Below are 144,179 nucleotides of genomic sequence, written 5' to 3' on the forward strand. Positions count from 1 at the left end.
TTAGCTTAACGTTACTCGGTACCGATACAAAACACACACTGAGCCGCACTATGTGACTCCGTACCCGTGTTCGTCTGTGAAGATGACGTTGTGCCTATGGTCCAGAGTCCCTGCAGAGCAGTTGAATGGAGAGATGGCATTCACGCCGAAATCTGAAACCAACAAAGTCTAAACTGAAACAGATACTGTAAGTATGAACGTGATCTGGTTAAGGTTAATACAGATCCCCTTGGAAGGTATGAGCGTTCAATATTACACCGCACCCGACAATATTCCAGCTATATGGCACAAAACTGAACAATGCAGTGATCAGCAGCATGAGCATTGGTCTACGTAATTGGGATACGATGTGTCAACCAACTAAGCGAGCCTGATCACCCGATCCCGTTAGTCGCATATTACGACAAGTATGGTTTACTGAAGATCAATTTTAATACGGATCTTCACGAGTACCTTTCGTTGGAAAATAGTGAGCGAGGATTACTGACACGAAAGTGCTTCTTTCTTTAACGCTTCTGAGTTTCGTCATAACTGCATAACTCTGAGTGTCTGGTCATACCCTCCACGTTGTTCAGCTTCAGCTGGAGACGGACTTGCTGGCCCAACGTTGCTACGGTTACAGGCAGGTTGCTGGCGGGGTCGATGACGTCCAGGCTCACGGACAACGCGCTCTCCGTAAGAGCTGTAAATTTGTCGGCAGGCCTGGTAACAACAGGAATAATGTGTCAGTGAGGAAACATTTTAATGTATGTATGAATGCATGTATGTGTATGTGCGTGTGTATGTGTGTGTCTGTGTGTCTGTCTGTGCGTGCAAGTGTGCGTGCGTGCGCGCGGGCGGGCGGGCGTGGGTATGTATGCATGCATGCATGTATGTTTGCATGGATGTTTTGAGCCTAAATACTCCTGATATGTGAATGCGACAAATACTGAATTTTGAAGAATGCTTCACACCACTCACATAAACGTAATACCGACAACCATTTGTCGCTAGTTTCCGGTCACGTGACATCTAATCACATGTACTACAGACTGTACACATGACTACTGAGAAGTCCTAACGTTTTCGGTTCTCGTGGGTCACCAGCGAAGCACATTGAAGACCGACTGACAGCAGTACGTGTCATATATATCACATATGCACATATGCACACATAACGCTTTGTCGAGCAACCATTGTTCCTGTGTTTCGTCGTTGTGACGTCATTAAACAATAGGACGTGACGTCACACGTGCAAGTGTATCATGACTTTACGAAACTCAGGGACGAGGGCACCACAAACATTCACTTTGGTTTCGTGAAACGTCGTATCAGATGCATGCTCTAATAGTCTCTATTTCATGCACGTCATGCAGATATTGTTCAGCATGCACATATCAGAGGTGTTTTAGACTCAAAACGTTTTGATTGCCCATCCTACAAATTTCGCTCTTTTCATCTCATGCGTATACACGTACTTGTCAGTTTTCGAGGTGGTATCACTCTCCAAAGTTCTGGCTTTAGTAAAGTCGCACTTCACCTCAAACATGGTTTCATAGGCAGATGAAGTGCCTAGATACTCATTGAATCTGAACTTCCAGGAGTAAGCCTCACTTGACAGCTGCAACATAAATGTAACTTTTTAAAGTTCGTAGGAGGGACAGACTTTTAGCAGATTTCACTTTTTTCGAAACTGAATGGTTGATGCGGTCTGCAGTCATCTAAATACGGTTATCTAGAGAATATTCGAAGTTGACCACATGAATGAAGAATTTACTTATGATTACGATTACGTTCTTCGTCGCAGCACAAATTACGTCATTTGAAAATATAAAATAATCACATTCAATAATAGTCACCATGAGTTTATGAATACTGACATGCTGAGGAGCAAAATGGCATCAATGAATGATGACACGATTACACGATGCCAATTTACACTCATCAGAGGGGTACACAAAGTACGCAGTCTAGACTACCAGTTGTCCGACTGGACAGGCGGCTGACTTTGTGTGCTGGCGATTAGGTGCCTGACTCTGAAGGTGCCGGTTCGAAGCTCGGATGGGACTCAACCAAACGAGTACTAGAATTTGTACTTTGCTAAGAAAGTGTAATCCCAAATATTTTTCAACTATTAAAACATGAGTGAGCGAGTGAGTTAGGTTCAATGTCGCACTCAGCAATATTCCAGCTATGTGGCGTCTGTCAGTGAATAATCGACTCTGGACCAGACAATCTAGTGATCAACGGCATCGATCAGCACAGCGAGCCTGGCCACCGATCCTGTTTGTCGACTCTTGTGACAAGCATGGGTTACTGAAGACCCGCATCTTCACGCCGGGTTTCCATAGCTGTCGGTTGCCTCTTGAAAGAAAACACGATATGTAAAGTATAACGTACAAAATACACAACAATGAGTTTAGGTTACAGTACACAAGGTGAATGCCTCTTACCAAAAGCATGGGTTACTGAAGGTCAATATTGTAGCCGGACCTTCACGTGAATCATTCCTATGATCTCAGTCTTTTAATACATTTACTGCTGATTTGCATTAGTGAAAACAAATAAAACGTGTCTTTGATATTGTGGAAAAGTGTTTAGGAACATCTAAAATTATCCTTGTTGACATTTGGCATTTTCCATTTTCTGTTGGGATATTGCAGATGGGGGTCAACATACAATGCCACGCCCTCGAATGCCACCGTATCACGGTCATAAGACTTATTCAGCGCTACAGTGATACAGAGCTCACGGTAGACAGACCAAGGAGGGGACCTCCACGCATCAGAACGATTGCTGAAAATAGATACCTCCGTCATTAAGGAAGGCGGGTACCGTTTCTTTTGGCGTTTAGTGTATATTGTACCTCGGTTCCTCGACAGTCAGGAATGAAACTGCCATTGGCGCTTTGCGTCACCTTCAGCGTCCCCGTACCACCAGCTTCGAAATAGTCAAAATTGCTTCGGGTACAGTCATTGACAGTGTTTCCATGTTCATCTATAGCAGAAACATCCCGGAAGATAGTCCCCCTTTGATCTACACGAAACATCATCACATTACGTCCTTGGATCTTGAAGCAGTAGAACTTGGCTGAAATATATAAAATTATCATATGTGACGTCATTTTCGTTTAAATACCAATATGCGGTCCGATCAAACCATGTCCGTAATTTGACTATAGGCTTACTGGCATATGCCACAAATTTGATATCATGATCATTTTCTCTTGTACAATTTGTTTTCATAATTGTGCCTCAAATATTTATCAGCTCATTATACATTACATTATGTCACTACATTGAACTTATATAGCCAATGAACTTACCGTCAGCTTTCTCTTTTTCTGAAAAACACATCAGTACATACAGTTCCACGCAGGTACTAACTCTTGGATTATTCAATCATCCATCGAATTGTATGTGTGTATGACATGAAGTACACAAACACACACGGACGCACTCACGCACATTCATGTCTATACGAGTTTATTTTAACATTAACAGCACAATTTTTTTCTACCCACGCCAGTATCCACTTTCAACTAATAATCGAAACATTATTTAAGTTAGAGGTACCTTTATCGCAAGACTTCCCCTGCCAGCCTATCTGGCAGCCATATTTGCAGAGACCGGAAGTGGTGTTGCAGGCCTCCCCTCAGCAGTGACATTGGTAGGCGCAGTTCTCTCCAAAACGGCCAGGGATGCAGTCTGGAATTATTTTTGGTTGGAATCAGAAACGGGACTTCGGAACAACAGCAAATGATCAACGGTAATGATGAAAACTCACTCACCTGAAGGCTTCTGACAGAGGAACAGTTGTGGGTTCAAGCATCTTTCGATCGACCATTTCTTCGTTTGTGACTTCCACACTGGGCAAGTAACTCCAAGGCCAGGGTTGTACCTGACATTATCTTCGAAGTTCGTGTACGGGAGGTACTATAAATAAATTCATTGCTAAAAAACACAGTTTGCATTCCCTAGAAATGTAATTAAGGCTAAGGGACCGTTTATTTTGTATGGATAGTTGAGGTTATGATTATGTTTATGGACAAGCATGTACAATGTGAAAGAGTGCCCCCAAACTAAACAACATGCAAAAATGGCCCCGTCTGTATCCTCCCCAAAACCAAACAAAACAGAAAAGTGACAGCCGTACATAAAATGTGAAGTTGCTCGTGGTGGAATCACAAATATGGTTTTATCAATGCTGATTATTGGGAACACAATTTAAGGTCAAGGATGTTCATTGTGATTTAAGAAATAGAAAAATAGTGGAGAACAAATAGGCAGATGGGATTAATGTTCTTGGACTGTATGTCAACCATAAATTCAAAGGGATGTTAAAGGAACTAAGTGAAAGATATGTTTTATTGAATAGCGGTGTGAGTGAGTGGTCAAGTTTCTTGTCGTGAGTAATATACCCATGGAAACAAATACGGAGACACATGAAATTACAAGAGTTCCACTATTTATTTCACAACAGTGTAATGCATACCTTGTGAAGAAACCTGCAAACGAATAAGGGAAAAGCCTGTACTTTTATATGGTCCCTTATTTGTTTCATTAAGTAGATGTTGCAGTGATCATTGCTAAGTATGATACTGTCGGTCTGTTTCGTTTAGTGTATCCCTACGTGATGATGAATCTTTGACTTAGGGAATGTATCATGATTTCGATGATCACTTAATAAGTGAAAAGTATGTGCATTATCCAGTGGGTATGTGATACCGTGGGATAAAGTCTTCAAATTGTCTATCCGCCCACCCGTTTGTCTGTAATCACTTCGTTTATGGAGCAGAACCTGAAAACCGTTCATACGGTCTTTCTAAAACTTTGTATGCATCAAACAAGTACTGACGTGGTGCCTTTTTGACATTTTCAGAATTGTACTTTGTTATTCTTTTCTGTTTTTTATGGGTACAAGCTGGGGTTAGATCGAACCCAGGCTGGGGTTTGAACGATGAATGAGAGCGACGTCATATCTTTTTTCTCGGGGTGACTTGAAATGTGTCACGAATGTAAACGAAGGATTAGCTGGTCTATTGACCATCTCGCCACGAGACCTTCGAAAGATATGTTACTAGGCACCTGAATTATCTGCCCTTTAATCACGTATGTGACTGCCTGCCCTTTAATCACTTAGCTTAATCGCCAGATCCTTATATATATGTTTGAACCTTTACATATGTGTTAACCTGGCATTTAACGGGAACCTTTTGATATTTTCACATTTTCTAAAGTTAATATTTCAATGGCTAGACTTAGGAACTGGTGACCCATGTTGCCACATTGATAGAATAACTAATTTTAAAACAAAAATACACAATTTATATGCAAGTTTAAATATAAAGCCATATGAAATTAAATGGTAAGGAGCAATTACAGCCCAACCATGGGCTCTTAACAGAAACAAGCAGATTCTTTTATATTTTTGCTTTCTTTTTATTTTTTACAGAATCACTCGAAAAACTTCATCGTCTTTACAGATTCATTATCTTGCGTTCAAGCACTTCAGAATTTTACTTCAAGTCACCCTAACCTATCCAACCATCAGAAACATTGTAGAACTTTACAACGATCTTTCGATTAGCCAATGCGACATCGTCCTCTGCTGGCTACCAGGTCACGTCGACATCGCAGGTAACGCACATGCCAATGCTACAGCTAAAGCAGCTCTTGACAAGCCCTTATCTCCACTGCTGATCCCACCCAGTGGCGTCAAACCCAGTGGCACTATCAGCAGTTATACACAGGATTTTATACAAAAGAGGTGGGACACCCAGGTAGGAAGAAGTAAACTTCATGAACTGAAACCAACAATTGTTTGTACCTACTTGGGTTGTCAGTCAAGACGTGATGAAGTAGTTTTAAGACGATGTCGTCTAGACTACAGAGGGTTTACTCATGGCTATCTGCTGAAAACGGATGGGGATGGACCTCCCATGTGTGTCTTTTGCGATGAAGTATTCACCATCATGCATATTTTGCTTGACTGGGTGGACTATTCGACTACAAGGAACTCCCGTTTTGTTGCAAGAGTTCTGAAAGATCTGTGTGAGCGGGCATCTGATCGTAAATTACGTGACGGTAGTTGTTGTGTATCATAAATTGTAGTTTTGTAAAGAGAATAACGAATTGCTTGCTTTTGTATTTGGTGCTATGACATTTTCTGTTTTCAAATGGTAGTGAAATGAAAATGTATGTTTTTGAAACAAAACTTTTTGGACCATGGACTGAGAATAAATGCAAAGTCGTCACTGTATGTTTGGAATAATATCGATGTGACTGAAAGCCCAACTCAACTCAACTAAAGAAGAAGTGTGGGGAGGGGTGAGCTGGTTTGTGTGTGTGTGTGTGTGTGTGTGTGTGTGTGTGTGTGTGTGTGTGTGTGTGTGTGCGTGCGTGTGCGCGCGCTAGATTTCAAGGGAGATAACTCGATCACAAATATGATTAAAATGCAGACCACATGTGAAAGTCACTCATATTGACTTTGTCAAAAACATTTTCAGGTATGATTTATTAAGTATATACTTTTTTCTTTTCAAAATAGGGAGAGTTTCATTAGTGTAATGACAAACACCCCTCAGAAAAATTACTTCTTAAAAACATAATTCATCGAAACAAAATCATTAAGCCAAGTCGAGTTCTAAATATACTTATTACACAGCTACCAGTCTATATCACAGTCTGCAGAACATATACTATTTCCCTTTTTTGAAGAAGAGGTTTGCTTCAAATCAACATACCCTCATTACCAACCTTTCAGGATTCGCCGACTGAGGTCGGGATGAGTTATCCGCCCTTACCTTGAGCTCTGCTGTTGGTCCTGGCCGATACATCCACTTCCTATCAAAATTTCGTAGAATTCCGAGCCATTGTGCACCTCTCACGCTGACCATGTCTGACATATACGAGGTAATATGTTAGCAGGTCGCAAGCACAATGACAGACATTGGTCATGAATCTTTACTTGTTAAAAGAAAGTATATTTACTAAGTATGATTTTTGCTCTTTCAGCGTGTTGTGGGTACCCTGTGTTGTAGGTCATATGCCTTTAACCTTCTAGCGCCTTAGGTTTAGGTTATCAGAAGTAATAATGTCCATGATACTATATACACTAAGAACATGGCCATGGGTTCAACAGAAAATGGGTACCCGTTGGGATACCATTAACGTTCTAGCGCCTCAAAGACAACATAGGGTAAACTGTCCATCGTGTTGTATGCGCTTTGAGCGTGTGCCATATTATTATTTTTTAAGGAGGTTGGTGATACATACCTGTGAAGAGTCGGTTCTCATCTTTGTTGGTAATGACTCTGAGTCTGGAACCCAACTGATCACACTCACTTGTGGCCTTAGAGTACCTCAACTGGGTCGAGCCCAACTTGTAGCAAGACTGAAGTTTCAGCATCCATCCCTCAGGACACATGAACCTTTCTGAAAGTCCCCAACTTTGTCATTAATAGGTGTAATTAGATTATGTGTAATTTTTGGTATATGGCGAAATGAAGAATTGTACTAGGGGTTGGTTTAAAATGAGGTGATAAACAATACAGACAAACGTTTAGATGATTTCTTTTGTTTCGAAAGTGCGTGGTTTCGATACAAACTTTTAACACTGAAAGGTCGCACTGTCAAATAAAAAAGGATTATCCAAGTTTGTCAGTATTATACTTCCCAACCTCGAAAACTATCTCGACTGATATACCCCATAATAACGATGTCATCATATATTTGTCTGATATAATTACCACATGAAAGTAACATAGGCCAAGTTAAGGCTTCATTAAATGTAAATGAAAAGAGAAAGTGTAACTGTCATTAAAAGCAGTATAACTGTTGTGACTTATAAATTTATCTCTGTGTGCTACAGGTGCTTTGAAACGGCGAGTAGGCAATATATTTCTCTGTTGCGGTTGTTGGGATCTGTGTGTCTCTGTGTTATGTGATTTGTGCTTATCTACGTGTTGTACATGTGTGTGTATATGCGTGTGGTGTTTGTTTGTGTGGTGTGTTTATGTGTGTTTGGTGCGTGTATGTGTGTATGCGAAGTGAGCGTATGTGCATGATGTAGGTATGTGTGTATGAGGTGAGTGTATATGTGTGTAGCGTAGGTATGTGTGTATATGAGGAGTGACTGGTTTTCTATATGTTTGAAGTGGATGACCAAATACCAGCGGAAAGTAATACAAACTTTGATCACTTATGAAACTGTGCAGACTGCATTCAAAATATGTTGGCACATTACCGGAATTGAGCAAGCCAAATAATTGACAGAGATTATCAGTATTAGTAACCTTCATGTCAGGATTCAGCATGTACTATGGTGATTATGAAACATATATTGACATCCGTTTTCACTCTACTTAAAATAACTTCAGTGAGAGCAATGTTCGGAAGGAATAATGTATACCAATTCTTTAATTGGCATTGAAGAACTTGCTGAGATACAAACGTTGCATACAGCTTGTGGGTAACAACGCCCTTTCATAGCGCGACGTTTCGGTGTAGATTAGTGCACCTTTATCAAGCTAGAAAACCCAAGTGGAGTACGTTATTGTATGCCAGTGCATGAAAGTTACATTTACTGACATTCTCTACGTCTGATTACATTGTAATATCCCTACGTTAAGAAAATCATAATATTGTCACTCAAATCTGTTGAAGACACCGGGGCACCTGTGAATTGAATATTTGTAAAGGTTTCGATACAAAGTTTAGATGCATTCACTCACTCGCTTGCTCGCTCACGCGCACACACGCACACACACACGCACGCACGCACGCACGCACTGACTGACTGACTGACTGACTGACTGACTCACTTACTCACTCGCTCTATCAAACACAATGTCGCCAAAATCGATCTTAGCAGTACAGAATCTTACGTTCAATGACTGAGTCTTATTCTCGTAGATAGTTGCTGTACAAGCAACCCACTTATTCGTCGTTCTTTGTTCTGGAAGTGTCTATTTAGTACTGTGGGGCCCTCTGTTCCTCGTTAACAATACATGTATATGTATATAGATATCATGGCTATTCAGTTTCACTTATTATGGTGAAAGGGTAATACTACCAGCAGAGATAAACCTCAAAGTATTCATGTCAAGACATTACGCGCATGAAACCTTCACGATAATATGACACTTGCCTGCTGAACACAGACTGGCAGGGGTAATATCGTCATGGGCTTCATTCCGTGTGCCAATGTAGAGAATCAAACCCGGGCCTTCAGCGTGAGAAGTGGACACTTTAACGACTAGGCTACCCCACTTCCCACTTTAGGTTACGAAGCGACCGTACAATGTCAGCAATGGGACAAACAGAGACCATAATGCGAAGAGTCATTAATTGGCCGTATCTCTTCCTCTCCCTGTATTGAACGACACCTATGCTCAGTAACCGCCGACGTTTACGTATACATACAGGCTAGCTGCCTAGTGAAAATCGCAATACTAGTTCGTATACTATTTTCGTAACCGTCGCACTCAGCAATATTCCAACTATATGACCACGATTGTAGATAAACGACTCTGGACCAGAAAATCCAGTGATCAACAACATGAACATATTAACACAAATGGGACACGAAGACATGTGTCAGCGAGTCTGACAACCCAATCCCTTATGCGTTATGAGACATTATTGGAAACTAATCATTTACCATCTATATGAACACAGGCATATCTGTTAAGACCGCTCATTTGATATGCATGAGTGAGTATGGTTTCAAGCCTCTTTTAGCAATATTCCAGGAATATCACAGCAGGGGACATCAGAATTGGGCTCCACAAATTGTAGCCATGGTGGAAATCGAATGCGGGTCTTCAGGGGGCGAGTGAACCATTTGGCTACCGACATTTTAGGTTTCACTTTGGATACGGAGAAAACGGACCCCAGCAAAAACGGTTTCTCGACATTTTAGGCTTCACTTACCCGATCTATCCTCCTCATCAGCATCCACGGACACAAGGAATACCGCCAGCATCAACATTAACATCAGCCTCAACATGCTCACATTGCCTGTCGCCATGTTTCTTGACGGCACGATACACCACCCAGTGAGGGGAAAGAGAGAGAGAGATGGAGGCCACGTCACGTGATATGAGACGTAGACAGCACGAGGAAAGGAGTGTGGATGCTGGGGTTGCGATTGGTTGGTACTGAGAACTGATGAGACGGTAGGGTGGGGTGTGTGGGGTGCACGCTAGTTACAGCAATTAGGGTACGGTGTGATATTAGAGAACAGGTAGAGATGAGTAAGAGAGTCAGTATCATGTTTCTCGTGAGTCATAGACAAAAACGTCCACTTTCCGTAGGTCTGAACATGGTTGAAACACCGCTTGGGCAGGATTTGTATGATTGTCTTTCATCGTGGCACAAAGAGCGCCAGAATTTCCTGAAACATTTTTAATGTAGACACAAAATGTTTGGGGGTGTTTGGAATATTGCTCGACATGAAAATGAAAAAAAATGGTTATATGATGTGAGTTTTGTCATACACCTTTGCGGATGCTTACTGTTTTACCCTCAAACGGTGTCTAGATGTTGTTTCAGATACTGACTGTTGTTTCAGGAAGGTGTGGTGAAAAGGGTTTAACATCGCACTTTAGAATATGACGATGTGCCTGTGTGTTTGTGAGTGGCTGTTTACGTGTGGCTTGCTAGTGCAGAATTAGTCCAGCTGCTTATATAGTGCCAGCTCACTGAGATACCATACCGAAGTTAAGCATGAATACCCCACTCAGACACAGACTCCGACCAACCCTTGTTGTACGCAGTAATGCCGAGCGCAGCGACAAAGATGCACCGAATTTTAACGTCTTTCGGTATGACGCGCCCAGAGATAGAATAAGCGATTCTTCGGAAAGCACCGGGTAGCACTTACTTTCATTTTTGATATCTTTTCCCGATCCCCTGAAGATAGATGTGTGACTGCAATTATCCTCATCACGTCCATAAACAGATGACCCATGGACGAAGGAAGGATCAACTGCACGTGTCAGTGACACTTGACCTTGAACAGTTTCCTACTCTTGGTGATGTCTGAGTTCCACCTCGACTTCTACTTCTGATAATGAAAAGGGTTTATGTGAAAGTCTGATGGAGATTTAAATTCTGTAACGCAGAGGTGAAGTGGATTTAAAATTAACGAATGGTAGGTTTTAAATGTACCAAACTTCAGTAACCTTCAAAACCTCAAGCTTTGCCTACAATGTTTTGGGCGTTTCGTTTGCTGTTAACGCTGCACTCATCAATACTCCAGCTATAAACAGCGGCGGTCTGTGAATTATGGAGTGCTCAATAGCATGTATCAGTATGAGGTGGGTGAGTGAGTGAGTTTAGTTTTACGCCGCACTCAGCAATATTCCAGCTATATATGGCGGTGGTCTGTAAATAATCGAGTATGCACCAGACAATCCAGTGATGAACATTGATCTGTGCAACTGGGATACGATGCCATGTGTCAAGCCAGCGAGTCTGCCCACCCGATCCCATTAGTCGCCCCTTACTACAAGCAAGGGTTGCTGAAGACAAATTCTAACCGGGACTACTAAACATGAAGTGTTGCACATACGTTGAATATTGTGGTACGGCAACTCTGCAATATGTAACATATAACTGGACATTCATGATTTCACAATGCCTTCATTAAGAATATCAGGAAGAGTTACCTCTTCAAATATTACCTGCTTGTTTTAATTGGTGATAATGACGATACCCTATCTTGTTATTAAACAAATCCTTTCTTGAACCAATATTTTAAAGAAACATTCTGTTTTTCAGAAGTTAATCAATGTGTCAGATCCTACATACTGCCTTGAAAATTGATTTTCCTGCTTTATTTCATATCAGTATTGATATATTTTTATAAAAGCTACATATTGAATAATAATAGTAGTTCATTTTCTTTTAAGAACACTTTTATTGACGTATTACATATTGAGAAGGTTCCACAATGTGTGAAAGAAAGAGAGACGAGGGCATACTGGAGGTGGGTTTCATCACAGAGGATGCAGTATAATGGTGACATATTCCTGCTCAGTTAAGAAATAGAAAGAATTCTGTGTGTATTCTTGAAATCCATAATTATGTTTGAGATTGATATAAAACTGTCTGTAACAAGAGTTGTTCCATTTATCCAATAGCTTGTATGTTTGTTAAGCTATCAAAAATTGCACGAGAGAGAGGGAGAGAAAGAGAGAGAGAGTGAGGAGGAGAGAGAGAAAGGCAAGATTTTAAAAATCGGTGAAGATTCTTGAAAATAATTACGTTTCAGATTGTTATGGACATGAAAACTGTCTGACGTTGCAGACGTAACTTACAAACGTGCATGCTCCATGTACAATCCAAACACCAACAACGCCAATATAATACTCGATTAGGGCCGACGTCACAGTGGTGACAAATTGATGAATGAAACGTTAAACACCAGCTGCAGCTGCACAAACACGTCAGGATCATGTTGCCACACTCACAACCTGGCTCGCAATGTTATACCCGAGACACTGTTCACAGCGGCATACAGTATATTATTATTGGCATTGTCACTTCAACATGCAAGTCTTGCTAAATCGCCCTATATAAAGAAACGGTGTACTACCTTTGAAACAACTGTGTACTGGTTGATCATAACATCTGATGTCTCCCTGTCGGCTCGCTTCGGCTCGTTGCTCGTGCTTACTGATTGCTCGACCGTTTGACAACAAATACTTACAGGTTATCAAAATGGGCGCTTGAAGAATCAGTCGCATTAGAAACATAAAAAACACAATGGTTATGTGTATATTTTTGGTGTACGGAAAACATACATTGCAATATAAGTGAGTATGGTATATCCCAGCAATATAGCCACAGGGGACACAAAAATGGGCTTCAAACATTGTTCCCACTTGGGGAAAAGAACCCGGGTCTTCGGCGTGAACAGCGAACGTTTTAACCACTAGGCAAAAATTAGATGAAAACCAATTCATCAATATTACGCAATAACCGAAAATACAATGGTGATTGAGTTAATATTTAACGTCACATCGGCACTATTTCAGTCATAACGTGACGGGAACATAACATTGAAATGTATGAGTATTATAAAAACCTGTCGACAAAGGACAGTAAAACAACTAGAATATTACAATTTGATTTAAAACTAGCATGGAAAGTTAAAACTAATATCACAAAGTACAAAACCCGGCTCTCTGTTCACATATGTATAAACGTCATGTCATTTGTTTAGATAAAAACATCACTTATTCATGATATATAAAATGCATTGCTGATTAAGAAAAAGCAAATAAACAAAATTATAGGAGTTTAATCGCAAATCAAAAGTGCAATATGTTGTACATGGGTTTACTTCCCTCGAAACGAAGCAGACGCGATACCGAACCCAGTCAGAGCCGTTGGGTGTGCACTCAGATGTGACGCAGCCTTTTCATTGGTCACTTGTTCATTTGCCGACACGCCTAGCCGAACTTTTGTTGCACGTGGTCAGTGATTGAAGTTGTGCATTGCATATTGTCATTAGCAGACAGGCAGGCAGACATATAGGTGTCAATAAACCAGACACTTGAGTTTTCTCTGGGACAGAGTCTGCTTATCACAATCAACATTTTTATTTTAGTAGATTATTTACTTGCTTGCGTATACAATCACGTTTTGACTGTTTACTCCGTGTAGGCATACTGTTTCAAGCTCCGCGAACCTATTCGCTGGGCATGCGTTATGAGCGCAGCGCTGCATAGCTGTTGAAAACACTGGGGGAAACTTAGTGAATCGTTTGAACTCCGTTATCGCAGGTGTTTCTTCATCGCGTTTTTTGAATTGGCATTTTCAAATATTTGCTTCGGTAAGTGCATACCGAAAGGTATCAGAATCTGCAATGTTGTGTTTTAAGTTGTATATGACCTTTAATATAAAACCTGAATATAGAATAACACTTATACGTTGTTGCATATACTGATTTAGTTCAGTTTGTAGACATCTATGTATTTGATCAATACGATGATCAGTATGCAGGTTAACCATTGTCATTCTGGAGACTCAATGTCCAGAGTTGCTAGCATTTCCTGTATCTTGTCATCCTTGTGAGTGGCGCTCAAACTCCGCCGGTAGAGATGTCTTGAGTTTGCCTTGGAGACACGACACATCTGTGGAAAATACAAATACCACACCATCAGCAACTGTAAGTTCGAATATGACGATATGGAGGTGAATTTACTTTTACGAAACTGAAAAGTAGCTTGCGAGTGTGTAAATGAACTGTACGCTGTTTTTAGCTATGTTCCATCAATACCACGATCGGGGACTCAAGAAATGGGCTTTATACATTGTACCTATGTGGGAAATCGAACCCGGATCTTCTGCGTGATAAGCCCACGCTTTCACCGCAAAGCTACCCCACTGCCTTAGATAACTTGTGATATGACTCAAGGCAATTAATAGGTAGAATCTCACGGATAGACTTAAGACATGCAAAATATACGTAGGTTACGTATACAGCTAATTCTAATTGTTTCCGATTACTGTTGTCATGTATTTCAGTTTGAATATCAGCTGTACTTACATCCCTGCAGTAATACTGATCCTCTGTGAAGCACACGTGGTACTGACAGCGAAAGTACAGTTTCTTATAACCGGAAAAGGCGAATGTTTCGAAAATCTCGCTGCGCCATGTAGTGACGTCATTGTTCGAGAAGACGATTTGGGCATCTCTGGGAGAACATCTGGATTCCACATGTCAAAAGTTTAACTGAATCCTCTCATGAATCAGAAATTAAAGTCTACTTAGAGAGTACAAGAATGAGTGAGTGAGTTCAGTTTTACGCCGCACTCAGCAATATTCCAGCTATATGGCAGCGGTCTGTAAATAATAGAGCCTGGACCAGACAATCCAGTAATCAACACCATGAGCCTCGATGTGTGCAATTGGGAACCGATGACATGTGTCAACCAAGTCAGAGAGCCTGACCACTCGATCCCGTTAGTCGCCTCTTAAGACAAGCATGAGTTACTGAAGACCAATTCTAACCCGGATCTGCACACCGGTTTCCATAACAGTTTGTTGCCTCATGATGTGAAGTATGTAAAGTATAACGAACAAAATACACAACAATGAGTGCATGTAACACTACATAAGATGACATGTTATAGGACATACAAAATACAACATACGACCATAAACATTCTACATCGTTTGAATAAAGAGCCTAAATTCTACCACACTTAGAATATAGACAATATATCCCTGCTTACGTCTCGAAGGTATTTATCTGTAAGTTTCTGAATACATAATTTTGATTGAAACAATTTATTTTGAGTTGCAAATGATCCTCAGTGAGAAGGGAGATTCAGAACCTGAGTTTCTTTCCTTTTAGGGCTTCAGCACTGTAGATATTGCCAGACATGCAAAATAGTACGGTTCAAGGACTAAAAAATAACCTACAGTTGGTCCTAGTCTATGCTGACCTGTCCGTACAAACAAACACTGAGTTTCTTTAGCCGATAGTAACAAGGCAGAGCTGTGGAGAACGAATATAGTACCGCATGACAAAACATATCATAGATTGTCCGAAGCGTGCATGCTTTGGTCTGAATCTGAAGATCTCCAGCGTCAGTGCTTTATCCACTTCTTTGTGGAGGGGGAGTTAGATCTATTTCGAATGTATCATACACATCATTGCTTCTACTTGAATTTACCGTTAGTGCTCTCCAGTTGAGCGGGAATATACCTTACAAGTTAGCGGTGTAGTAACAGAAGATTTCCCACCCAATAGGAACCCGACATTCGTGTGTCAGGTAAGAAAAAGTTATAGATTAAATATACAGAAAGAATGGAAACTCACGAACAATTATATATTTCTATTGACGCATTGCACTTTGGGTTACGGGCGAGGTGGATTCTGTAAGTGAGGATTTGTTATAAAATTACGGCTCAGTTCTCTACTTTAGCTTAACGTTACTCGGTACGATACAAAACACACACTGAGCCGCACTATGTGACTACGTACCCGTGTTCGTCTGTGAAGATGACGTTGTGCCTATGGTCCAGTGTCCCTGCAGAGCAGTTGAATGGAGAGATGGCGTTCACGCCGAAATCTGAAACCAACAAAGTCTAAACTGAAGCAGATACTGTAAGTATGAACGTGATCTGGTTAAGGTTAATACAGATCCCCTTGGAAGGTATGAGCGTTCAATTTTACACAAAACTGAACAATCCAGTGATTAGCAGCATGTGCATTGGTCTACGTAATTGGGATACGATGTGTCAACAAACTCAGCGAGCCTGATCACCCGATCCCGTCAGTCGCATATTACGACAAGTATGGTTTACTGAAGATCAATTTCAATACGGATCTTCACGAGTACCTTTCGTTGGAAAATAGTGAGTGAGGATTACTGACACGAAAGTGCTTCTTTCTTTAACGCTTCTGAGTTTCGTCATAACTGCATAACTCTGAGTGTCTGGTCATACCCTCCACGTTGTTCAGCTTCAGCTGGAGACGGACTTGCTGGCCCAACGTTGCTACGGTTACAGGCAGGTTGCTGGCGGGGTCGATAACGTCCAGACTCACGGACAACGTGCTCTCCGTAAGAGCTGTAAATTTGTCGGCAGGCCTGGTAACAACAGGAACAATGTGTCAATGAGGAAACATTTTAATGTACATGTATGTATGAATGCATGCATGTATGTGTGTGTGGTGCGCGCGTGCGTGCTTGCGTGCGCGTATGTATGTATGTATGTATGTATGTATGTATGTATGTATGTATGTATGTATGTATGTATGTATGTATGTATGTATGTATGTATGTATGTATGTACGTATGTTTGTTTTGAGCCTAAATACTCCTGATATGTGAATGATACAAATGCTGAATATTGAAGAATGCTTCACATCACTCACATAAACGTAATACTGACAACCATTTGTCGCTAGTTTCCGGTCAAGTGACATCTATTCACACGTACTACAGACTGTACATATGAATACAGAGAAGTCCTAAAGGTTTTTGGTTCTCGAGGGTCACCAGCGAAGCACACCGAAAAGCGATTGACAGCAATACGAGTACCCCATGTGAATGATATAAATCATTGTAAACCAAAAGTCTTCGTGTTCTGTAAACTGTTCTGTAATCTGATTCACTGCGTATTGACACGTAAAAACCTCGCAAACAATTGTTCTGTTGAGTCATCAACAGTGGTGACGTCATTCAAATCATATTGTGACGTGTAGTTAGAATGACGTCACAATTGAGCAACTCCAGATGCTACTATGGGAACCAGCTGATAGGGCTTGCTGATGACACTTCGCTGCTGTACCCGTACTCGATGTAAACGAGTGCAGACAGTAAAACCCTTTGGTTTACTTTTGTGTTTACAATGATGACGGAGGTTACGCCGGAGGTTTCAAATGAAATATTCCCGTGCTTCAAATACTCAATAACACCAGGAAAATGGCCAAAACATGATGTTTGTCTCCTAATTATGTCTCGTATAGTAAAACATAGCCACTGCCATATATATAATATATGCACATGTGCACACAACTTTTTGCCGAGCAACCATTGTTCCTGTGCATCGTCGTTGTGACGTCATTAAACAATAGGACGTGACGTCACACTTGCTTACCGAGTTTTACTGCTTACTGCACAAACGTACATGATAATGGATAATAAAGAAATTATGACACTCGACCAAGTGTATCATGACTTAAACGAGACTCAGGGACGAGAGCTCTACAAACATTCACTCTGGTTTCGTATCAGTCGTATCAGACGCATGCTCTTGTAACAGTCTATTTCATGAATGTCATACAGATATTGTGTAGCATGCACATATCAGAAGTATTTTAGGCTCAAAACGTTTTCGCTCTTTTCACCTCATGCGTATACACGTACTTGTCAGTTTTCGAGGTGGTATCAATCTCCAAAGTTCTGGCTTTAGTAAAGTCGCACTTCACCTCAAACATGGTTTCATAGGCAGATGAAGTGCCTAGATACTCTTTGAATCTGAACTTCCAGGAGTAAGCCTCACTTGACAGCTGCAACAGAAATACAACATACAGACTTTTTTTTTTTTTTTTTTTTAAAGTTTTTAAGTGGGACACACTTTTAGGAGATTTCACTTTTACGAAACTGTGTATATGCTTACACCAGAATTCTGAATGCTTGACGCGCTCTGCAGTAATCTAAATACGGTTACCAAGAGAATATTCGAAGTTGACCACATGAATGAAGAATTTACTTATGATTACGATTATGTTCTTCGTCGCAGCACAAATTACGTCATTTGAAAATAAATAATATTCACACTCAACAATAGTCACCATAAGTTTATGAATACTGACATGCTGCGGAACAAAATGGCATCAATGAATGATTACACGATGCCAATTTACACTATCAGAAGGGTACACAAAGTACGCAGTCTAGACTACCAGTTGTCCGACTTCCATTTTTGTGGAAGTCGCGGCGGGTGCACGTGCTTGGCAGCTGACTTTGTGTGCGGGCGATAAGGTGCCTGACTGAGGGTGCGGGTTCGAATCCCGGATGGTACTCAACCAAAAGAGTACTAGATTTTGTACTTTACTAAGAAAGTGTAATACCAAATATGACATAAATTTTATGTGGCACCAATGAATCAACCGACTCAGAAGCTACAAAGGAATGTCGCCATATAAAGATGTGATTCATTACTAGAACAGATGTCTAAGCACGTGGCGTACCTAGTAATTTTTTAAAATATTGTTGGCGAAATGCAACAACACCCTTCACTCATCCTAAGAAATATCTGCTAAAAGCATGTTCATTGTACAGTTCTGACAAACTCATCAGTATGTATTCTTTTCAGCAGTATTACAGCTGCACGATGTTGTTTGTAAACAATCGAGCCTGGACCCGACAATCCGGTGATTGTCACCATGCGATACGATAACAGAGCATGCGTTTATGAACTGCTATGCAATAGTGATGATACCAGGTGTTCACACAAAGATTAACTTTTCCGACTCCACCTGTCATAAACATATACAAAGTTCCAGTCATTTGAACAACAGCTTTTATGCAAATCACGAAAAACCAAATTCTCAAATGCATTCATATTTAGGTGAAGGCATCCTTCTTAGAAGAATTAGAATGTCCTATTTTCGACCATTCCCGAATAAACCAATAACACTGATTTAAATGCTCAAAAGAATGGCTGAAACAAAGGTCACCATTTTTCAACCATTAAAACAAGAGTGAGCGAGTGAGTTAAGTTTTATGCGGAACTCAGCAATATTCCAGCTATGTGGCGGCGGTCGGTAAATAATCGACAATCCAGTGATCAATGGCATGAGCATCGATCTGCGCATTTTGGAATCGATGACGTCAGGGAGCCTGACCACCGATCCTGTTTGTCGACTCTTACGACAAGCATGGGTCACTGAAGACCCGTATCTTCTAACCCGGATCTTCACGCCTGGCTTCCATTACAGTCAGTTGCCTCTTGAAAGAAAACACGATATGTAAAGTATAACGTACAAAATACACAACAATGAGTTCAGGTTACAGTACACAAGGTGAATGCCTCTTACCAAAAGCATGGGTTACTGAAGGTCAATATTGTAGCCCGGACCTTCACGAGAATCATTCCTATGATCTCAGTCTTTTAATACATTTACTGCTGATTTGCATTAGTGAAAACAAATAAAACGTGTCTTTGATATTGTGGAAAAGTGTTTAGGAACATCTAAAATTATCTTTTTGAACATTTTCGCTTGCAAAGTAACATTTTCCATTTTCTGTTTACACATGCACCCGCCAAACCATAGCAATATCCAAACAGTATTTGCGTCCATTTCATGTGTAGAATGATTCTGCAGCGACTAGAATGAATGATTGAGTAACGTACTAGAAATATACCCCGATTAACAGTTGAAGACAAAGAGTGAGCCATTGGGATATTGCAGATGGGGTCAACATACAATGCCGTTGCCAACGCCCTCGAATGCCACCGCATCACAGTCATAAGACATATTCAGCGCTACTGTGACTGAGCTCACGGTAGACAGACCAAGGAGGGGACCTCCACGCATCAGAACGATTACTGAAAATAGATACCTCCGCGGGTAACGTGTCTTTTGGCGTTTAGTGTATATTGTACCTCGGTTCCTCGACAGTCAGGAATGAAACTGCCATTGGCGCTTTGCGTCACCTTCAGCGTCCCCGTACCTCCAGTTTCGAAATAGTCAAAATTGCTTCGGGTACAATCATTGACAGTGTTTCCATGTTCATCTATAGCAGAAACATCCCGGAAGATAGTCCCCCTTTGATCTACACGAAACATCATCATATTACGTCCTTGGATCTTGAAGCAGTAGAACTTGGCTGAAATATATTTAAATTTTCATATGTGACGTCATTTTCGTTTAAATACCAACATGCGGTCTAATCAAACAACGTCCATAATTTGACTATAGGCTTACTGGCAAATGCCACAAATTTGATGATCATTTTCTCTTGTACAATTTGTTTTCATAATTGTGCCTCAAATATAGCTCAAATATATTATGTCACTACATTGAACTTATATAGCCAATGAACTTACCTTCAGCTTTCTCTTTTTCTGAAAAATATATCAGTACATACAGTACGACGCAGCCACTAACTCTTGGATTATTCAATCACCCATCGAATTGTATGTGTGTATGACAGGAAGTGCACATACACACACACGAACGCACTCACGCACACTCATGTCAATGCGAGTTTCGAGGTATAGTATATATGTGCTTTTATATTAAGATTAACAGCACGATTTTTTTTTCGATCTACGCTAGTATCTACTTTCAACTCATAACACGAAATCGAAACATTATTTAAGTTAGAGGGTACCTTTATCGCAAGACTTCCCCTGCCAGCCTATCTGGCAGCCATATTTGCAGAGACCGGAAGTGGTGTTGCAGGCCTCCCCTCTGCAGTGACATTGGTAGGCGCAGTTCTCTCCAAAACGGCCAGGGATGCAGTCTGGAATTATTTTTGGTTGGAATCAGAAACGGGACTTTGGAACAACAGCAAATGATCAACGGTAATGATAAAAACTCACTCACCCGAAGGCTTCTGACAGAAGAACAGTTGTGGGTTCCTGCATCTTTCGATCGACCATTTCTTCGTTTGTGACTTCCACACTGGGCAAGTAACTCCAAGGCCAGGGTTGAACCTGGCATTATCTTCGAACTGCGTGTACGGGAGGGACTGGAAATAAATTCACTGCTGAAAAACACAGTTTGCACTCCCTAGAAATGTAATTAAGGGACCGTTTATATTGTATGGATAGTTGGGGTTATGATTGTTTCTAGAGAAGCATGTACAATGTGAATGAGTGCCCCCCATAAGCACGCCACCACTCTACCCTAAAATTTCTGTACAAACGTAAGTGACCCCACCTCCCCCAACACACACACACACCTGCGTGTCATGTACAAAATCAGTTATCTCCCCTTCCTCCTTCCTACACTGTTTATAAGCGTGATTCTTATATGTTTGCTTACTCCCCTTAGCCCATGTATACAAAGGTGACACTCTACAGACTGACACACATACACACACAGACAGACAAACACAGACAGACACAGACAGACGCAGACACGCACGCACGCACACACACACACCTCCCTATGACTAAATCCAAGAAACAGCATCCAACCCAACTCCCTTTGTAAATCATCTACACCCCTCTATCCCCAACCCCCGATTCGAAATATCCCATTCCCTTATGTTGTCTTTTAGGATTCTCGGGGCAACATCATTGACATTTCCAGCAGGGTATACGTTCCGATAAATCTGCACTATACCATAGAGGCATCTACGGCTCAGTCCGATAATTGTATTACATCCTTTGGCTGTTTTTTTTTCCACAGGTGTCTACGCTGGGAAGTTGAGCGTAGCAATCACAACTCCCTTCTTTCGCTTCTTATAAATTATCTAGCCGTTTAAACTTGGCAACACAAATGATGCAGGAGAGCTCTGAAAAGGGTAGAAGGAGTTCTTACATATATTGTTTCAGACCTGTCAATCTGTTTGATTTCCAGCAAAATTTGATTCGCACTGTGAACAAACCTTCGCGGCTATCGTTGTTGACACGGGCATGCTTGGTTGTAACAGCTGCTTAGGTTGGCTTCATGGCTTGACTTACGGAATGTATATTAATGATTTCGATGATCACCTAATCAGTGAAAATTATGTGTATTATCCAGTGGATATATGATACCGTGGGATAAAGTCGTCACTTGTCTGTCCGCCCACCCGTTTGTCTGTAATCATTTCGTTTCTGGAGCAGAACTTGAAAACCGTTCATAATGTCTTCCTAAAACTTTTGTATGCATCAAACAAGTACTGACGTGGTGCCTTTTGATATTTTAAGAATTTTACTTTATTTTTTTTTTTTCATTTTTTTAATGGGTACAAACTGGACTTAGATCGCACCAAGGCTGGGGTTGGTTTGCTGAGCAGAGCTTGAAATCATGCATTATATATTATTATGATTAAAGGACGAAAGAGCGAACGATGAATGAGAGCGACGTCATATCTTTATTCTCGGGGTGACTTGAGATGTGTGCTTGACTGTAACAATAAACACAACTTAAAATCACATATAGCAATAACGTTAACTGTTTACGATAGTACGTAACCCGGTTCATAACGTGTTACGGACTGCATAGGTTTCATGTATTACATTTTCATTCTTACAATAACTTATGTAATTACCTCATCGGTACAAACATATTCATTCACGATGTTATCTTACCGTTTTATACGCTCTCCTGAAAACGAACGATTAGCTTGTTTGTTGACCATCTCGCAACGAGACCTTCGAAAGACATGTGACGAGGCACCTGAATTATATGCCCTTTAATCACGTATGTGATTACCCGCCCTTTAATCACTTAAAATAATCACCAGATATCTTCACATTTCTGAAGTTTATATCTCAATGGTTACACTTAGAATTGAGTCTGGCTTAGGGTTTGTTTCTGGGGCAGAAGAAAGATCTTAAGATGTAAGTGGAACTGGTGACTCATGTTGTCACATTGATAAAAATAACTAATTTTAAAACAAAAATACACAATTTATATGTAAGTTTAAATATAAAGCCACATGAAATTAAATGATAAAGGGGAATTACTAAGACAGACCAGTCATGGGCTCTTAACAGAAACAAGCTGACTCTTTTATATTTTTGCTATCTTTTTATTTTTGCAGAATCACTCGAAAAACTTCATCGTCTTTACAGATTCATTATCTTGCGTTCAAGCACTTCAGAATTTTACTTCAAGTCATCCTATCCTGTCCAACCATCCAAAACATTTTACAACAGATTCATTACTTTACAACGATCTTTGTACTAGCCAATGCGATATCGTCCTTTGCTGGCTGCCAGGTCACGTCGGCTACGCAGGTAACGCAAAGGCCGATGCTGCAGCTAAAGTGGTTTTTGACAGACCGTATCTCCACTGCTGATCCCCTACGGTAACTTTAAACCCACCATCAACAGTTATACTCGGGACTTTATACAAAAGAGGTGGGGCACCCAGGTAGGAAGAAGTAAACTTCATGAAGTGAAACCAACAGTTGGTTGTACCTACTTGGGTCGTCAGTCAAGACGCGATGAAGTAGTTTTACGACGATGTCGTCTAGACTACAGAGGGTTTACTCATGACTGTTGAAAACGGATGGGGATGGACCTCCCATGTGTGTCTCTTGCGATGAAGTGTTCACCATCAAGCATATTTTGCTTGACTGGAAGTTGGCGTGTATCATAAATTGTAGTTTTGTAAAGAGAATAACGAATTGCTTGCTTTTGTATTTGGTGCTATAACATTTTCTGTTTTCAAATGGTAGTGAAATGAAAATATATGTTTTTGAAACAAAACATTTTGGACCATGGACTGAGAACGGTAATAAATGCAAACTCGTCAATTTATGGTTGGTATAATGCCGAGGTGACTTAAAACCCAACTCAGCTGAAGAAGAGGTGTGGGTTGCGGTGAGCTGGTTTGTGTGTGTGTGTGTGTGTGTGTGTGTGTGTGTGTGTGTGTGTGTGTGTGTGTATGTGTGTGTATGTGTGTGTATGTGTGTATGTGTGTGTGTGTGTGTGTGTGTGTGTGTGTGTGTTGCGGTGAGCTGGTTTGTGTGTGTGTGTGGGGGGGGGTTTGCGGTGAGCTGGTTTGTGTGTGTGTGGGTTGCGGTGAGCTGGTTTGTGTGTGTGTGTGTGTGTGTGTGTGTGTGTGTGTGTGTGTGTGTTGCGGTGAGCTGGTTTGTGTGTGTGTGTGTGTGTGTTGCGGTGAGCTGGTTTGTGTGTGTGTGTGGGGGGGTTGCGGTGAGCTGGTTTGTGTGTGTGTGGGGGGGGGGTGCGGTGAGCTGGTTTGTGTGTGTGTGTGGGGGGGGGGGGGGTGTTGCGGTGAGCTGGTTTGTTGTTGTTATACTTGTTTCTTTTAAGAATACGGAGAGTTTCATTAGTGTAATGACAAATATAATTCATCGAAACAAAGTCACTAAACCAAGTCGAGTTCTAAATATAGTTATTACACAGCTACCAGTCTATATCAGTCTGTAGTGTACATACTATTTCCCTTCTTTGAAGAAGGGGTTTGCTTCAAATCAACATAAACTGAAGGTACCCTCATTACCAAAGTTTCAGGATTCACCGACTGAGGTCGGGATGAGTTATCCGCCCTTACCTTGAGCTCTGCTGTTGGAACCGGCCGATACATCCACTTCCCATCATAAGTTCGTAGAATTCCGAGCCATTGTGCACCCCTCACATTGTCCATGTCTGACATATACGAGGTAGCATGTTAGCAGGTCGCAAGCACAATGACAGACATTGGTCATGAATCTTTACTTGTTAAAAGAAATTAAATTTACGATGATTTTTGCTCTTTCAGCGTGTTGTGGGTACCCTGTGTTGTAGGTCATATGCCTTTTAACCTTCTAGCGCCTTAGGTTTAGGTTATCAGAAGTAATAATGTCCATGATACTATATACACTAAGAACATGGCCATGGGTTCAACAGAAAATGGGTACCCGTTGGGATACCATTAACGTTCTAGCGCCTCAAAGACAACATGGGGTAAACTGTCGGTCGTGCAGTATGCGCTTTGAGTGTGTCCCTGGTGTTCAGCGCTGTATCGGTGGCCATCTTATTGTTTTTAAGGAGGTTGGTGATACATACCTCTGAAGAGTCGGTTCTCATCTTTGTTGGTAATGACTCTGAGTCTGGAACCCAACTGATCACACTCACTTCTGGCCTTAGAGTACCTCAACTGGGTCGAGCCCAACTTGTAGCAAGACTGAAGTTTCAGCATCCATCCCTCAGGACACATGAACCTTTCTGAAATCCCCAACTTTGTCATTAATAGGTGTAATTAGATTATGTGTAATTTTCGGTAAGGCTTCATTGAATGAAAATGAAAAGGGAAAGTGTCACTGTCATAAAAAGCAGTATAACTGTTGTGACTTTATCTCTGTGTGCTACAGGTGCATTGAAGCGGCGAGTAGGCAATGTCTATTTCTTTGTTGCGGTTGTTGGGATCTGTGTGTCTCTGTGTTATGTGATTTGTGCTTATGCACGTGTTGTGCGTGTCTGTGTATATGCGTGTGGTGTTTGTTTGTGTGGTGTGTTTATGTGTGTTTGGTGCGTGTATGTGTGTATGCGAAGTGAGCGTATGTGCATGATGTAGGTATGTGTGTATGAGGTGAGTGTATATGTGTGTAGCGTAGGTATGTGTGTATATGAGGAGTGACTGGTTTTCTATATGTTTGAAGTGGATGACCAAATACCAGCGGAAAGTAATACAGACTTTGATCACTTATGAAACTGTGCAGACTGCATTCAAAATATGTTGGCACATTACCGGAATTGAGCAAGCCAAATAATTGACAGAGATTATCAATATTAGTAACCTTCATGTCAGGATTCAGCATGTACTATGATGATTATGAAACATATATTGACATCCGTTTTCACTCTACTTAAAATCACTTCAGTGAGGGCAATGTTCGGAAGAAATAATGTATACCAATTCTTTAATTGGCATTCAAGAACTTGCTGAGGTACAGACGTTGCATACAGCTTGTGGATAACAACGTCCTTTCATAGCGCGACGTTTCGGCGTAGATTAGTGCACCTTTATCAAGCTAAAAAACTCCAGTTGACTACGTATTGTATGCCAGTGCATGAAAGTTACATTTACTGACATTCTCTACGTCGGATTATATTGTAATACCCCTACGCTAAGAAAATCATAATATTGTCACACAAAGTAGCAGTTGAAGACACCAGGGCAACTGTGAATTGAATATTTGTATTTCATATAAAGGTTTCGATACACGGTTTAGATGCACATTTCGCTATATAAATGATAATTGTTCTATAAAATACGTTCAATCATGTCAATGTAACGGGGATGGCTCGACAACAGAAAACCAAGCTCCGTAGAGGCTGTAGTTCGGATTTATTGCTGTAGTTGACTAATAACACAAGTCACAACTTGGCTAATTTGCATAGGAACTACTTTCAACCCATGACCAAGTGACTTTGAATGCAACATAGACTTGTGAAAATGTAAACCTTTTCACTGACAATTGCATTATTGTTTAAGGTTTCTAAATTGATCCCAAACAGATAAATAAGACAAGACATGTTAAAATAGTTTTTTTTCAGAACACTTTCACCATTTGTGTATTTTGTACTTGTTATGTATCTTAATCTTGTTATATATTTTGTACTTGTTATGTATTTTAATCTTGTTATATATTTTGTACTTGTTATGTATTTTAACCTTGTTATGTATTTTGTACTTGTTATGAATTTTAACCTTGCTATATATATATTGTACTTGTTATGTATTTTAACCTTGTTATATATTTTGTACTTGTTATGAATTTTAACCTTGTTATATATTTTGTACTTGTTATGTATTTTAATCTTGTTACATCAACAATAGTTCATGCTCATGTATAACCACTGTAGTTTTTGGTTACACAAATTGTGACGTCAACATGACCATGATCATAACGGATTTATCACTCACTCGCTAACTCATTCACTCACGCACGCACACACGGACGCAAGCACTGACTGACTGACTGACTGACTGACTGACTGACTGACTGACTCACTGACTCACTGACTCACTCACTCACTTCTGTACATCTTAGCAGTACAGAATCTTACGTTCAATGACTGAATCTTATTCTCGTAGATAGTTGCTGTACAAGCAACCCACTTTGGCGTCGTTCTTTGTTCTGGAAGTGTCTATTTAGTACTGTGGGGCCCTCTGTTCCTCGTTAACAATACATGTATATGTATATAGATATCATGGCTATTCAGTTTCACTTATTATGGTGAGAGGGTAATACTACCAGCAGAGATAAACCTCAAAGTATTCATGTCAAGACATTACGCGCATGTAACCTTCAAGATAATGTGACACTTAGGTCCTGAACACAGACTGGCAGGGGTAATATCGTCATGGGGTTCATTCCGTGTGCCCATGTGGGGAATCAAATCCAGGTCTTCAGCGTGAGAAGTGGACACTTTAACGACTAGGCTATCCCACCTCCCACTTTAGGTTACGAAGCGACCGTACAATGTCAGCAATGGGACAAACAGAGACCATAATGCGAAGAGTCATTAATTGGCCGTATCTCTTCCTCTCCCTGTATTGAACGACACCTATGCTCAGTAACCACCGACGTTTACGTATACGTACAGGCTAGCTGCCTAGTGAAAATCGCAATACTAGTTCGTATACTAGTTTCGTAACCGTCGCACTCAGCAATGTTCCCACTATATGACCACGATTTTAGATAAACAACTCTGGACCAGAAAATCCAGTGATCAACAACATGAACATATTTACACAAATGAGATACGAAGACATGTGTCAGCGAGCCTGAAAACCCAATCCCTTTAACCGCCTCTAACGACAATTATGGGTTACTGAAGATCAAATCTAAGAACTTCACGGCGCTTGTGACGAACACTGCGTCTGGGGTATACATGTCTAATCAAAGTTGACAAATGTAATACACTGACATTTAATTTTAAATATTTACCATCTATATGAACACAGGCATATCTGTTAAGACCGCTCATTTGATATGCATGAGTGAGTATGGTTTTAAGCCGTTTTTAACCAGCAATGTCACAGCCGGGGATATCAGAATTGGGTTTCACACACTGTAGCCATGTTGGGAATCGAACGCGGATTGAACGCTGGAACCATTTGGCTACCCCACCACCCGACATTTTAGGTATCACTTGGGATACGGTGAAAACGGACCCCAGCAAAAACAGACCCTAGATAAATCGAGAAAACGACCACCGCTCATGAGAAAACGGCCCCTGTGTCTAGAGAAAACGACCAACATCAAAGGGAAAAGAAAACTCATCAACACAGCCGGATACTCCTTCGTACTTAAGGTATAGTAACCCGAAAATACACATGTACAATGGTACATAATGATGTAATGTGGTAAATCGTGATGCAATATTTTCAATGTGGGTATATTGGTTGTTTGAATGCGTATCCTTTGCTGTTCTTCAGTGTACCAAGAAAACATCAACTTATTGGCGATGCAGTGTTAGGAACAAAACCAACACCTGTCCGGCATTTTGACACCTTTTGTATTTTTAGGCTGGCACAGGTGATTAAACCTGAAGTGCGAACAACAACCATCAACCTGTACAAACTAATACTCGTGCTTCATCATGAGGCAAAGATGCTGCCCCTCAACATTGTCCTGCTGGAGGAGAAGAAATTGAGAGCGCACCTACGTGAGAAAGCTTCACAGAAGCAAACCGAACAGTTTGCAGCCTGGTCATTGTTTAAGGATGACAAAATTACCACAGGAGAACTTTTGACTAAGTGCAGCAATATCCACGGACCAGTCATTGATTTATAAACTATGAAATCACAGAATGTGAGAAGGACAAACTGCAATCAGAGCGTCAGAGAGAAAGTGATAAAGTGATTATAGTATTGAATGAAGGAAGGGAATGTGTGGGTGTTATATCGTTATATCATTATAATATTGAAGGGGGGATGAAGAAAGAAAAAAATGTGCGGACAAATGTAAGACAGTGTTAATACAGTTATTATAATATTGAAGGAGAGATGAATAAAAGTAAAATTAAGTACATGTGGTTTTCTGTTATAATGGCCGTTTTCTCTGAGCTTAGGGGCCGGTGGCCGTTTTCTCGATTTCTGTTTTGGCCGTTTTTGCTGGGGTCCGTTTTCACTATAACCCTTTCACTTACCTGATCTATCCTCCTCATCAGCATCCACGGACACAAGGAACACCACCAGCATCAACATTAACATCAGCCTCAACATGCTCACATTGCCTGTCGCCATGTCGCCTGTCGCCATGCACGAGACACCACCCAGTGATGGGAAAGAGAGAGATGGAGGCCACGTCACGTGATAAGAGACGTAGACAGCACGAGGAAAGGAGTGGACGCCGGTGTTGCGATTGGTTGGTACTGAGAACTGGTGAGACGACAGAGTGGGGTTTGTGGGATGATTGATAGTTACAGCAAGCAGGATACGGTGTGATATTAGACAACAGGTAGAGATGAGTAAGTGAGTCAGTATCATGTTTTTCGTGAGTCATAGAAAAAACGCTTGGTCCTCCATCACTGCCCGTCGGTCTGTATATGGTTAAGACAACTTTTCGGCAAGATTTTCTATGATTCTGTTTAAAATTGTGGTACAAAGAGCGCCTGTATTACCTGAAACATTTTTAAATGTAAACACAACATGTTTGGGGGTGTTTGGAATATTGCTCGACATGAAAAAAATGGTTATATGATGTGAGTTTTGGCATACACTTTTGCGGATGCCTACTGATTATCTCAATGTTTTACCCTCAAACGGCGCCTAGATGTTGTTTCAGACACTGTTGTTTCAGGAAAGTATGGTGAAATGAGGTTTAACGTCGCTCATTAGAATATTACTCGTATACTCAAACACATTATACTGACTCCGAGCCTACCAGTCCTTGTACCCATTAATGCCGAGCAGGGACCAACAAGCACCGAATGTTAACGTCTTTTGGTTTGACGCGCCATGAGCGATTCTTCAGTGAACACTAGGTGACATTTCCTTTCATTTTTGATATCTTTTCCGGTCCCCTGAAGATAGATGTGTGACTGCAATTATCCTCATCACGTCCGTAAACAAATGCCCCAAGGATGAAGGAAGGATCAACTGCACGTGTCAGTGACACTTCACCTTGGACAGTTTCCTACTCTTGGTGATGTCTCAGTTCCACCTCGACTTCTACTTCTCATAATGAAAAGGGTTTATGTGGAAGTCTGGTTGAGGAGATATACGCAAAGGTGAGGTGGATGTACAATTAACGTGTTTCGAACGTACAGAACTTCAGTAACCTTGAAAACCTCGAGCTCTGCCTACAATGTTTTGGACGTTTGCCGTTAACGCTGCACTCATCAATACTCCAGGTATAAACAGCGGCGGTCTGTAAATGATGCAGTGCTCAATAGCATGTATCATTATGTAGAGCACTGCAGCCGTGTCATATGAGGTGGGTTAGTGAGTGAGTTTAGTTTTACGCCGCACTCAGCAATATTCCGGCTATATATGGCGGTGGTCTGTAAATAATCGAGTTTGGACCAGACAATCCAGTGATGAACTGCATTAACATCGACCTCCACAACTGGGATACGATGACATGTGTCAACCAAGCCAGCGAGTCTGACCATCCAATCCCATTAGTCGCCTCTTACTACAAGCAAGGGTTGCTGAAGACAAATTCTAACCGGGTCTACCAAACATGAAGTGTTGCACATACGTTGAATATTGTGGTTCGGCAACTCTGCAATATATCACATATAACTGGACATTCTTGATTTCACAATGCCTTCATTAAGAGTAAGAGGAAGAGTTACCTCGTCAAATATTACCTTGGGCGATGATGAAGCGATCAAACATCCTCACCTAGCTAGAGATGATTATGATACCGTGATTTAAAGTCTGATTTCCAAAGTCGTGACAGATTTAGAGACAAGACAAGATGCCATTCGGTATATCATTTATTGTAGTTTGGCAGACAACGTGGTATTACAGGATCACTTTGATTACACAATGTCCAAGGTTGTCAGCTTCCCTGCTGCCTCTCCATCCCTGGGAGTGAAGATCGGACTTCTCCGGTGAAGGTTTCTGGAGTTCTTCTCCTTGGAGAGACGACACATCTGTTGCAAACAATACGAATACCATTGTTATTTAAAGAGGTTGGATACATTTGTTTGTGCGCATATCGTATGCGATGGGATATGCCAGTAGGAGGGCATTTTTTCTTACGCAGTTATTTCCCTTTATCTTTTAATCATACTTTATGACATTTTCGCCATACTACCATTTATCATGAGGTAATGCCGGGCAAGAGTTATCTCCCTTTGTCAAGTTTGTCAATTTGGGCATGCTGATTTAATTGGTGATAATGTCGATGCCCTATCTTGTTATTAAAAGAAATTCATTCATGAACTAATATTTTACAGAAAAATCCTATTTTTCAGAAGTTGAAAATTGATTTTCCTGCTTTATTTCATATCAGTAGTGACCTATCTTTATTAAAACCATATACTGAATTATAACCGTAATTAATTTTCTTTTAATTTTTCAATTAACTTTTATTGACATATTACATTTTAGAGAAGGTTCCACAATGAGGCGCCACTTGTCAAACAAATGCCATGGTCACTTTATATTTTTATTTCGTAAATACATGTAGATTCGGGACACATAATGTCCCAAAATAATGATAAAGCAATTTAACAATTTCTTGACATTTTAATTTGATATTTTGTAACTTAAGATCTCAATACGACACCGCTAGGTTATATATGATTCGATGAGTATGAATGTACAACGGAAAATCACACTCCGCCGAATCGGTAGGAGACCTGTTTTGCAGCTGGAAGTGGCCATGTTTGCAGATAGAAATATCAACAAAACTCATGAAATATATACATGTACACAGTTACCTTGAAATTCTGATTCCATTTACCGATGACTAATATCACACACGTTCAACATTACCATCGGCTATACTTACATCTCTACAGTACTTCTGTTCCTCCTTGAAACACACGTGGTACTGGCACCGGAAGTACAGTTTATCAGAACCGGGAAAGGAGAATGTTTCGAAAATCTCGCTGCGCCATGTAGCGACGTCATTGTTCGAGAAGACGATTTGGGCATCTCTGGAAGAACACCTGGAGTCAAGGCATAAAACGTCTAAAGAAGTAATCATTCGCAAAATTATATTGAGTACAAAACGCAGAACATTATACGGTGATCAGTTCATCAGATTTCGGGCTTCGAGATATGAAGCACAAACAGCTACTCAAGAGGATGGATGCCAACGGAGTTCAAGTTCAACACGTCAAAACGTTTCAGCCAGACGTCGGAGGTGTTTAGAACATACAAACTTGGGGACTGGCCAGTGATCTCGTGTAGTGTTTTCAGTTATTCCTGACTCATTTTGAACGTTTTGGTAGATATGGACGAGTCTGACGGCATCCTGGCGAACGTCATGAGAACGTTGACGCAAGACAATGTTTTAGATGTGCACGGAATGGTCACTGAATAATACTACCGAGGCAACACATACTACTGGAATAAAGTAATTGTACATTGTTGATGTTATGACATTTTTAATGCACGATAAGTTCATTATATTCCTTATTGTTTTCCTTATTCACTGTTAAAGTGTTGACAGGATAATGTTGATATTTGTATGATTTGACACAGGTCATCGAGACACGCCCTTGAAGAGATGTGGTTCCAAAGTCAGTTCACAAATTCTGTATCGTGTGTGTTCACTATTGACGTTGATGCAGGCTTGACGACGATGACGCATAGACGACGATAAGCGATTCAAGAAAGTTTTGGGAATGTTGTTCCAACTCTGAACCAACGCTTGTGTCAGTTTATCCAAAGTCTAGGTTCGACGCAAACGTCGCTCCACCCAAAGCGTGTTCGATGAGGGACAGGTCTGGAGAAACAACTGGTCAGCGAGGTGCCGGAGTGTACTGTTGTCTCAGGCAACGTGTCACAAGATGTGGACTGGGATTTCCTTGCTGACGCGTGATGCTACGTCTCTCTTGAATGAACGACCGCACATGATGCCCAGTGATCCCAGACCTGTATCGCAGTCCTGCCAGACGGCCGTTGACAATGATTACAGGCTGGTTCCAATCATTAGATATGACCAGAACGCAGTCGCCCCCAAACTGCCGACGTTGAACAAGGCACAGGTTAACATAACCGTTCACCCCGTCGCCTCTGCGCCCTTGCTCTGCCATTTGAGAGCACTTTGACTATACGTTTGGCTTTTAGGCGAGAGATCATCCTATATGCCAGAATATGCATCATTATTATTATTCCATATATTACGTACATAATGATACAAACACATTGCAGACATTCATACCTTTCCTTCAGCTGTTACTTACGATGGTAGACAACCACAGTGAGCAGACTGACTGTGCCACCTGACTACGTACCCGTGTTCGTCGGTGAAGATGACGTTGTGTCGATGGTCCGGTGTCCCCACAGAGCAGTTGAATGGGGAGATGGCGTTCACGCCGAAATCTGAAACCAACACGAATGGATTAGAAACGGATGGTTAAAAATAGACGTTTCCACTTGTCAAATATGTAAAAGGGGATTTGCGATGCGTAAATATAGGGATATATGGGATTTGGGGCATAATGAAAATTGCGGGGTAAAAGTGATTTGTTGCATAATCTAAATATTGAGGTAAGAGGATGCTCTCTTCATGGTGTCTTTATGGTGTCTGATAAGCAAATTCTGTTTTCCATAATACTTTTAATGTCCAGTACGATAGCAAGACTCAGTCAATGTCTGGTAATACCGTCCACGTTATTCAGCTTCAGCTGGAGACGGACTTGCTGGCCCAATGTTGCTACGGTTACAGGCAGGTTGCTGGCGGGGTCGATGATGTCTAGACTCACGGACAACGTGCTCTTGTTTAGCAATATGGACTTGTTGGCAGGCCTGATCAAACAAACCACATGCGTATTGTAACATCATCTTGGAGTTGGAGTGTACACATATGCAAATCTGCCAACATTGCGTCCCCTTCAGCGGTAGTCCTGATATATCACGATAGGAACCTGAGGAATTACATAATGTGTTTGGCACAAGTAAGTGATGTGGGAAATTTAATACTGAAGAATCACATCGTGATCTCCGGTATGGCGAGTGAGGTCCTACTTGTAAGACACATATCCTTACATACTTACGTTCTTATGTCCTTACGTGCAATCACGTTAGATGCTGTCGGTATAAATTGAATGTGTACAGGGAACTGCACATTTTGGCCTGTGCTTTATTGTTTACATCATACTTTCTTTGTCCTGCAAACGACCCCACCATTTAGTTCTTTTGAACATTATAGGACATACTGAGCACCATGTAACTAATACACTTCATGGCGACAACGATTCCCCCTCATCAATATCCACTTAACCGTAACTTAACCTTAACGCCACCGCCGTCTATTTTTTCCGTGTTGTCATCACTCAAGATCGTGGGCATCGTATAATCATTGTAATCATGATGTATACACTCATCCTTGTGGTGACACAGTCACGTACTTGTCAGTGTTGGAGGTTGTAGAACTCTCCAGGCAGTCGGCTTCAGAAAAGTCACACTTCACCTCAAACATGATGTCGTAGGCAGAAGAGCTGTTTGGATATTCTCTGAACACGAAAATCCACGAGTGAATTTCTTTCGATACCTTCAACATAAGAACGTAACACATCATTGTGTGTGTGTGAGAGAGAGAGATAGATAGAGAGAGACAGAGAGAGACAGTGAGAGACAGAGAGAGACAGTGAGTGAGTGTTAGTGTTTGAGTGAGGGTATGTATGTATGTATGGATGGATGGATGCATGCATGGATGGATGGATGCATGGAATGTTGTATTCACTGTATTAAGACAAAGCATATCGGAGAGAGGGTCTGTGCATGTATGTGTATGTGAATGCGTATTTGAATTTAATAACCATCAAATACAATGCCTTGTTTGTAATCTGAGTGTGATCGTGCACAATTGTGTAATGCAAGAATATACAAATTATTATCATCATACAGTATATTTGAAAGATAGCCAAGGTTCAATAATGATTGTATTTCCATCCTAAAACGAAACTGGAACGTCAATTACAAAATCAAACTAAAATATTTATTTTAGTATTATCTGCTTACCATGCTGATCAGGGAACATGAACAATGTTTGCAAGTATCAATACTTGACCTCGTTTCCTCTACAGTTGGGCGTGAAACTGCCATTGTCACTTTGCGTCACCTTGAGCGTTCCCATCCCCCCAGGCTCGAAGTGGTCATACACGGTTGAGGTACAAGTGTCGACAGCATTCCCGTACTCATCTATGGCGGACACCTCCCGGTAGACCGTTCCCCTTTGATCTACATTTAGCATCATCACATTACGTCCATGGGTCTTGACGCAGTAAAACTTGGCTGGAATATACACGTCGAAGAGATGATTGCACGAACAAAACAGTGGAATAATCATTGGCAAATGTCATGTGGAATGTATTATGTTCTGATTTGATCAATGAGTGATACCCAAACAGTCACAATCCACGATAGTCTCTTCACGAGTCAATTACACATGTATCATATGGCCTTATTCGTAAGTATCGATGAGGTAGATTGGTAGCTAAAGGGTTTTCTCATCATGCCCAATCCCCAGAATTCGAGTCCCTTCATGAATACATATACTCTTTTAAAAGTAGGGGCCTGCAGCTGAACTTTCAGTTTGGATAGGAAATATAAGCGTTAAGAAACTTTTCAAAGACAGATATCTTATAAACGCGCCCCCATTTCTCTATATCACCAACCCTGAAGAAAACCAATGGGTTGCACATGAACAACGCTGTAACCCAACATGCATGCAGTGGGTGTCATTCTTGGTTTTGACCGCTTTCACGAAGGGCGATAAATCAATGAAGACCATTGATTTGTACAATCATCTTCAATATCTTAAGAGTATATATTGCCTTCGAGCTATGACGTCACAGCGCTTGCGGCCATTGTTATTGTTACTATAGAGTATATAGGCAACAGCTGTTAACAGCTGAGTCGGTCAGATAACTGATTTTGGGACTCAACCCAGCAAAAGTAGTTACTTTAAAATCTGGCTACCTATTCTTGAAACGTTCGTAGCCCTTCTTGAGACACTGGGTACGATCAAAGTTAAGAATTCTTAGGGCTACTAATGTTTCGAGAATAAGGGCCCTGTCCTGTACTGTTAAAGTGTAATCCCATATGTCGCGTGTGTTGCACTTGGCTGCTTTCTAACTGGCATCGTGTATTCTGTAGCTGTTAAGTAAAACACTTACCCACGGCTTTCTTCTTTTCTGAAAGTAAATAAGGTTAAACAGGGTTAATTTGAAATGTAGGATTGGGCCAGTAGATCATACACAGAGTTATTCTTGTGTAAACACCATATCACACATCATATATGCAAACATGCACTGCATAGATTTATGTTTTCAGGGTATCATCAAAATACCACATCACTGAAAAGCTTCTCACAAACACGTCCTGCCCTGAACATATACCAGGCATCATTAATAAAGTGCCAAATGGCATAGCACATGTAGAGAAAAGAAACAATAGAACTTTCGAGTTCACCATAAAGTTCAGTGAGTTAACAAATCGTGACACAAAGAGACAAAAGTTCAAACAGTTGTGTAGACCAACCCTCAAACTGAAAATGACAGACCTGAAGCACTAAGTCACTGCATATCATGTGTACCAACATCACGCGTCCAAGACACAGTGCATATTGTTTTCATCATCTCCTTATCAAGTTCATAAGGAAAGCTTGTGGAATCGAATTTCATATCTCTCCTATAACTCTGCAGAGTCCTGGAAGATCCACTGCTCCTGAATGACTCATGTATACCCGTCGACCTAGTTCATCAACGGCATTCTCAACTGGTTTGAATTCTGGCGACCATGCTGGCCTGTTCATCCAATACGCCAAGCATATTATTGTGTGTCTTTCTGACAAAGAAGTGCATGTATTTATCTCTGTATGTAGGCTCCCAACAAAAATAATGATAATAATAAGTCGTCTTTTAAAGCACACAGTGTCCAAAAACCAAGTGATTGCTCGCGGCATAGTCTAAGCCTAAATAAAAGCGAACATACCTGTATCGCAAGACTTCCCCTTCCAACCTATCTGGCATCCATGTTTGCAGAGACCGGAAGTGGTGTTGCAGGCGTCCCCTCTACAGTGGCACTGGTTGGTGCAGTTCTCTCCAAAACGGCCAGGGGTACAGTCTGGAATTATTTTTGGTTAGAATCAGAAACGGGAGTTCGGATTAACACTTAAGCGGTAATGATAGCAATCGAGTTCCCTCACCTGGAGTTTTCTGGCACATAAAGAGATGGTGGTTCGTGCAGGAAGCGGGTGACCATATTTCCGTTTGTGATTGCCACACTGCACAGTTCATTCCATAGTTGAATTGGTAGGGGTTGAAGCGGTCGAAGTTCTTGTACTCAAGGTACTGGAAATATATACATAGCGAAAGAAAACATGTCTGAATCCGAAGAAAGAGTAACGCGGCTACATCGAAATAAACCATTCACTTACTGTCTCCGTTCCGTTTGTCTGATATCCCCAAACCTCGTCGCTGTATTTCCTGATCCCGAGCCAGTACGTGTCTCCAGAATTGGACACTGTTATAGACGACATAGTATTTCCGTGAAACAAAACACACTAACTGACCCTCCATCTATAGAACAAGACATTACATCGTTACTTGTAATCTGTAACTATGTTGAACCTGGAACTATGCTTGCTACCTGTTGTGCTAATTTACATTCAGTTCAAAGGTTATGGTACATCAAGGTTATATCATGTATTATCATAAACCAAGTTTCGGGAATACAATTAATGAAAAATGTTTGATAAGTATGATTATTTGCACACATCATTAATTAATTATTATGAATGAAAACTGAAACTAAAACTGTCCAGAATAGTCCTCTTAATCGAGGTTACTCCTACTGAGGTTGATATAATGTTATACCAGAAAAGAGGCGGTTCTCTTCAACGTTCGTGATGATTCTGACTCTGGCTCCTAACTGACGGCAATGATCCTGAGCATCAGAGAACGACATCTTGGTAGGCCCCCGCTTGTAGCAAGACTGGACTTTTAGCATCCAGCCTTCTGAACACTTGAACCTATCTGAAGTGTTAGTAAGAAGAAAATAGTACGTCACATGGAATCGTCTCTGTCACGGTAATGTTACCCATGCATGTGGAGCCATCAACTCAGACAAATCTGCGGTAAGGTAGCCTAGTATTTACAGCGCCTGCTTGTCACGCCTTACACCCGGGTTCGATTCTCCATGCGGGCACAATATCTGGTGTACCAGGCCGAGGTTTTGCTGAAATATTGCGAAACATGGCATACATTCAAACTCACTCACTCACTCACTCACACGCTACCTTTCAGGTTCGGTGGTTAAAGTAAAGGTGCGTTGCAAACCGAAAATCGCTTAGAGTAAGCAAATGAATCGCGTATTTCGGGCTTGTAACAGCTCGCTCGAAGCGTTTATCGCTCTTCAAAAAATGGCGGAGCGATTACCGTTTGCTCGCCTGGCGCTAAAGAACGTATCCGAGAGTCTCAATGACGAGTGATGAATTCATGATTGTTGATAACTACATTGAACCCGTGGAACAAAGTGAGGGTGTTGGGATGTAAGCTGTTTGTTGCCATTTTGGCAGCCGAACAATTCCGTTCAGCCTCAGGAATTCAAATTTTCTTAAGCCTCCATTCTAGTTTGAGAACGAAGCGACCTCATCCAGCTATTGATGTGACTGCAAGCGGCTGAAAGTCAGCATTCCGCTGTGAGGCGAATCGCTGTACATGGCTTGCAAGCACAAGAGCTTAGGGTTCATCTTGAGCAGTAACTGTTGCATGTGTGTACGGATCAACTTTGTCACTGTATTATGCATGTTTCCAGTTATCAGCAGTGACAGTGCACGTGCGATGGGATCACGTGTCAGGTGTACGTTAGTAGGGATCATATCCTACCACCTCAGACGCATTTTCAGGACACGGTCTCGTAATCATGTATATTTATTGCATTACATCTGCTGTGGGGAAATATGAAGCTATAAGCTCGACCACTGATCCTACCTTCTATGTAGAGAGCATATCTAATACTAGCTACGAAAATGCATGTGCGTTGGGAGCATCTATATCTTTGATGGGCGCACGTGTGCGTGTGCTCCAAGGCAGGGTGTAAGTTTATGGGTGTCACCTCTGTATGTAGGGTATAAGTAGTGTCACCTCTGCCATTGCTCGAATGTTTCTCAACGTTCTCCATCCGTAAAAATGTCATGATTGTGACTCAAATACACGTAGGATTGACTTACCCGATGTATCTTTCCCACTGGCAACGTTGGCGATGAGAAGCGTCACCGATATCAACCTCAACATGACTCTACCACCTGTCGCCATGTCTTGTCTGCAATCCGTCTCCTTTAACTCATGAAAACCAACGGCCAGATGATGATGACCTTCATGTATGTAGCAAGATGTTACGGAAACAGGAAGCAGACGGCACGCTGGTAGTGGCTGGGACGTGGGCTAGTCGGAGTTATGGTGGGTTTTCGGTGGTGGGGGAGGAATTAGTAGGAAATTGATAGTGTGGTGGTGGTGGTGGTGGTGGGGTGTTTGGGGAGAGGGTTGTGGCTTAACGAGCATATGCATCAAAGAGTGTTAGAAACATTGATATAATACGGCAGTGACGTCGAGTTACTTTTCACCAGCGAGTTGCTTCATTCACAGTTACAACTTGCATCCCTTTGAAACTGTCATTGTGTTGTCAAAACGTTTCCGAAAACACACATTTTTCCCTCCACATTTTCTGATAAGAAATATGAAATGTCAAAACTCATACACAAATAAGGTGTTGAACACGATACATTTTACACTTGAAATGCTGGATCGCAGCTTAGGTAGATGCAATTTTATAACCGTAACAGACTACCTGTTAACGTGAGAGTCATGGCCCATTAAAGGCCTCTGTAAAACTTTCAGGGACAGTGAACAATTCTAGGAAACATACGATGAACGATGTAATTCTGTTTATCTACTTGTACACATGTTTCAAGGTTAAACATTGTCATGTGTCTGTCATGTGCTTGTGACATATGCCATCGGTGGGGGTTGGTGGTTTCATCACTAATTTTGTTATTGATTCTTTAAGATGTGTTCACGACACAGTAGGATTTGTCTCCAGCAGAGGTTTCCTGTCAGAGACATGATGCCTAGATTTACAGATTTGCAAAACAGTGTGACACAAACATGCGTGATACGTTTCCGTCATACTACAATATAAGTCGTTCACTGTTCGCGAGGGGGCCATGGGCTCATGTACCCTCGAGGTTTGTTTATGTTTGTTTGGAACATAAAGAAACCTCGAAAGAAATCAGAAAATCAGAAGCGACAATCATGTGTGAGGTAAGATAAGGATATTTAGATGTACAACACACCACACCTGGGGTATGGGGTATTAGTGCCGGTCAGCTGGCTACATTTTACATGGGCGATGGGTGAGCTTAATTGTCATGTTGAAGACCCTGGTTCCATTCCCCACTTGGGTATAACGTGTGAAGCCCATTTCTGGTATCTTCTGCCATGATATTTCTGGAATATTGCTCAATGCGACGTACAACGGTCATCCATGCAATTCACTTTCGTGCACTCTGTCGTTAGTGTGTGGACTATCCGTGACGGTGAGAGATGTAGCCATTGTTCATAACATTTAGTGTCATTCAAGCCGACCCCTGCATTACCAACGCACCTACAACTTTACAACGCAATTTCCACCTGCAGTGGGATGTGTCATGTTCAGCATCATGTTAAAGTCATGTTATCGTTGACATACAACAGGAACATTTGGTTTGGGTACAGGTTTATAGGTACTGTTGTTGACTGTTGGGACGGTTTGTTAGAGTAATGGTTAAATCGTCCGCTCTTCAAGCTGAAGACCCGGGTTCGATTCCCTTCACAGGCATAATGTGTGAAGTTTATTTCTGGTGTCCATGCCGTGATATTGTATGAATGTTGCTAAAACCGGCTAACTCACTCACTCGAACCGAGTGGCACATATACTAACTATATACAAATATTCTGCTTGTCATGTCTCTATAATTCCAATACTGAACATCCCTCTGAAGGACCGCAGTCATCACAAGTGCACATACATGAAACATACAACCAACACATCATAGTATGTTTAATCATTTTACAGTCATGGCAGTTTCTATATGGAAACGGTGCGGCAGCCTAGTGGGTACAGTGTTCCTTCATCCCTCTGAAGGAATCGCGTCCCCAAACTGGTAGACGTGTGGCCGCCTCCAGTGTATTCAATTGCTAGTCCTGGAATACTCCCGGAAGGCAGATGTTCCACATGGTAATGACTCGGGAAGGCACTATCATTCTGTCAATGATATAAGATACCTAAACCAGGGTAAATATAACGTTGTATCTTTAGACAAAAATATTTTTCATAATGTTTGTAATTCAGGGGACTGTGGGTTAAAGCGTTGTGGTGAAGACCGGGCTTCGAGTTTTCAATGAGTGAATCCCATTCCTGGTGACACCGCTGTTTTTGAAATATTGCTAAAGCGGCATAAAACTCAATCCACTCACTCTACTTGAGGACAGAGAGTGTTGTCCCAATCTCTACTGGTTCACGGTGTTTATGGGACCGCCTTCTCTTCCTCCTCCTCTTCTTAGCCTTCCTCTTCTTGGAGTGGGTGCACATCTGTAACAGAAACAGCACCCTCCATCATCCCTTTTACTCCAGCTGAAGCAACCCATGAAGATCTGGTTAGAATTGATATTCAGCAACCTGTGCTCGTCATAAGAGGCAGTTTAATGGATCAGGTGGTCAAAATATTTATATTATATATTTTTTTCATGTTTTTTGTAACAAATGATCGTTCTCTGCAACTGTTACCTTGTCAGGTGACATGCGACATGAGGTTGGATCTTCATAGTAAGGCTATAAAGTAACTATAATAGGTCAATGCATTAAGGTGTCGTGGGCTAGAAGTAAGAGCATTAGTTCGTTACGCCGACGACACATGTTCGATTCCCATGCGTACAGTGCATAATGCCCTTTCCCAATGTCCTGGCCCTTGATATCGCTTGAATACAGCTAAAAGCGGCGTAAAACCCAGCCCTTTACCAATTGTAGTTGTGCTGCGCGTTATGGATGCAGTGCAGTCTTTAATCCTCCTGGGGTGGTGGGGCTTTTTTAGTGGTATAAAGCTCCGCTCTTCACACTGAAGACCCGGGTTCGATTCCTCATGTGAGTACAATGAGAGAAGCCCATTTCTGCCATGATAGTGCTGGAATATTGCTAAAAGCAGCGTAAAACGAAACTAACTGACTCTAGAGAACATGTCACTTACATCATGACAGATAGGGTGTTCTTCGTCGAAACACACATGGAACTGACAAAGGAAGAGGAGTTTGTCGTAACCAGGGAAGGCGAACGCTTCGAACAGGTCACTGCGCCACGTCAAGAGATCCGTCGCAGGGAAATGAATCTGGGCGTTGTCGGTCATGCATCTTCAAAAATATTAAAATAAATCCAGTTTAGGAATCGATCATTTGACATGGGATCCGAGATAATGGCACGTTAGGCGTGAGTGAAGCTTTATCCTGCTTTATCAACATTGTAGCTATATCACTATTGTCGGCGTCAAGTTGTCATCGTTATCTTGAGGCTTAGACAAGGTCAACGTAACGCAGGTCTCGTATCTTCAACATATCGCTAAAGCCAATTAACACTTTTCTCGTGGTGACAAAACGTAAAAAGATATCCATGCGTACAGAGATTCGAACGCACTGAAATAGGGTTCCATCGTGCCAAAATACTACTACTACTACTACTACTACTACTACTACTACTACTACTACTACTACTACTACTACTACTACTTACAGCAAATTGCAGTTACTCGGACAATTACACCACAGTGGATCTATATCAATTTGAAGGACTTACACTAAGACAGTAGGTTTGGTGTAGTCATGCTCAATAAGATGCTTCTAGGTAATTATTACATATGAGACCACATACACTTTTGTCCCTAAACACATGTATATTAATAATTACCCATTTTCATCAGACATCAAAACATGATAACGGCTGTCAGGGGAGCTGACGGAACAGTTGAAAGGTGCGATAGCGCTGATGCCATACTCTGAAAAACAAGTATTTTCATTACACATAATGGAAAATGTGATTATACTCATACGTAAATATTCATGCACGTGCGTGCTTAAATAGGTCGAAGTCGGGGAATATTTTGAAATTATGTGACTACGTCAGTGATGCACAAGCATATAACATTGTGATTCAGAACTCGGAAAAATAACATTCAAAATAGGGAATATTCCATTTTGTGAGCATACCAAATGCCAGTGCTATACCAGAAAAAGTAATGTATATCCATACAGATGAAGCATGTCCAAAGGATTGGAATAAATTGTCACACCTTCCCTTAATTTCTCTCCATTATCTGTTTCCTCCATGGATTCCCTACCTTTTTACGAGAACAGTAACAAATAATTTTATCTTGCTCTTGTGTATAATAGGGATAGCAGTAATCGACAGGTTTTGTATCTTGTCAGCTATTATCAAAAGTAACGTTCGCCATACCAAAGAAGTTAGAAAATGGGCGGTCAAACAATACTATGTACACATAAGAGCTTGGAACATTAGTTTTTAAGTATGGTTTCACGTCGCTTTCAGTAATATTCCAGCAACATCACGGCAGAGGACACCAGAAATGGGCTTCACTCATTGTACCCATATGGGGAATCGAACACGGACCTTCGGCGTTACGAGCGGACGATTTGCTACCGCAATGTCCTGCGTTACCCATTCAGCAAAAGTTCCAGAGACCCTTAATCAACATGCATGGTGATTTTTTAAAAAACAATTACATTTACAAATCAAAAGCTGCTGAAAACACACTGTCACATTCACAATACCGGTATACAGTCCGAATTTATATGAGTTGATTATGTATTTCTGAGGACACCGATATTTTTCTTCGGAAGTTTATGCGATAGAAAGCATCCCGCATGTCATCGCATCCCAAGTGCTTAGACCGATGCTCATGATGTTGATCACTGGAGTGCTGAGTGCGGCGTTAAACAACAAACAAACAAATCATTTATAGATGTCATACCGACTTCATTGTTGAGCTTCATCTGCAGTTGCACCTGCTGTCCCAGAGTGGCGGTGGTGACAGGAACAAGCTGGTAAGGGTCGATGATGTCAAAGCTGACGGACAGCTTACTTTCCGCCAGTGTTGTTGTCTGGTTTGACGGCCTGGTTTAGATGACAGTGACAAAAACAGACGAGAATCATCTAATACTCAGTGTTCCCCCAACTAAAATTTATAGCATGAACTGCGCAATGATGTATCAGTCACTTGGTCATTTGTAACTTCTTTCGCGAATATAAACATAGGCACACCGCTCTTAAAAGATTTTTCTCTGTTTCAAGAAACCTTTACGTCCCTGTAGTGTGTCCTCTTGATGTTTTCATAACATATTTCATCAGCTTAATGTACTTTATTACCTTACCTCTCTTCTTCAAAGGACAACCGTCTATGTGGTGTGTCGTCTTGATGTTTTCATAACATACTTCATCAGCTTAATGTACTTTATTACCTTACCTCTCTTCTTCAAAGGACACTCGTCTATGTTGTGTGTCGTCTTGATGTTTTCATAACGTCTTACTTCATTAATTTAATGTACTTTCAATTCAGTTCAATTCTTTATTGTTTGAAAGGGATACAAATAGGGATACATCTTAACAATGGCATATATGACCAACTTTCTCACTAATCAGTTATGTTCTTAGCAAAAATGCATTTTAAATAAATGTGGCTACATTTTGTTTTGCAAGAAAGTAAGAAAGACAGTTGGTAAGCATTGAATTGAGATAGAGACAGTTGTGGCAGATACTTGTTTCTTAGATTTTCATACACAATACAAATAAACATGAAATGGAAATTCGTCTTCAATAATGTAACAGAATAGATATAAACATAGGGTATTCTCCACAGACGCATATCGTCCACGGTTTATTAATTTATCATTAATCTAATATATATAAAAACATAGCGAACATTCCAGTAGCGAAGGTGAGCAAGATAACACTCTCCCTGAAGCAACGACTTAAATTGACGATATGAATCTTCAACTTCCATTAATAGTTAAATGCCATTCCTGCTTAATACATCAATAGTCCGCATACGAAACTGACTAATAAACATATTCACATTGCCAGTTGTCTGTGATAACTAAATACAACCAAACCCATATCTAAATAGTAAGGTGTGAATATGAGATGCTCACATATTACATACTTAATTACCTTACCTCTTCTCTTGATATTGTTATGACGTACTTCATCCCCTTAACGTACTTCATCAGCTTACCTCCCGCCTTCAGTGGTAATACGTCTCTGTAGTGTGTCCTCTTGATGTTCTCATGACGTACTTCATCAGCTTACCTCTCGCCTTCAGTGCTAATACGTCTCTGTAGTGTGTCCTCTTGATGTTTTCATCACCTATTTCATCGGCTTACCTCTCGCCTTCAGTGGTAATACGTCTCTGTAATGCGTCATCTTGATGTTTTCATCACCTATTTCATCAGCTTACTTCTCGCCTTCAGTGGTAATACGTTTCTGTAGTGTGTCCTCATGCTTTCATGACGTACTTCATAAAGTTATCTCTCGCCTTCAGTGGTAATACATGTATGTAGTGTGTCCTCATGATGTTTTCATAACGTACGTCATCGGCTTACCTCTCGCCTTCAGTGGTAATACGTCTCTGTAGTGTGTCCTCATGATGTTTTCATCACCTATTTCATCAGCTTACCTCTCGCCTTCAGTGGTAATACGTCTCTGTAGTGTGTTCTCTTGATGTTTTCATCACCTATTTCATCAGCTTACCTCTCGCCTTCAGTGGTAATACGTCTCTGTAGTGTGTCCTCATGACGTTTTCGTAACGTACGTCATCGGCTTACCTCTCGCCTTCAGTGGTAATACGTCTTTGCAGTGTGTCCTCATGACGTTTTCGTAACGTACGTCATCCGCTTACCTCTCGCCTTCAGTGGTAATACGTCTCTGTAGTGTGTCCGCCTTAGTGAAGTCGCACGTGACCTCAAATAGGACATCGTACGCCGAGGACGTGACTGGGAACTCCTGGAACTTGAACCTCCACGTCATTAGGTTGTCTGAATGCTGACATGAAACATTCAGCGTGAGATAACACTAACATTTTTTTTTCGTATCAGAACACCTGGGACTCACCAAACCGTACATCCACATGTAAAACACCTTGGGTGTATCGTCATCTCTACTTAGTTAATTGCTGGTTTCGTATAAACGTTTGTGGAGGAACCTGGGTAGGATGGTCTGCAAGAATGTCATGTGTCATATTTGTTTGTTTGTTTGGTTGTTGCTTCATTCTGCACACAGTAATAATCCAACTATCTGGCGTCGTCTGTAAATAATCAGGTCTGGAATAGGCAATCCAGTGATCCACATCATGGACATCAATGAACATGTCAGTCAAGATAGCAAGTCACATGTGACTAGTCGATCCCATTAGTCGCCTTTTACCGCATGCATGGGTTGCTTCAGATCCATTCTGACCCTGATAGGTATCAGATAGGTATCTGAGGTATCAGAACAGAGAGCGTAATACTGCTTAAAAACCCATTATATGATCACACTATAATCGCCTTTGTCTTTACCTGGACATGAGGTATATTCCACTTAATCAACAAATTTAATTTAGATTTAATTGATAATACCTGAGTTTCTCCGCATTTCGGTTTGTAACGGTCGCCGTCTTTTCTCACTTTCAGCGTAGCCATTTCTCCTGGCTTAAAATGATCAAATATCGTCTGGTCACATGTTGCAATGGAGTTACCTTTCTTGTCGACGGCAGTTACTGACCGGTAGGTGGTGTTTCTCTGATTTGCTCTGAACACCATCTTGTTGACACCATCTATTTTGAAGCAGTAGAACTTTGCTAAAAGACAGACAAATAAATAAATAAATAAATAAATAAATAAATAAATAAATAAATAAATAAATAAATAAATAAATAAATAAATAAATAAATAAATAAATAAATAAATAAATAAATATAACGGCAATTTCAAACATCATGAGATTTGTTTGTCGGGTTTGAGCGCATTATAGACCGCTTGATAATTGGAAGGTGATATTATCTCAGGTGCTGTTAGACGTAACCTGAATCCACCATTAAGCAGACCAAAGACAAACCTCGGTTAATCATTATGAGTACTTGTAATATCACGACATAAGTAATCGTACATTCAGAAGCGCTGGGTGTAAGATGGTCACCATTAGCATCCCAGGAAATCATACCTAGTTTACTACGTTATTTTCTTACGAGACAATACTTATGTATGTGCACATGTTTGAATGGACCCACCTTCAGCTTTGAGTTTTTCTGAAAAGAAAAAAATATATATCCGTTGATACCATAGAGAACATAACATTCGAACAGGTACAAATATATCAGGGTTTATAGTAACATACAAACATATGTCATATTTGGGATTTCACTTTCCTAGTAAAGTACAAATTCTAGTACTTTTTTGGTTGAGTCCCATCCGGGATTCGAAACCGCACCCTCAGAGTCAGGCACCTAATCGCCAGCACCGTGTGTTGATCTAAATGACATCGTTGATCTAATAGGATTTAAATGACATCATGTAATCATAGGGTTTATAGTACATCAGAGTTGTGTGATGAGGTGTTCCTGTGATGCAGTGTTTCCGCATTGAAATTACAGTCAAAATACAGGTAAATCTTACACCGACCGTACCTGTGTCACACGACTGTCCACTCCAACCCAATAAGCAGCCATGTTTACAGATCCCAGAGGCAGGGTCACATGGCTCAGCTTTACAGTGGCACTCTGACGAGCAGTTCACTCCAAACATGTTCTTAGCACAGTCTAAAATACAAACGGCAGACATGCAATGAGGAAATATACATGTAAATTGATTATGACGATGTACATTGAAAGAAGTTGTTACTGAAATACCACATAGGGTCATGTTCCAGATCAACACTAGAAACATAGGATCATGCTCCGGATCAACATTAAAAACGTAGCATCTTGTTCCGGATCAATACTAGAAACATAGGATCATGTTCCGGATCAACACTAAAAGCGTAGGATCATGTTCCGGATCAACACTAGAAACATAGGATCATGTTCCGAATCAATACTAGAAACATGTCCCGGATCAATACTAGAAAGATAGGATCATGTTCCTGATCAACACTCGAAACATAGGATCATGTTCCGGATCAACACTCGAAACATAGGATCATGTTCCAGGCCAACACTAAAAACACATGATCATTTTCTCGGATCAGACACATATCATGAGAATCATATAACCATGTTTCGGGCAAACATTAGAAACCTATGATCATATTTCGGCAAACACTAGAAAAATATCAGCGTGTTCCAAAGTTTGTCTGCAAAATACCCGTGCTCGTGTTAAGTGAGGAAATATACATGTAAATTGATTATGACGATGTACATTGAAGGAAGTTGTTACTGAAATACCACATAGGGTCATGTTCCAGATCAACACTAGAAACATAGGATCATGCTCCGGATCAACATTAAAAACGTAGCATCTTGTTCCGGATCAATACTAGAAACATAGGATCATGTTCCGGATCAACACTAAAAGCGTAGGATCATGTTCCGGATCAACACTAGAAACATAGGATCATGTTCCGAATCAATACTAGAAACATGTTCCGGATCAATACTAGAAAGATAGGATCATGTTCCTGATCAACACTCGAAACATAGGATCATGTTCCGGATCAACACTCGAAACATAGGATCATGTTCCAGGCCAACACTAAAAACACATGATCATTTTCTCGGATCAGACACATATCATGAGAATCATATAACCATGTTTCGGGCAAACATTAGAAACCTATGATCATATTCCGGCAAACACTAGAAAAATATCAGCGTGTTCCAAAGTTTGTCTGCAAAATACCCGTGCTCGTGTTAAGTGTCTAGGACCTGCTTCATTGGGCGCTGATCCTGGATCTGCTGATCCTTCATCAACCGACCTGATAAAACCGAGATACTGTACAAAGCCGTGCTATGTCAGTGCAGTTCCCACAGTGTCACTTTGTTTCATTGCATAATAAGTGTTCTTGTACATAAATTAAAAATTATTTTCTGAACTGTATATTTCTTGTAATACCTGCTGGCTTTTGACATATGTACTGATATGACGAACCGCACGTGACCTTTGACCAAGAGGTCTGTGTTGAGGACCACACAGCACATTGAGTGCGGTAATTATCTCTCGTCGAAGAAAATGCAGTGTAGACCGGGCTCTGGAAGGATGCATGAAGTGGGTTAGACATGAACATGTGATAGAATCCGAAGAAGGTCTACACATGTATATTGATTTTATTAAACACGTAAAATCTACACATATGGAGAATTTACTTCTGTCATCTTCTTTTTTCATAAGGAACTCAACGTCTGGAAGTGTGTTCTTACTCCTTCATTTAGTTGACGAGAAAGTTAGCACTCCGAAACGTTGTGGCCATTGTGATAAACATGACATCCATTATCTATTTCCTACATGTGAATAACTTCTAAATTTCATTCAAAGACTTTTCTTCGAGAGTTCATGATGCAACAAAGTTTGGCTACAACTCTTTAGGAGAGGGCACATCTTATGTTCCCCTTACCATGGTTTATATTGACAATAGTTTGTATATGTGGATGACATCATTAGCCTATCTTTTTACTGGCGTGTTTAAACTCGTTTCCGTTGGTTCTAAATGTCAGTGATTTGGCTACGTGTATTTTCTCGCTTCTTTAAGATCATAACAGGCTATTACACCTTATCTTGGAAATAATCACACTGGGTTGCCAAATCTTTACGCTTTGGAAACCAAAAATGATATAGAGTTTAATCATTGACCATGAAAATGAAAGACACAAAAGAATTACGTTTGAATGTCAGACATCATAGCCAGTTTGCGACCATTTATAGCTGCATCATGTTTTATTACAATTCCGCTTGACAACAGGCATATACAGTAGCTATATATAACGTTAAATCTGTATTTGTGCAATGTATAGATTTTAATAAACTTGTAGTGTAAGGAATAGAGTTTTATGGATGTCAACTTTTTTATTACTATTGACATCCATAAAATCTCTCTTCCTTATGGGTATGGAGGATGTGGTGGCCATACTCGTCTGCTACACCTATCTGCAATATCGGGATAGAGTAGCTCAGTCATACAGTTAGATTGTATTGGTATTTGATCATATACGTAAGTATGCTTTGCTAACGGAAAATTGATGCCCAAATTATGCATCTAGTTCTAAAATATCGGAAAACCCATGCACGACATACAACGACGGGGACCCAACGTCTGATCATGATATCATTATTATCGATATACATGTATGATTATTAATAATTGACACATATAAACATTAAAATAAATGGTTGTGTACCTTTGGCTTGGGTCCAATTTGCAACGTGAACGCTATTGCCATATGTAATGTACAGACTCACCCGTGATTGCCCGAGATGATCCGTTACGCGCCAGAAATTGGTTTTAAGTTTGTCTATTCCCAACCAGTACTGCGTTCCGCTGTTAGAACCTGATACTGAAGAAGATTTGAGCACTTAAAAAGCCGTTTTGGGTGTGTTTCTCCATTGCGTCATTATGTCGATGATGAAAACCAGAAAAAAACAGCTATGTTTTACACTCACCTGAAAACAGCGTGTTTTCCTGTTCGCTGTTGATAACCCTGAGGCCTGCCCCCCACTCTTTACACTGAAACGTGGCCTGGCTGTACGAGACTTTAGTCGTGCCCCATCTGTAGCAGGATGCTTGTTTCAGCAGCCAGCCTTCCGGACATGCGTATCTTTCTGAAGAAATATCATATGAATAATTAATGCAGTGTTTAGAGAGGCCAAATATACATTAGCTAATAATGGACTTTACCAGCCTGACAGTGCCAGGGTCAGGTCCTGTCACGTTTTAAGCTGTAATACATAATATCTGAAAGGTTGCGAGATAAAAGAGTGAATGAGTATGTTTTTACACCGCATTTAGCAATATCACGGCGGGGGACACCAGAAATAGGCTAAATGGGCTGAAAAGTGACACGGAAGGCTTTTCCGTTCCTTCTTAGAACCATTCACACCCAACTAGTAACCATCAATATGTGATTTTGAATCAAAATGCGAAAATAAAATGTAGATTTTATTTAATATAGATTAAAATGTAATGAACTTGACGAGACTAGTGCATTGTCATTGGCTGCCCAGCATTGGTACAAACATCTTCAGCTTCGTGGCTCTGTGCTGTCATAACAGTCTTTGCCATGTTTGTGGCATAGTCCCATTTAGTACCTAGGCTGCGGACAAAGGATACCCGAACTGATAGTGAGTCTAACCAGACTGAAATGTCAGGACCTTCCACACTATCTCTGCAATTTATATTAATACGTAAAACATAATGATCGATTACGTTCCATTATCAATGACTAAACATCAACACTCGATGTGTACTAAAGTACACAAAAATGTCAAACATCTGGAAGGCAAATTCAAAAGTTTGAAAGGTCATAAAAATGAGACAAAGAAAATACATTCAATAAAATAAAATAGATATTACACGACCAACTATGTGAAATACGTTTGGAAAAGTTAATAGTCTAAACCTAGCAACTCAAACCTTGAGGAGCCATGAGTAGGGGATTGCTAAAACTATGTGCATGAAAACGAAAACCTAACTTGAACGCTGGTATGCTGTATTCACAATTGTACAATCGACTCAGAGATTTCTGATGGCTATGGAATGGTTTCGTCGTTTCTCTTTGCATTATACCTGATACAAAATTCTTAATCAAATACGGCCCTAGACCCTGATAATATTCGAACCTGGTATTGGAATGCGTTCCGTCGTTGTGATTTTCTGTTTATATTGTATGCACCGTAGTTAACAAAAATGTCGCGGACTGTTGATTAGAAGATGGAAGACGTTACCTGATGCTGCAGCTGCATGTGCAAAGGTCACAAGGAGGAGGCAATATCTCCACATCGTCTCAGCACACAGGAACATCATTCACTCTATGCTGCAGATTGCGTACAACGCAGACCATTATCAGCAGCTCTCACTAACACCCTATTTTAAGAAGCAGAGCTTTCACTGATGCATTGGATGGCTCTCACCTTGAACTTTGTCATACAATAGTCACATACAATGCAGCAGGACCTATAACGTTAACACGTCATGCACTAATGTCACCGTGTCAATGTAAATTCAAGGTCTTGTGATCATATAACCAACAACTTGTACGGACAGCTTTGTTCGTTTTAAAACGTGTGTGCTTATTGGTTCGGCTTGGATCATTTGGCAATCATATCACAACCCCTGCTACATGCAGACATTGTACTTGTCAGGCAAGTCACTACCTGCAGGTAGTTCAGGGTTAGTTTGACATAATTATCTCAGTAACCACGCGATAACAACACAGTCCTAGTGAGTGATCACAACCTTTGGACCCTGCCATCCAATGTGGTAGAAATATATATTTATATATATATATATATATATATATATATATATATATATATATATATATATATATATATATATATATATATATATATATATATATATACACACACACACACACACACACACACACACATACATACATACACACACACACACACACACACACACACACACACACACACACACACACACACACACACACACACACATACATACATACATACATACATACATACAGTCGAACCCCATTGTCTCGAACTCGGTTGAGACGAATTCTCGGATGTGTCGAACTGACATCTCGGTCCCTGCCGATTTCCTTATATTTATCATTATTTTTACCCTGATGTGTCGAACTAGATGTGTCGAATTCCCGGTTGTGTCGAACTCATTTTAGGGTCCCCAAAGGCTCTAACAAGTACAAATTTACCCTTTTGTCTCGAACTGTCAAAGCTGGTTGTTGCAACTGAAAACTTCAGTCGCGCAATCGGAAGTCATCCTCATAAACGTGCTACCTAAAGATCAAAAGTAACGATTAACGGACTCCACAATCAAGTGACATGTTTAACTACGCATCTATACACACATTGTCAGCACACTTACCAACTGAACTTTACTCAAACAATTAACCATAATTAAGTTGTTACCAGTGACACGTTGATCCCGGACCGACAGGATATCTCTAAACAAACAATGGCGCATGTTGTTGTCATGTGACAGTCTATGTTAGCGGTCATGCGATTTCCTTGAAAATACAAAATGAGAAGTGAGGAAAACGGAGTTGGATTATCTAAATTGATGTTTTGTTTTTGGTTTAGTATTTAAGGTGTAGGATCAATATTTTTAACCAGTACGGTTAGTAACATGGCAGGGCAATTCAGCGAAGGACCCGATCAGCCCGGGGGGATAACTGGATCGCATGTTACACCTAAAATGCGAAAATTATCTGTTAAGACAATAGAGACAAAATACGAGGCTGTCATAGATAAATTCCCCACATGTACACGTATGTACATTCCGATTCCGTTTGTATGAACTATACAACTTTTTATACTGACTGAAAATGAATTAGTGCTGTCAACTAAATGGGATCGCTTGTGAGTTTGCTAAATTATTCTTGTTCTTATCTCTTTGTATGTATATTTATTTGCCATGACGAATAAAGTGATTGAATTGATTTACATTTGTATATGTTGTAATTTAAAGATCAATACTGCCGTAAACGTTTATTGCAAAGATATATTGTTCGTATGTGTATCCTACTGCAAAATAACGATGTGTTAATATATATATATATATATATATATATATATATATATATATATATATATATATATATATATATATATATATATATATATACAGTATGGTTCAAAATTATTGAGAATAGCTAAAGCATTTCATATTATTAAACGAGAACAAATCAGATAAAATTGAATGTATTGTAAAGTGAACTGACCTTTTCATGTTGTGTAGGTAACAATTTAATATTTTATCAAGTCTCCTTGAGCTTCACGGCACAGTCTAAGACGGGTAGGCATACTTCCTATCAGAGAGGTTAGTGTCTCGTGAGTTATGCTGTCCCAGTATCGGACCACTTCTCTCTTCATGTCTTCAATTTTTGTCAACCCCTTTTGATTCACACATTCCTTCATCATCCCCCAAATGTTCTCAATGGGATTTAAGTCAGGACTATATGCAGGAAATGGTAATGCAGTCACATTTTTCTCCTGAAACCACTGCTTTGCATGTTTTGCGGTGTGTTTAGGATCATTATCTTGCTGCAAAATCCAGTCATTTCCATAAAACACATGTGCACTTGGAAGGAGAAAATTATCTAATATGTTAGTGTAGCGTTGACTTGTCAGATTTCCCTCAAACACAAACACCGGGGTCGTTCCTAATAAGGATATCCCTCCCCATACATGAAACTTTGGGCTGTATTTAGGTCGTCGATACAACGGTGCTGACGCAGACTTTGTCCATATTTTCACATTATTGGGATATACCCATATTGAGCTTTCATCAGTAAAAATCACATTTTCCCAGTCAAAGTTTTCATGTGCCAAACACCACTCAACACGCCTGTCTTTATGTTCTTGTTTCATGAGAGGAGAAGGAATTCCAGTCTTTTTCTCCCACCCAAGATCAATCAAATTTCTTCTAACTGTAGATTTTGATACAACTGTTGATCCCCTTTCTATCATTTCATACTTGATGTTGGAGATGCTTGCCCTTTGCTTTTTAGACGCTAAAATTCCCAGCCGGAGGCGATCTGAGAAGTCCAATTTTCTGGGTCTCCCTGCTCCTCTCTGGTGCCCCAAATCCTTTCCCTCTTTAAAATTCTTCCTAACCCTATACACAGTAGAAAGAGGAGTTCCTGTTCTCTCTGCCAATGTATTTACATCATCAATTCCTTGATTACACAACTCAAAAATCAACCTTGTTTTATCTTCAGCAGACATTGTTGACAGTGCTGAGGAAAATGACGTCTGCTACAAATTCAGGGGAGGTAACTCTAATTGTACTATACTCAGTAGGCCAAGATGAGTTACCTCCCTTATACCATTACTTAGTTTTAAGTATCAGTGAATCAGTTGAGGTGTTAGGATAGCTGAAAGTAAGAAGAAAAATTCTCAATAATTATGAACCAGACTATATATATAGTGTGTTTTAATTCAGTAGAAAGTCCAAAGGTCCATGTACAATACATAATGTAGTACAATACAAAGTGTATGATGTAAAATAACTAAAACATACTTTTATGCATTTACAACAGTAATGCGCTACGTCGCAAAAAGTTTTCGTTATTATTTGCATACATATATAACTATTTGCTGTTTTCATTTTGCAGTAGGGGAATGAGAGAATTTCTCCTTTACAGTCAATATTTTACATATATCTTGTTCTTAAATCATTATTTAGGGGCAAATAAATACGAAATGAACCTCTTCTAAAATGTTCTTCTGAATGTTTTAAGTTATGAAATACTTTACATTTGACATGGATTGAATGAAAATCCCACTTTCAGAAAAATGCATTTGCACCACATGCCATCACCACAATTTCTTTTGCATTGCCTGTGTATGCATATGATCACATCTAGAATAGAAATGAATCCCAATTGACACATACGTGTACATGAGTGATAGACATAAATTACATTCCTGTTATCCGTGTTCAGTGTGACATACACTCCCGTAGGCCTCTGCTATTTATCGCAGGCCACAATTTGAATCATCTATGTATGGGTGTAGTTGGACATTTTTCGCATTGCCAAGATTTTGCATATAATCACATCTGGAATAGCAATAATTTCTATTTGACACATTTGACATTTCTATTTGACACATTTGACATTTCTATTTGACAGACAGTTATTTCTGTTATCTGTGTGCAGTGTGACATTATCCTCGAAGGCCTGTGCTAGTTTGGATACGCCATATTGAATGTAAAAAACGCATGAAAAAGGTGAAACACGGACATCAGGTTTGTGATGAATGCTGTTTAAAGTAAAAACAAATACAAATTTTGATAGGGACAAAAGTGCGTATTTACATTCAAAAGACATCGTTTCAATGAATTTAGAAAGGTATTTCGAATTTCAAGTTCCAAGACGTAAACAGTAGATACATAGTGGGACTTCTTCTGCATCTTTGAGATATCGTCCTTTCTCAATCATGAGAGTGTGCCTTAGTTGGAGATTACTTGACAAACGAGAAAGTCTAAAGTTTCTCGTTTTTCTTGACATTATAAGGATCAAACAATAGCAAGCACCCCATCAGAGCAACTACAAGTGGAGAGTAAACAGTTGCCATAGCAAATGGACAATGGGTGACAGTTTACAACAAATTACCTGATCATTTAACCTAAACGCATCTGAATGTCAAACATGTTTGACATGTGACGAACGACAAGAAAGTGTAGCCATTTATGTCCCTTGAATAGGACCCTTAAATGACGTTATTTTCTTCTTTTTATTTTGTTCAACTTTGATTTCAGTCCACGTAACCTCGAGGGACACCAAGAATGGCATCTCTGATGCTGGACATCGATCATAGAACGTAACAGGCTAATTCCATACGTAATATAGGTCAAAACTTCAAAGATATATAGGACCGAAATATTGTAAAATTTTATAAACTGTTTATTAAGATCACAGTGGAAGAAGTGTAGAACTACCGCGTCAATCTGCAAAGACAAAAAATGTTTGTTAGTTTTGTTCCTTATTGATGAGTACTGTATCTTGGTACCCTTTTCTGATTAAATTCATTCTTAGACTACTTACGTGGTATCAAACAGTGGTGTTACCAGAAAGATATATTCTTTGACCGGAAATGATGGGTATTTCCTGTACTGAGCATTTACATTCAGAGTGCAGAGTGGAGTTGTTCGAAACATCCCCATATTTCCAGGGTGTGCGGTTTGGGGATGGAATAGGGGTGGAGAGGGAGTGGTATTTGGAAGGATTGGGGTAAAGTGATCAGAAGTAGGATGGGTTAGAGTGGTCTTGGAAGTCACTTCTGAGGTTTCACACCATGAATGATCAAGACAATAATACACAAGTGCAGTTCAAATTTCGGAATACCTTTCTTTCCCAGAAGATGCTAATAACACATCAAGCACCTTTATAGAAATCAGTGCTTACTGATGTTTATCGACAGACGCATACGCCACCGACGCAGTGTCCGCCCGTGTGTTTAGTAATAAGGCATTTAGCAGCACATGCAGAATCACCAACGGAGTTGCCCATGATCGTGAAGGACAGCAGGTCGCAGGTGACACGCTTCTCGATGGAAGCAGCTGGAAAACATGAAGTCTAGCGTGTACCGAGCAAAGTTATGAAAATACACGCTATCTAAAATATCTACTCAAATGCATAAAATGCTGAAACGTAAATGTTCTCTCTTAAAATTTGCACAAGGTCTGTCACGAATGGAACTTGTCTGTAAAAAATGTGACGACAATGAGTCGTTGCAAAAACTTGTCAGTATCATCAATGACATATTAAATGACGCCAAAGGTTTCAGTGAGACAAACTGCTAGGCCTTCATTAACACACATGCTGGACAGACTCGCCATGAGACATGAACTGTTGCCTCTTGATGCATATGTCTGAATGTGAAGTATTGCAGCGGCTTATGCGATACATCTCAAACACCAAAGGTCTCAAATGATTTTAATTCCATTAATGAGGTACTATGAAGGCGTCGTTAGGCTTCGTTGCCAGACTCTCTTCATCTGTGTTGTGTGCTTACAGACGCACTAATCACATCAAATGTGAGCAGTGTGTTGATTCCTCTTGCATGCCATGAAATTGTTGCTTGCTGGCTTGTATCATATATTCATGACCTATAAACTACATTCAGATGAAACGTTACCATATTTTCTTAATTCTTTTATGAACAGATAATATAATAATAATATATTCTTTTGAAATACGGACGATGTAACACTCACCATCGGCCATGCCTGTAATGAAAATAATGGGTTGCATAAAACACTGGTAGATATAAGGTACAGATGCTGGTGGATATAGCTACATGTCGTTATATCTAGCAAGTGTAATAACATAATACATATTTGTGTTGGTGTAAATGTATTGTTGTCTTTTCACAGTAATTTTATCTAAACCCATATTGTGTTCATGAATTTAAATATATTTTAAAAACTAGAGTTCAGTGCTGCGTTGAACGTCAATTCAGTTGTATGGTCTTATTTATGTTGATAGAAAACCTATTGGTTTGGTAACCAGAATATGCATGTTGAAGTCAGAAAATAATTTTGGTTTGCAAACAATTAAAGGCACTTAACACTGCATTGCAGCAGTTCAGATCTATTAGCCGATCACATGAATATCTGTACAAAGAAATCATAATATACCTACCAACGATGACAACAACCAAACACAACAGTAGCAGTTTCATGTTGAATTCAGTAACCTTGTTTCTTAATATGGCAACCACCTAGTGATCCTTTTATATGTCCTTTACGTCAAGGGATAGTCTGTGAGGCGACACCTGCAAGAGCAAATAAATGCATGTTGTATCAACTGCATATCTCCAGATATATGTGTGCACACTGCACAAAGCTCAAATCAAAAACGTAGGTTCACACACAGCTAGAAAGTGAGAAGGTTGCGGATTGCATATAATGAGGGCAATCTAAGATGCTTGTATTGACGTATAAACCATGAAAATCACTCCACATCTATATGAAGCCTATGTGAAAAGAAGGATCAGTTGTAAAACTCTGTCAGGTGCATGTGTTTTGGAATCATTAACATGTAGTTACATGATTAGCGTATCCAGCCGTATCCGGCACCGATCATACAATACAACACTTACAAGTCTGTGGAGGACTGTGTACTGACAAACCCTTTTCCCAGCTAATTGATGTAAGCAAATGTGTTTTGACTTGAGAGATTCATATAATTACGGAAGGAAATACAGAATGTAAAAGGGTCTTAATGTACCGCACACACGTTTAAAACACAGATATTCCACCTAACACTTTTTGTAGCTTAAGTTTAATTATTGGGAAGCATTTGTCCTACTGACTTCCTCTGAAAGAACCAACGCCCCTGTGTCCAATAATATCAATTATAGAAAAGAATAGACAGTTGTATTTACGTCCTTATTACGTCCCATGAAGCATATCGATCTGGTGACTTATGTCCACATCAGTGAACGTGTTTGTCGTACTGTGGTTTCAAATATACATCTGATGGTGGACAGCAGGCACCATTTGTTTCTGTGGCGTAATTCCTGGAAGGATGTGTACGGAAGCGTAGTAGGGCCACATTATCTACTCCATAGGAGATACTAGGTCCTACATTGGGTATAGTAACTCCTACGTAGGACTTAGTATCTCCTACGCTAGGAGATAGTAAGTCTTAAGTAGGAGATACTAAGTCCTACGTAGTCGATACTAAATCCTACATAGAAGATAGTATGTTAGTGGCCCTACTATGCTTCCGTAGATATGCAGATCCAACGAAGGATTCAGGTGTCAAAGCCTGCGCATAGTGACGGTCTGCCAATATCGTTATGGGAACTTGAGTTTGGGGTGTCCATATGAAAAATGTCAATTTAATATTTTCAATGAATGAGAGCCCCTGAAACACATCAAAATCCTAACCACATCTAGTTTATTCTTTGAAAATTACTTTACATCTACTAGTAACCCAAGAAGAAACAATTTTGCATTTATAGGACATTTCTGGTTTCCTTAAGTAATGTTGCTGTGTATATAGTACCTGTGAAGATTATTGTGGCAGCATTTGACTGAGGCGCACGTATGATTGTGAATTGCAGTAATATATAATACCTTACGGTAACATCCCTGGATTCAGGGAGTCTATGACACGTTACTCGAAGTGATATGCTCCTGGGTTTTATGTAAAAGTATGCTCCTGGGTTTTATGTAAAAGTGTCTGTCATACCTGTCAAGGTATGTTGGATTTATATGTAAAATCAACTGAATAATGAATTGAAAACATTGTCCAAAACAGCGAAAAACAAGGGTTCTGACACACATCAGCACAATGTTTGATTCAAACGCTCACAACAGGTTAGTGTATGTGGAACTCATCGGAGAAACGAATCATATTTTATCGTTCAGCATTTGCACTTTAGTCATAAAATGGTTTACAAACGAGTAATTGTAGCCTAAACGAGTAATTTTAGCCTTTTCGAAAAGTTTACATTTGCTTAACAAAAACGTTTTATCATTAGTAGACAGCTGTTAACTGTATGGCATGCGTTGTAGTGATGATCGTCGGGATGATTGTTTTCCTTGAACTGTAGTACAGGGGCTATGTACATTTTGCTATGTATGATAACGGCCCTTCTGATGTGGTATTAAGCGGTTTTGACCAGCTCACAAAGAAGATTTGGTATTGCTATAATCGAAAAGTCACAAGAAGGGACCAACTTGCTGATGGCAATGTGATCAGTTTAGGACTTTACTCTGGGGCTCCGAAATCCACGCTCCAACATGTTCCTGTAACTGAACAGGATTGTGATAACCTTTTAACATAATTACTTTTGTATTATCTGATTAAATAAGGCATTTCCTTAGTCATATACGCATCTCGGTCGAAAGATAAGAAACATTCCATTCTGGTTAACCAATCATCTTTACACTGGCACTTCATGATAAACTAAAGGTGGCAAGCTGAATTAGTTCCCGGACTTGTATTTCTAAATGTTGATAAGCGAATGTCTTTGCAACTCATTGTTGTGTAGATTAACAAAGAAACAAAGAAGCGTGTTGTGTTGTATATTTAACCCTTGCTGCCATCTCAGGTGAGAATATTTCAGTGAGTACTGTCACAAGGAATGTTCATATACGACTGTTTGAACCAGTAGTTGTTGTTGCAAGACCTCTGTTCACAGGGTGCCATGTGGTGGTCATGTATTTAAGATTTCACATTTTTTCCGCAATGTTTCGATTATCTGCAACTCTTAAAAGAAAACTCTCTCTGTCTCTCTCTCTGTGTCTCTCTTTCTCTCTCTCTCTCTCTCTCTCCCCCTCTCTCTCTCTGCGTGTTTAGTTTATCACTGTGTGTACATGTGTGGGTTCATTTATTCCCGACCTGGTTATCAATCTACCCACCAGTTTAGTTTAAGATGCTCTCTCATTAAAAGTCGTACTATTAGATTCGAAAACACCAGCATATGGTTGTGGCACGCCAAGGGGATAGAACATGTATAACACATGTTCTAATGGGCAAATAACCAAGTGTTGTAGAAATATTCCATATCTATATTTTGTATGATTATAATGACAGCAAGAGGATGAAAAGAATGCATGTGGTTCTTATTAGCTTGATTTATGTCTGCAACACAATTTGACCAAATAGGTGGTCTGACAATCGCACAATAATGGTGAAAATAAAGATTCCTTTACCACCGTTTTGTTCACCTGACCTAGACATTATTTCCACATATTTCCGTTTTGACAAGATATTTTATGGATTTAAGTCGTTGACAGACATCATATTTCCTTTTTGTTCAGAGGACGATTGCTTTATAACTGCATGTATTTGCACCGGTAGTTAAGGTGATATATGCCCTGTCACCCAGTGTCATCACTGATTTTCATTTGTCCACACATATAGATATCTAACGTATATCTTTTGCCTTCTAATTCTGAGGACAGAAAAGATTCTGTATTCTATAGCAATGCATTTTCTAATTGGTCCTAATGTTAGAATGTATGTAAAGTCGTAATTTTAAACAAATGTAATTTTAAATAAGGGTGCTCATTTTAGAAGCATAACCATCACACATCCCCTTATCTGACATAAATATGAATGTGCGTATTTCCTGTTCCTTAGGGTTTACTTGCTGCATAGACAAATTACGATAATTTTGCTTCACTTCTGAGAAGCAGACTACTGATAAGTGACGCGTACACTCATCACTGTCCAGGAATATACGTTGATATGGGACTTTGGGTTGGACTATTGGTTAAGACGGTGTCTCGTCACATTGGCACCACGTGTCGTGTTTTGTTCGTTTCTGGCGTCCTTTTGCATGCATACTGTAACACTGCCAAAGACGGTGTGACGACCATTCAAGACGACATAATATGGTCACCATGTATAAACATGTGTGCTTAACGTCACACAGTACACATCAGAGGAAGAGAATGTGCGGTTTGAAAAGGTTTATTTTACAGAAGTATTACACGCGTATAAGTTTATCCTTTGGCAAAATCTGAAAGAAAACGAAGTTATTCTATCTTGAAATTACATCAGTTAACTGTAAGGGATAAGTATGTATTTTTTTATCGTTACTAAAACGTCGCATTGAACCCAATCCGATTATCATTAAAATCCTGTTTATCTTTTTGGGATCTTAAATTCCGCTTCACATTTATCTCGATTATTTATAACAACAATACCCAAAAGGTCCCCACTAAGTACCCTCTTGTGATGAAGGACGTTTTCAATTAATATTTCTCATTTCTAATCCAATGCTTACTCACGTTTAGCGACAGTGACAGACGCCACCGCTGCAATGTCCACCAGAGTGATGAAGAGTGATGCAATGAGCAGCACAGGCAGAATCACCGAAGGAGTTGCCCATGATCTGGAGGGACAGCAGGTCGCAAGTGACACGCTTCTGGATTGAAGCAGCTGCAATAAACGTCAGCAATAGGTGCACAACGATTATCCATACATATATCTTTTATGCATAGTCATTCTGTCGAAGTCCAATCAATATCACAACACTTGACATTTTGAGTTCATTTTGGGAAATGATACCGGATTTTAACCCGTGAAACCTCTACAATACTCCACTGCTCCATTTATGGATAATACTGTTAGTTTGGTAAGTGAACGACTTTTGTTTTTGTTGGCAGCATGTAGTAGAACCTCAATACAGAAACAATAATTCTGTTTCATTCTTCTAGGAATAACATCTCTGTTACATAACCCACAACCTCGTCTGCAAAAAGCACTGATCATTGTACAGTTCAGTCACTCTACAATAGTTCGCTATAACTAAAGCCTGGTTTGCCCCTCACAAACACATGCAAGAAGACAGGTCAATTATTGCTCGTACATGTCTATAGGGACAAGTAATGTTATTGCAGAAGCGATAATGGCGTGGTTAAAATACATCTTGTAATAGATAATATTCACTAATCTTAATCTGTCTTTAGGATTGTTCAGACAGAATCACCATTGAAAAACAGCAACCGGAATCTACTTACCATCGGACATGCCTGTAACAAATAAAGATAAATACATTAAGTGAAGTGTGATTTAAGATAAAATGATCTTTTCTACTACAAAATAAATGACTCCTTCAACAAAACCTTTCTATAAAATGATGCTAATGTTTTTTCTATAGACTTCAGTAAGACAGATGTCAATTGTCGGAATGTAAAACACCAAGACATTACTTGATTTTAACGCCGATTTTGTAAATCAGCTCAGCATATCCAGCACAAAAAAATAAATAAAAATAAAATAAAAAAAATGGAAAAAAAGAAGAAACTCTTCATTTCGCGACGATTACTTTTGTAGTCCTGGGTATTAACGTTATGGTGTTGAAACGCAGTTCCCAGGTCTACCTCTTATTTAAGATGTGCATACACTGAGAGAAGACACGTCTCGGGGCTAACAAAAATGATATTGCAGAATTAATCCCCATTACCTACTGAATTAATACAACACATCTCACTTGCTCACTACATACCAACAAAGGCGATGACCAGACAAAGAAGAAGGAATTTCATTTCGATGTGAGCAGTGATCTCAGTACAAGCATTTGTCAGATTTTCCTTTTATGTCTTTGATGATAGGGATAGGCTGAGAGATGACAGGTGGACGGGAAAACACTTCTCTGACAAGACTGTCACCTTCTAGACCAGACGTCACGTTCGAGATCATTATCTCACAAATAAAAAAAAGCTTTTAATTCTACGTATTTACCATTCTTTCATCTGGCGGCCCGGCGTTCGTGTTTTCAAATCTCAGTTTCACCCTAATTCTGTCTCATGGTGTGTTCAGATGTATGTTACCCATTGCGACGGGTTACACTACAATTACAAACGTGTTTACTTTTACATGAATGTATTTATTATTATCTATCTGGAAAATCATCGGTCTATGCAGCTGTGTTTAACAATGAAGAGACTTTGTGGTATTTTGGCATTTTGTAAAAGTATTATGAAAACAGTTTGTTGATAACTTAATGAATGTTAATTGAAAAATGTGTTTTGAACATGTGGACAAGGTCTGGCATAAGGTACTAAGGGGAAGTTATTTAACTGGTCTTCCTGTTACTTTGATAATAGATTACAGAGAGTACATATAGTTACAGACAATTATAATTCAGATTTAAAGAAAGTCACAGCTGGGTGCTACAAGGATCTGTCCTTGGGCCGTTCCTGTTTTTGGTCTACATAAATGACATCATTGAGGGTATCAATAGTAACATCCGTCGTTTTGCCGATGATACTTCGTTGTTGGTATTAATAATGTCTTACTGCCGCTTTGGTAAATGATGACTAACCCGAGAAGGTCCGGGTTCGAATGCTGGCCTTTAGTAACCCGTGCTTGTTGTAATAGGCTACTAACGGGATCGGTTGGTCAGGCTCGCTGACATGTGTCATCGGTTTACAATTGCGCAGATTACTGGATTTCCTGGTCCAGACTCGATTATTTAAAGACCACCGGGGTAAAACTGAACTCACTCACTTACGTGATAACTTAAACAGGATCTCTCACTGACCTGATATGTGGCAGTAAGACTGAAGATGTTTTATTCACTCAGTTTCCAATTCCTAGGTTTTAAATGCAAGGCGAAGACTTTATTGAAGTCATCCTCTCTAAACATTCAGAAAACTTGGGGGAAAAAAGATTTGCAAATTAGTAAAAGAAGATTCATCCATTGATAAATTGTCTTAGTAGTATAAAATATAGATTATCTAGAAAATCATTAGCGCAAATGGATAAGTCATACGCACTACAAAAGCTCGATTACTATTAGCACATTTGGGATAATTGCACTAAACGACAACTGACAAAATTGTTGAAAGTTTACATTTAGATGCTCTGCGGACAATGTTCGTGGGAGTTCGAGGAACAAGTCATGATTTAAATTTATAAGGAAGCTATCTCCATGCACCTAGTTCAGCGTAGACAAATTAGCCTACTATCATTATTTTACAAAACTGTTCATCTTAAGGCACTATTTTATAATTATCTCACTGATCTGCTAACTGAAAATCACAGTTAAGTGACCATAGATTAAGAGACTGTAACAGTATTTACACTATAAAATGCCATAGTAATTTGCATAGCAATTCGTTTTCAATAATACAATACTACAATGGAATGATTTGCCTGAGAATATGTAATCTATTATACTTAAACTACAGTCCAGTTAAAAAATGTTTCATAATAATCACATTTGATGAAACCCTTGGTACACGTCCCTGCAAAATTATCCACTCACGCCTCAGACTTGGGAGCAGTAATGTGAATGCTGTTGCCAAGCCGACAGCTGACCACGTGGTTCGTTGCACACTTCTACGTTGTACGAAAGGGTTACCACCTAGCTATATCGTGTAACATTCAAACCGTGTCGGCCGTCTTTCCAACCAGCAACTTCCTTTACCAAAGCTTAAACGTTAGCGTACATGCTCTACATTTGGCTTGCCATTGGTGAATGTGAGGGCATTCTTCGTTTGAAATCCTTCAGAAATCGTACAGTATATGTCCCACCTCTTCACTTTGACGTCGAAACTATCCCTAAGATTCAATTCGGAGTTTTGAGTTCTGTTTGAAATTCGTCTTTCTATGATATCTTCCGCTCATTGCAGGGCAAATTACGTGGATCTTAAATCTAGCCAGTCTTGAGACTTAAAAAAAGAAGAAAAAAAACCAACAAAAAACAAAAATGCAAAACCCTAATCATTGTGATCAGCAACGGTTTTGTTGTTTATTGACACACGTATTGCAAAATACTGCACGAATATTTTTTTTATGTGTTCCTCACAAACAATAACTTATATAATTGAGGCGATGCTTTATCTATAAAGCGAGAACACAGCGTAATCCCCATGCCTTATTAAGCTTTAAAACAAGCTTCTGATCATGTCAAAATAGATACTATTTAACATCAAAGCAAGGGGTACTACTTTGAACTAGTTTCTATATTGCCATTTTAGACAACAACTTGACCTGATCAGGACTTATCAGATCACTGGTGATTAACGAGTACATTACTAAAACATTCAGATCTAAAACATAAACAAACACGTGAACAAATTATGAGCGCAACTTCCAACTGAACTTGTATTCTGATGTGAAAAACGGAAATATTCGAAGTTTTCCGAATGCATGTCCAAATACCCGTTTTCGGTACATATCGATTTCGTGTCTGAAACGGTAAATACCGATAAACCGGTTATATTGCACAGCCCAATTATGCATACCCTATGCTTTCTTTCCAAACATCCTGCTACTCGTGTCGGTGAACACGCCAAATAGGGAATGCTTTAAGTGGATCTAAACTTTTTGACGGGTAGTATCGAATATTAAATGATACAGCCTGTGTTACTTGGACTTACATTTTTATTTATGAACATATCAAAATTATGTACTTGCTCTAAGTAACAACAGGAATATATTGTAAATCTTCGGATATGAATTCTGGAGGAAATAAAATCCTTCATTCATTAATTCATTCACTGCCCTTGATGGGCTCGGTTAACGTGATACGGAGATCCAGCATACAAGTGGAATCAAAATTCATCTGTCACGTTTGTGTGTTACACAATAAACAAAATACAGAGTAGTAATCGGATGTTACATGCAGTTTTTCATCAGTTTGGATATACAATATTTTTCTCAAGCTTGTTGTACGCTTTAAATATAATGACAGGTGTCAAAATATGGGTAGCATTTCTTCAGATCATTAAAGAACAGAATGTAAATCCTAGTGGTTTACTGAAGTGCGTTCTTGGCATATACAGAATTCTTGTTACTAAGAGTAGAACCCTTGAAGAAAAAGTGAATTTCTTTCTCTTTACCTCTCATATGTAATTTACAAATCCTTTCATTTTTTATCCATGCCTGTTTTGCAACCTTCACTGATCATTAATTGTGGCAAAACCAATCTGTATCTAACAACCAAGTAAAGTAACTTTCCAGGTGTTAGTAGATGAGTCCCCCAAGATATTTGAGGGACTTAAGAATATCCATACACGATTCATATCGATAACCTTCCTTCTAATTCAAATAAGAATTATGAGAAAATACACTATCGAGCGTCTCCGGATATTCTGTACAATTATATGTGAAACATGAAACGTTTCGAACTTTCTTTTCTTTTACAAGTTACGTGTTACAGCTGCGTACTCAAAGTATTGTCAGAATTGCACATCGACTCGACTTATCTCTTCAGGGTCTTGACGTTTCTATTTAGGTAGAACTTGCTCCATTGTATCTCACAAGCTGCGAAATGCAGGCACTAAATGGCAGAGCTGCTTGAATGTTGAAAAGGGAAAGTTGTAACTATGAAATGAAAGAATATACATGACAGGAAAAACAGGACACAATGATACATCACATATTACATTCATGAGTTCATCGTATAGTTTCTTACTCATCACACCACGGAAGTGTGATGACATAAGCCTTCATCCTGTTCTTCCTGCATACGGCGAAGGACAGGAAGCACGTTGTAAAGGTTGAAGAAATTCAACAATGGCAGTTTATTAGAGAGGCCAGCACATCGTAATGTGACGCATAGGTTCGCGAATATTGAGTAAATTGTTTGCAAAATACACCATCACTTTTAAAATAAAGTTGTTTTAATATATTTCTTAAATGAATAAAATGTTGGTTTTTGTTTCAAATATTGATGAAGAGAAAAGCGGTTGTAGTGTTAGCATCACCCTAACGTATTTCTGGTTGCCCCTTCAGCCGGAATGCTGGGAGACGTAAGAAACAATTAAAGTAAGAACAGCATTTGTCCTCCCCATTGAGCGTCAATGCGAAATCGCAAAAGCGAAGGTCGCAGATTTATTTATAATTACCTTAGTAGGTATTTTTCAAACTAGTAAAACCTTGTCAATTGCTAAATGACCGTCACTGATCATAAGATCATCCAACCAAGTGCGTTGTTATACAAATGGGCTTAGCCTACCTTAAGTCTATGTTAAGGTATGAGAGTTACATTCACCTTAGCGCTATGACCTCTTCGTACAACCAGGAACATAGACTGGATGCTGTATCGTGCCTTCATTGTGTTGATGCTATTTCCTACCTTGTTAGCTTGATATCAGGGCAGACCATGACTACAGATAAAAGAGTTGGATAAACGCTAAATAAATATCGATCGATTAGCGATAAATATCAAAGTAGCATTGAGCAAAACGACCAAAAAAAAAGAGTATAAAATAAATGAATATTTTTCACGTGACTGGTTAATATTGACAGTTTTATCAACAGCGTCCTCGAAGATCATTTATGAAGCAGCCCATATAAAAGGACTTAACTTCGTATAGTGAGTCAGTACATTTTAAACTCTTTGTATCACTCAAAATTAATGTACGAGGTTAACATGATAAAACAACCTTCATATCGGTAATTCATATTTTTTTTTTCCTATCAGCGATATTACGATTATCAATTATCACAGCCAGCCGTACTTAACTATAAAAAGAAAATATTTTGTGAACAGTTGCTCTGATGTTAGTACTCGTGATTCTGCAAATCTGTTACTGATAAATATACTCAGCATAATTTGAAATATTTCATTTTGTGAATTATATAAAGTAAGTAATTATGGTGCCTTCAATACACGAGTAGACAGTTGCACTTACTATCTCTGAAGATATATACTTTATAATCTGGAACATATCTAGCTTATCTCCATGTCGTGATTTCCATATGGGAACACTGCAATCCTTCTTCAAGGTTCAGGTAACGCAATTTTATCCAGTGATGGACATTATGTACACTAACTGGTGACGTCGTTCGTGTTTGCTGAGTCTGTTAGTCATGCAGTTATGGTTATAGCGAGAATACGTATTTGTAGGAATCAGTATTTGTATACAACACATCCTCGGTCACTCGAGTTTCTAATGTCTTGCTGATTAACGTTAGCTTTTAGTCCCATATGGCTTCATGTTATTTAAATGAATTAGATATGTACCATATTGTCTGTTCCAAGCTTTCTACGAATGAAGACTCATAATGGGTTCGAAAATACCATCACATGATTTTCATAGGCCTAAGGATTAGAATATATACTACAAACAAAGTGTATGGGGACACCCTAAAATGTTTGTCATCTATAAACTTACACATGGTGAGGTCATTTATACCCTAGGGTAAATGCAATTTTGTGTGTACTTAATGGGCACTTTATACGTTATGTTAGATCATGCAGTGGAGGAACTGATTCAATATTCGTTGAAAATCGTCCAAAAACAACAAAAAAGACGGATGCTGAAGTCCTCAAGCACATTCCTTTTGACAATTTTTCATTTCACTCACTCTCAGGGAATATTGAATCATTTGCTAACATGTTGTTTTAAGTGCCCAATAAGCACACAAAAAGCTGCATTTATCTCAGGATATGAATGACTTCACAACGTGTAAGTTTATATATGACTATAAACTTTTAGAATGTTCCAATACTTTCTGTTTGTGGTATACATGTATATTATACTGTGTTTTAATGAATGAAACATAACCAAGTGTTGTAGCACACTGCATATGTTTATCTACTAAGATCAAATGACGGAAATAAGATGAAAAGAATGTTCAAAATGCATGTGGTTTGTAACAGCCTGATCTATGCCTAACAATATGCACCGCAACTTGGCCAAAATAGATGGTCTGTTGATCGTACAATAATGGTAAAAGGTGAATTCGATTACCACATAAAACTCTCCTGAATGAGACATTATTTCGACACATTCCCGATTGCATTGTAATTGCATGTGTGATATCGGGGGTGCAGGTGATGCTTGGCTTTTCGCGAACATCCGGTGTCATCACTAATCTTCAGTCGTCCACACTTACAACATCCTTTTGCCCTTTACACCAACTGGAATTCATTCAATGGATAGAAAAGACTCTGTATTCTTAATCACATATATTTTGATGATTGATGCTATTTTGGGGAGCATAACAATGGAACAACGTATTTGTGGTGAAATAATTCTGTATGCAGCTTTAAAGTGAATATGGAGTCTTCATGTGCTTTACGATCTGCATATATTTGCTAAAACAGTATTCATACATGTACATGTGAATCCCACTGCAGGCATACATGTTGATAAAGGACGTTGGGTTGGACTATGGTTAAAGTGGTGGCCCGTTACGAATCCCGACATGTGTATAGTCCATTTCCAGTGCCCTTTGCCTGAATACTGTAATGCAACCACAGACAATGTGTAACCACACTTTCTTCAAGGTTACCATACTTTGGTCACCTTAAAAGACATATGTATTAAACGCCGCACAGTACACATCTCAGGAAGAGAATGTGCAAATTTCAGTAGGTTTATTTTACGGGAAAATTACACAAGATTATCCTTTGGCAAGATCTGAAACAAACAAAAATTATTTTATATTGCAATCAGGTCAATTCATTGTTAAGCATGCATTTTCTGATTGTAAGCGAAAACGTCGAATTGAACACGAACTCATTACCTTTACAATCCTGGTCGTCTTTATCGGGATCTCAAAGCCAACTACACATTTATCTCGATTATTTATAACAACAATGCCCAAAAGGTCCCCACTAATTACCCTCTTGTGATGAAGGACGTTTTCAATTAATATTTCTCATTTCTAATCCAATGCTAACTCACGTTTAGCGACAGACACAGACGCCACCGCTGCAATGTCCACCAGAGCGATGAAGAGTGATACAATGAGCAGCACAGGCAGAATCACCGAAGGAGTTGCCCATGATCTGGAGGGACAGCAGGTCGCAGGTGACACGTTTCTGGAGTGAAGCAGCTGCAATACACGTCAGCAATAGCTGCACATTTATATTTCTTTATTGGATAGTTCTTCTGGCAATATCCAACGAATAATCACTAGATTACTTCAGGACACCATTTATAGATAATGCTGATGGTTTGAAGAGTTGATGACCTGTGATATTATTTTCTTGGCATCGGTATAAGAACCTACACATCTGTGTAATAGAGAAGCTGTGATCCACTAACTATTTTAGTATCGTATTTGTTTTTTTTTGTGTGGGGTTTTATGTGGTAGCTGATAATTTGAAGACATCACTTTCATACAGAAATGTTTACTTCTTGTACGATAAGTTTTCTTGTTAAACGAAACATTTTTTTTCATTTCGTAAACAAAATATCTGCTCAGTGCCCTAGTCAGTGTACGATTCGGTCGCTATGCAACAGTTCTCTAAAGGGAGACCATATTCTGTTCTATTGCCATCATCAGAAATACATGCAAAGACAAGTCAATTATTGATCTAGTATGTTCATAGGGACAAGTAATATGTTGACAGAACGATAATGGTGTGGTTGAAATGTATTTTGCTTAAAACAATCAATAATGTTAATCACTATTCTTTAGTATTTCTGACACTGAATCGTCACTGAGAAACCCATCCCCCCAAAAAAACCAAAAAAACAAAAACAGAAAAAAAAACCCCAGAAAAAAACCCAAAACAAACAAACAAACAAACAAAAAACAAAACGACCTGCATATACTTACCATCGGACATGCCTGAAACAAATGCAGATAAATACATTATGTGAAGTGCGAGTTCCCTACAAAACATGGACTTCTTGCAGGCATAACTTTTTATTTACTAAGGGATGTTGACTCGACAAAGTGTGTTTTTATCCACCCATTTCAGGATGGCAGAAGTCCATGAAGACATTACATGAAGACTTTACTGGGCTTTAAGCCCGCTTTGTAAAACATTCTTCTGTTGACACAGCGTGTCTCAATGTTGAACGAAACACCCAGATGACAACGTCACCTGTACTCACCGCCATAGGATCAGGAGACGGTATCTAACGACCATTACGACCATAATTAAACAACCATTACGTTGGTAATCCAGTGTTTTGACGTTATGGCGTTGTGACGCGATTCATAGATCGACATTTAAAATGTGTATACGTTGCGTGAAGACACGTTTCGGGGCTAATAAAAAAGATATTGTACCAGTAAATGCCATTAGACTACTGAATGAATATAGTCCTAACACATCTCAACACTTACCAACAAAGGCGATGACCAGACAAAGAAGAAGGAATTTCATTTTGAGTTTGGGCAGTGATCTCAGTACAAGCCTTTGTCAGATTTTCTTTTTATGTATTTGGTGGCAGGGAGGGGCTGAGATATGACAGGTGGACGGGAAAACACAAAAGTGTCACGTTCAAGATCAGAGGTCACATACGGCGATGACCGCTCTCTTAGATAAAGAGTGTTAGCTTTCTCTGACCATTCCATCATCTGGTGGCCAAACAATCGTGTAACGGTTTCTTGATGTGTCCATGACTCACAGTTTACACCACAGTTGCAAACGTCAAAGTCCTGTAACTCTTCAGAGTTTTCTACACAGGTGACGGAACTGAAATACAGTTCCACAAAAGTTACTCATCCGTTCTAACATTCTGGATCGTCATCCTTTAACTCTACGGGTAATTGTCCTCCTCATGCAGTAATCCTAGAGTTGACTGTCCTCGTTATGCAATGAGTCTTGGGGTCATTGTGCTCGTCATGCAATAATTCATCATTATGCTTCTCATGCTGTAATTCTAGGTGTCAATTCTCATGAGGTTGCAGTTGTAAAGAAGCCCTACAGTGACGTCGCTGTTATCATACTTACAACGTACATAAGACGATATACTCCACTATACTATGTAATAAGGTACAGACACATTGTCCTTGGTAAGCCTGGTTTACGTGAAATGAAGATCTAGCATACAAGCTGAATCAAAATTCACTTGTCATGTTTATTTGTTTGTTGTTCAAGTTAGACCGGAACGGTTTGTACCCACGCTTACTAATCATGAGCCCAAACGCAGCATGCTGGCCGTGTAGGAGCTCGTGAATTTGCGAAAAATGGAGATTTTGCAAAATGCTTTTCGAGAAGTGGTATAAATACATTTCAACTGGCAGAAAACCACCGAAATTATGCCACGGCTAATAGCGCAGGAGAGGGAGAAAGCTATGGATATGAGATAGGCCAAAAAAACCCAGACATATTGCAAGGACCCTGAACTGTACGCGCGGTACCATCATTACGCTACTCCGACATTGCAAGCAGACAGGTGTGACGACCCCAGAGGAAGAGCGCCATGTGCGTACTCGTCATCACGGCAAAGGAAACGGCGGCAACGGCTCTAGGACATGTCATCACTCGACGTACCATACTACGACGTCTACGTGGAGCAGGTACCAGAACTCCACGTTCCCTGCGTGGAAACCATGAACCTCGTGATGACCCAAGAGCATCGGCGTCATAGGTTACGACATTGGCAGGGAGTGGTTTTTAGAGCCGAAAGTCGATTCACGATGTTGCATAATGATTGTATGTTTTGCTTTGTTTTTATCGATCGTCATATAGCACAGCGCAGAACAGCACAGAACAGCACAGTACAACATATCATTGCATAGTATAACAGTCCATTTGTGTAGCGCTAGTTCCATGCTAAATGCATGCTGAATACGAGCAGTTGAGACTACTTATTTGGAAGAAAAGCTTGTTTGAAGAGATGGCTTTTGAAAGAGTTCCTGAGTTCCTGAGAGTTGGATCATCTGAGGAAGTGAGTTCCAGCATGAGGCGGCGGCAAAGGTAACAGAACGTTTACCATACGTTGTTATTCTGACTGATTTAGGGTGCACTGAGGAGTTACTCTGATTCAGAGCGCAGAAAACGGCTAGTGACATGGAGGTTGTCCGAAAGGAAGGAGCTTTATAGGTTAGGAAATGGGTCTTGAATATGATTCTGTGAGAGACTGGAGGCTAGTTTAGATCCCTTAGAACCGGTGTTATATGGTCTCGTTTCTGACTTTTTGAGATGATTCTGGTGGCGGTGTTCAGCACTCGTTGGGGTTTGTTTGTAAAGACATTTACAAAGGTCATGTCTCGAGATCACGAAAGAAAGAACCAAAATTGTGTTGGAGTCAGATATTTTGTGATGCTCCTGATGTTCCTCAGTTAGAAATGTGTCGCTGTAACAAGATGGTTGACGTGCTTTTCGAGACGAAGCTCTGGGTCGATGATGACCTGCAGATCTCTAACTGACCCTGACAAGGGAATGGTGCACTGTCCAAAAGTGAGAGCGTTCGTCTGTTTCCGTTTTGCTTTGCTCCAAACGACAAACATTCAGTTGTAGAGTCCTTTAACGCACCCCGAAATGCTGTCTGCAGCATTGGTGACACTCAAGGCATCAGACTGGAGTTATGAATCAGCAGCACATGAACCGTGTGGCGACTGTCTGTATATAATGGAGTCTGGACGAGACAATCCTGATCAGACATATCTGGTGATTAACAGCATGAGCACTGATCTTCGTAATTGGGATACGACGACATGTATCAACAAGTCCAATTTTAGCCGGATCTTCACGGGTTTCGTTTGTGAATGTCAAATGTGGTGAGTACTGAATATCGGCTATTGAAATTGCAATATAAACAGGAACGTTTGGGTCATTCTGCTACAGTAAATGTCATGAATTGTAGACAAAAGAAGCGTCCATGTTTAACCATTGTTTAGTTTATTTGTTGTTACACATTCCAGACCTGGAATGTTTAGGAGTTTATCGCAATTTTAAGGTTATACCAAATTCACCTTAATAAATATATAAATCTAATAAAGACTTACCTTAGTATATTTTGTGAGTACCATTTAAACTTTTTTTAATGACGAAAGTTAACTTTTGATGTATAATACCATGATATCACTAACCGAATTTTCATATCGGTAATCATTAATTTTCCTATCGACGATATTAATAAGTATCGATCATTTTAGCCCGGCCTACTTAAAATATTAAAGCTGTAAACCGAATGCAGTTGGTCAACATTTACTGTATATTAGTGCTTTTTATAAACTAAAATATCTTTTCATTTTGTGAATTAATAAAGTAAGTATTATAGTTCATTTGTGGTACCGCTAAAATATATGTAGACAGTTGCACTATCAATTCCTAGAGCAGTTTATACAGTTAATAGTCTGAAACTAACTGTAGCCATAATCTAATCTATCTTATATCTATTTTCATATGGGAATATTACCAACCTTCCCCGAGGTTCACGAATATCCCTAACCCAAATATAAGCAATGACGAACATATTGTACAGTAAGCGGTGGTTATAACGGTTTCGTGTATCCTGAGTCTCTCTGCAATCATGGCAATGCGTTTCAAGTTTTGACGAGCGAGAATGTGTGTGTGTGTGTGTGTGTGTGTGTGTGTGTGTGTGTGTGTGAGTGCATGCGTGCGTGCGTGTACTTCTGCAGAATCGATATAGCAGAAAATGCACTTTTTGATCAGACAAAACTTTAATGTCTAATAGAATTGTGTTGATTAGAGATTTGATATGTGTAAATCAACTAACGGTCAATGTAATTATCTTTTTGTTCTTGACATCACTAAGTCCGCTCCTTTCCATTAATCAGTGAAGTCTGTGACACATGAGTGTCGTGAGAGGCCTGCAATCATCGACGAACACAAGTGAAATTTGCCTCTAGAAACCAATATTGCACCTGGACAATGGAGAGTTCTTGAGATAACGCACCTGGTATGAGATTATTGTAGGCTTAATGCCCTCGGAATCGGGCAGCTGTAGGCTCCAGTATCAACAACATGTAGGTAGAAACGTTATGCGCCACACTTCATTGTGGATAATATGGAGACAATATCTAGAGTCTTTACGAAACATTACAATAAAATTACTCAATCGAGGTTTATTGACATGAAACAATGGTGTAACTTATGTGGATTATTGTGGTATTTTAATTGCAGCGGTCATGGTTAACCAGGTGGTCCTGTAGCTACGAAAGCACTGGAACGCCAGGTACTTATAGGGCAGGACAACAGTGTTAAGGATCTAGACAGGTCAGAGTAATCATTTCAGGACTAATCTGTGAGCTACGTGTGAACGATTCACGTGTTCTTTTCACTGTTTGTCACGTATGAACTAGCCTCTGAAAAGTCCAACGTCATTCTTGTAGAAGAGCAGCATCTTTCTGCTCGGCTGCCCACAGGGGAAGACCTGTGACGGACCATATGCCAAAGAATGTCCGATAGACGTTCTGTTTGTTCAGGACAAACTGGTCATGGAAGACCGACCTCCTGGTGAAGAAACTCGACAAGAGCGCTATATCGTCCATGTACACAGGTACACAGGGAACTAACTTACAAACCTTCAGTTTTTTGCTATAACAGCCAACAGTCATCTAACAATGCACACTACCCTTGGAAGTCAAAGTCCAGCTAAGCCGTGTCCTGCACCAAGCCAGATGTTCGGGGATGTATGTCAGAAAGGACGTTTGACCTGTTCACGAGCTCGGCAAAAGGGTGTGAAATTAGTATATCCTGTGCATTTTGCAATTGCGAGTTAATTAAACTGTACTCCGGTCCAGATATCAATGTCTGCCCTAGATGTCTGATATGTAGCAAAAATAGTCACAGCAAACATGTCATTGATGACTAAATGATACAAAATAACGAGCATTTTGCAATGGTAGTAATATAAAAAAAATAATCAGAAAGATATTTGTCAGGTAAACCATGTTTTAGCAATTCCTACAAGTGTGTTTTGGAACAGTTTGTCGACTGGCTGTAACACTCTTTTGAGCTAAAGAAGGATGACATGGTAACAGTTTCATAGCGACAATCAGGAGCCGCCCAAAAGCTATTTCGAAAACCGAAAAAAGCACAGTCACAGACATTATGTAATCATGGGATTACTGAGACAATGTAACCTTAGGCATTTACTGATAACATGTCACATGGTATATGAAAGTAACACATTAAACTATGATTACAGGAACATACATTGATAACTGATTTCAGTTTGTTATAACCAACGATTTGTCATTTCGACTAACGGCCGTGACTACAGTTCGCTATATCGTTATAAGCCTGATCGTCATAAGAGTAGTGTTCTATGTGGAAAGACACACATGCCAGATGTTTCCATAGAGGGAACGAGATAACGTTATCTGGAAATGTCATGGCTTTGGTTTGAAAAGAGGACACCTGTTGACTGCTTCCATAGTCAGTAAAGGTATATGTGCACCAATGGACACTAGTCAGTAATGTTCTACTCAAAGGTCTTCTTAACTGAACGAAAGTATCTAGATCGGGTGACGGTTGATGTTGTAACTCCGCTACATTACGCACAGAAAACCTACATGAAACAGTAATTCATAGGCCGTAAATAAAGTTTGGCCTGTTATAAGCAGCGTGCTTGCCTTCCACCGCCAAGAACATGTGTAGTATTCATCATTCCATCTCATTCTCCAACCAAAGAACGGTAGTCGAATACCTTGATTGGATTTGCGGAAAATCCGTGTTTGTGTGTGTGTGTCTGTGTGTGTGTGTGTCTGTCTGTCTCTGTATGTATGTAAGTATGTATATATGTATGTATGTATGTATGTATGTATGTGTGTGTGTGTGTGTGTGTGTGTGTGTCTGTCTGTCTCTGTATGTATGTAAGTATGTATGTATGTATGTATGTATGTGTGTGTGTGTGTGTGTGTGTGTGTGTGTGTGTGTGTGTGTGTATGATTGCACATGACTGTATAAACAATTCAGTAAAAGCAGGATATGATTGAATTTTTTGTCAAGAGTGTTTTTTTCGGGACAAGTTCTGTAACGAATTCACGTAGAAATGCTTCGCACGAACGCAATATTTACAACATTCTCTGCTCCCATATTTAATGAAGTTAATTCGACCTGCCGTTTGTGCCATTCGACATCCCTTGTCATGCATATGTAGAGTAGATCCGGTCCAGTCAATGAAGCTGTCTTCGTTCACATTGCTCATAAAACGGATAATAATCTGAGTAACCTCCCTTGTTTCCCACAGAAGTTCTGCTGAAGGGAATGAATGAGTCAGTTAAGTTTTAAACCGCTTTTAGCAATATTCCAGCATTGTTACTGCGGGGGACACCAAACATGGGTTTCACACATTGAGCCCATGAGGGAATCGAACTCGGACCCGCGGCGTGACGAGCGAATGCTAGCAGGTTGTTCAGCTTGACCTGAGCTACTCTACATATGCATGACCCGGGAGGTCAGATGGCACAAACGGCTGGTCGAGTTAACTTCATTCAGTAGGGGAGAATGTTGTTATTGCTGCGTTCGTGCACCAGTTGCTGCAGCTGCTTGCTGACTAAAAACCCAAATGGGAAACATTAAACAGTCTGTAGCTTCTTGTTTAAAGCACGTTTGGAAATTGCTGACGATTTCTTGACACTGGGATATCAAACGGTGAGTTTGTCTTGGTTGTTCGAACATGCTGACAATCAGCTGACAAAAGCGCACCCCTTCACAATAATAGACCCAACCAGTTGTGGCACGGTCGCGCAATGCATTAGTATTCACTAGATCAGGTCAAGCTGAACAACCTGTAAATCAGCATGTGACCCCGCCGCCCTCTGAAGGGAATGAATATATCTGATAAAATACTAGCGTGAAAACCTAAGGATGAGAGCATAAAATCTGAAATGATATGTGAAACTGCAACCTCTCAGTACACGTATCCTTGTAAAAGAATCTTTTAAACTGACAACTGCTGTTCGATTGTGCTTTGCAAAGTGCCTTTATTCGGTTGCACAAAACATGAAGCGTTTTGAATGTAGCGGAGTATAAGCGTATTCCCTCATAGGTGAGGTTATATTGTTAACATACTCCTAGCTATACTTACAAACCTTCCACAGCCGCAACACCATTGGAGATATTGATATCTCCGAGCGTGAACACGATTAGGATCTAAAATGTGAATTTAGAAAAATTGCCATGTTCTAGTTGCAAAATATCGTTAATAGAAAGATGAATCAAAATGAAAGAAAATTACACATTAATGTTGTAACTAATGTTATCTGAATTTCATTGTGAGTATCCTGACAGACCAGTAAAGATTCGGGATATTGATCTTCAGTAATCCATGCTTGTCGTAAGAGGCGGATAATGGGATCAGGTGGTCAGGCTCGCTGACTTGGTTAATACATGTCATCGATATCGATTTCCAGTTGCGCAGATCGATGCTCATGTTGCTGACCAGTGAATTATCTGGTGCAGGTTCGATTATTTATAGACCGCCGCCATATAGCTGGAATATTACGGCGTAAAATTAAGCTCACTTACTAATCCTGATAAAGTTATGCTGAAGTCATAATACAGCACTTGGAGTCATTTATTTTGAATACGACAACTACACTCTGGGAGGCATGACCATTTAATTACCACAGTACTGATTCAGTACTGCACCAGTATTACGAGAGTATTTATTTACAAATAATGTAATACTTTAATATTGTTGGTATGAGCCTTATATACAAAGTCAACATCAAGTAGTGTCTAACTAAAGAACCCATGTATAAACTATATAGCCAGCTACTCATGTTTTTGTGTGTGCTAGTTTGCGTGCTTGCGTGAGTGGGTAACCCAGAAGATGCTATCTGCATTTTATTATACCAAAAACACCTGAGCCATTTCCAATAAAAAGAAAATGAACCGAACATACCTGAACTGTACCAAGCGTTGGAGACACAGCCCTCACAGTTCTTGATGATAAATATGGAGGTACTTTTACTTCCGAAAGGTTGTGAATGCGTCGTTGGTACAAATCAGACAGGTGACACGACACACAGCATGATGCACTACCGGTTAGAATGAGAAAAGTGTCCATTGAATTTCAACGTCTGTGTCTATTCAGACGCACATTAACAGTTTTTATTTACACAAAACACACCTCAAACGTTCATTCTCCGTGTCTGTTAATGTATTCACGGACTGATGCACAAGGCATGCACTACACTGTTCAGGTATTTGCTCTTTTTTCAAAACTGTCTGGTGACAATGATGGGACGGCGTTCCTGTGTCATACATCTATGAACACCTGTCAGTGTTCATGAACGTAGTCATGTCTGTTCCTTATGTTGGGGTAGCACCTTGATTCAAGATTATCTCCTGCAGTTACACTTAGAGTATGCCGTTAAATTCTGATATTTCGAAACGTTACTTGTATAAGGAAATATATCATACATTTGATAAATGTCTCGGACACTAACAGCGAGCTGAAACACTTATAAAGTTAGCAATTATTAGTTGTTCAATATTATGTACGAAAGACCACTTGAAGTCAGTGAGAGGCGAAGAAGTAAGAATTTGATCCGAAACTTTGTGTTACTCATAATAAGCATCCATAACTTTTTTACCGTTCATGTGTATCACTTCTAAATGTCGTTCAAAGACTTTCTAGTGAATGGTTTGCATTATGATCATAAACGTTTCTTTTATGCAGTAGATACGTGCAACATTCATTATGTGCCAGATAAGCACACTGTATCAGTAGCGGTAGTGTTGGTGCCCTGGGCGTACTTACCCAGGGGTACGTAAGTGAGAGAAAGAATTCGGTTTTACGCCACTTTCAGCACTTTCAGCTCTATCTTATCTTATCAGGCTTGCGACACACTGTGGTATGATAATTACTCTAAATTCGCTCTAATTCACACCAACATTCAACCAAACCGGTGGAGAGAAACCCCAGCTCACTAGAGCGATACGAGATCAACATATGTTGAGTGAGAGAAGAAGCGATAAGCGCACATCAAGTCATATTAGGAAATACAACGGATACAAGCAGGATTACAAATTTTAGAGAATAGTCACCCAAAACACGCAAACACCCACAAACACCCACATCCACACACCACCGCCCCCCCCAACTCCCCCTCCCCCCCACACACACAAACACACACACACACACTCTCTCTCGCTCTCTCTCTCTCTCTCTGACACACACACACAAACACGCGCGCGCATATGCGCGCGCACACACAGCAGATTATGTTTGGTCACTATGGGTGCAGATAATGTAGATGAACCATTAGTCCACGACACCACCTCAAACTTCTTATTTCAGTCAGCATTTAATAGGTTGAGAACTTGTGTTAATTTTAGAACGTACATCCTGTTTGTAGTTGTTCTACCCGAACTTCAGCGAGGTCAAGATGGCGGTGTTGTTCACTGTTGTTTGGATATCGTTTTTTGTGTCCCAGATCGGTCAGTGGTTATATATTTTATGTCACATACAATCATGTAACATATTATGAATTTCAGTGTTGCCTAACAGCTCATCTTCTTTCGTGATGAATGAAGAACAGTGGGAACTGTGTCCCCACTCACTTTCTGTTTTATAGCGTATGATATCCGGGTAGATCCCGAACTATATGCTCGTCATCAAAGGCTCTACCCACACGCACTCGGATGATCTGTCTACCGACGACAAGCGTATAAGCAAGTTTTTTGTCAATATTTATTAAATGAATATACCAGCTGAGAGGAATACAAACGTGTATCGTAAAATGAACACAGAAATGTTGCCTTGTACAATTTGTATTGTACAATAAACGTCTTTGTGGCATGATTATTTGTATTACGCTGAGAAAAAGGGGAGTCGATTCTACTGAGAAACATTTACTGTTTGTCTTGGCATGTGGATTTCATATATTTGAAAATTGTCATCACTTCATATCTGTCGACTGAATAAATATTAGTGTTAATAGACTCCCATTCAGTTAAGAATTGATTGTGGAGTTAAACCACAAATAACACGCCTAAACATGTCTTTGATATGTTAGCATATTTGATAGTATGTACAGTGAAAGGTGCACTGGGATTTGCACAAAGGAAATTCCTATTTTGAAAAGAGAGGTACGTGGTCTAGATACAGACAAGTTACTTAACCTCTATTTTTATGGAAGCCCGGGTGGGTGTGTGGCTGTACGGCTTGCGATTGTTGGATTGCGATTCCGACTCTGGGTTGGAATCAGCTCATGAAAAATGCTAGAATCTGTACACAAAAAGTGTAATCCCATTTATATTACCTCACACTTGAATGTCGCTTTCTAACTGGCTAAGCGCTGTTCTATTATTTTCAATGTACCCCTCTTACAGGTCATGTATTATTTTCAATGTACACCGCTGGGAATTCCGAACTCGTCTGGTGCTTTCTGGTAGTACTTTTTTTTATCTCGAGTAACATTCAATCACGCATCAAGCACGGACATTACCGATGTCTGAATATGTTTACCTTGCGTCGTCTGCAAAATGGTGATTCGCCTCGCATTCAAGGTGCTGCATACAGTTCAAAATTAAAATTCAGGTCTTTGGGCTTTGGGAACATAAACAAACCTCGAGGGTAGATGAACCCATGGCCCCATCGCGACCAGTGAACAACTTATAATGTCGCGTTTCGTCTGTTGCAGATGCATGTCCTAGTGGAATGTTTGGTCGTGACTGTGCTTATTCCTGCAACTGCCAAGAGGAAGTAGATTGTGAAAAAGGTTGTGAATGTGCTACAGGATGGGATGGGCCTACTTGTCAGCGAGGTATTGTTTCCATGATTTTCAGGAAAAGGTCAAGGGTAAATTGTGCTCAACGTAAATAAAAAGCTTTTGGGTGAGACAATTGTATTAGTGTACCAGTTTCACTTATGATCAGTGCAACTGTCGTGATGATGGAGATCATCAAAAAGTAAGCAGATACCTGTCACGTCACTTCTTGATTAAACGATGTCGAATTTAAAACTTTAAACGTCAAAATCTCAGACGTAGAATAGGACCTTGTACGTATATAAACAACATACATAGGACACATCATAATTTTTGTGAAAAGGCACAAAGAAAATATTAATAATGCAATGTTGAAAAATTGCTTTCAGTGTTTAGATTTGGACATGACTTTTGAAAAATTGTCCGTATCCTCCACTCTATAGCCTTTCGGAAACATCTTTTCCGCTATTTATGTTTAGTTGAGTTTTTCACCTGAACTCTGTTCACACAAATCGCCCTGTAAACGTATATGAATCTTTTTTGATATGATAGTAACACGGATGAACAGTATGTTATTGTTCCAAATCAAAGCACTTGTATTATGTCTTATTTGGAACATATTTACGGTGACGTTTTCTCAATAATTAATAACTTATATTCTAGATTGGATGGATGATATAACGTCAAAACGTAATGAACCGATGAAAAGCTCGCTAGTCCGTTATGATTACCTGCAAGACCACACGAGCATGAATGTTTTAGATATTTTATATTTGAAAGTATTACAGGCAACAGTGTTATCCCCGAACTTTCAATCCGCGAAGTTCCAGGGTTGGACTGGTATTCAGGAGCTCATGCTTGTTGTAGGAGTCGACAAACAGGATCTGGTGGTCAGGTTCACTGGCTTGGTTGACACATGTCATTGGTTCCCAGTTGCGACTCGATTATTTACAGACTGCGGCCATATAGATAGAATATTGCTGAGTGTGGTGTAAAAGTAAGCTAACTCACTCACTCACTTAAATTATGACTTAAACAGGATCTGTCACTGGGCTGAAATATGACAGGTTATCTTCAATCCTGGCAAGACTGAAGCTGTTTCATTTACTCGCAGAAGTCATTGAGTAGATCGATGATCGTGTAGCTGATCACTGGATTGTCTGGTCCGGAATCGATTATTTACAGACTGCCACCATGAAGCGAGAAAAGTAATGAAGAATGCGGTGCAAAACTATCCATACATATTTTCAGGTGAACCTTCTACAATGCTATTCTCGACACCATGTGTAATCTATCATGTCAGGTAACAAGGCCCTGCAGAGGAAGGTTCAAGCCAGCTCCGAACAACAGTGGAACCTGGGAGCCAAGGCTGCCGTGGATGGGGCTTTACACAATAGGTTTGTGACCAGATTAAACACGTCGGAACCAGGATGGGTGAAGATTAAACTTGATTCCGAAATGTATGCACCTACGGTCAAGGTCTTTCTGAACACAAAATGTACGTACAAAATGTATTTTTGTGAACTGCAAGGTGTGTGTTTGATGATTATTGTCTTTGTTTGCTATTTTAGTTCCATAAACTGGAGCTGGGATGTTATTTACAGACAAACACCGATGTGTCGATCTTTTTCGGTTGTCTCGACGTCTAGCACTCCGATCCACAAAACATGGACCCCAGTATCTACGTATACAATTTTGCTTTCATTTTGCGTTTGTGTCGAACCGAATATGATTCGAAGTAACTGCGTAAATCCCTACAACTACGACGAAACGGTGTTTGACTGTACTTGTATCGATGTTTTTACACATTGTTGCTTCGAACCGAATTATTTAATCGCCAGGCTGTTCGCAATAACTGACATTGTTAAGACAGTCTAAAATAACTTTCTGTGAATTAATGTAGATTTAAAGTGCACTATGATGTAACCGTAAACTCTAAACATGTCCTGCATCTCGAGATCTCGAATATCAAATTTCCATGGTCTGGTCCTTTCAAGATAAAAGACCTTCATTTCATCTTTAGCTCCATATAATCACATTGGACTTCAAGTCTATACTTCGGCAGTCGGTGACGAATTCCCGGGCAAGTTATGTTACACGTTGACGGATAACAACACAGATGTGCTTGAAGTAACCTGTCTCGGGGTGGCGCTGTTTGTTCGTGTGTATCTCAACACAATTAACAGCAACAATAAATACATCGTCCTGGATCTGTCAGAGGTACAAGTCATAGGCAAGTATGTCCTTATATTCATAATGCTCACTGAAGGAAGACTCCATGGTTATCAAGAAGAAAACAGGATGATACTATGTACGAGGCACGTTATTGTTCATTCACTAGCTTACGTCTCCGCATGTCATCTCACAAACCAAACAAAAGACGCTTTCGGTATGTTCTCTGTGGGTTTATTTACTGTCATGTAAATGCATAGTAAGTGTTAAAGTGTGCGAAAATAGGTGTTTTGTCTTTGATGATGCAAACTGCACAAAAAGAAAACAATATACATCATATAAGCTGTGAAACTACTGTCATGGCCAATATCCATTTGAGTGTTGTGTGTATTCCGTTTGTCAAGTTATGTTTTCGTTATTTGTGTGAACAATGTTCTCAGTGTGAGTCGTGTAGATATGACTAGCTACGAAATGCTCACCTCTCCCTACCCCCTGGGAAGATCCATGCCTGTCGTGACACTGACGGGGTTTAGTGTTCATGATACTGACATGAATGATAACGTCATGCTATCACGACCGCATGCATCAATTCTCGTCAGGGTGTATCTGTTTTAGGCAAGATCATTCACACATATATTTACAAGATCTTATAACTGAATGTGCTATTAAAGAACAAACACACTAAACCTTTCGCAGTTTTCTGACAATGTAAAGCTTTGTTCCTCTCCACAGGGTGCTCTCTTGGGACGTATGGAACTGATTGTACTGAATTTTGTTCGTGTAGCGGCCGTCCTTGCCACCCAACCACGGGTCATTGTCTACAAGAAGGTGAGTATAAATACGGCTGTATTGAACCATACATGCACACATTCTCACATGCTGAAAGTAAGTAAGGGCAACTGTATTGTGGTGGATAATTTGGTTTAATGTTTGGTTAAGATATTGCGTTACATTTATGACTGCAGCTGTCCATCTGGACGGACAAGGCCCTGGGCCAATATGCTAAACCTATCTAGGGATTTTCACAAATAATCCCTGAAATTGTCGGATGAATTGGCAGTTCCATACACAAAGGGGATAATGATTTTGGATAGAAGCGCTGTGGATAGTTTTGCCTTTATTACTACATATCCTCAGTGCGGTTGTTTCTGTTGCTGGAGTTGTTTTAAAACAGATTACCTTCTTTTCTACGAGCTAATACCACCAGTTAAATGATTCCAACACTTGTTTCACTAGTCATATCCATATTACTTGGAGTTCTACACAGCTTTATCTCAGCTGTCAAAATTTATGATTATGCCGACGGGATGGAGTTCTTTTGTATTCAATATCTTCTCTTCCAGGGATTATTTAGTGTGTATCAGGTCTTTGAATGGCATTTAGAAGTGATGCACATAAGGGAGAGAGTTTTCAATGGACGTCAACGTTTGTTATGAGGAACACATCGGTTCAGAGTTTATCGTTTCTCCATCTGTTGAATGGTGGTGAGATGTATAAACCAGACATATACTGCTTCCTCTCTCTCCATGCCCTGCTATCACCTGACTTACCATATAAAAATAAACATAAACGTCTTGAATAATCCATGTAATAATGACCACGTACCATCACGCACAGTACATCATAAGATCATAAGCCCTTTTATTATTAAATTACAGGTCTAGAATCAGAGTCGTCTTCCAGATCCCAATCGCCTGTAAAAGCAGGGTTCTGTGGAGGACTGATAGGATTTGGTTTAGCTGTGATGATGTATGCGCTTGTTTGGGTTTCCAAAAGGACAAGGTAAACTGTACTTACACTTATTTGTACCATACTCACTATAAGACTGCTTGTCAGATGTGTCAGTATATGCGAGGTATCTGACGGTTTATTCCTCAAACTTATAGCAAGGTGAATACATAAGAAAGCCATGAGTTACATGGAATTAATAACAATATGAAATACTGGGAGTCAACGTGAACTTTCTGGAGTGCACCAGGTGTTACTCGAGATCTATGATCAGAATAGTTTGTGTCACCCATACGTCGTATATCAAATACGTTACTGTACCGTAGTCTTTGTTATGTTGTAGGATTATTGTGCTTTGATGTGACTGAAATGCTTGCACCATATGTAACAGTGATTATGGTAGTCTCCATCCACGTCCTACCATATGCTTTGATACGACAGAAACACTGTTCAACACTGTGTCATATGCATCTCACGCTGCAGTTTCTATTGCTCACAGACTGTATCGGTTTTGGACACGTGCTGATGCTGTTCAACATGAAGATTATCATCTTCTGAACGGATTAGAGGAGGATGCAAGATACGTTGACAGCAATGAGTATGAGGATCTAAGACAGTTAGAATCACCGACGGAGATGAAGTCTCAAACAAGTCCTAAGGCTTTAGATTCGTAGATGGATAGAAGGAAGAGGTGACAAAGTAGTACATTCCCAATAATTTTAAACGAATAGTTGCTTTGCCTTTGCAAGTGTTTGCGACTTGTGCCGCCACTACGGGTAGGATAGGTTCACCCTTTTGCAAACGCCGTATGTCAAACCTTTCGCGGGAGTTATAATGTGTACACTTAATGTTTCTTATTCATATTCGTAAATGAATATAAGCTGTGGAGACAGAATATCAAGGTTACGCGACAATACGAGTTGCGAAGGCCTTGAGAGGCATTAGACATTAGTATGTCAGGTATTGCCACGGTGGCCTTGCACAGTACTACAGTTATCTCTACCACTGTAGCTATAATGACTATTATTACCGAAATATACTAAGACATAAAATACTTGCAGCATCATATATGTGTATAATATATGTTATAATCATGTTATTGATTGTATATACATTTACATCTCTGGCTTCCTGTAAATCTAACTGTCTCTTAATTAGCTGTATACCAGGCATCTCCTTATCCGCACTGTTTGTGTCAACTGGCCTTGCCTTATCCCAGTTACTGGTTTTATAAGTACTTGTATATCTGTCCCCGTTGATTGATTGTTTATACATGTAAATCTCTGGCTTCCTGTAAATATGGTCTGTATAAGATGCTTTCTCCACCTGCCTTTAATCATGACTTGAAGAAGGGACCCAGAAATGTTTTGTTATACAATAAATAAGAAGTTGCTTTGTATGTACTGGTATTATAAATATATGCTATGTTCTTCGAATGCGTTGTTTTCGAAACTTCAGATGATATCTCCTTTGAAGACGAGAAACATGCAAATTTGCAATTGCACTTTTTTATCATCTTGTGTGGTAACTACGAGATTATACCCAGGAACACATGTTCGTTCATTTATGTGCATAACTGGATCTTATACGTACGCCTCACTGGAGATTTGTTATCTTTTCACTGTTGCACCGTGTGACAGTCTTGGTGGTGCAACTTGAACCGAGAATATGATCTGTGCCCAAAGCAGTACGCGTATATTTACCGCAAAGTACCGTAGTTGGCCATAAGTGAGTTATCATTAGTGAAATTTCCATAGACTTCCATGTTACTTAACTGTTGCAAGAATAATTTTCATAAACTGAGATGTAAATTTATTTTGACAGTTAGCAAACGTCTTTGAAATCATCATTCTTCATCTACGTGTACATAATTTTCATTCACCTTTCCGTTGATTAGTTATCGGATGACACCTGATTGAGCACCATAAGCACAACTTTATTTTAATCTATCCCATAGACAGCCATGTTAAACCTGATTGGCACGTCTGATATATAATGTTTGAATAGTTGCAGTTTTCTTAATACTTATTGGAAAATGAATGGAAAATATGTGTATGTAGCTGATGTGATTTCTCAGCTCGAAGAGCTGGATCAAAACATCGAGCAACTGTATTTTGTTTATTACAAGGATATTCAAATACGTGATATTTATCAAAAGATAAAAGCAGACAATCTAACCATATGTACATATAAATAAACACTTCTTAGATATTGTGCTGTGTTTATGTTAGAAGGGGATAATGTTGAACTGTTCAGGCATATCGTCACTACACTGTATCAAGGGGGTGATTCTTCCTTATCAATATCTTTTTGTTTGTATTAAGTGCGCAGTGACCAAGATGAAAGAATGTTTCATCATGACTCCAGTAGCGGAAGGACAGGGGAAATCTCACAATTTTTGTACGAAACGACTTCATAATGGCATATAGTCTCTTTGGGTAAAGCCTGAAAAAAAATCAACCTCATCATTTTGAGTGACTAAGTTTGGTTTTACGCTGCTTTTAGCAATATTCCAGCGATATCACGCCGGGGGACACCAGAAAATAGGCCTCACACATTGTACCCATTTGGGGAATCGAACCAAGTCTTCGGCGTGACGAGCGAACGCTTTAACCACTAGGCTGCCCTACCGCCCCCTCATCATTTTGCAATCCTTTAATAGTTGCTCTTTAACTTGCAAACGGACATAACCGTATCAGCTTTCTTTGTTGCTGTATATCTTTACATACGTTACCTTCAGCATCTTACATTACCTTATCTATATATACTTCATCCTTCCTTAACCTGTCTTCACCACATCCGGAAAATCCGGGTTAGAACTGGTCTTCACTCACTCATGCTTGCTGTAAGAGATAACGAGATCGAGTGTTCTTGCTCGCTGACTTGGTTGATACGTGCCATCAGTTCCCAACTACGTAGATCGATGTTCATGCTTTTAAACACTGTCTGATCCAGGCTCAGTCGTATACAGGTCGCCGCCTGGAATATAGCTGGAATATTGCTGAGAGCGGCGTAAAACTAAACTCACTCACGCACTCACCACATCCTTGTAATTGTCAAAACAGAACGTTTATTTCAGGGGGACACTGCAGGGTGATTCATGCGTAGATAACTGGGATTTTCGGCGTGGCAAGCGAAGACTACATCTCTTAGGCTACGCATATCACTCTAGTCTATTCAGGATGATCATGAAGGGTTGCTGTTAAACACATAAAACATACTGTTTTCTTAACGTAATCTATTTTACCAATGTTTTTTTCTGGTGTATTAGAACACAAGAAGTATTAATGTAATTCATGGTTCACAAATGTAATACATGGATTAAAAGGAGTGAGTGAGTTTGGTTTTACGCCGCACTCCAGCTATATGGCGGAGTTCTGTAAATACTCCAGTGATCAAAATCATGATCATCGATCTAAAACAGTTGGGATACGATAACATATGTTAACCAAGTCAACGAAGCCATCAGTCGCCTAGCCCGCTGCGAACAGCCTTGGGTTAATGAAGATCACCCGGGTTAGAATTGGTCCTCTTGTCGTAAGAGGCTACTAACAGGATCGGGTAGTCAGCATCGCTGACTTGGTCGACACATCGTAACCCAGTTGCGTATATCGATGCTCGTGATCACTGGGTTGTATATTTACAGACAACTGGAAGGCTGGAATATTGCTGAGTGAGGCGTAAAAGTAAATTCACTCATTCCCTCACCAACTACTGAAGATCAATTCTAACACGGATCTTCACGGGTGGATTAAAATGAACGAGGGGTGAATTAATGCCTATAAACATGGAGTAAGAAATATCTAAAAAAATCCTGTTCATTCTTGATATTTAAGTACGTGGAAGCATCTAACCGCAACCTTAGTGCTTTGTCAGCTAAGCTGGAATCATTAAATCTTCGTCGTTTGATTAATTATCTAGATTTGATATCACAGGCTAGCCTTGCAACATTTACTTAATCTTCAGAGTCTAATGTTTTAATTTGCTTGCTTCCACTGTAAATATGTAACAGAGCAGAAATGTCTTGTCTATGCTCAGAATGAAATTATTTTTGATGTAAAGCAAAACAAAATTACGTTTATGAATGCTCCCGAAAAAGGTTAAGTGATTGATTGATTGAGTTTAGTTTTACGTCGCACTTAGCAATATTCCAGCTATATGGCGACGGTCTGTAAATAATCGAGTCTGGACCAGACAATCCAGTGATCAACAACATGAGCATCGATCTGCGCAATGGGGAACCGATGACATGTGTCAACCAAGTCAGCTAGTCTGACCACCCGATCCCGTTAGTCGCCTCTTACGACAAGCATAGTCACCTTTTATGGCAAGCATGGGTTGCTGAAGGCCTATTCTACCCCGGGACCTTCACGGGTCGAAAAAGGTTAAGCATGTCCTCATATGTTTTGTAGGCATATGTACTAACAATAAGGCATACGTACGAAATATATGATATACCCTGTCATAAGCCAGGACAGTACCAGTACACGTACTACATAAACTATTTTATAATTGTTGCACGCATGACACTAAAGTATATTCCCTTATGATGTATGTATGAGGTTAGATATTTTCGCAAACACCTCGTATCATCAGTATTTCATAGTTATCCGTAATGTCATACTCCCGAGTGGTACTGTAACAGAGTGTCCTGATTAAGAAATCTTTTCCCTTCGTGTTTTGATTCATACAGTAAAAGGAAACCCACAGAGTACTTTGTCAAAGACCAGTGTACATTATCACTATAGTGAGTCATTGCGTCTTTTAGTTATAACTTTTCAGTCATCATGACATGCAGGTTGATGTGGAAGAAAGTGATGCAGGTATCTACTACAAGCATTTGCTAACTTGAAGACAATCATGACCACTGGCATGGAGCTGACAAAACATGGAAACATAAATGTGAGCAAATCGTGATTCTAGTTATAAGTTGTTACCGTGCTCAAAAGATCCTATACAGCAAAACCCCTACCACCCAGGGGAACGCACTTTCAAATGATAAAAATGACATCAGCTAAGGTTTTCGTTAGGGACAGAATACATGAGTGGCCTAGTCATCTATCTTATCGCATTTCGGCATTCAGAGTTCCCTCCATTAGCAGCACCAGAAATCTGTGATTATCGTGGGTTCCAATTCCAGTTCGTCCTTGTGCTTCTGTATTTATCAGCAGCATGTTCTTGCTCATAAAAAAGCTCTAACAAAGCTACAAACATGGAAATAGCATCCTCCAAAGTCACGATGACGTCGCCAACGGTGCCAAACGTCACTCATTCACTCGCTGGCTGGGACCTCACAGACGTAGTGTTTGTTGCCGGTGCAAGAGGTAGGCGTCCACTTCCAGTACCCCGCACGGAGGAGAACCACACACGCATTCTGACCAGATGTACTGAAGTCGGAGTTGCTCCAGTAAGTGAAGCTCCCTAAAGGCTGTTCGTTGACCCACTTGAAATCACGAAGGGTGGACGACATGTCTGACAGACCAATCCAGATGGCGTCCTCTGAAATAGTAGAATCACAGTTTATTAAACAATGTGTCCATATTTCCGAAGAGTTGTTAATAATTATCAGATCTGACAGTTTAACACTGTAACAATCTTCTTATTGGTATTGCATTTGAGGTTTGTGTTTTGTTTTACTCCCCACTCAGCAATATTCCAAGTATTTCATGAAGCGTCCAAAACATCGAATACTGTTACGACAATTGGCCACAATGTCTGGCCTCCTAATTTCCTACATAATAAGAAGAGGTCTCTGGACGTGTTCGAACCCGAGTTCCTCGCTGGGTTTACTGCAATACTCGTGCACACGTTATGTGAATATATCCATTCGAATTTTACATCACTTTCGTGGTTAATCACGTACAGATCCAGAGGCATAATTCCTCTTCTTGATGTTATGCAATGTAGTAATTAAAGTAGATTTTAACCACTCTCACTTACGAAATTGGCTGTTCATTGATAACCCTGCATTCTTGATTTTTTGAAACTTTTGAGCATTATCAGCGACAACCAGCCTAGCTGTCGGAGAATAAAGATTGCAGTTGTTCTTTGCTTCTAACCACGTGACCTTGTCCAGATGAAATTTAATACAAGGACCTTCCACTTCAGACAAAAGGCTGAAACCTTCAGGGCACCAGTCCCGAACTGCCAAATTACAAAATGATGCTATTAGTGATGGCTTTGTTTGTTATTTAACGGCACTGAACAATATTGCAGCATTACAACAATCGTGGGTAACTGAAGGCCAGTTCTTATTCTTCGTAACAGCTTAGGCTGTTTGCAGTGACATGTTATTTAAGTGACAGCCAATGATCCCGTTATTCGCCTCTTACGACAATCATGGGTTAGTGAAGACCAGTTGTTACTCTTCGTAATACCATAGGCTGTTTGGAGTGACATGGTATTCATATGATAGCAAACAGCATGGATAACAATGCCAAGCCAAGTTTAGCCTTTACAGTGCACCTATACCTGTGATCTCATCTTTCACAACGCACAACACATATTACTTTGTGTGTTATATTTCACATCGAACCCCTTCTGTATGTACATTTACGTTAATTCCATTTTGCAAAATACAGTCACTTTAATATGTACTCTCTGTCGAATTAACAAGTGAGTGAAAAGGATGCAAATAACACATAATAAGCTGGTATGATATTCCAAGATCACAAGCGGAATATATATTCAACATGTCACCATGGCTTCACTTCAGAAACGTGTGCTATTGATATGGTGCAAATCTTAGTAAACGGCCCTTTCGTTTCAAGAGATTTTTTTTCAATGAGGAAGCAATAAGGGCTCCTATCTGCACATATAGATTTGAAACAGTGACAGATTTGTCCAGTGAATGCGTGACAGCATAAAAAATATAGTAAGTTACCTTAATACAGTGAAAAAATACGAAAACTGTATAATTTGTACAAAAATACTAAGGCCACTCATACTACTCAAACGAAGTTAAACAGCACAGTCACCATTCTTTCGTATCGCTTCAGGGTATCTCTTCAACAATCACAATGCTATTAGTAATTTGGAAGAATTTCACGTTTTTTAACTTTCTGTGAGTAGTATATATTATGAATTGCAATGAATTGCGAATGTTTATATAAGATATTTCACTGTACCATAAAATCGTGTGTGCTCCATGTTATTTGGTGGTGGCACTTGGAGCGTGTCAAAGATCTGACATCTGTTGTCCATGGCGTTATATAATGTTGTTCGGCAGGAGAGAAGCCCTGCACATATCACCGTGCACTGGAGGCGTGAGGCGACTGTTGTGATCAATATCTCCTTCTGAACACTGCTACCTATTGGTGTGGCAGAGGTCATCACCGTGTATTGAACCGCACCATCAGCAACCACACAAGGCCTGGAAGTATTACTCATAATATGAACGAATAGTTATGATGATTTGTTCGTTCGTTTGTTTGTTTGTTTTTAACACAGCACTCAATAACATTCCAGTTATATTACGGTGGTCTGTAAATAGTTTAGTCTGAACAAGATAATTCACTGATCATCGATCGCAAGTGGGATAGAATGTGTGTCAGCCAAGTCAGCAAGCCTGATCACTCGATCCTGTTCGTTGCCTTTTACGACAATCTTGGGTTGCTGAAGACACATTCTAATCAGGAACTTCACGGTGCTTGTGACGAACACAGCGTCGTGGGTATACATCAAAGTTGACAAATGTAATACCCGGACATTTAACTTTAATATAAAGGAGTACAATCATCAATTTGCAATTTGTAGAGAATTTGTAGAAAACCTGGTTATCATGTTTAGTAAGTTACTTTGTAACGAGATATAATGTACCCACTAATGTCGAACTCAGTAATTATGTCTAAATCCATCAACACATATTCCCATGACGAATTATTCTTGGACGAAATAATAACGTCACTTTTAATAGAGTTTCACCATTTAATGGGGTCTGTGGTATTGCAGTCAATTCGGTACAGCTAATCTCCAGTTCAACAGAGTATTATATCGTTACATATACTATTAGACACATTAAAATATATGACGTATAATCCGATTCGCAGACACTACTTTTGTATATCTTTGTCAATGTGATGACTTAATGTTTTGCCAACAGTTTCCGTGGATTTCACCGGAAATGAGAGTATATCAGGTGCACGGATACACCTATATACTATATTGCATGCTGAACATATTGTTGATTGTTATTATTATTGTTAAGGTGTGTGGTGTTACTGTTGTTAGTATGATTATTCATTTTAGTATTTTCGTCTGTCTAGTAGTTAGGTGTCTAGTAGTTAAGGTCGCAATGCAATGCGCACCACATTGAAGTGATTCATTCTCTCAGCTACAATTGCTCGTCGCCGTTTGGATATTAGCTAACATTACACTCGTATTTATATGTAACAGACAGAGGTCATTCATTCTGTCAGTGTATTAAGTACCTGTACCATCACATTCACATGAAACAGCTTGAAGTGATTCATGATTCCAGTTATGAATATTTGCTAGCACTACCGTCACATTCTTTTGAAACAAATTGAAGTGATTCATCCTCTCAATTATGGATATTATATTCTTAAAAAAAGTAGGGGAACTTTATTTCTTATTCACGATTAAAAATATTCAGGAGATTTATAGGAGTCAATCAATGTTGATATGATAATGTTGAATGTTTTCAGAGTGCATCATCACTGTAGCTATTTGGAATGTAGTCGCTTTTGAAAGATGATTGATGTATGGCATGTGTATGATTTTAATTTTAAAACAAACTACAGAAACAAACACTAACAAGTGTGCAATGCAAGATGAGTGTTAAAATTAATATTCTAAGTGATTTTTCAACCTTCGAGAAAAGCGTCAAATTCAGGATTGGGGCCCCATGCACGTGTATGGGAATACTGCGCTGTGCACGTGCATATCATGCGTTGTCTTTAGTGGTAACAGAGGGAAATGGTGGTGCGTTCATAAGATGTTTGTACTTGAAACGTTTGTCAACGTTTACACTTCCTATCCAAATTGAAAGTTCAGGTTCCCCGACTTTTTAAGAGCATAGTTTAAACATTACCATCACATTCACATAAAACAAATTGAAGTGATTCATTCACAGCTAGCATTACTATTGCATTCATACGAAAGGAACTGAAGTAATTCCTTCTGCAACATAACGTTTAAATAGTAGTTGTCAAAGTGAAAGTTCCAATTGTAATACGTCCTGGCATTATGTTCCTCCTGTTATTAATTATCAGGTTCATGTCACAGGTCAATACATTTATCTGATACTATTAAAAGTACTCAAGGCAAACCCACAACCTTATCGGGTCGATGGGGGTAGCCTACCTATTAAAGCGCCACCCCCTCGATAAGGGTTCGATTACCCACATGGGTACAATTTATGAAGCCAATGTCTTGTGTCCCCAATCCTGATATTGCTGGACCATTGTTAAAAGAGGCATATAATTAAACGCACTCACATCCCCATAACATTACCACAATAACTTAACCTGTGCCAGCGTTGTTGGAATGACATGTTGTAATAATGCTTTCCGTAACTTTGTTACATGATGTAGAAAAATTGCAACCACTTGTATCACAATGAAATAAAATATATTGATATTCGTCGTCGAAGGCACAGATACATGGACATGGATTGGTCGCACACGAGGTTCTTCGAGGAGCAATCCTATATGGCACCTGTATACCATAGGCATCGAACACATAAGCATAAAAACAGATTGGTTTGAATTTGTTTGTGGATACATGCTGGTTGTATATAGTCGCATACCTTCAGACACTGGACATCAAAACACAATTGGTATTTTTCAGGTGGGATGTATTTGGCAAACCTATTTCAGTAAATGAGAGCATATTATAAAACATATTATCATTTCCGTTTGCATTCAGAAATGGACGTGAAATTCTTCTTTCTCAAACCTAAATCACATATCTAAATGTGACATGAAAACAATTAGTATATTAAATAGAAAGGTCAAACTGAGCCTCGCCTACAACCGCTGTCATTGTGATGATAATGAGAGACTGTGAAGGGAATCACATTACCACATCAAGAGCATTGAAATAAACATGAAATAGATCCTTCTACAAAGTTTAACCTTGACAAAGGTACATGTACAATACTGTAGCTGTAGGCTTTCGGACGTTGCCACAACAAGATGGAAACAAAATGAGAAGGCTGCTGTGAGATTATTTCTTTGCTGGACTGTAACCGTCAAAAAATATTTACTCAAGGCACCTGGTTAAATTATCAGCTGCATTCGAACCACCACCATTTAAAGGTTGTAAAACATTTTTTCACTCACTTGGTTTAGATGATTTATTTGAAATCGGAATGGCGAAGTAGGTATAGTGTACATCATATCTTATCTTGTATTGTATCTTATAGCTTTTCATCAACCATAAACTCGATGTTACTGGATATGAAACAGATCTAGATTTGCTATTTCCTGATTTACATTTTATGTGAATAATAAATTGTATATTTTTTATATGAATGAACTATTTTCATGTTCAAAGAAACTCGATATAGCACTGTCATGCAGAGATAGAGGGAATGAGTGTGTGATCCGGGTTTCACGCTCCTTTCAGCAATATATAATATCACGACGGGGGATACTATAATGGGCTTCACACACTGTAGGGGAATCAAACTCGGGTTTTTCGGTGTGACGAACGAACACCTGCCACCCCACCACCAACAGAATGCAATGCGTTAAATGCAAAAGAGGTACGATATCAAAATTTCATGAATGGATCATTGGAACAACTAGAAGCTGACCCTCATATTCTATAATTTAGAGTGGTTATTCACTGATGTGGCATCCTGCTTGGTCTAAGATCAAAGACTAAGAAATTCTCAGGCTTCAAACAATCGATCACCCATCCACGTACATTGCCCCAAACCCACCATGTGATACGGCCCGTGAAAATCGAGGGTAGAATTCATCTTCGGTAACCCATGCTTGTCGTAAGAAGCGAGTAACGAGATCGGGTGGTCGTACTCTATAACTTGGTTACACATGTCACAGTATTCCTGTTACGTCGAACGATGTTCATGCTGTTGATCACTGGATTGTCTGGTCCAGACTCGATTATATACAGACCGCCGCCATATAATTGGAGTAATGGTGATTGTGGCGTTAAACAACCAATCAGATTGTACAAATGCGATAGTGTCCCTTGTGGACAAGCATTACCAGGAAATACTGAAGGATATCTTACCTTAAAATACTGAAAAATAACACAAGAGCAAGAGACTGAGGCATTGTTAAACTCCTCCCTGAAGAATATTGTCCAGGTTTGCACACTTGTACATTTGATAGATCATTATAAGGATTTCAATTAATCAATAAAGGTACTAGCACCAGATTATCTAAACGCTCTAAGCAACATGTCTAATAGAATACGGTCTTTGTAAATATTTCTGTTGAAAACGTTATTAGGTCCCCTTGGGGATAAACCAAATCAAATATTGACTGTGTATTCTTTCTAAGCTAGCATGTTATACATATGATCAACAAATATTACACCTTCAGCAGAGAATCTGTGAACAATTATATCTTTAGACCAAGTGGAGGAAGTGGCAGTTTCATTTTTTTCTGGCAATTTGTAAGGATGACTTCAATGCGCGTTAAACCCATTGTGTGAGTTAACGAACGGGAAAGCATAGTGAATAGAAAGTCGATAGTGGATTTTCTTTCATGGTCAGGTAGCATTCATCTTGAAGATGCACCCATTCAACAATCCGTGACTATTTTGTGCTTGACAATTTACGAAGATAAGAAGTGACAATAACGTGCATTTTGTGTGACAAGTGTGTCTCTTTGTGTACAAATCTACACGTGGACACACACCAACCTAGGCATTTGTGTAAACAAAGTCATATTACTTGCCGCTGTGTATGAGAGATTAGTAACAAACAAAGCGTTTAGTACAATCTTTGTCCGTGACAGTCATACTCACTGCTTTGAGTAAAATGTTTCTCAATCACTTACACGTTCACCGCTCCGTATAACTTCTACTAATTAGAACACATTATCATGAAAAGATTTACTAATAATGGTAATTTAAGTAGTCTGCCTCGTCACTGTGCAGCGCAGCGTCTCGCTTCGGTACGGTATGTGATAAAGAGGCTGTCACACACAAATCGTTGTCTACTTCATCATCTTGCTGGACTGCTGTACACATTGATTATGCTTAAGAAGTAGGCAACCATGAACGTTTGCCTTCTTCCATCTACCTTCACCCATATAGAAGTGTTGCTTTTTCTAGATTATGACTTAATCACAATTAATTCAACGTTGGAAAAAATATACATGATTTACATTATTAAAATTGAATTCATATTGGTCGTGTCTCCAGTGCTTAGGTGATAATGTGTTTGTTTCAGCGGCCTAGCATCCAATAATTGGCAGAACAGTAGAAGACAAAATCTTCTTTTTTTTCTAATAACATATAGAATGTTACTGACATAATAAGAAGGTTTGAATGACGCTTACATTCAGCGCATTAGTAAGGGCTTTAAATTGTTTTATGACATTATTAGACATGTGGATCGGGAAGATATTTCGACATTTTGGTCATAAGTAATAAAAATTGTAGCTTACCACTTTCTGTGTTTGTTCAGATAAACACAGGACTTCCCTTTGCATGTATTCTTATGGTGACTGATACTAGCCCCGTAGCAGAAAACGCTCACATATTGAGATATGTCTGCTTCAAAGTTCTTCTGTGATTATATACCATTAAAAGAGTAGAGGATATTGGCTTTTGCAAGCATACCAGTGCCAGAACATTGGGAAAAAATAATGTTTTTTTCCATACATATGAAGCATTTCGCAAGGAATGAAACAAATTGTCACATTTCTCCTTAATTTCTCTCCATAACCTGTTTCTTCCTTCCATCATTTGCATTTGATCAGTTATGTAACTCAAATATCCTTTTTGAATGGTATAGAAAAACGTTTTGTCGTTTTATTCAAAATTACCTTAAGGAGGCCTATCCATCTATAAATCAGCATGGACCCTTGTAGCAGACAGATATGTGCTATGTATACACCTGCTGTTTAAGTATTAATGTGTTTCTTGTGTGTTCTGCGCTCTTTGCCATCGGGTATCATTATTTATCAATTGTTATTGTCAGTATTGTTTGAAAACAATTATGCCGTGTGTACCGGGAGCACTATTCTAAACAGAACCTGACGCTTGGACGTAAGGACACGAAGCAGTGAATATGCAGGGCTGATAAACATAGTTGAAAAAAGCGGCTATTTTCATTTGGTGAAGTTGTTCCCATAAATGTAACGTACATGCAACTATCACATCAGTGAATGTGATTTTAGATGTTAGACCTATGTTTAGCTGACATCTCGGTGAGAAAAGCACGAACACAGACTTGTGTGTGCGGTGGGGTAGCCTTGTGGTTGAAGCGTTCGCTCGTCCCGAAGACGAGGGTTCGATTCCCTAAATGAGTGCTATGTGTAAAGCCAATTTCTGGTATCCCCGCCGTGATATTTTTGGATCATTGCTAAAAGCGGTGTAAAACTAAACTCACTCACTCTGTAAAGTAGACCTATCACTAACAATTACCCTGAAATGCCTCCTTAGATTGTTATTAATAGAGACATAAAACTTTTAATAAAGATATCTGGGATCGCCAGATTGTCCGGATTGGTTTTCTTTGAGGTTCATTTGGTGGTATTTCTCTAACTATTGATAAATCTCACATCTCTAGAACAAGCCGGACATTTAAATAAACGAGGAAGATTTTCAACTGTACTAACAATTGTAAACATCTAACTGTATCAATAAATACCGAAGCACAAAAGGCTTCATCGTCAACAAATCTGTTTTAATTCCAGCTGGCATGAAAGTCACATTTTAAAACTTATAGTATACGTATGATGACATTTTTGTATGTTTTGTATTGTGCCCCGAAAATCACTAATATCAATATCAGGTAGATATTATAATCTTTTTCAGTCGGATTAGGAGATTAATCTATAGAAATGTCATGAGACCAAAGCTGGTTTTAAAATATGTCATAGATTTGAATGTAGTTTATCTAACAGATTCAAATTACATTACGGAGGAGATCTACAGACCGTGGTTTAACAAATACCATTAGTGGAAACAAGAACACAAGTATTCCTCACATTCACGTTGTGTTTTGGAAGGAGGTACTCTTCTCATACTTGTACAGCTGTGATAACAGTGAGAACAGAAGTTATGAAGAGAAAGTGTCAAAATCTACCCAGCAATGCTATTAGAATTGAGAGTGAAACTTTTTATCAACAGCAATGGTATAAAGGGGTGTAACATATTTTAGAGACATGATCGATGATGATGGAAAATTAATATCTATTATTATAAAAAAATCTTTGTATAAAGATATAACATCAAAACAGATTTGTTGACGTAAGAGCGTGTCAATCCTTTATACAACACCAATCCTTGGTCCCATTCTGCCTTATAACATGTGAATAATTAGAAATATACAAGACTGTTCAGCTTTTCATATGAGTTTAACAGACCGAACTTTTACAAAGTTCAAAATAGTTTTGAAATGGGAAGATTGTTTACAAAAGAGTACACAGACACAGAGTGGAAGACTATTAATCACAAAGTAGTGAATTAGTGACACGTTATTTAAGATGGGATACGTTCACTCTCTAGCATGATATTGATGAAATGACCCACTCGAAAGTATTGTACATGTATTAAATAACTGACAATATGCCAAAATCATATGGAGACATCTTTCAGAACGGCGTGAAAAACATACTGAAGAAAAATCGAATTCAGGGACGAGATTGTATTCTTTGTATTTAAGAATTCTTTGAAAGAAATTATTCTTACGACACTTTATATGCTTTAAAGATGTAGTGTTAAGAAAATCAAACCAAATTTCAAACCTTTACCACAAGAAATATATAGATACTACCAAACAACAACATTTACACCATTCTCAAACTGTAAACAAGCAAACAAGCTAAGTTTTCATGCCGTTTGGTCGTCTCTACATAGGCTTTTCAGCAACACTGTATAATTTCTTGGAAACGTCATTCAAATGAATCACAATCCTATGTATATGTCTGTATGCACATATGTAAATTAGATGCGCATGTATCTATTGTTGTTTTGAAATGGATGGAAATGTAACCGGTGGAAATAATAAAAAACATATATATAATTATCTTTTTCAGGATGTAATGACACCTGCACGAACTTCATTCCAGAAACTTGTATAGGAGTTGTTTTTAAGCCGCACTGAGCAATAATCCAGCTATTTAAATATTCGAGGCTGGACCAGACAATCCCTTGGTCAACAGCATGAGCAACGATCTACTCCTGACCTGACATGACATGACATGTATCAACCATGACAGCCAGTCCGATCCCGTTAGTCCTCCTTACGACAAACATGGCTTACAGAGATGAACTGTATCCCGGATTGTCACAGGTCGTGTCACATAGTGTGACTGCGACGCTGTACGTGGACAGGTGTCACCGCTCGATTGACACCTGAGAATTTCTTGGGCTTGGATCTTGGTCCACATAAGATGTGAAATGTGCGAGAACAACCCGGGTCTTCACGGGTTTTATAGGTCAGAGTCTGGCAGTGCATAATTATGAAATATTGCGTTCATTGAATAACGTCTGTCGTCAAATACATGACCCCATTGAACCATGATAGCCGTGCTGTTTCAGAAAACATTACCAAAAACATTCGCTACGTTCAGAGGAAGCGTACATTATCGCCGTGTTGATGTTCGTCATTGTGATGATCGTGACCTGTACAATCTGCGGGGGAAAGTATATGGAATATATTGGGGACAAGTTTGAAGGAAGGTTTTATCAGTCACTAATTTTGTGACAACACAATGACACGATACTTACAGTGGCGGATTGATTCCGTTTCCCCACAAATGGACGTGTGTTCTTATTTCCACTAATCATATTTGTCAAATCACGGTTTCTCATATGATCGATTGCAACGTAGAATCTATTAATAAGTTACCATTTCTTGAGCTAATCAGTGACGGGGAGGCATTTCCCGACTTCTACTAGGTGAATTAATTAAAGAAATATTAATCAACATTCTTCAGAGTTGTAACATTACTAGTATATATATTATGTAACAGTTTTTGCTGTAGCAGCCGAATATACAATGCGATATTAGAAAGGTTGTCAGATGTAACACATGTTATATCAAGTACAGAATTTAGTAGTTTTATTAGGTTGAGTCACATCCGTTATTGGAACGCACACTCTTAGAGTCAGGCACTCATCGCCAACAATTGCAAAGTCAGCGATCTACCCACTCAGCCACCCTGACTTCCAGATACATGTTTTACTATCGTCATGACTGGACACTGCTATAGCTAGTGTGTTAGAAGCAATATAAGTGCAAAAACAGCTTCAATCTAAGTATTCATTTGGAGGACAGTGAAAGGACTTAAATCGCAATTGTACCTGGCACCGCCACGATCGAGTCACAAAATTCATTTGTTAACACATGTCGTTTGGTGTGCTAACAGGGATGAGGTGAAATGTTGCCACACACTCCTATTGTGAAGTATAAGAGTCCCACGTCTCAATTTTGTATCATATACTTGTACATTATTAGTTCCAAATGCCTAGTACCAAGATATACTGAAAAACAAGTGACTTCTTTATGAACATAAATTTCTACGTTGATGTCTACGCCAAATCAGTCGTTTTACCTATATCCAGTTGCAATGAACTGACACCTCTGGAGCAGTATGGATCAAGAAACATCCAGGGTCATTTTGGAATTTATATTTTACTAACTGATTATATGTTTTGTTTCCATATTTATTGCAGTTGTCCCAAAACATGAACAAATATATGTGTGTGTTATTTTCGTCACATGCCTCAGTCTATAATTTTTACCTAACAAGCAACATTTGCGTTTTACTTTCACTGTAATTATAACTAGATCATATTGTCAATGCCAAGGAGTGTTTCAACTTCACCTTCATGTCACTGGCCCTAAGAACGTACAACACGTGCAGTTCCGGGTTAGAATCGATTTTCAGCAGCCCATACTTGCTGTAAGGGGTGACTAATGGGAAGTGGTGGTCAGACTCGCTGACCTGGTTGACACATGTCATCGTGTCCCAGTTGCATTTATGCAAATGATGTTGATCACTGGAATGTTTGGTCCAGTCGAGATTATACATGTATACATTATCTTTGCCATATTGTATCTGACTAAGTCCATGTCAACATGTACGTTCTGTGTAACTGCTTACATTATAAGTGTGCCGAAACAGGTTTCGTATCAATAACACATCAAGTGAGAAAACGCACTTTAAATTCACTATTGCATTCTTTGAGAACAAGACAGAGTGTTTTGAACTGTTTGTACTGAATATGATAAATGAAATATGCGAATGGAATGTCATTTTATAACAAATTGGTGACCGTTAGAACCACGACGTCCTTGGTAAACGTAGAGAAAATTCGAAATACCCAGATTTGTTTATTCTGCGTGTACACTGTACGTACAGGATGTTTGAAAACCTATTTTAGGGATTTCAGCGTATTATTTGTCAGATAGAATTATAGAGTGTGTAACATAGTTTTGAATCATATAGCTTCCACATATGTAACGTCTACACTTAAAACAAAGTGGTGAAATAATGTGTTCAGCCATTCTTTGACGTGTCGTCATGACCGTAAGGTGAAACTGGGTATCAATATATTGACATTCTATTCTTAGTTCTTAGAATGTTCATGTTCACCACCATTATCATATATATGATACCTTCTAATAGCGAGCGTTTTATAAGCACTATTTATGCATGTTAACGTTTGATAATTATTCACGCACATTCACGCAATTCATTTATTTTCACATCTTCTTTTATCTTTTCATGCGAATAAAAGAGAGAAAAACAAAGAGTACAACCATTTTTACATATCTATTCAGAGTTTGAGGATTAATAAAAAGGTGTCTTTAAACTTATGCTTCATACTTTGCCATTAGTTCTGAATTGCATATAAAAAGGATGTTTCTCTCTGGAACACTTTCAACATATGTTCTATTCAGTACGAACGAAACAGTTCCCGATAACACGAACAAGGAATAGTACACTAATGTTTATAACGATTGCACTTATTGCGAAGCAAACTGATGTAGTGCTCATCTGTTTAAGCCACGTGGTACGTTTTACTGTAGTATGTTTCAGCTTTGTATGACGGTATATCGAAATATGGCTGTATGGCTTACACTAAGTGGGCCCTGTGGGTTTATTATGCTCGTGTGCTTTTTCATATTTTATATACCAACAGATGCAGAGTAGAGGTGAATGTACTTGTTTCCAATTCTTCATGTTTTGTGCTTCTTAACTGACTTTCAAGGTCGCTTTGACGCCGTGTCAGAGTATGTTCGCAGCTTGAATGCGTGATGCAAACAGAGTGATGGGCTCTTTAAATAACAAACAAATCAGACACGTTCATTCTCTCTAATACTGATCACACGCTGGAGACAAACAACTACTTCACGACATTTTTTTCAAAATTAATATGTTATATCTGAACTTATTTGACAATTAAATCAGATGAATATAACGCCACATAAAGCAATATTCTAGCTATACGAGGGCTGTCTATAAATAATCAGGTCTGTATCAGACAATCCAGTGATCAATAGCATGAACATAGCTCTACGCAGTAGGAAAGTATTTAATTCATACATGCACATATAACATTGATTAATTCTATGATTTGCAATGCTATGAATTCACGGAAATTCCGACGAGGAACACTTCCCCCTTCTAGTTGCAACTTTAAATTTAAATTTCAGATTACCATGTATATGCAATCCGAAATTATACATTTGATAACGCGCTCATTGAAATGACATATTTATGCTTTGAATATTGAACATGTCAGCCAAAAACAAAGGCAATACGTAAGCTCGTTAGCTATATTTTCGCATACAAGCTGGCCTGAATTCATTTATAATTCTTAAAGCCTAAATCGGTTGTGAAAATACCCTCACAAAAACATAAAGGATAGCAGGCTGTCTATAATTAGCTTCTTGGTCGATTGGCGTGTGAAATTGGAACATATATAGAATTTTCACTGAAAGTTACATGTATGTGTAAAGACTTCCTTAATTACATTACAAATCACATATTAAGCATACCATTTTGTTTCCAGGGACAGTGAGTGAGTATGGTGTTACGCCGCTTTTAGTAATGTATTCAAGCATACGACTTTCCCACCGCCTCTGTCAGTGACAAGCAATATCGCGTAACCATACGGAAATGTCCGACGGAACACTTTCACTTGCTAATCATGATTCCTTATATATGTTACCATGGTGCTGAATAGACGATTACACTGGAGCAACGCTTCGGTCAAAGGGTAACTGATTCGAAATTATCAAATGTTGTTTTCAATGGTAAGGAGACGTGAGCATATAAACACGTACACAGTTAACATATATCCATATATTAGACAGAACTCTCCCTTGTACCTATTAACGTAGGATAACCTAGGCTGAACTTAGAGGACGTATTAACACTAAGCAAAATGGACTGGGCTCAGAAAAAATGACTTTCCTCATACAAATCTCAAAGTAAATCTACATTCGTAAGTATACAGAACGTCAAAAGAAAGGGAAATCTGATTTTGTTTGTCAAGTTTTTTAAATAGAAGACATCAACATGAACGCATACTTTTATGACATTTCATTTATTTTCTAGACTTGCGTTTCTTTTGCAGTTCAGCATACTTTAAGGACACAGTACTATAGATAACATATCATTAGCACATGCACTTATGCTTTTAGTGGCTATAATATTCAAATAGCATATTAAAGCAAATCAATGCCAACTGATTGATAGATAATGCATAAATGACCTCAACCAGATACCATTTGTTTTCTTTTCCTTGTTACACAGTCAAGGCAACTGATGTAATACTCAGTTTACTGTTACCTTCAAACCATTTGTGTCCCCAGGCGAAACAGAAATAGGTAAGTTCAGGCAATTTAACCATTCTCAGATGATGAAGCTGGTTATTTAACATGAATACTACTGGTGTATTTGTGAGGTCACCACAATGGAGAGGGTCTGTATATCAATTATACATACACACACATACATACCTACCTACATACATACATACCTACCTACATACCTACCTACCTACCTACCTACATCCATCCATCCATCCATCCATCCATACATCCATACATACATGCATACATACATACATACATACGCACGCACGCACGCACGCACACACACACAAACACACACACATATATATGTGTGTGTCTCAATGGAAAGAGTATGTATATCAATGGAAAGTGTATGTACAATGTATAGTATGACCAGAAATTATTGAGAGTTTAAAGATTGGATTGGACCATCCCTTCCTTCATTTTAGCAATATTTGTCAGATTTTTGTTATTGTCACTTTCCTTCATAAGTGCCCAAACATATTCTATGGATTTAGGGCAGGGCTATAGCTGGGTCAATCTCATGATGTCATATTTTGGGTCCGAAACCAAACCTGTGAATGCTTTGAACGATGTTTTGGGTCGATGTTTTGCTGGAAAATCCAAAAATTGTCCACAGAACACGTGAGCAGATGGAAGTAATTGTCACGGGTCACGTCGGAACAGGTATGCAAAAAGTATACAAGTACTATGCAGACATGGTAAGAATCATATTACGAAAATAGTAGCAATTGACTATTAACTGGATACTGTATTAATGGTAGTGTCATGCATACTTGCACAGGGAAAATGTCGTACAATCAGTCATCTACTAGTGATGGAACGACGACAACACCTTACACAGGGAAAATGCCGTACAATCAATCGTCTACTAGTGAAGGACCGACGACAACATCCGAGACGCCCACCGGTAAATAATACTATATTCAACGCAGCCAGGAATTAGTATGATTTACCTCGTAATAGACATGTAGACAGAGCTGCGATGATTTTGCGTTCTTTTCAAACACATGCTACCGTTTACATGTGTTTATATGCACGTACATTTTATCATAAAGTCGCCAGTGTCAACATTTAAATGTTCTTAAGAAATGAAAGTCACTTTTGATACTTTCTATGTAACAGAATTTTGCAGCATCTGAGTCAAGGTAAAAAGCCATTTGGCACAACAATGAACATTTTCAAAGCGCTATATATCTGTATTTGAGTTAACGATAATTGAAAATCGGATTATGCATACGATTATTTGGACAGGTGAATATGCCCGAGTTTGATACTCGTCTCATTTGATAACATAACGTCTCTTTGAAATGGAGACTGACATAAATGGAGTAGGTTCTGAAGCCAGTGCCTCTTCATTTACTTCTTTTTTAAAGATTTACAATACAACATATACAACAATGTGCCCAGCCTTTCAAACGTTAAAACTGTATGTTAGTTTCACGTTATTTGTCACCAACATTATTACTTTTCTCAGAGAGACTTAGCGCAAAGATAATTTCATTATAGCATCCTTTTGTCTGCTGACCGTGAAATATATGTGACACATAATGATTGTTGATACCACTCATTATTCATGTAATCACTGCACCTTGAAGACAATTTACACCTAACACCATCTCGGAGAGGTTGGGTTTTGTTTTCTATACTGTCATTTTACAGATGACACTGATCCTGTCACACCCTGGGTTGTGGCGTTTGTGGTGATTCTGACCATTGCTATCATCATGGCAGGTGCAATATTCGTCAAAAGGTAATAACAATATGTCAATAGAACAACAAATGAGCTTTGGGCGAATGAGTTGGGAAACAGTGTGTATTCCGGTTATTAGGGGTATCAGGGTGATATAAGAATGACAGTGAGTGAGTTTAAGTTTTCGCTTCACAGCAATATTCCAGCTATATGGCGGCGAGTAATATAGGATGAAGGTTCAAGGTTATGGAATGTCTGAGATGTTTATCACTTGGGTGAAACCCACGAACTGGGATCATGCTGCTGAGAAACAATGGGGCCTAATCGCAATTATGTTATATATTTGTAGCTCAAATTTCGTATGTAGGATGTTTTTTTTCAAATCTTCGACCATTTACAATGCTGATTTGAATGCTAAATCTACGGTTTGCATATATTTTCAGATATGGATATTTCATCATTATTCGTGGATAAGCGACAATATGAATAGGTCTTAGATTTTCTTTAAAAGTGAATATTCAGTTCAAAGAAGATTATATTTTAGTAGCAGCAATGTTAAACTGTAACATACTGTAGGTAATTTCGTTTAGGTTTTCTTATATCGTATCTTAGAAACATGTGTCATTATGATTCATGAATATTTGCATAAAGGTAACAAACCTCAAACTGCCTTTGGGAATGAACACTGTCAAATTTCAATGACAATATATATATGTGAAGGACGAGTGTGTGGTACGGTACGTTGCCGGAACGCTGCCACGCTTTAACGCAGGAGAGCCCGTTTATTGAGTTTGGAAATTGATTTCAGACATTTAGACTATAGGATTGCGTGAGAGTAGCATGACTTTAAGAATTGATTTTATATTCAATTTGTTAACTGTGTGTTTTTATGTAAATATATGTGAAACGCAGCGTGCTATGTTGTCTATGACATTATATTCAGAGACACCATCGCCTGGGTTCGTGTGAAGCTCATAACCCTAAAGGATGCTATAACCAGGACAGGTAATGATACTATTATTGACACTACATTAAAATATTGCATTCAAGCGTTCACTACAATAAGTACATACATGCCCCCCCCCTCTGACATCAAACCATAATCTAGATAATTTAGTCAGTTCTTTCGTTCACTAAGTTTCATTTATCTCGTGCAGTTGGTTGAATTTTGTCCTGGAATCCACTTATAAAAGATTACATAGATCAGTACCACCATTTTACTACTTGTCATTCAGCGCATTATGGAACTAAGCGCATGATCTGTTTCTTGTACACTTTGAAATGATTGCCTTTACTGGGCACATCTTACCAGGAATAAACTGAAGCAAGGTTTTGTTTAGAATTTGTCTCGGTGATTTTAGTCACAGTAGCAGTCTTTACATAGCATGATACCCGTGAAGGTGTGGGGTAGAATAGGCCTTCAGCAACCCATGCTTGCCCTAACATTCGACTATCCTTTGCGACTAACGGGATCGGGTGGCCAGGTTTGCTGAATTGGTTGACATATGTCATCGGTTCCCAGTTGCGTAGGTCGATGCTCATACTGTTGGTCACTGGATTGCCTGGTATGGACTCGATTATTTACAGACCGACGCCATATAGCAGGAATATTGCTGAGTGCGGCGTAAAACTAAACTCACTCACAGCATGATTCCATAGCACCCCGCCTCAGCAGAACACCGTCGTCAAATGTATTGTTCTTAAATGCACATTAACAGCATATGCGTTCCTCACTATATGCACCCCTGAAGATGCCTTTAGAATTGATCTTCAGTGACCCATGCTTGTCATAAGAGGCGACTATCATGATCGGGAGGTCAGGCTGGCTACCCTGGATGACACGTCATCGTATCCCACTTGCATAGATCAATGCCGTTGACCACTGGAATGCTGAGTACAGCATTAAACGAGTAACCAACTAACAAATCAACCTCGCTATGTGCTGTGAATGTTATGTCTAGTGAGGCACACACATAGAATGCTAGGTCTAGTTAGGCACACACATAGAATGCGTCCTAATTTGATTTTCTACCCTAATTTAGGTGGTTCCAATCACTATTTATCGCCCTGAATGTTAGAGTTACCTTTGGGGTATTTTCCAAACATTGATTGAGGTAGGTTTTGCTCTGGTATGACATTCTTGTTATATAGTAACAAATGATGTGCAACGTCCTGGGCAATGTGTGAGGGCAAACAGTGATGCTACGTATGAGACAACCCACGATGCTGCAGAGAATGGTGAAGCCCAACAAGTACCCGAACCCACTCTCTGTACTTCAGTAACACTAGCTGCTTTGGCTGAACACGTAGCGCACGTCAGACAGGCAGGGACTGGGTTTCAAAGGGAATATGAGGTAAAACACACAATGGGATGATGTAAAAGTACATTCTCTTTTTAAAAAAAACACAGAACAGACGACAAACGATTTGAAAGCATATAGGAGGTAACGTTCTTCGTGGTATGGCGTCAACACTGTACCTACAAATACATGTGGTTCATTTCTGCAACAAAATTGAAGACAGAAATAGTTGTTATCATAAAAATAGTCTAAATGAATTTTCCTTTTGCAAGTGTATGTCTAGACATATATATGCTATATAGTGTATGCTATAAATGCATGAACCTACGTGTATGAATGTAATAACTGAATCTGAATAGACTTAATAAATGATTGTCAACTATATTTTCAGAGTTTACCTGAGGGGTTCACAAACACGTATGGCGTATCAAGAGATTTCATGAACAAGGGGAAAAACAGATACATGTCATACTATCCTTGTATGTTGCCCGTTCATTTGGTATTGGCTAACAAAAACTACGCGTACGATTCCACTCGTCCAAGCCGCCTTGATGTTGCTGTAATTCAGTTCAAAAGTGCACTGAATCAAACCTACCCGCTCACGCAAAAGCCCATGAAACAATCATGAAAGCGAACAGATCTATCGATCTATCCATCTAATCTATCTATCTGTCTACTATGTATCTATAAACACCGATATGCTCCTAGCATTTTGACCTTTAAAATATAGTATTTGAAAAGTAAACAGTGCATGGGTTCTCCATGTAATTGAATCATTGTTTACACCGATGTTTATTGCATGTCATTTAACATAACGTCACCCCTCACATCACTCTCTTGCTACGTGTTTTCAATCAACCAATCAGATGACTACAACCGAGTGGCTCTCAGCATCCTGCCAGGAGACCCGTCCTCATCCTACATCAACGCAAGTTTCATCAACGTAAGTATGGCCCTGCCGTGTGGCGTGTGTAAGAGTGACAGACAGACACGTACACGTACACGTACACGTACACGTACACGTACACGTACACGTACACGTACACGTACACGTACACGTACACGTACACGTACAAACAGGCGATGTGGATCAGCGTTATATTAATTCTTTGCCTCTGGTTTCAGTGACACATTTTAAATCATTTTCGATGCTGCCTTGGTCTTTTACTTAGTGCAATCTGTTTTGGCGTAATCTGTCTGGCGCTCACGTTTTGCATGTGTATAAATTATAATGCATGTATAATGCAAATATGTAAATTTATTCTTTACGCAGGGATTTAAAACGGACAAGGCATACATAGCAGCGCAAGGTAGTAAAACCAGTTTCAAGCGTAGAAATCTAAAGACTATTTATGACTTACTTTATGAAATGTTGCTCAAAGGATAATCTGAACGATATTACATATCCCTTGTGTGCTCTTTATCTGAGATCATGAATAAAAACATAAAGCATAACTGTCCTGCATATACAGTGTAGAATAATATGTGCAGGTGATATGAAATGATTTTTAAAGTTTTTGAAAGAACTAATTCGTTGGCTAATTTTTGCTCTTTCTTTACTCCTATAGCCCCCAAAGAGAGTACAGTAAAAGACTTCTGGCGGATGGTTTGGGAGACCAAGTGTTGCAAGATCGTCATGCTTACACACTTGATGGAAAGAGGAAAGGTATATTATACTGAGACAGAATGACCATAGTAATTACTTCAAATTTCTAAAGTCTACTTTAACTAAATGCTGACCAGTGAAGATCCGGGTTAAAATTGAACTTCAGTAACCTGTGCTTCTCCAGGCAACTAACGGGATCGGGTGGTTAACGGGATCGGGTGGTTAACGGGATCGGGTGGTTAACGGGATCGGGTGGTTAACGGGATCGGATGGTTAAACGGGATAGGGTGGTTAAATGGGATCGGGTGGTTAAATGGGATCGGGTGGTTAACGGGATCGGGTGGTTAACGGGATCGGATGGTTAAACGGGATAGGGTGGTTAAACGGGATCGGGTGGTCAGATTTGCTGACTTTGTTGACTCATGTAATTGTATCCCAGTTACATAGGTTGATGCTCATGTCGTAATTACAGGATTGTCTGGTCCAGACTCAGTTGTTTACAGAACGCCGCCCCATAGCTGTAATGTTGCTGAGTGTGGTGTAAACCAAAATTCGCACACTCTACTAAGTGACTAAATGCTGCAGCAGCTTTTGGGAAGTTTAATCCCCCACCGAGTACACACTTACTTCAAACAACTGAAACAGTGTTACATGTCTCTTGTTCAAAGAGGGTTTTATGAAGATTTGAGCAGGTTTGACCACAAGGGACATTTATCCTTTGAAGCGACATTTTGTGTTTACTCTAGAACAAGTGCGAACAGTATTGGAGTGTGAAACGTCCTCTGGTATTGGGAGACCTAACTATCAGTGTAACCGGGAGGGATAATCGTTCTCATTACATCATCAGAGAGTTCGCTGTTAAAGACACACAGGTTTGTATACACAAATCGAAAATGTTTCTTTTCCACGCCCTTCATTAGTTTCACACAGCAGGAATTTTGATTATACACGCGTGCGTGGGTGCGAGCGCTCGTGCGTGTGTGTGTACTTCCATACATACATATTCATTCATAACGTTTTATATTGGAAGCAAAACCAGCTGGGTCCAGGCCAGATAAGTTGCCTACTGTTCACTGAAACAATATGAGTTATGAACACGCCGAGGCGCATAATTAACAGATCCGGGATTCGGATCCAGTGAGTAATTAAACGAAGAAGAATGAAAATCGTGACATTACAGCTTGTGCAATGCATATGGGAACAAAATGTATTGTCTATATAATTATCTCACATGTTTGTTCCAACAGACAGAAGAATGTAGGATCGTCACCCAGTTTCATTTCGTGGCATGGCCGGACCACTCAGTCCCAGAAGTAACAGCATTGTTAGGCTTCATACGGCATGTACGTCACGCCCCAACTTCTCAACATGGGCCTCTCCTTGTTCACTGCAGGTATACCATTAATCTAGGTCTGCGGTTTTCATATGTGTATATGGGTGTGAATCTGCGATTCTTTCTTAACATTAATGCCTATGAGAGGCAAACATACAGTGTAATATATTCATTTAGTTGATGAAAGAATAACAGAGTATGCGAAATGTACAATCTAACCAATAACAAAATGAATTTAGTCAGAGATGTGGAGTGTTTGACGGTTTGAACAGTATATGAATCGTCACTTACCAATAGAGTGAGTGGGTGAGTATGATTTAACGCCGCTATTAGCAATGTCCCCGCAATATCACCGCTGGGGATATCAGAAATGCTCTTGACACATTGTACCCATGTGGGGAATCGAACTCGAGCCTTTGGCGTAGCGAGCGAACGCTTTAATCACTAGACTACCCCATCGCCCCAATTACCCAATAGAGAAGCATTGTTTATGGATGAAACAAGCAGTCGACAATGTAAAGTTATCAGTGAAGGCAGAACAAATGAATTTCATATATATCCCACCTGGGGACGTGCAATTGTATTACTCCACAAATTTTATGGGGTCAGAGGGTAGGTCCAGTGCTGAAAGCATTGCTCATTGCGCGGTAGGCCCGTGTTCAATTTTCCCACATAATTGTTCACATTAAGCACCAGGTCGTATGAATGGAGTCATGATGAGACCATATGCACAAGTGTTAGACTTATTCTGATATCTTTGGGTTTAGCGCTGGTATCGGGAGAACTGGAACTTACATTACCCTGGACTACCATCTGGACAAAATTGAGACTGATGATGAAGTAAACATCTTTGACTTTGTCTGCAAACTGAGAGAACAAAGGAAAGGAATGATACAAACAAAGGTATGTGTATATTCGTATTTTGATTACCTCAGGATCCGCTGTATTTCTGGAGTATATAAACCAGCTATCTGTAGTGTAAGTCAATTTAATCTCCCACAGGATACATTGGTACTGTATAAATCGAAACATACTGATACAACCCGAACTATTTAGGTGTTTTAATTAACGAGCGTTTAGTTCCTCAAGACCTACTCTAGTAAACGGTTTTCATTCATTTTGTAGGAACAATATGAATGTGTGTATTCTTCTCTCGTGGAAGCAGTCACAATGGGAGACCAAGCCCTGACTTGCCAGCAGTTTCTTGAAAGACGGAAGACAACCAAAACATTCAATTTTGGTAGTTGTTCAGTTGTTGAACTGCTTCAGGTAGTTGGAGTTGTATTTAGCTGTAACTCAAATATCAACAAATGTGTGTTCCTTTCTCAACATTAGATAGTTTTGACTTTGTAGAAATTGATTAGTAGTTACAAATGCATCTATCTTAACTCGCACATCCTTCTTTTGATAGAATCAGCCAATCAATGGACCCTGTTCATAAGCGAGTAACATTTTCTATGTTACACGCTGGAAATGCCGAACTGTGGGCAATTCATTTGGTACTCAGTTTTAATAGTGTTTGGGCTGTTGCCTAACTCTGGTGCTCCTAATCATGATCCAATACCCGTGCGTCAAACAGTTCAAAATTAGCATTGAGATGTTCGGTAGGATAACTACGTTGTTCACTGGTCTCACGGGGCCCATGGGTTGATGTGCCTTGACCAGTGAACAACTTGAAATGTACGCTGTACCATAATCAGTACATCCCCTATAGCAGAAAATTCATCTTTGTCGTTGACAGACAGGGCTATTATGTAGATGGCTTGTCGGTACACTTTAGGGGGCTGTGTATGTAAGGTACAATATAATGTTTTGTTTCATGTATCGGGTGTACTTTGAGCTGAAGCAAAAGGTTCAGCATTAAGGCGAGATCATTCTGAACCCATAAATCGTTACGTTTACTCACTTCAGATGATGAAGACAAAGAGAGACAACCATGATCCTGATGGTACGTATGAATGTATGCACGAATGTTTTATTTGTTAATAGACACAAACTTGTTACATGGTGGGGCAACCTGAAATATTTCGGTTACCTGCATCGGCGATACCAATTGCTTTTAGTCTTATGTCAGTGTGTCCTCTATTGCATCAATGCATCCTTTATTGCAGATGAAATACCAGGGAGGCTGGTGATAAACGGACAGCTGGACCATTTTGCCTTTATATTGCAAGTGAGGAATGAATAACATCGTACTTTTAGATATAAATAAGAATGGGTCAAATTTATCTAGGAATGTGTATAGGTGTTTGTACTGTACCAATGGGTAAAACGATTCTCCTCTTTATCTGAAGGCATGTATTTGGGTGTTTGTACTATAACAGTGGGTAAAAATAGCTTCTTATTTATCTGAAGGCATGTCAATAAGTGTTTGTATTGTAACAGTGGGATTGACCCTACTCCTTATCTCAAGGCATGTATAGAGGTGTTTGTACTATAACAGTGGGTCAAACATAGCCACCCTCTTTATCCCATGTCATGTATATGGAGTTTTGTACTACAACGAGGAGTAGAAATGACTAGTATCCTCTTTATCTCGAGGCATGTGTATAGGTCTGTGCTTCAATAGAGGTTTCGTGATTGCTGTCTGCATGGCATCCATGTTACAATGTAGGTACACGTGACCCTCTCTCCAACAGTCTTATATAACTCGTTATGGCTACGTGGTGAGTCAGACCCCATCCAGCAGGAGCGTGGAAGGATTCTGGAGTCTGATCAAGGACATAAACTCCACTGTGGTAATTCTCTTCCCAGGGGCTTGCAAGGTAAAGATGTCCGCTCACGACTGACAATAGTGACTGATGTGGTAGGCTTGTAAATGTTGTTTCTTGTCGTTTGGTTCACTTGTGGCGAAAATTATCACTCTGGAGTACCAAAAAGGTACCAACATATGGAATATATGTGATCAAGATTAAGTTTTAATTTAGATCTTTGACAACGCCATGAAATGCAAATACAGAAAGCAGTACGATAGCAAATATTAACTGACATCTAATTTAGTTCGGGTATAACCTTCGTTCGTGTGAATATAACATGAAGCAAGCAGTCGAGACAATAACGGTTTGTTACATTTGTATCAGTAGAATGCATTGAGGTGACATACTATCTTATTTTAGATAAACAGGAATTTGTTTCCTCACACGTACATGCATGGTCATTGTGTGGCCTTTGAATCCTGTCTTCGGAGACTGAAAAATGAAACAAGCAGCATCAGATTAAAGAAGTCTACACAATTTAAGAATTTTCCAATCCTTTAAGAAAGCTGAAGGAAAAAGTGTAAAAAGTTCTCCTTGAAACTCTGATACACTTGACGCTGATAATGTATATAACACAAGTTATTGTGATTGCGTTGCACAATGTTTCACTCAGGACATGGGAGGAATGTGCCCTTCATCAACCGATCAGGTTCTTGAATATGGCTCTCTGTGTCTCAAATACGCCAAGGAAAGAAGTATAACAGACACATTAAACATGCTGAGCATTGGAATTAACGTCCGGGTAAAGTATATTTAATAAATACGTATACATTGTATAGACTTTCACAAAGAATGTAACTTGCCTCTGGAAGGAAATGAGTTTTACCATTCTCGTTGATTCTAATTCCTTATTCAACAGAAAAGGCAAAAACATGTTACATCTGTGGTTATGAGGCATTTTGATCTATAATGATTACAAATACTCTGCAGCTATTATTTATTAAATATTTATTGCAAGAGTCATCCACAATTGGCTTAATTCTGATAGTTTCACACGACCTTACTGACATTTATTGTGTTTTTTTTATAGAAAACTAAGCAGGTGGACTTCCCAGCTAAAGACGTACATGTGATATGCATGTCCGGGGTGGACAGCCTGTCTTTAACATCATTGCCAGATCTAGTGGACATCGTTGACTCTGCACAAGAAGGGAATAGCGAAACCCTTGTGACAGTTGTGTTCGGGTATGAATTTCAATTTAGCACCATCGGTCCCAGTACAGACCGCTCTTAATGTAACCTTATCCCTTCTTCAGAAAATGAAAAGTCCACACCAGATATATAAAATGTATCTTCGCTTTTCGTGAAAGAATGTCGCTGTCATGTTAATAGCACGTTACATCTGCCCCACGCATGTTTCGACAACCCTACTAATTCACGTCTCGTAAAGGTTAAGTATATAACGTCAACACCGTAGAATACCTGTTGAAAAATGGAAACTGTGAAATATGTCACTGAAGATTTCTAATGCCACAAGGTATGTGTGGAAAGCAATAGTAAAATCCGTTCCACCCTACTATTAACTCACATAAATCATATATACATTGAAACGGACATAAACATGTCACCGACTTTGGTTTGCACTTGGGGAAAGAACACATGGTCGGAGAGTTAAAACTATTTTTTTCAAAACGTTTAAAAAATTTGTTTAAAAAATTGTCCCCTGCCTTTATTCTAAACAAACGATAACTTGTGAATGGTGAATAAAGAATGCACGCATGGTGTGGTTTTACAGGGAAGGAGACAGAAAATATGCGGTAATGATGTGTGTCATCAGGAACATCTTTCAAGGAATGATTCACGACAATAAAGTAGATATCTTCAACAACATCAACCATGTGACTCATATCTTGCACGATGAAGACCTAACAGAGGTGAGAGTCAGTGAGTGAGTTTAGTTTAACGCCGCATTTGCAATATTTAAGCAATATCACGGCAGGAGATACCAGAAATGGGCTTCACACAGTGTACCCATGTATGGAATCGAACCCGAGTTTTCGGCGTGGCCAGCGAACGTTTTAACCACAAGGCTACCCCACAAAGGTAAGACATCACAGTCTTTATAAATGGATATAGCTGTAACTGAGTGCATGGTTGAGTGAATGATGAGGTTTTAGTGATTCAGTAATGCTACATATTTTAATAACTCACAACTTAAACATGGGACGAACAATTCCCGTCTCAGAGACAATATTTTGAACCAGTTTAGGCGGGTTCAGATTTGCGTGTGTTTTGTTTAACGCTGCTCTAACATTCCAGTTATATGGTGGCGGTGTGTCAATTATCGATTCTGGACCAGATAATCTAGTGACCAATACCATGAACATCAGTTAGGATACTATGGCATGTTCCACCCTCGTCAGCGAGTCAGACCGTCTTTTGCGACAAGCGTGGGCTGCTGAGGAGCAATTCTAACCTGGATCTTCACGGGTCAGTCAAAGGTAGTAGAAGGTGACTCGACGCAAACAATTCATTTATTGTAAAATATCAGGGCTTCTGTCTTTGAAAACCCATGGTATCAGAGGTGTGTGTATTTCCCTCCTTCCTAGGTTGACGTGGCAGCGCTGTACGACATCGTCGATATGAAGCTAGACTCTTCAGACACCTACGTGAACATTAGGAACACAGTCAGCCTAGCGGCCAGCAACATACCCAGCCACACACAGAAGACGTTTATGTAAACATTTGAGAACATTTGTGCGTGATATTTTGCCTGTTCGTCGTTGCATGTGATTGTCTTTGAACACTTGACATCAAGCCCCAGACCATGATTATTTGTTTTCAAAAAGTATAATTTCTTTTGGAAAAAAGTGACAGATTCTGTAACACATACTTTATTATGGGTTTGGGGTTTTGAAAAAAAATGATACTGTCATGGAATCAACTTCACCAGCCCCAGCTCAAAAATATATGACACGTTTGTGATCATTTACAGTAGACATCTATGTTTTTCACATTCTCTATGCAAAAGAGAGAGCCAGCATCTATGAATTCGAATTCATACAGGATCACTGCATGTAATCAAGCAATCCCATGTGGATAGGAATACATTACAGCTTTATGGCGCACTGCTCCATAATTTGAATTCACGCTGGATGTCTCAAGCATATCACCTTTTATTAGCTATATCCCCTGAACAGTCAGGGGCCATGTCAGGGGTAACAGCACATGTGACGACAAGGTCAAGGTCACAGCGAAAGCCTCCGTTATTTACGTATAAAATGTCTTTCGGTCACATATATAAGTAAGGAATATATGTACTTGCAACATATGCTGTATTTCTATATTGACACACTTGCATTACCTTGATACTGAATTGTAAACGTCTGTTACTTCGTCAAAGGTCCTAGGCCTTCTGCAGTGATTTGTCCTTTGTATGGAATTGCAAATTACCTTTGTCACATATATGGTTAATGTCATGGTGATTTTGCTGCAAGAATGTTTTATACAAATCACACGTTTCCCTAACTGAACTTGATGCTACGAAGCACACATAGCATACCATCTTAAAAATCCTCTTTGAGTGGCATATTTAGAAGATGGAAGTCAGATAGAACAAGTATATATGGATGACAACTTCTTTAATTCTAGAGCACGACATTTCGATACAGACTCTTGTATCGTTGAAAGTATGAAATACACAACATTTAGCACATTAGCAAGTGATGATAATTAATAAAGGGATAACGAAAGATTATCATAATAAAAGCAGGGGCCAGTAGCAGCTAGGCTTACAAACTCATGGGAATTGCGAATTGTATGTTTATGTGGTTATTATGTCTCACTAGACATGGCAGTGTAACGAGAACTTTATCTACAGAATATGGTGGATCATCATTGAATATTGTCCCACTACTTACGAGGTTCAAAAAGGTTGAGTGTAGAAAAGGTATACGTCTAAGTGCAATGTAAGCATTATTTAAGGAAACAGTCTTTTAAGTATGCCTGCGAATTTCTAGTATCACTTTGGGATAAGAAAGATTTACTAGATATATATGCATACCGTTGTTTTAGTCAGGTTAGATAGTTGGCTTTCTAGTACACGAGTTTATGACGGGCGCCGCCTCTGGACAGGTTGGATCATGCTTCCTGAACACCCGGTGGTACAGTCACTGTTTGATAGTGCTTTATGCTTATCAAAATGCTCTAACTACAAAGGACTTTTGATGTTTTAATCATAATCATAGAAGGTGATAGTAACTTTTGTCATAGATTACAATAAAAATATATTAACTATATTTCTGTGTGTTGTGTTCTGCATCGTCATTAATGAAGAATAAATGGGTTTTTTCCTATTTTGCCCTTAAAATTGTTTCGCAATGCTGTCATTCAGTATTCTTAATGTCCTAGTGAAGTCACAAATTTAAACTTGAAATAACTCATCTAACTCACCTGCACGTTGTACAGATACCAAACTGGGACGAGTCCGTGATCACAGACTGTTTCTCGCCATAAAACTCGCAGACGGGTCTTCTTTCAAGTCAGCGTGACTGAAAGACGTATATAATATCCTAAAATCTTCCTCACTTAGTTATTGAGGTTTTAACAGAAATTAAGTTGACTGATAAATTTTGATATGTATTATAAGTAGAATATAGATTTTAATTTGTGAGAATGAAACAATGACTTTGAATGTTGGAGGCATTACCTTCAGTGTGGATTATTGTCCTTTTTGAGAAGATATGTAAGTATCGTTTCTTTCAAAGGAGTTTTTCACACCACGTGTTTTTAATCGTAGAATATGTGTTAATCCCCATGTTAATCCCCATGTTAATCCCCTTGTTAATCCCCATGCTCCTTGGCATGGTGATCTGCTTAAAGTTATTTACTGGCGATCTATGGTAACCTTTCCAGATTGTATTGTCTTTTATAGTTAAGATATTTTAGATTTTTCGTACTGTTACATCTGTGATATTCTACAGCATTCAGCCATGTGGATTCGGAAAATCCCGTGACGTAATTTAAATCTGGTGTTAAGTCACCCCGTATTTTCGACGCACTGCAAAACTATGTCGTCTTACGCCATGTAATTTTGACAGTGGTTGGTACGTGACGTGCGCCTCACGTTGACAAAGTTGTGACGTCACTTGTCGTCTGCTTCGTCGAAATCGTGATGATAAACAATATGGGTCGGACATCGAAGGAATTGTCATCGACTGTAAAAGAAAAGATTGTCACATTGTTTGAAGCAGGGATAAAAAGATCTGAAATTGTCAGGATAGTTGCAGTGCCTTTAAGTACCGTTTACAGTTGTTAGACAGATATTTGACACGAGGAAATACAAAAAAATCGCCGAAGAAGTGGAAGGCCAGTTTTGTTCAAGGCTCGAGATGAACGACGACTTTCGTCATGTGTAAAAAAGAATCGTAGGAGCTCCTTAAACGAAATTACCAATATTTTCAATGACAGCAGGGACCGAAGTTTTTCCAAGCGAACTGTTGAGAGAAAACAACATTCGGGAGGATTTCATAAACGCTCGGTGAGAAAAGAATTAGAATTCGTGAGGTGAATCGTAGAAATCGAGTGGTGTGGCGCAGAGGAAAGAGAATGAAAAATGTTGCTGATTACTGGAGTCGTGTTGCCTTAATTTCCTCATTTACAAGAAGTAAGATCATACCATTTCTAAAGAAATCAGCGTATCAGGTCAAATCACACTTGATTCCAGCGGGAAAATGCTTTTGAAGGATTCGAGTTAATGAAAAAGCATTAAATTCCCAATAAGCATCGATATCACCTCTAATACCCAGGAATTAATATCAGATGTTACCAGAGGTGTTATAACAATTTGAGAATAATGTTCAAATCAGGAGAGGCAGTTTAAGAAGAATTTTCAAATCTGGAGTCACCTTCTTACTGCCGGCATTCAAAGGCTTGAAACGACGTCTGCACATTTAAATCATACGGATCTGTCCCTCGGAAACACAAACATCACATCTTTCTATTAACACTTTTCGACTATCTTAATGAATTTCCTTTCAAAGGGGCACTATCATATTCCGCACCAAATATTTCATTACATTGTTTAGCCTAGGTGGGCATCATCTACTCTCTCGAACGTGACGAGCACATGGACTGAGCAGCTGTCTACATTGGCAGAATTTCTTCATACTATACAATAACACGAAAGAAACGGTGGACGCTCATATAACAGATCTAATTAGGGGACACCAAACGGATTCCATGCCTTGAGTGAAATGCTCAACGTTATAATGATTTGACAAATGTATCAGTTAATGTGAAAACATAATGAAATATTAACCAAGAGACTGAGCGATAACACGCTAATTAATTATTATATTATTTTCTTGCACGGCAGGTTTTCAAAAGGCAGTATTTTATGTATTTTGAGTTAGTATGTAGATTTACAAACGTATGCAGGTCTTGAGCTGCACCCTTAATTGATGAACATATTTCAGCAGACTATAAACAGACTATAATGCCACCGTCCTAATCTCTTAATGCACTCTACTTAGAATGTGTCGGAGCTAATGGAGGACAGAATAAAGCAAGTCGACTTCGCAATGTTGAATATATGGAGAAAGAAGTGGTCAAATATTGGGATACTCTGTGATCAGATTTCCGAAAAACTTTGACCCGCATTGTTCTTTGGCGCATTCAGCCCTGTATTACAGGGCAAGAAGGTTTCACAAAATACTAAAAAGTCCATTAGACTGTGACAGAATAATATCTCAGCATATTCATTTCAGTAAACCTTCTGTAGTAAACTAATAAGCAAAAGAAGCGATACCAAGTCGAAATTCATGACAAGAGAAATTACCGTTGTGAAAAGGGAATTTTTGTAACAGGTGAATGGGCGACATACATTGGAGTAGCAACAATAACAATTGTGTCACGTTATTAATGAAGGATCACAGATGTAAACAAAACAGCACTCGTGGTCAGAATCTGGTATGTTAACCGTAGGCATCAATGCAAGTCCTGAACGCACTATGTGAAGCCGTCAGAAGCCGTATAACTTGAGCAGGGATCCTTCGCTATTCATCTTGAAGGATTTGGACAAGCTGGCGTCGATTTCCAGGAACTAGCACCGATTCAATTAGTCCCGCAAGTGTACAGTTGGTGACATGGAGGACCAAGGTCCAAGAAAATCCATGACAACACGTGCTGTATGAGGACAGGCGTTGTCCTGCTGGAACATGTACCGGTTACGTACGTCGTTGACCTAGGAATGGTAGCACAACGGGACGCAGAATTTGATCAATGTATCGTTGACCAGTGAGACTGGCATCGGCTATAGCAAGATCTGTCTTCATATCGTCACATATGTCGTCCCACTACATGACACTCTCTCCAACAAACGGTTCCACGTCCTGTACACAGCAGGACACAGCTCGCTTTCCCTTAGACATAAACCATGCCATCAGTATTGGATAGTTGAAACCTGCTGACACCGTCATCTCAATGTCGAACTGTGCGTGCCCATCGAAGACGTTGACGTTAGTGTTGAAGCGTTAGTCGTGCACCCCTCAGGGTTGTTGTTGCGGATACCGTATTGTCAGTCGTTGTGCTGTTGTTCGTTCACTGACAGTTGTTTGTGATGACGTTGCAAGTAGGGATCGGTGTCTCAGGTACAGTATACGTAAGTAGTAGTCTTTGTTGGGGATGGTGACTGGAGGTCTTCTACGTCGAGGTCTACGGTCCACCTAGTTTGCCTGTAGTGCATCATCAGCCTCGTGATGTTCCTGATTTTTAGACGTGTACAGCCGAGGCAATCACCTCTTTCTCTCCTTCCCCCCCCCCTCTCTCTCTCTCTGTCTGTCTCTCTCTCTCTCTCTCTCACACACACACACACACACATTTTCATGATTTATGTTGAGGAAGCGTTAACGTTGTAGCGATTGTGTTAAGCTTTAAGCTCATAACTATCTACATTTGCGTTTGAGTCCAAATTATCAAGTTAAATTTGGGTATCATCTCTTTTGTCCGTGTATTTAGTATATACATGCATTGGATATTTGCCGAAACAACTTTTTCAATATATTCTGGAAATACTATTGTTGTGAGAGTGTATTTCCTGTAATTTGTATTGTTGTTGATTAAGTGATAGTTATTATTGGGTCAAAATGTTTATAGTTTTGAGTGATAGTTATTATGGGTCACATTTCGTATCAACAGTAATAGAATAGTATTTTAGCAGCAGGCACGTTTTTAAGGTAGCGCTTTACAGTTGCCTCCCTTTAGGCGTTCTTCTGCATATGAGTATGTGTTTTTTAACTGTTGGTTAACGCGAAGCTTCGATACTTTGCTGGATGCTCAAGAATCAGTGACTTTGTAAAATTATGTAAGGCCTGTTGTTATGTTGACGGGACACACACACGGACTTACACTCAGAGTAGCACTGGAGTTGTGTCATCATTCGGCCTATCTACATCTGTCTGCCTCTTCGTCAACATCGACCTACATCCAAGACAGAACGCTTGCCGCCTAACATATAGTGTAACTGTTTCTCACTCTCAAACCAAAACCTTGGTGAGTTGATAATATATTTCTGACCCATTACTTTAGATTTGTCTCAGTTGCATTGTACCAGAAACCACTATTGTGAATCATTGTATCTTGCTCTTTGGTCAATACATATTATTGAATATTTTAGACTTGTCAGTGTTGTATTTTGCTGGTTCATAGGGGATTTCCTATACCTTTTGTCACGGCGAATTATTCACCTAACACTTTACATAATAACATTTTACAGTCTAAAGGGGCGGCTCGTTAATGTATTTTGATGTACTGTTCTAATGTACGAGGTTAGTCTTCACTAAAACATCTGTCTGTCTGCAAATCGTTGTCAGGTGTGTTATTTCGGGTGTGATAATGGGACTACCTGAAGCAGTCACGTGGCTAGTTGAAAAACTATCACTAGTTATTGCTTCTTTGGGGGGCATATAAAAATAGTATCATAAACAGGGACGACTTTTATGGACAGACAACTTCTTTATTGCAATCGACGCGACGGTTCGGTCTAGATGCCGACGCCGCTATCAAACACTTGCAAACGTCGTTAGCATATACAGCAAAACGTTGCATCGATTGCACTAAAGAAGCTGTCTGTCCATGAAAAATCGTTCCTGTTCATCACTAGTTATAACGATTTATACATTTCTGTGCATACTAGATTGTTATAAGACTCGCCATGGAACAGGTTTCCTTAACAGCAAGAGATAAATGGCACATCGTTTCTTTATGTGGAAACTGATGGATTCGTTACTCCAGCACGGTAATGGTCTGATTAACATTGCGATACTGACAATGGAACAATAATAAGCGACTTTCAGCTTGATGTCAGTGTTGCAACAGCTAAGTTCCGTTTTCACCTACCAAATGCAGCACGATACAGTTTTCACCACCTATGCATTCCACTGCGTTGACTAATCTCTTCGGTGAATTATAGCGATGATCACTTCTCTAAATGTCGAACCAGCCTGCAGCTCAGGTAAAACAGTTATTCACTATGCATGGAGCGTATCGCTAATTATAGCTCGGGCAAATTTAAGTAATATGACGCTAAGTCTGGGAGAATATTTTTATCGAAAACATGGTTCCCAGACCTTGCTCCTTACTGGTGTAGGATAAAAACGAGCACAGAGCATTTCGTCAATGCCTGAAACTATATATGGAAATTCAGACGTGCCACACTTGGTGTATGGGGTATGTTTTAGCATCTGCATGAAAGACCTGCATTGAGACAAACTGCATTGAGACCACACAGAACAATCATTTAACATCACATATCAGTTATGTCCCTTTGCGAATATTTGCATTTTTAAAATCTCAAATGTACAAAATTTGTAAATATCTTGTAAACTTTATCTTTGCAAAATTGTAAATATCTGTAACTCTTATCACCACAAGATGTTTACAAGCTTACTCGGCTAAAATGACTGCAGGAAACATTAAGTTTAACTTTTTTCGACGGATAAATGTCTCAGCTCGAATCCCAATTAAACAGGGCAATATTGGCTGACCAAGCCTCTGTCAAAGTCCCACAATGTGTATGTGGAATGTTGCTTGACTTGTCAACTTCATCTGGATTTACCGTTCAAACATTACGTTGGTAGTGGAAGAGCGAATGTCGGTGTATGTGGTTTTCACACAATACTGCAAAAGGGTTACTAAACGACTTTCCCTTACACCATCCTCAAACATTCAATTTGTTGTCAGTTTCATTCAAATAAACAATAATTCAAGAGTAATGGACCAAGCACAGTACCCATCTGGCCCGCAGTGATGTAATTTGGTTTGACATTTCCCACTTCACAAATGAGCGTTGATGATGATTATAATAATGAGCAAAATGAACAGTTGTCTGTGTTTCCTGTAAGTCACGAATTTATGCACAAGGCAACTGCGTCAGTCACGATGAATGACTCTTGATAGATCACAAAATACAAACACGGTAGCAGCTTTCTGTTGTCTGTGTGACGATAAATCTCCCCATGTTTGTACTAGACAGTTGAGCGACTTCCTTGAAACACCGACTGATTCTTACAAACCTTTGTCTGATGAATGTAATTCTATGACTATATGAACTACGTAACACTCTAAGATAATTTTCAGTTTAGCGTGTCAGTGTTATCAGTCTGTAATTAAAATATTTCATCATAAAATATATGTTATATAATATACTAGGTTGTAATGATACATTCCACACTGAATGCAATGTTCCAATGAAAATGATAAAGTTTTATGCATAAATTTATGACACAGGTGTGCCTGTCAAATGCATTGTGCGTGTCATGTTTCAAGCAGTTAAAGGGGAGTAGTTACCAACCACAGGCAGGTACTCAGTCCGGCATAGTCCACGGTCAAGGACCACGGTAAGATAATGTATTTCCCTCTTACCGTTTCATGTATTTTTCAATAAATAGATATTACCGTCACTTATAGTCCGTATGGCTCAAAGGCGAATCAATGAACTGCAATTAGCTCGGAAACTAATAATCATGACAACCTCAATGAAACGCTGATCATAATCAAAACGTTATACCAATTTTGGAAGAATAATTGTCCTAAAACTAAACAAGTTGTTTAACAATCTGTCATTAAGATATTGGCCTATTTCACTATTTGTTACAAGGGAGGAATGTAGAGAAAGGGACAGCAAGGTATGTGAGAAATGAATGGAGACACAGCACTACTTAATATAGCAGTAACTTTGTCAGCACGTGCTTCTCACGGACTTGATATGATGGTTTGAATATGATTAGCGTTTCACTGAGTAAGTTGCATTTATTACTTTTCTGGTTAGACTGCAATACATCTGTTCGCTTTTGAAAATATTACTTTTTGGAATAGGAAAAGAGTTGAACGACAGAAATAATGTTGAACATTTTTAGTTTTGTAAAATTCGAAATTAATTGAACTGAAATGTTTGGTGATATCTTTGACACTTTCTCTTCATGGTCTGTACATGCCAGCTTCATTGTGTCCTCTAAAATTCTTTAGATTCTTGCCAGTAGGTTTTCCATGAAATTCTGAGTTGTTTCTCGACACAGAAAACGTCAATAGTGCAGACGATTTCTTAAGCGTTACCGCATGGCATGTGATGCTGAATGCGTTTGATATCCCGGTCGTCATTCTCTACTGGGGGGCAGAGGGTAGACTAGTGGTTACAGGTTTTGCTCGTCATGATAAAGTCCTGGGATTTATTTCATCATTCAGGCCCATTTCTGGTGTCCCCAGCCGTGATATTGCTGGAATATTGCTAAAAGGTACGTAAAACCCAACCCACTCACTCACTCATTCTGTTTTGAGTCATCCACTGGATATGGAATTCACCGGAAATCGCCATAGACAACAAATGAAAAACCAAAGCTCAGCTTTATCTGAAACGGTTATTCTGACTGACTGAGTCGGGAACGGGAATCCCACAGAAAGGACTCCAAACTATGATACTTCCACCAACAAAATTCGTCAACTTCCTGAACATAACACTGATAATAGCATTCATTTCGTCTCCTACACGCTCTCATCCTACCATCTGCGAGTCTGAGAGTAAATTGTGTTTCATCATTGAAGGCAACATCATTCCAGTCCATAGGGCTCACAGCAAACGTTGACGTCGACGTAATGGCGTCAAAGTGATTCAGCGACATGATCGTCGAACACGAAGATGAGCAGACTGCAGCCGGTTTCGAATGGTTTGTGCCGACAGTCGACCCATAAACAGCTCACTGCAGGTTCATGTAGACGTAATAAAACCTGGCCTATGGCGATCAACATTCCATCCGTATATACCACAAGAATCCGCACTTAGTAGTCCGTAAGTAGTCATTGCGCCTTGTCCGTCTTATTTTCCTTCCGTGAAAACAGATGTTTCCCAGGTATTCTGCATGTATTCCACCCGTTTCTTCTGTGAGCAATGGCATTCCACGTTCGGTCGTGTAGCATCTCTTCCATAACCATTGTAGCCCACTTGGAAAGGGCAGGCGTCTGGAAAACTTGTGTTACTTCCATTTACCTTTATCTTTAAGTAGTTCGAATGGATTTAGGTAGGTGAGAACCACTGAGGCCGAATCCTGTTCACCTGGTCTTCTTGATGGACGTGTTGAGGAAAGGTTTAAGCTTAGGAGCCCTCGTAAGAGAGGTTCCAGCTTTAGATGGCATATAACCCACAACAGGCTGATATATGGTGATCGTGATGGCTTTGAACTTTGCTTTGATCCGGGAGAAAAGGAGAAAGTCTGCAAACTGAAAACCAAAGATGAGGAGGCAACAATCCGTCGAGACTTACAGTAGGTCAAAAAAGAAGCTTAATGCTAACATCAAAGCGTCCTAATGGAAGTCCTATGCATCATAGAACCAGCTGAGGTCACATTTTGAGTGAATCGTCTCTTCCCTAAACTCCACTTACGGTGAGCTATACCTGCAGAGCCAACCGTGCTGACTGCAGGTGAAATGTCCTCATGTGCGGGCTCTACAAAATATCCGCCTGATGCAACATAGGTAGAAGTGGACCGCTTGTCAGTTCTGTTACTACCACAAACCACTTGCGTGCGGGCCAGAGAGGTGCTACTAGTCGAAGGAGATTGGTGGACGGAATCTTCCACTCTACTTGAACATGAGGCCTTGGGGAGTACACATCCAGCCTACTCTAATTGAATGCAAGAGGGTACGGCTTAGAGAGATGAACACCCTTCTGACAAACATATCTATGATGGGTAGACCCCTAGAGATCAGCAAACCTGACGAAAGACGACTGGATGCAGCATCAACATCGTCGGTGGAGGAATTTCTCGTCCGTAGAGGGATTCTGCCTGGATGTTGCTTACACCTGGAACGTCAAGCACTTTCTGATTGAATGCTGAACTCCTCTGCTATAACGGAAGATCGTCCTTTATGAGGCCTGTTTGTTGATGAATGTCGCAATTGTTGCATGGTCGGCTGCAACAATTACTTGCCAGTTGAAGTTCAGCCAGAAATTACAAGTTGTTGACGTGATGACCTAACATTTAGGATTAAACCAAATTGAATATAATTCATACTGTTTCAAATAATATACTTTTGTCGATGAAACATATTAAGAATATAGTTTACTGTAAAGATTGTGTTCTTCTCTCTCTTTCAGTATAAAGACTCCAACATAAAATCAATGAAATATGAACATAGCATGTTATATAAAATGTTCAGGTGGTGAAATTTCACCTGAGTTTATGAGCGTATCGTATTGGTGGAAGTACAACACAGGGTATGCAGCGTCTCCTGGGCAAAACCGAACAGCCTAATTTCGTTCAGACCTCGCTAGATATAGGGCAATCGGCCGGTCATACCGGAACTCCTTCTCTCTCGGCTTCCCCACCAAGTACATACATTATCATATTATGTCTATTCTGAGCACTAAGTCCTTATATCAACCAGCCTTGGATGATTTGTATATGTTGTTGAAAACGTAAAGTGGTAAAGTGATGTACATCTGCTATGAATGATAATTATGTTTTTCGTTTGAAATTTGTAAATAATACTTTTCAAATGTAATATATGTATTGATGAAAGTATGCGTAAACATATGAAGCTAAAATCGTTTGAAAGTTACCACACTGTGACTGTGACTGTGACTGTGACTGTGACTGTGACTGTGCAGTACATGCATACATGAGTATGGTTAACAAAAAGGATTAACATAATGACTTATACCATATGCTACCAATTATTTTGTATGCTTGGCTGGCCATAATGCATAATCTAATGAAGTAAAGAAAGCTCCAAATCTATTGCGGACTGGTTCAAGCTGAACGAACATTTTAAAACGATTTTTAATAACTGAATATCAGTCTGTGTGTTTGCATATAACGAACTCATTGCGTTGTTCAAACCCGTGTAATGAGCGAGTTCATAGGAGCGTTTCACCAATCCTTTGACATCTCTTGTTGTTTTTTTGACAAGGCTCTGAGACCGGAGTGTGGTCTCACATCTCTCCACCCGATGGTCATTCAAAAGGTTTACTTCTTATAACAATAAGCTACAGCCTGGATAAAAGTCGTAACATTTTGATCATAATTATATACCGGGGAGTGAGACACCTCAATCACCTCAAAGAGAATCACCCCAGAATACATTTCAGAACGGACATAACTGAAGCTTTACTTGACATACACTGTCAGTACTAGGAATAAAATGAACGTTCATTTCTTCCATGTTTCCCTGATCTGTGGATGTTGATGACCTCAAAGATGTTTATTACATCATTTTATGTATCAGTCTTCAGAAGCATTAAAATATAACTACCATAATAGGAAATTCCTCTCTGGAACCACAAATGAATATTTGGGGTTTTTTTTGGTTTTTTTTCTTTTCTTTTCTTTTTTATCTCTATATATTCATGTACACCAAATCACATTCTGATTCGGGGATACCATAGGCAATATCATCGTCACGACTGATGGATTCAAGTCTACACAACCCTTCATCCAAATCCGATCATTTTTCGCTCATTTCATTTACCCTATCAGTCCCAGCATCGATATCAGAATATAAGTTCTGATTTTGCTTCAGATTGTTGACATCAGAACGTATTTCCTTGACTGCGTTTTGGTTTCAAGTTGTACACACATCGGATTTACAGACTGCACATCGGGTTTCAGTGAAGAGATTTCTGATTTCACCAGTTAAGCACCTGTGACCTCTTCCAGAGTCAGTGGATCCGGGTTGGTTTCGATATCATCCGAACACATGTGTGTCTGAGTGATAACACGTGAGATAGCATGAGTCCTGTGCAATCAGTGCATGGCAGCCAATTACTGTCAGACGAAGCTTGTGACGTCACATGATACACAAAGAAATATGTTTTCTTTTGGTGTATATTGTTCAAAATCCATTTTTTCATAAAGATGTAAAATACAGAACGAAGCTTAGAGTGCCGTGTGAACAATAGAGCACAAATCAACAGTCTAACCTGGGCAGGCTCTATCATCTGTGAATCCCGACCGTGAATGGCATGGCGTGTACTGTCTGTTGCTGGTCTGACTGCCGGGTACCCACAGGTTGGGTGAAAGTTCCAATACGAGCTCTGTAGATATCAATATTCACAATTTTTTATCCAGATATAAAGAATACGCTGATATTTAGTTCTTCGCATGGAGGTATGTCTTCAGCAAGCTCTATCATACAAAATATATAGAGAGAGTCTTCTCTGCTCCTCGTCTTAGTCACTGTCTTTTTCCCAGGGTGACAAAACTCTCCATCGCTCTAATTTTCTATCTTGGAAGCGAGGTAGGATCGAGCCAACCTATTTGTTATATATTGTAGGCTTCCTGAACGCTCGCTTCGCACTCATAAACATAACCCAGTTCGCACAAACTGCGGGGTCTGGTGGGGGGGGAGGGGGGGGGGGGGGAGACTAGGTATGGCGACACCATCACCCGACAACTTGGAGCAACTGCCGACAATATGTTCGTTGACGTCGAGAAATCACCGAATTGACGAGCTTGTTACGCACTTTATATACAACTAACTGAAAGTCCTTCCTCACATTACGTCAATTCCGGTTCGCTGCAGTGCTCTGGTGACAGAGTTACTAACCTCTGACGCCCATTTTGGGTATAATGTTGCTAAAACTAAACTCACCCGCTCATTTACATTTCACACCACACTGCATGTTTTTTATACCTCGTACATTCAACCAACAGGTACCACACCTGTCCAGGGCATTCTACCCGCATACAGCATCAACGACGATACGTGGGGACAAAAGGGGAGATGATATGGCATCTGAAGGGGCTGCTACCCTGAAGAAACAGTTCGGATTGGTCAGTGCCACAAGTTACATCACAGGCTCTATCATCGGTGAGTCAAACGTCCAGTTCGTTCAAGACTTCCCTCCTTGCTAAATCAATGAGCCAGGCTACACTACAGACAGTGTCAGTATTGAGGCAGTATGTCAGGCTGCATTTGAATTAATGCTTCAATGCATATAAGGAGAACTACCTTTGGGCAAGCAGTGATGTAAATTACATGACGGGGTCGGTCATTGGTGGGTCACATTTTTGGCATATTGTTGGTGAGGGAACATTTCAGTTTCCACCAAGAACACTACTGTTGGGTAGTCAGTGTTGTACATTACACGACGGGGGTCCAACATTACTGAGTCTCGAATTACATCCTGACCACAATATGTCAGGTTACAATGACGGAGTATTCGCAGCAGATTACCAACACACATGGAAAGTATGTCTCCTTGTGACAATGTGTTACCTTGCACCACAGCAATGGAGTGAGTTAAAACTTTAATAACACCGTATTTCTATATTTTATGTGGCGGCTTATGCAGTATACCTTAACTAAGAAATCACAGACTGTCCCCGTTTAATCAGGTCGTGAAATGATTCTCCATGCATCTGACCTACTGGTTATACATGTTAAGTGCTTTTGCGCTTATTCAGTGTAGCCCTGTAACGCATAATGAGATATAATATCAATTCCGTACCAGACCGCCAACTTTTCCAGCGACGGAGCTCTGAGATTTCCACTATTTCCAGATTTCCGTTTGTCAGAGCTCTCTGTGCGACGTGTTTGGAAGGATTAGAAGGAGTGTAGTGTTGCAATAAACAAGTGCTTAGACGTATCAAATCATACTGATTAATATTTACGTATGCAGTTAAATGAATTTGTGCGATAACCAGTCCAGAATTTTTAGACAAAGTTGTGCACTAGGACGGAACCCAGTAAACAGGAAACGAGACTGTTATGTAATCAATGTTTTGTCTTTGAACGTAACCTAACCTCAGCCACTATCTAAATAAATCGACCCCCAATCAAAAACGGAATTGCAAGTCTAAGGGCAAAACGAAGGAAAACAAAGATCATTTTGAGACACAAACGTGGTCAAAACTGAATTGTATTTCTGCAGCTATGGTCATAGGACGTTACCAAGTGTGATGGTTATTTCCACGAATCTGGCTTACAATTCTCTAGATCTAATCACTTAAGTATCAGTAAACCCTGCGCGGTGCAAATATTTGGTATAACCTCCGTCCGCTACAATGGCATCCCCGACCCAACACGTAACTGAATGAATCAGACGTTGAAGTTTACGTTGTGGTGTATTGATTCTTCTAAGATTTTGTTATGGATGATCTTTCTCGTATTCTGCGATCCCAAATGTCCTAAACATGAAGTATGGGATTGAAATCTAGATTCCAAGGTTGAATTGTTGCCCCTGACGTAAGATATCGACCGATGTGGGTTAGTGTTGTCTTACATTAAGTTCAAATGTAAGTCATCGGAATATAGCACACAACCCTGTATAGGATGTCAGTGATGTTCATTCAGGTTTGTCCAATCGTCACCACACTTTTATATATAACAACGGACCGTTTCTTGTTTTATTTATTTATTTATTTATTTATTTATTTATTTATTTATTTATTTATTTATTTATTTATTTATTTATTTATTTTTTTTTATTGTGTTTGTTTGTTTTGTTTTTGTTTATGTTTTTTCTTTTTCTTTTTTTTCCCTTATTTGTATGAACTGGTGGAGGCTTGTGATTCTCAAAAGGGTCGTATCCACCCAACGAGTTGTCATTTCATGGTCGACCGTAGCGAGTCGTTAACGTCAGTAATGGATAGTTTCTGTCCAATGTTAAGTGATTGAAGGCGAAATCTTGACCTTTGCTCATGCTCAACAACGTTAGAATTCCAGTCGATGTTTTCATTGCTACATGTTGTAATTAATGGTATAATTGTTGAGGTTGGAACCGGGAAGAAAGTGCATTATAACACAGGTACATGTGACGAATGTGAGTCAGAAATATCGTCAATATTGAGCCCAGGTTGAAACGAGCCGTAAGTGATTTAACATCAAGATCTGAGCTCTTTATTGTTATCGTCACCTAACAACAGGCATGGTAATGGCCCGTCATCAAGGAATTTCGGGTCACTACCAAGTTACAGTGACCTGCTCATTCGGTCGATTCAATGAATCGATAATTCTATCCAGTTTAGCTGTAACTGCAGGTATGGCACGTATTGCCTTGATCGCACCACCTGCATATGTATAATTATAGCATTGTGCGAAGGATCAAAATTAGCTTACATACAGACATAATGATTTGAATATAAATGGATATTTTGGTCAGCATGGTTCATTTTATGGTATGCTAGCGGGAGTAGAAGAAGAGAATTAGCGTGGGGGACATGAGAGGTCATGCAATCCTGAGCATGACTGAGGGGGAAGTCATGAGCAGGGTACTGGAGCACCACATGACATGTGCGCTCATGTGTCAGTCGTGTACTAAGTCTATATTGCGATGTATCGTTACGAACAATGTTTGTTCAAACAGAGTAGACAGATATTGTTTTGCACGTCACATAGATCACACCCAGCTGACTTTGGAGTTGATGGAGGTGACGATTGCAACTGTAACTGATAAACGTCAATCTGGGTTGGATGTCTGATAGTAATAGAAATACATACAGTTTGGGATTTGTGTGTGTGCATGTGTCTGTATTCTCTCTTTGTCCCTCCGTGTGTATGTGTGTGTGTGTGTGTGTGAGAGAGAGAGAGAGAGAGAGGGGGAGGGAGAGAGAGAGATTGTTAAATATCCAATATCGTAGAATTGGATGGTAACTGTTTCAAAAATGTACCTGATGCCTATGTCAACAATACTCTAGAAGGTTGCATTTATGTATCCAGGAAGAGAATAAACGACATGTAGCGGCTATTCACATATATGATTGAGCTTACTGTAAAGTAAAGGAACAAATCCGTAATTTTATGCACATAATCGTTCATGCGAAAGTACTGAGAGATCGTTTCTCAAGACCAGTGCCAAACAACAATAACATGTCAGGGTACATATGACTACTGGACAAAAATATGAACAGATGGCTCTTTTAACCTTTCGTTCATTCATCATTCTTCCTATAATCCTTTCTTCAACAAGTTTGACGACCCGTGAAGTTTCGGGTTAAAATTAATCTTCAGCAATCCATGCTTGTTGTCAGCAGCGATAAACGGGATCGGGTGGTCAGGCTCGCTGACTTGGTAGACGCATGTCATTGTATACCAAATTCAATGCCGGTGCTGTTGATCGGTGGGTTTTCTGGTCTGGCCTCGATTATAGCTGGAACATTGCAGAGTGTGGCATAAAACTAAACTCACTCACTCATTATGTCGCACACGCCGCGACAGAACTAGAACACCCTTCTCACCCACTCGTATTTCAAATGATATTTGTTTTCCAATTAGGGACAGGTATTTTCATCAGCCCGACTGTCATACTTGAAGGAATGGGCTCTTCTGTTGGCCTGTCTCTTCTCGTGTGGATGCTGAGCGCAGGTGTGTCTTTCTGTGGTGCCATGTGTTACGCCGAGTACGGTGAGTCTTATCTTACGTGCACTAGTCTTCCCATATCATGTATGACATGATGTATACATCTCATAAAACTATCTTTCAGGGTGTGAGGTTACTTTAAGATAGTATGTGAAAGATTTATACTGGGCCCAGTCGTCCGAAATTAGTATTTCTTGGGTAGGTTTTACCAACCAACCTCCCAAGCAGTCAACAAACAAACCCATAAATACGTCAACCAAACAACCTACCAAGCAGTCAACAAACCCATAAATAGGTCAACCAACCAACCTACCAAGCAGTCAACAAACATATAGATAGGTCGACCAACCAACCCACCAACCAGTTAACAAACAAACCCATAAATAGGTCAACCAACCAACCCACCAACCAGTTAACAGACGAAACCATAAATAGGTGAACCAACCAACCCACCAACCAGTCAACAAACAAACCTATAGTCAATCAGTCAGCGAGACATCCATCAACATCGATTCATTCATTCGTGTATTTTCTTTTCATTCATTCATTCATTCATTCATTCTTACGGTTATCTTTAAATTAGACCATACCCAGCACATTCCACACACATTTGCATAATAATATATCCAAGTAATAAATCAAGACACGCAGGGGTATCGGTTATAGTGTACTAGTCAGTGTGTAATTACAACATAATTACAATCTAATTATTTGTTTTACTTTCTCGTCTGTCAGCGAGTGCAATTACTGATGACAAATTTACATAAAGCTATGAGAAATGTAATGAACAAGAATGGGCGTTAGTGCAGGCTTGACAAAAACAACGCAAAGACACCACTGAGCAATTGAAGAAAGCTTGGAGAATGTCTTTCCTTGTCTGAACCAATCAGCTAACGTCAATGGCGTAAACGACGCTCCATTTCAACGCAGGAATGCTCTATGTGGGACAGGTCCGGTGAAACAACTGCCTACGGGAGTACCTGAATTTTCTACTGTCTCAACTCGAACGAGCGACCTGGGAATGGGCATTGTATAGTTGAAGTCATGACTCTGTCCTTGAATGAACGGCTGCACATAAGGCCCAACCATCTCATCTTTGTATCGCAGACTTGATAGATTGTCATTGAGAATGACGAGTCCCATCATGAGATATAATGCCCCCTCCCCATTACATAACACCGGCCACCAAACCGTGGACTTTGACCACCTCATGCGTCAGCATACCTTTCACCTCCCCGTTTTTTTCCAGATGCAATCTCGACTCGTCTGTGAACAAAACGCCCAAATCCATTTTTACAGTACTTTTAAATGGCCTAAAATTACACAGCAATACCTCCAAGATATTAATCTCAAAACAATTCCTCTTCGCATGATCTTATGATAGAACGGGGCAAATATTATAATATTCCAAGAGAAAACAGATTGTGCAAATTTTGTTCATTACATGTACAGTGGAAGCTGTCAAAACCGGCATCTGTCCAATCCGGCAGGTTGTCAACACCAGCACGAAATCTCAGTCCCCTCCTCGACTTGTACATTTATCATCAGCTCAACAATCCGGCACATCTAAACCAGATTATTTCTTCAGTCCCAGTGAGTGCTGGTTTTGACAGCTTCCACTGTAATTAAAGATGAGTTTCACTTTTTGCTGGTATGTCCTTAATACATTGATTTAAAGACCAAAATATCTACCACAATATTATCATTCATATCAAGTTTATATTTATTTTCCAGTAATTCAACTTATATTTCCAAACTGGGTGTCTCGATCCACCATGCTTTTGAAATAGTAAACAACGTTAACCTTTGCTAACTTCGTGATTGCATGCCGTTATTGTTATTGTTATTGTTATCCTATTTTGTACTATGGGCCTGTGACGTCTTCAATACCGGAATAAACATTTGAGTAAATATTGCTCTATATTTCAGGTATGCGTGTGAGGAAATCGGGAGGCACATACACGTATATCAGAGAAGGGTACGGAGATTTGGCCGGGTTTGTGTACCTGTGGACTAATTTAGTCCTTCTTCGGCCCCTGTCTGTGGCCCTGTCAGTCCTAGTGTGTGCAGACTACTTGATGAGACCTGCCTTCCTGTCGTGCCCTGGCCAGGCACCTTCAACAGCAAAAGTTCTATTGGGATTTGCTGTCGTTGGTAACATACGCATCTTCATTTGTTGGTTTGAATGTGTGTGTGTGTTGTGTGTGTGTGGTATGTGTGGTGTGTATGGCGGTGTGTGGGGGGGGGCTGTGAGTATGAGAGTTTGTGTGTGTGTGAGAGAGAGAGAGAGAGAAAGAGAGAAAGAGAGAGAGAGAGAATGTGTGGGTGGGTGTGGGTGGGTGTGTGGGTGTGTGTGTGGGGGGGGAGGGGGGGGTGAGAGTGCATGCGTGCACGACCACTTCGAACACTTCATGTTCATATCCAAATCCCAAAATTGAACCATGTTTGTATGTCCAAGTATAACATGTAGGTACAAACGAATACCCAGTCTTCACTATTCTCAAGAAACAAATTCCATGTGTTGTGAAAAGGAAAACTGTGAAAATCATTTGAATGGATCACTAAAATTCAGTGATGACACCAAGTGTTGGCAAAAAGCGTAGGCATGTCCTGACTACAAGTAAGACTAGCATTCGGAAACCTGCCCAAAAAGGGAAATACTCTTTGGCTACAAGATACGCGCAGTTTAATTTGCCATCAACCTAATTTTGTTATAACGTGGACGTAAATATCCTACGCATCAATCATACTACACTATGTTTATGCGAAATTAGCTAGATAATGAATTAAAACAAAAAGATCACGTAAGACGTACGGCTCATGATGTGCACAGACCAACAGTCAAACGTTTGCGAAAGTGCGACACACGAATTTTGTATTTCATTGAACCAAATGGTTGCTAAGTGACCAGATTATTATTATTATTTTCATATAAAACATAAACTTACGTGACTTCCAAGTAGGTACTCAGACTGGAAACTAACCGAGAAGAACCGAGTTAGAATTGGTCTCCAGCTAACCATGCTTGCCGTAAGAGGCAGGATTAGTTGCTCAGACTAGCTGACAAGGTTGACACGTCATCATATCCCATTTGCGTAAAACGGTGCTCATGCTGTTGATCACTGGATTGTCTGGTGCTGGCTTGATTATTTACAGAGCGACGCCAAGTCCAGATGTAATAAACGAAATGGGTCAAGAGTATTGCACATGCGTGTTTCAGGCTTGTTCGTCGTGGTCAATTTGTACAGCGTACGTCTTGCAGCAAGTGTACAGGCTATAGTTACTGCATGTAAAGTGACAGCGCTGCTCATCATTATCGTGACAGGGATCATTCACTTAGGACAAGGCAAGTCACATGCAGAGGGCGAGTGTCTTGGCATACCGTCCATTTGGACACTGTTACACCGGGGCACATCAGGTTGATATCAGTGAGTGAGTGTGGTTTTACGTCGCTTTTAGCAATACACCAGCAATATCACGGATCGGGAAGCCAGTGGTAGGCGTCACACATTTCATCCATGCGGAGAATCGAACCCGGGTTTTCAGCGTGACGAGCGGATGCTTTAACCATTAGGCTACCCTACCGGTGGATATGAAAGTAGGGGGAAGAGGTGCAAGTTTAATCTGATGACGTACAAGGTTGCTATCAAAGTACAGATAGATGTGGTGCAGGTCTAAGTTGATGATGTGCAAGGCTGTGGTGATGGAAAACATAGAAGCATATCAGGGGAACCGGGATTCGAACCCACAAATACGAGTGCGTGGTGCATCCAACAGACCTGGCATGGTGAACAACCTTGAACTGTGGGCAATATTTAGCCTGTTTTTACACTGTATTTTCATTTATAGTTAGAACATTCAGATATAATTATAGGTTTAAATTTATTCCTCTGATACAGTAGCTGTTGTGTACTTGTATAACTTCTTTCTCACGATGTGGTTGAAATGATGTGACTTAAAATCTCGCTAACTCACACCAAAGAATGCAAGCCTGCACGAACTGAAGGAGACTGGGGTACAACAGCCCCCAACACGGACAGCAAAACGTGGACTTCCTAATTTTTTTATGCGTACAGTAGAATGCTTAGATATTTAGAGGATAGATATTGGTGTATCTTCTGTGGCCAAATGTGTAACTTTATCTACGTTTTGATACATACACTGTGCTTGAAACGTTTCAAGTCGAAGTCTTTACTTTTAGTTTCTGGCCCTAGAATCTTAAAAGTATGTGCTTCGAAAATCTAAAAAAAAATGTCGTAGTTGTTTGATCCAAAAATCCTTTATCGAAGTAAAATAAACACGTCACCATTTAGGTCTGGACTCTATTTTCTGTGGTATGATTAAACATTTCAGGCAACACAGAAAATTTCAGCGATGTGTTCCAAACAAAGGACTTCAAGCCTGGTGGTATCGCTCTGGCTTTCTATGCAGGGTTATTCGGGTATGCTGGCTGGTACGTTTCACCGAAAAAGTGACTTTGCATAAATATCACTCTACAGGTGTTCGTTGTTTTTGAGCATATTGTATCATAGACAGTATTCTTCGGGACTGGGTAATAATCTGTCACTGCAGTGTGGCATTCCTGAAGCAACAATAAGCTCTCTGCAAAGAACATACAAGTAAATATTGGAACGTTTTTGTATGAATAAGTGAGTTTAGTTTATCTCCGCTTTCGGCAATATTCCAGCAATATTACGGTGGGGCACATCAGAAATGGATGTCACACATAGTACCCATGTGGGGAATCGAACCCAGGTCTTCGTCGTGACAAGCCAACGCTTTAACGACCAGGCTACCCTACCGCCCCTATTTCTGTATGATACCATGAATCATAGGATGATAACTTCTGAACTCAAGGAGAAGCAAAGATTATTTATACGTTCAAAGGGAGGTAATCAACCATGCAACTGCTTCGAAACTGCGATGAAGCCCTTTTAACTCGCCTGAGACTAGGACTTGTATGATATATTGAAGTATTTTAGATAAAGACCTCTCTTCTGTTTGTGAATGGTGTAACTTTACAATGTTGTAAATGTCTACACTGACCACAATACTTGGCGACAGTTTAACGTATAGCTGTATGGAAAGAGATGTGTTAGATTTAATCGCTAGAACAGGGAATGATGACATAATTTATCTGAACATGAAAATTACAATATGTTCATGTTGGCCGTGTTTTCTCCTTTTAAGGCCCAAGGTCGCCCTAAACTCTTTCCTACCCTATTTTCTACCCTATGTACCTACCTTGGAGAATCTTGATATCAAAAAGTACGTCGTGAGTGAGTGACTTTATTCTTACGACACTTTCAGCAATATCCCATCAATATCACAGCTCGTGACACCAGAAATGGGCTTCGCGCATTGTAGCCATGTGGGACATCTAACCCGGGTATTCGGCGTGATGACGGACGCTTTAACCACTAGGCTACCCCACGCCCTGGTGAGGGAAATGAAATGGTACAATGATATTCCTCGAGATAGGCACTTGTAATTTATGTGTTACAGGGATGCAGTCAATGGAGGGGTGGAGGAGATCATCAAACCTTCAAGGTAAACTGTCGCGTTATATGCAGAAGCTGTGCGTGTTAGTTTATGTTGTATTAGGTCGTCTCAGTTTGTGAGTGAGTATGGTTTTAAGTCGCGTTAAGCAATATTGGAGCAATATGGCGGCGAGGGACACCAGAAATGGGCTTCACTTATTGTACCCATGTGGGAAATCGAATCCGGGTGTTCAGCGTGACGAGCACAGTTTGTACTATTTTCCTGAATCGTGCCATAACGCTTGCAGTGAACCCAGCATTCACTAATACTCTCCTGACGTAAAGAACATACAACACTAACCTCTAACGCCTAGATGTCACTAGCCCCGTGAACACATAAGTAGGTATTTTTCAAGCAACACATACATACCTTTCTCTCTGACATACATACACACCTTCCCTCGTTTTCTCGTTTCTAAATGATGGCATTGTTCACATACAAACAAGCAAGCACGCACACACATACTCTCCTTCCCTTTCTGATTTCTAAATGATGACATTGTTCACATACAAACAAGCAAGCACGCACACACATACTCTCCTTCCCTTTCTGATTTCTAAATGATGGCATTGTTCACATACAAACAAGCAAGCACGCACACACATACTCTCCTTCCCTTTCTGATTTCTAAATGATGGCATTGTTCACATACAAACAAGCAAGCACGCACACACATACTATCCTTCCCTTTCTGATTTCTAAATGATGGCATTGTTCACATACAAACAAGCAAGCACGCACACACATACTCTCCTTCCCTTTCTGATTTCTAAATGATGGCATTGTTCACATCGCTTATTGCATTGTTCCTTCGTAATTACCATGTGGGATATTTCTTTCCTTCTATCCTAGAAACATCCCCATAGCGGTTTTGGCAGGACTGGCAATCCCGACTGTGGTTTACGTCCTGGCAAACGTTGCCTACTACGCTGTCCTCACTAATGACGAAATTCTGTCTGGCATTGCAGTAGCCTATGTAAGTTGTCGTTCCGCATAAAAATCTATGATTCTACAAACTACGTGCGGGAGTGATGAAGGGGAAGAGATAGGTAACGGTTGCACAGGAAGAAATCATCCGCGAGGAACATGGTCCCATTCCTCAAAGTAGCGATCGTTGCATTACGGCCGTAAGTCTGTGTTAAAGAATGGGAGTTACGATCATCGTGGCGCCTCGTGTGTCGTACGTCTATGTCGTAAGTTTATGTTTAAGTATGGGAGTTACGATCACTGTAGCGCCTCGAGTGTCGTAAGTCTGTGTTAAAGTATGGGAGTTACGATCACCGTAGCGCCACGAGTGTCGTAAGGCTGTGTTAAAGTATGGGTATCTGATCACCTTGGCTCTATGACTGCCATAAGTCTGTGTCACAGTATGGGAGTTACGATCACAGTAGAGCTTCGAGTGTCGTAAGTCTGTGTTAAAGTATGGGTATCTGATCACCTTGGCTCTACGACTGCCATAAGTCTGTGTCACAGTATGGGAGTTACGATCACAGTAGAGCTTCGAGTGTCGTAAGTCTGTGTTAAAGTATGGGTATCTGATCACCTTGGCTCTACGACTGCCATAAGTCTGTGTCACAGTATGGGAGTTACGATCACAGTAGAGCTTCGAGTGTCGTAAGGCTGTGTTAAAGTATGGGTATCTGATCACCTTGGCTCTACGACTGCCATAAGTCTGTGTCACAGTATGGGAGTTACGATCACAGTAGAGCCTCGAGTGTCGTAAGTCTGTGTTAAAGTATGGGAGTTACGATCACAGTAGCGCCTCGAGTGTCGTAAGTCTGTGTTAAAGTATGGGTATCTGATCACCTTGGCTCTACGACTGCCATAAGTCTGTGTCACAGTATGGGAGTTACGATCACAGTAGCGCCTCGAGTGTCGTAAGGCTGTGTTAAAGTATGGGTATCTGATCACCTTGGCTCTACGACTGCCATAAGTCTGTGTCACAGTATGGGAGTTACGATCATAGTAGAGCCTCGAGTGTCGTAAGTCTGTGTTAAAGTATGGGTATCTGATCACCTTGGCTCTACGACTGCCATAAGTCTGTGTCACAGTATGGGAGTTACGATCACCGTAGCGCCTCGAGTGTCGTAAGGCTGTGTTAAAGTATGGGTATCTGATCACCTTGGCTCTACGACTGCCATAAGTCTGTGTCACAGTATGGGAGTTACGATCACAGTAGAGCTTCGAGTGTCGTAAGTCTGTGTTAAAGTATGGGTATCTGATCACCTTGGCTCTACGACTGCCATAAGTCTGTGTCACAGTATGGGAGTTACGATCACAGTAGCGCCTCGAGTGTCGTAAGTCTGTGTCACAGTATGGGAGTTACGATCACAGTAGCGCCTCGAGTGTCGTAAGGCTGTGTTAAAGTATGGGTATCTGATCACCTTGGCTCTACGACTGCCATAAGTCTGTG

General features: G+C 39.7%; 8 protein-coding genes and 1 pseudogene across 11 annotated transcripts in view; 2 read left to right on the forward strand and 7 right to left on the reverse strand.

The window, feature by feature from the left end:
* LOC137291973 (uncharacterized) overlaps positions 1–10,032 on the reverse strand; it is a 14,073-nt gene extending 4,041 nt beyond the window's left edge. The window contains exons 1-10 of the mRNA XM_067823524.1: positions 9,915–10,032; positions 7,257–7,415; positions 6,785–6,879; positions 3,770–3,914; positions 3,555–3,686; positions 3,305–3,322; positions 2,846–3,069; positions 1,458–1,600; positions 560–702; positions 65–152 (exon numbers count right to left, since the gene is read on the reverse strand). Of these exons, the coding sequence (XP_067679625.1) occupies positions 65–152; positions 560–702; positions 1,458–1,600; positions 2,846–3,031 (560 nt within the window). The 5' untranslated portion in view covers positions 3,032–3,069; positions 3,305–3,322; positions 3,555–3,686; ... (2 more) ...; positions 7,257–7,415; positions 9,915–10,032. The remainder of the gene's footprint in view (positions 1–64; positions 153–559; positions 703–1,457; positions 1,601–2,845; positions 3,070–3,304; positions 3,323–3,554; positions 3,687–3,769; positions 3,915–6,784; positions 6,880–7,256; positions 7,416–9,914) is intronic.
* Positions 10,033–20,428: 10,396 nt separating this feature from the next.
* LOC137291099 (perlucin-like) lies at positions 20,429–29,417 on the reverse strand. The gene is made up of 6 exons (XM_067822380.1): positions 29,281–29,417; positions 25,189–25,347; positions 24,695–24,789; positions 21,065–21,209; positions 20,563–20,580; positions 20,429–20,439 (listed from the first exon to the last, which is right to left on the reverse strand). The coding sequence occupies exons 1-6, from the start codon at positions 29,390–29,392 to the stop codon at positions 20,429–20,431; spliced, it is 540 nt and encodes a 179-aa protein (XP_067678481.1). The 5' UTR covers positions 29,393–29,417.
* Positions 29,418–31,059: 1,642 nt separating this feature from the next.
* On the reverse strand, positions 31,060–39,793 carry LOC137290418 (uncharacterized). Its single transcript, XM_067821343.1, has 12 exons — positions 39,495–39,793; positions 38,140–38,298; positions 37,701–37,786; positions 37,470–37,614; positions 37,256–37,387; positions 36,439–36,456; positions 35,331–35,554; positions 34,669–34,811; positions 33,924–34,066; positions 33,553–33,640; positions 32,100–32,259; positions 31,060–31,236 (listed from the first exon to the last, which is right to left on the reverse strand). The coding sequence occupies exons 1-12, from the start codon at positions 39,577–39,579 to the stop codon at positions 31,123–31,125; spliced, it is 1,497 nt and encodes a 498-aa protein (XP_067677444.1). The 5' UTR covers positions 39,580–39,793; the 3' UTR covers positions 31,060–31,122.
* A 1,233-nt stretch (positions 39,794–41,026) lies between these two features.
* On the reverse strand, positions 41,027–53,516 carry LOC137291900 (uncharacterized). 4 transcript variants are annotated; one of them, XM_067823458.1, is made up of 13 exons: positions 52,270–52,558; positions 50,989–51,147; positions 50,788–50,882; positions 49,447–49,582; positions 48,024–48,155; positions 47,628–47,645; positions 46,978–47,198; positions 46,260–46,402; positions 44,337–44,479; positions 43,256–43,343; positions 42,546–42,705; positions 41,779–41,893; positions 41,258–41,566 (listed from the first exon to the last, which is right to left on the reverse strand). In XM_067823458.1, the coding sequence occupies exons 1-12, from the start codon at positions 52,346–52,348 to the stop codon at positions 41,780–41,782; spliced, it is 1,488 nt and encodes a 495-aa protein (XP_067679559.1). In that variant the 5' UTR covers positions 52,349–52,558; the 3' UTR covers positions 41,258–41,566; position 41,779. The 4 variants fall into 4 exon arrangements, with proteins under 4 accessions (XP_067679560.1, XP_067679558.1, XP_067679559.1 ...); XM_067823461.1 differs by lacking the exon at positions 52,270–52,558 and adding an exon at positions 53,449–53,516 and having other exon boundaries at positions 41,332–41,566; XM_067823459.1 differs by lacking the exon at positions 52,270–52,558 and adding an exon at positions 53,449–53,513 and having other exon boundaries at positions 41,027–41,893.
* A 1,931-nt stretch (positions 53,517–55,447) lies between these two features.
* Positions 55,448–58,815, reverse strand: LOC137290892 (holotricin-1-like). The gene is made up of 4 exons (XM_067822062.1): positions 58,689–58,815; positions 58,262–58,273; positions 57,450–57,604; positions 55,448–56,992 (listed from the first exon to the last, which is right to left on the reverse strand). Exons 1-3 carry the CDS (start codon positions 58,726–58,728, stop codon positions 57,456–57,458), a joined length of 201 nt encoding a protein of 66 aa, XP_067678163.1. The 5' UTR covers positions 58,729–58,815; the 3' UTR covers positions 55,448–56,992; positions 57,450–57,455.
* A 3,646-nt stretch (positions 58,816–62,461) lies between these two features.
* Positions 62,462–64,211, reverse strand: LOC137291974 (uncharacterized; annotated as a pseudogene).
* Positions 64,212–81,360: 17,149 nt separating this feature from the next.
* Positions 81,361–88,183, forward strand: LOC137291771 (platelet endothelial aggregation receptor 1-like). The gene is made up of 7 exons (XM_067823289.1): positions 81,361–81,576; positions 82,782–82,904; positions 84,151–84,345; positions 84,871–85,080; positions 85,752–85,847; positions 86,678–86,801; positions 87,247–88,183. The coding sequence occupies exons 1-7, from the start codon at positions 81,525–81,527 to the stop codon at positions 87,419–87,421; spliced, it is 975 nt and encodes a 324-aa protein (XP_067679390.1). The 5' UTR covers positions 81,361–81,524; the 3' UTR covers positions 87,422–88,183.
* Positions 88,184–92,019: 3,836 nt separating this feature from the next.
* On the reverse strand, positions 92,020–98,014 carry LOC137291975 (brevican core protein-like). Its single transcript, XM_067823526.1, has 4 exons — positions 97,971–98,014; positions 93,875–94,119; positions 92,688–92,891; positions 92,020–92,246 (listed from the first exon to the last, which is right to left on the reverse strand). Exons 1-4 carry the CDS (start codon positions 98,012–98,014, stop codon positions 92,020–92,022), a joined length of 720 nt encoding a protein of 239 aa, XP_067679627.1.
* Positions 98,015–127,202: 29,188 nt separating this feature from the next.
* Positions 127,203–144,179, forward strand: part of LOC137291503 (Y+L amino acid transporter 2-like) — a 26,649-nt gene continuing 9,672 nt past the window's right edge. Inside the window, exons 1-8 of the mRNA XM_067822864.1 lie at positions 127,203–127,272; positions 132,580–132,736; positions 136,142–136,270; positions 138,155–138,379; positions 139,446–139,571; positions 140,579–140,678; positions 141,731–141,775; positions 142,619–142,742. Coding sequence (XP_067678965.1) covers positions 132,655–132,736; positions 136,142–136,270; positions 138,155–138,379; positions 139,446–139,571; positions 140,579–140,678; positions 141,731–141,775; positions 142,619–142,742 — 831 coding nt within the window. The 5' untranslated portion in view covers positions 127,203–127,272; positions 132,580–132,654. The remainder of the gene's footprint in view (positions 127,273–132,579; positions 132,737–136,141; positions 136,271–138,154; positions 138,380–139,445; positions 139,572–140,578; positions 140,679–141,730; positions 141,776–142,618; positions 142,743–144,179) is intronic.

Source organism: Haliotis asinina, chromosome 7, assembly GCF_037392515.1.
Source record: "Haliotis asinina isolate JCU_RB_2024 chromosome 7, JCU_Hal_asi_v2, whole genome shotgun sequence".
Taxonomy (NCBI): Eukaryota; Metazoa; Mollusca; class Gastropoda; order Lepetellida; family Haliotidae; genus Haliotis; species Haliotis asinina.

Excerpts from the sequence above, each read along its gene's own strand:
- LOC137291099 (XM_067822380.1), bottom strand. The coding sequence starts at position 29,392 with ATGGCGACAGGCGACATGGCGACAGGCAATGTGAGCATGTTGAGGCTG. Across the intron at positions 24,790-25,188 it reads TGAGAACCGACTCTTCAGAG|ACATGGACAATGTGAGGGGT; the intron begins GTATGTATCACC and ends CGTATATGTCAG. Across the intron at positions 21,210-24,694 it reads TTCCAACAGCAGAGCTCAAG|TCCCTCCCGTACACGCAGTT; the intron begins GTAAGGGCGGAT and ends ATTTATTTCCAG.
- LOC137290418 (XM_067821343.1), bottom strand. The coding sequence starts at position 39,579 with ATGGCGACAGGTGGTAGAGTCATGTTGAGGTTGATATCGGTGACGCTT. Across the intron at positions 34,812-35,330 it reads CCAACTGTAGAGGAAACGAG|GTATCGAAAGAAATTCACTC; the intron begins GTCAAGTATTGA and ends CTTATGTTGAAG. Across the intron at positions 31,237-32,099 it reads AACAGAAGTACTGTAGAGAT|ATGTGTCGTCTCTCCAAGGA; the intron begins GTAAGTATAGCC and ends TGTTTGCAACAG.
- LOC137291900 (XM_067823457.1), bottom strand. The coding sequence starts at position 52,348 with ATGATGTTCCTGTGTGCTGAGACGATGTGGAGATATTGCCTCCTCCTT. Across the intron at positions 44,480-46,259 it reads ATTACCACTGAAGGCGAGAG|GCCGTCAAACCAGACAACAA; the intron begins GTAAGCGGATGA and ends CATCTAAACCAG. Across the intron at positions 42,706-43,255 it reads TTGATGTCTGATGAAAATGG|ATGCATGACCGACAACGCCC; the intron begins GTAATTATTAAT and ends ATATTTTTGAAG.
- LOC137290892 (XM_067822062.1), bottom strand. The coding sequence starts at position 58,728 with ATGAAACTGCTACTGTTGTGTTTGGTTGTTGTCATCGTTG.
- LOC137291771 (XM_067823289.1), top strand. The coding sequence starts at position 81,525 with ATGGCGGTGTTGTTCACTGTTGTTTGGATATCGTTTTTTGTGTCCCAG. Across the intron at positions 81,577-82,781 it reads GTTTTTTGTGTCCCAGATCG|ATGCATGTCCTAGTGGAATG; the intron begins GTCAGTGGTTAT and ends CGTCTGTTGCAG. Across the intron at positions 85,848-86,677 it reads GGGTCATTGTCTACAAGAAG|GTCTAGAATCAGAGTCGTCT; the intron begins GTGAGTATAAAT and ends ATTAAATTACAG.
- LOC137291975 (XM_067823526.1), bottom strand. The coding sequence starts at position 98,014 with ATGCCTCAGTCTCTTGCTCTTGTGTTATTTTTCAGTATTTTAAG. Across the intron at positions 94,120-97,970 it reads TTATTTTTCAGTATTTTAAG|GCCTTGTGTGGTTGCTGATG; the intron begins GTAAGATATCCT and ends TAATACTTCCAG. Across the intron at positions 92,247-92,687 it reads ATCAATGAACAGCCAATTTC|AGGACGCCATCTGGATTGGT; the intron begins GTAAGTGAGAGT and ends CTACTATTTCAG.